At 39.8% G+C, this 125,645-nt stretch overlaps 2 protein-coding genes and 1 long non-coding RNA gene across 4 annotated transcripts; 2 read left to right on the top strand and 1 right to left on the bottom strand.

Moving 5' to 3' along the window:
* Positions 1 to 14,696: 14,696 nt before the first annotated feature.
* R3HDML (R3H domain containing like) lies at positions 14,697 to 29,861 on the top strand. Its single transcript, XM_007420840.3, has 5 exons — positions 14,697 to 15,043; positions 18,908 to 19,026; positions 20,496 to 20,628; positions 26,363 to 26,478; positions 28,418 to 29,861. The coding sequence occupies exons 1-5, from the start codon at positions 14,783 to 14,785 to the stop codon at positions 28,542 to 28,544; spliced, it is 756 nt and encodes a 251-aa protein (XP_007420902.1). The 5' UTR covers positions 14,697 to 14,782; the 3' UTR covers positions 28,545 to 29,861.
* A 4,129-nt stretch (positions 29,862 to 33,990) lies between these two features.
* Positions 33,991 to 107,601, top strand: HNF4A (hepatocyte nuclear factor 4 alpha). Of its 2 annotated transcripts, none has more exons than XM_025167776.2 (10): positions 33,991 to 34,106; positions 85,041 to 85,215; positions 86,054 to 86,148; positions 89,610 to 89,716; positions 92,373 to 92,528; positions 96,303 to 96,390; positions 97,599 to 97,754; positions 99,980 to 100,216; positions 101,256 to 101,381; positions 103,983 to 107,601. In XM_025167776.2, exons 1-10 carry the CDS (start codon positions 34,055 to 34,057, stop codon positions 104,123 to 104,125), a joined length of 1,335 nt encoding a protein of 444 aa, XP_025023544.1. In that variant the 5' UTR covers positions 33,991 to 34,054; the 3' UTR covers positions 104,126 to 107,601. The 2 variants fall into 2 exon arrangements, with proteins under 2 accessions (XP_025023544.1, XP_007420894.2); XM_007420832.4 differs by lacking the exon at positions 33,991 to 34,106 and adding an exon at positions 77,141 to 77,441.
* Positions 35,738 to 68,698, bottom strand: LOC107326171 (uncharacterized). Its single transcript, XR_001559912.3, has 3 exons — positions 68,527 to 68,698; positions 61,242 to 61,297; positions 35,738 to 35,847 (listed from the first exon to the last, which is right to left on the bottom strand). It is a non-coding gene; the product is annotated as an uncharacterized LOC107326171 (long non-coding RNA).
* Positions 107,602 to 125,645: the final 18,044 nt, after the last annotated feature.

Genomic DNA, 125,645 nt, shown 5'->3' with positions numbered 1-125,645 from the left:
AAGTCTCCTTTCAGTGGTCCTTCATGCTCCCTGCTAGACAAATGATGGTACCGTTTCCCATAATTTTGAGGTGGGAAATACATAAGAACTGTAGCATGAGCCCTAAAATAGGTGTTGCATTTAAAAAATAAAGAATTCCAAAACTTGATTCTGCTCACATGTGATGTGGTATGCCAACTTTGTGGCCCTGAACTTCCTTCCAGGTGTTAGTACCAAAAGGTTGCCTGTTCCTACTTAGATAAACTTTCAAGCTGAATCGGAGGAGAGGTATTAGATCTCCTAGAAGAGATTTTAATGTTTGAAGCATTTATCCTAATGAAATATTTAAGAAAATAAATTTTAACTCTATTAAAATGTTCAGTGTAATTTTCAAATAAGGCTGACCCTGAGAGATATATTGTTCCTATAAAAACATATATTCATCTCCATTCCTCATCTCTGGTGTGTGAGGGCCTTGAAGGAGATGCAGATCCTTGGCTGAACTGGGTCAGAAGTTGGAGCCTTTCGGAGAGGCACTGGGCTCATTGAAGTCTCTATTCCTGGTCCTCCCAGTTGAGTACATGTAGGAGCATATACAAAATACTACTTTTTTAAATTGCTAAAGCAGCTACATCTTTTTCGGGGCTTGGGTAATTTGGCTTCTTTGCAAGCTGAAGATAATCTCCTATGCATTCTGAAATATCTCTTTTGAAGGATTTAAACTGCCCTGACTCTCAGTCTCTGTGTCAAAAATCAATTTTGATTTTGGAGGCAAAATCAAAATGTGAAGGAAGTTGCTTTCTCTCCATTTATTAAATTTTAGTGCATTAGTACATGGATTTCTGTGAAGTTTCACTTTCCATGATAACATAGGTAAATGGAATTCAGCAAGGTTTGGAAAGGTCAGACAATTCTGGCAAATACTATATAGGGTCTATAGTGGTTACATCAGTGTTTTTCAACCTCAGCAGCTTTAAGATGTGTGGACTTCAACTCCCAGAATGCTGGCTGGAGGAATTCTGGGAGTTGAAGTCCATACATCTTAAAGTTGCTGAGGTTGAGAAACACTGGGTTACACGATTAGTGACACAACTGTCCACTGACCCTTCTTAAATACTTTCCACAAATTTCATTTACTGATTGCATCTTGCAGTTTATTTCTCTGTTTAACAAATACTTCTACTTATGATGTCCTATATTAATTTTATAACCCAGAATATGCCGACCCTGCCAGATTGAAACAGCTGGGTGCACACAAAGGGAAACTGGTGGTCCCTTAAGTTGCCAGGCCCTATGCCATGGTATAGGTAACAAGCAGCATCTTGAATTGTACCCAGAAGCAAATTGGCAATCAGTGCAGCTCGTAGAGCAGAGGTGTTACATGGGCATAGCAAAAATGCCCATCTTCTCTAGAATGACATTGTAAGGCAGTGACATTAGAGATCATTCAAAAGCTTTCCTACAGCAATTAAAGCATTACATGCCTGATTGACTTCTGCTTAGAGGGGAACTATAGCAGATCCAACTAAGAATCCTTGGGATGGATGGATGGATGGATAGATGGACAGACCAACAAACAGATTGATTTGATTTGCAGACAGACCAACTCCTAAAAGCCTTGGTGGCTTTATAATATACACAAATTTTAAAAAAAATCCCAAACAATAAAAATTCATGAAAAAACAGCTTCTTGCTTCAGCAGGGGAGGAATGGGTCATTTAGAAAGCCACTAAGTCACCTTCATATCTTGGTCAGTAGGTCAAAACTCAACATGATACTCCACTAAACCAGAGTCCTGAAACTATGGCAAGGTAGACTATTCAACATCTACTTTATTCTTTTTAAGGAACAGACTATTCACTCCATCGGGCCTCACAGTGGCCACTTCACAAGGATTGCAATGTGCACAATGGTGGAAAGAAATGTGACATAGTAACGGACCACAAAAAGTAAAAGAAGTACAGTTCCTGCCACCCAATGCTGAGATTATGATTTTTAGATTTATATTCCTACTATTCTCTAGAAGCTCAGGGCAGTACATGTTGTACTCTCTTCTCCAATGTTTTTCACCACAATAATCTTTTTGTGTGGTAAGCTGAACTAAGAAGATTTCCATATACACCAAGGAAGAGGCCCAAGTATTGGTGATAAGGAAGGCAGTTGTTCTCTCTTTTAGATGGCTGGGTCATGAGACTGTGTTTACTTGACTGTGAAATTATAATAAAGGCCATATTTTTATCATTAAATTACACAATGAGGCTGTATCTAGAGTTATAAAACAATTAGACTGTCTTATAGTTTATTTACATTAAATGGCATTCATTAAGAGCACAGATTAAGAAAAGCAGGAATTCTTTGAAAAATACAGTTGTGCACAGTGCATAAACAGTGAGGAGAGTCCTGGACCAAAACTTACTTACTTACTTTATTTGATTCATATAGCTGCCCATCTCACACATATGACTCTGGGTGGATTACAATAAAATAAAATACATAAAATACAAAATACAAAAAAGAAAACACACAGCAGCTGGGCATCATCCAACCAATTATTAACACAGCCAGGAGACAAACTCAGGGCCCCAGGTTGAGGCACAAAACCAAGTCTTTAACAGAAGCCAGCAGGAATGGGGCGACTCTAATCTTACGGGGGATGATGGTCCGAAGGGCAGGCACCATAGCCAAAAAGGCTCTCTTTCTGGATCCCACCAGCCAACACTCCTTAGCTGATGGTACCCGAACTGTGACCCTCCTTCTGGATTAGGTAGGACAGGGAGACGCACCTGGGGAGAGACAGTCCCAGAAGTAACCTAGTCCCAAGCCATGAAGGACTGTAAAGATGACAACCAGCACCTTGAATTACACCTGGAAGCACACTGGAAGCCAATACAGCTCAGGGAGCAGTGGTGTCACGTGCACCGAGTAAATGGCACCATTAACTGCCCTCACCAACACATTCTGCATCAGTTGAAGCTTCCAATACTCTTTAAGGGCAGCCCCATGTACAGTGCATTGCAATAGTCCAGCCTGGAAGTCACAAGGGCATGAGTGACTGTGAGCAGGGTCCCTGGTCCAGGAATGGGCACAACTGACGTGCAACCCCAAGTTGCACAAAGGCCCTCCAAGTCGTGGCTGCCACCTGCTCCCTGAGCAGGAGCTGCGAGTTCAGGAGGACTCCCAGATTGTGCACTGGGTTCTGTCTGGGGCAGTGCCACCCCATCCAGAACCAGAGATGGAAGGTCCCTGGAACCAGGAGATCCAAAAACCCAGAGCTACTCGGTCTTGCTTGGGATGAGCTGAAGCTTGTTGCACCCCATCCAGGCCCTCTCAGTCTCCAGGCACTGAGACAGAATCTTGTTAAACCAATAGTATATAGTATCCCTCTATTCAGGGAGGAATAGGAGTGAGCAAGTGAAGTATGTATTTAACTTGCTGGATTAGAATTGTGGAAATTAGATTCAAAACTCCATTCAGTCCTGATGCTTACTTAATGATATTGGGCCAGCCTTGCCTGCAACATAGTATTTTTGTGAGGATAAAAGGGTGAGAGCAGACATACCATCTTGAGTTCTTCTTGTGGGATATAAATAAAAAAAGAATGGAGTTTATTAAACTGAAGTCAGTGTACCTGTGAATGAGACTGATTAGGATCCTCATTTTTGTATCTTTCCTTTTCTTTAAGTTTAGGATTCTGAGTTCTGATTTAAGGCTTAATCCCAAAGGAAAGGATAAGATAGATAGTATAACTAAAATGTAGAATGCAACTTTCGTATGTTAAAAACAGGCAGAAGGTACCAGGTTAGGAAAGACTACACCCTTAGGTTGCCCTTATTGCTGCAGAAAAATGTACTGTATTTCTAGTAGATGTCTGATTACTGTTCAGAGTTCAAAGTCTTAATGTTTTTGCAGTATGGAAAGTAATAAACATAGGCATAAAAGAAGTCCAAAGAATTTTGCAAGGAATCTGTCTCACTTTCAGAAATTGGTTTTCAGAGATGTGTCTTCAGTCAGGTGTCAAGCAGGAACTGTAAAATATAAATAGCTGGCACAGGGCAGAATTCATTTGCATGAAGAGCAGGTATAAACATATTTTAGATTCCATCAATGCTGCTACAGAAATGCACAAACTCTTCCCTGTAGAGTAACCTTCAAGACAATGGCCCTTGTGGTGGCACAGCCAGTATCTAAAAAATAATCAGTAATGACACTTCTCTGATATTTTATCTAGTTACAATAGCCAGACATATTCCAATGTTTACATTATCTGATATTCAGTGAGTTAAAGAATAAATAAATGTGCTCCAAGAGCCACAATTTTTCTTTTTTTAGCCCCATATTGATGCCAATGTAGGTTGACCTGTCTTATATTGTTTTTGTTATACAACAGGGGTCCTCAAACTTTTTAAACAGGGGGCCAGTTCACGGTCCCTCAGAATGTTGGGGGGCCGGACTATAGTTTGAAAAAAACATGAGGGTCCCTCCTGTTGAGTATGAGGAGAGGAGGAGAGCCGCCGGACCCGGCATACCTGTCATGTAGAATAGTCTGGCTCTGCAATCTCCCTCCTCGTGCATTGCCTGCAGCTCCTGACACAGCCCCGACACTTCCCCTTCTGACAGACAGCAGCGGCGGCCAATCAGGTGGGCGGGCCGGATAAATGACCCTGGCGGGCCGTATCCAGCCCGCGGGCCGTAGTTTGAGAACCCCTGTTATACAACACTATTCTAGGAATAAAGAGGTTCTTAATTCATTTGCTTTTAGAAGTTTCAAACTCCAGTTAGAACTATATGCTATATCCAACATGTGCTTGCTGCCAAAAGCAGCATTCCTATGTTGAATTCAGCCCCATAACACATAGTATCACTTACTCTATCTTATGGCATTAAATTGTGCTCTTTTGCTTTGTCCCTGGCAGCAGTAGCCAATTATATAGATCAGGGTTAGGAAGACATAATGAGATGCTATAATGGCACAAAGTAAGCTAGCCTGCCCATTCTAGAGAAGAGGGGAGGGGGGAATTCAACACCAAAATGCCATTTGAGAACAGTGGTTCTCAAATAGTGAATGTTATGAAGATTCATATTCAGTAAAAGGAGGAAGGGGGAATAACATGTAAGTGGTTTGAGGGGGAGCAGCAACAGTCCCTAATTCTTCTTCAAAAGTTATTTCACTTTAAAACTGCTGAGTTAGAATCTATGAAATCTTCCAGCATGATTTCTTCTAGATTTAAACAGACTGAGCAACTCACAGCATGCACAGACACAAAATCTTATGTCATTGAGGCCTATAAAGGCCCACAAGAGTCTTATTAATCTTTAAAAGTAGCACCTCAAATCTTCCCCAGAGAGAATGGTGTTTTATTAGCAAGTTTATCATAGTACTGCTCCATTTTTCTTATGGGCAGTCCCTTCAGGACAGATCTGCATACTTGTAAAAGTTTATAGCTTTTTTGAGGTCCTTTGAGGTACAGGTAGTCCTCATTAATGATTGCCTCATTTAGTGACCATTCACAATTACAGCAGTGATGAAAAAGTAACTTTATGATCAATCCTCGCATTTACAACCTTCGCAGGTCTGCAAAGCAAAGGAATCAGGGTTTCCTTCTCACCTTGACTTTGTACTGCTTTGCTGAGATGTGGCATGGAGATCATAAACAAGACATCAATCTTAAGGATGTATCTTAATTAAAAAAAATACTGATGTCCAGCCAAAATCTATTTCTTTGTAATTTAACTGCACCATTTTTGGTCCTGTCTTCTGGAACAACCCTGAACAATTCAGCCCCTTTTTCTACATGACAGATCTTCAAACAGAGCTATCGTGTCTCCTGGAGTCTTCTCCAGATTAAAACTCCAAACATTCCTCACAGGCTTTTCTTTCCAAGCGTCTTATAATCTTGATTGTTCTCCTGTAGCTATACTCCAGTTTGCCAATCACGTTCCTAAAATGAGATACCTAAAATTGGATATTTCAGGTGTGGCCTGACCACCATAAAGGACTGGAACAATGACTGATTTTGATCTTGACACTATACTTTGTTGAGGACTACATTTCCTTTTTTTTTTTTTTAAGTTGTACTATTTTAAATATTTTCAAACAATAATCATAAAATTAAATATTTTTAAAGAAGCAAATTTGATTCTCCTTGGAAATGACATTAAATATTGAAAGATACATTGCAAATTACATTTAATAAGTGTAATAATAAAATTGCCATTGCCAATACTTACAACAATCCTGCAAACTCAATCACTATTATTATTGTCCACATTGCAAATGGGTTGGGGTGACAATGAGAAGAGGCTAAGAAGCATCACCCCAAAAGTTTAAACAGCATTAGCCAAAACCATATGTGTGAGAACATACCCTTGTGCATATTTTTTCCTAGATAAGTACAAATGTCAAAAGAAGGAGAGAACATTCCAACTGCAATGGTTGGCACAGAGCAGTGATGATGACATGTCTGCAAGCAACAGACAGCAGAAGCATGATGGAATTTGCCAGGAAAGGAAGCCAGGTCAAAGTTCTTGGAAATAAGCTTTGTTAGAAGTAAGTCCCACTAAATAAAGTTGGGATTATTTGGTCCAAATAAGCATAAAATCAAGATGTAAGATGTTTCAAGGGATACAGGGCAAACCTAAGTCATGGAAACAAAATATTCCCCAACTCTGTAGGTCTTATGGAATATATAGAACTTTAAGGGCATGTCAAGGACACTGTCACAAAATGGCTGCTATTGTGGGCATAGCCAGTCATAAAACACCAGAAGGTAACCTGATGAAAGTGCTCCTCATTACCCTGTAGACAAATCATTCTCTACTTCTTAGCATTCAGTTATTTAATTCTTTGTTCAGGATGTGGGCACACTTCCACAGAAAGTATTAGATTGAATCTATTCACTGTTTTTATTTTCTAAGACTGTCTCAGTATCTACTTACATTTTTGGAAAGGGAAGATAATTCTGGAAGCTGATACTTTGCTTTGCAGGCTTAACAGTTGTTGATAAGAAAGACAAAAAAGTCTGGATTGTGGACACTGCAATACTTGGAGACAGCAGATTAGAAGAGAAAGAACTGGAGAAAATCACAAAATATAAAGACCTGCAAATAGAAGTAGAATGACTATGGCAAAAGAAAGCAAAGATAGTACCAATAGTAATAGGCACCTTAGGTGCAATCCCAAAACATCTGGAGCACCACTTGAAGACCATTGGCATTGACAAAATCACCATCAGTCAATTGCAAAGGAACAGCTTACATCCTGTGACGATACCTTTAACACCATCAAACCATCAAACAACAACAACTGCTTATCCCAGGCCCTTGGGAAGGACTCAATACGTGGATCAAAATGCCAAATCCAGTCTAAACATCTGGCTGACTGTGCGACCAACAATATGTAGACCAACAATAATAATGGTCAGGTGAGGCATGGATGTGGCTAGGGACAAACTGGTTCCCTAGCCATAGGCATCCACAGCTAGCAAGGAAATGGGAAAATGACGACATATACACAGTGACATTTCAGTATAACCCCCACCTTGTGTCCCAATGTCTGAGGCAGACCATAAGTCATGGGGTTTGTGTTGTAATGTCACGATGCACATTTTGTCACTTCCCCCTTTGTCCCTCCTCCCACTGCTGCCTATGCCCCTAGCTTAAAAGATTGATGGTGGAAAACACTAGCTTAAAATTAGAACAGCTAAAAATGACTAAAGCCTGTCTTACTCATGGTTTATAACATGAAGGTAATACTATGGAGAAGGCAGATTGATGTAATGGTTAGAGGCACCAGGCTGGAAATCAAGGGACCCTGAGTTCTAGTCCTGCCTTAGGCCCATAGCTAGCTGGGTGACTTTGGGCCAGTCTCTCTCTCTCAGCCCTACGAAGGAGGCAATGGCAAACCACGTCCAAAAATGTTGCCAAGAAAACGGCATGGATTTGTCCATGTAGTTGCCAGGAGTCAACACTGACTCAAAGGTGCGCACATACACAGACACAAATCCAAGGAGACAAAGCAAAATAAAGAGGTTGTGGGTCATGTTTGTACCATATGATAGTGGTATTCTTACAAGCATTATGGCACACTAGATAAGAACAACCTTCCTATGACTTTGATATGGGTTTGCCTCTAGTTTTTTCAACCAGAAGCAGGAAGAGTATTTCCCTTCAAGCCACAGATATGCCTAAAGACTTATTATTCTTCTACAAATATGCCACTAACTGTCAGTGCTGGATATGAGCAGTAATTCTGCAGGTTGGCATCTCCAAGTTTTGCTGACTCAAAATTAGTTTAATCTTAGTCACAAAGACATGTTTATGCTCAGCCCTGTTCCTCCCTAGAGTGGTGGTGTCATGAAACCCCAGTGTGAGGGCATGACATAATAATAACAACAGCTCCATTTCCCTAACCTGAGAGCTCATATAAAGAAAGGTGTATACTACCTATAGGTCTTTAGAGAAAGAATACCAATCTGGGGGCAGCCACAAACAATTTATCTTCAATGCTCTTCTTTTACATACACGAAACACAGTTAAATGAATGAAAAAGAGATCTAAGAAAATGTAATAGTACAAAGCATTAAACCATTACAAATAAGCCCATAAAACTGGCCAGTTGTGGTTGATAAAAAAAATAATTGAAGTTGATAAAAATAAAGACTCCCTTGAGACAAGATCAACTGCTGGGAATTTCATGGACATGTCCAGGTAGTTTTCTTGGCAGCAGTATAGAAATGGTTTGTCATTGTTTCTTCCAGAATTTGGTCCAACTCTGCTTAGCTTTTGGGGACAGCCAAGTTTGGCTTAGAGATACCACCTGCTATAGACATTGAGACTGATATTTAGCCGCATGCATAAAAAGACTGGTTGATCTATTAATCTAGGATTTTGAAAATTTCACTATCTGTAACTAGTATCTGATGAAAGATGTGAGGAAAGGCACGCTGAGTAATAACCCATTGTTATACAATATGGCTGTTTGATTAGCTTACAGATTTTCAAGCTTTTTATTCTCAGTCACAAAGATATTTGAAAAAATGATCACTAGAATCATCCATGATCTGATGATTGCTTATTTTACATACCTACCAGATACTTCTCTTATTGACAAATGCACTGTGACCATCGTCATTTTAAACTGATACATCTAGAAAATAAACAGCAAATCATAAAATAGCACATCTGGATGGGCAACCTTTGGCTGCCCACGTGTGGCTAAACATCAACTCAGATCAGATCAAAGGCTTATCTAGCCCAATTTTCATTCCTGACAATGGCCAACCAGATGGCTTTGCAAAGTTCACAAGTAGTATGTGAGTGCAATAGAAACATCTTCCTTATTTTTGCCAGCATCTGACATTCATAGATAATATATCCCCATCATAAATACAAGTATTGATGCTAAACTCTCTGGCTATGCCCACACAACACATTTAAACTATAAAGCTTGGTTAACAAACATGCACCACCATTTTGCTCCCTCTCCCTTTGCACATGGCTTTTAAACCAGGTTTTGTAGCTCACCATATAATTTGAACCCCAAGTGACTATCATGTGGAGTTTCCAAAAAAATGGATTTGAAACCAACCTGTCAGGGCTGCCTCTAGGCAGTGTTCTATGACTTCAGATCTGAAACATATTGGAAAGCAAACATGTCTTACCCCAGGTACTGCTTACCCAAGCTTCAGCAGTAATAGGAAGCCTTTTACTATATGGTCTTTCCTGCTTAGCCAGCCTTGGGTAGGTGAAATCAGTTCAGTATGAAAGGATTTTGGTTGAGAAGCTACCATCTGCCATTCAGTGGTATGCCAGGCAGGTCACCTGCATCCTGTTACTGACCCTGAACTGAGAGGCTGTGATAGTGCGTTTGACTCCACAGGACAGTGACCAGAAGATGCTGACAGCATTTTGCTAACTGAAGGTAATAACTCTTACACTATGGGATTATTGTATTGGATAGAAGATAAAATACATAAACAATCTGAAGATCATAATGTGTATTGTAATTATTATTTATGATGGTGGTGATGATGATAAACTTTTTTTAACAATAATATCCTTTATCTATGAGTATTATCATTACACTAGCCTTTCATAAAAAATACAAAATATCCTGGCATCAGCTTTTTTACCCCGTGGTATTATCTCTTTGATTACTCCAGGTACTAACTAAAATTTCATCATATTTTAGGTACAAAATATATGGAAACATATCACACGCTATCAGAGGGATTAACCATTTGTTTATTTTTGTTACAATTTCGTGATTAATTAATTGACTTTCTTGTAACCATCTGTTCATCGCCAAGATTAGATTCTGAATAGTTACTTGACTGGCCTGCTCCTAAGAAGATGATTCTGATCTAATTCACCAAGTCCTCTCAACTCCACTGTGGCTTAACCCAGTTTCTCACATGCTGCACTGTTTCTTACAACTCCAGCAATTAATTTTTCCCCATTTTTTCAGGGGTTTGAGTGCACACAGGCTATACTTCATCACAGGATGTCAGTTAGCTTTAATAGAAGAAACACTGGCCAGGAGACAGAATTTTCCTGTCTTGATTAGAGTCAGAAAAGAAAATAAATGAAATCAATAAAGATTACAGAGATCTTCTACTCCTACCCCCTGCCCAGGGCAGGAATCCTCATACTGTAGCATCCCTGCAAGTTCCTGCAAATATTCTCAGGAAATTTGAGTTTATTTACCCTGCAAAGTGCCTTTATGCAAACACCGATTCTGACTGTACTAGAAAATCCACAGAAATCAAATCATGTTGTGAAATGCAGAGAAATGATGCCACCAAAAAGCTGTAGGCATGAAAGAACACACACACAAAATTACCCTGGTTACCTATCAGAATACAGAAGTTTAATCTTATATTATTCTCATGCTTTGCAAAAGAAATGTATTTATTCTAGAAGATATATTTTTCCTACAGGGATATGAAAAGAGAAATTTGCTTTCATGCCCTGGTGCACGTAGGCTTTCTAGAAGCATCTGTCAGGCTGTCCCAAAAGCAGATTGTTGGACTAGATGGATCTTTTGCTTTGATTCAGCAGGAATGGCTGGTCTGATCTTGCCAGCTCTTGTATATTAGAAGCCAAATTGCTTTTCCTTTCAAGTGTTGTTGGAAGGATTAATATTTGTATGAAAGGTCCTAGTTAGCCCAAACATTTATCTCCCCTTTCTCTTTCTCTGTCTATCTAGTCATTAGAGACAATTTGTTGGGATTTCTACTTTGCTGACAGCAGTTTAATTGTGTGTACTTTTTGGCACGCTGGAAGGTCCTCTCTGCAGATACCGTGTGCTTTGGCAAAATGGGCAGTCTGGGCTGCAGCATATGACACCTGTCAGGGACGCAAAGCCTACCAATTCCTGGAATCCAGATTTGGCGGGGGGGGGGCGGGTTGCTCATTAGAGCGCTTTCAATCTGTGCCTGAGACACAGCTTCATTACAGGATGCTTTTCAAGTCAGCTTGCTTTGCAGCAGTGACGGCCAGAGCTGGGCCCCTCGCAGGCCAGGCCATTTCAGTCAAATGGAAACTAAAGTACATTTAGAATTTTAAATGGATGTTGCAGGATAGGATTAAAAGCCTTGGTCGCATGCACCCTCCTGCCTGAACTTCTATTGGGCCATCTTCCAATAGAGGACATAAATCATAATATATAATACTGTCCCTCATGGGGGAGGCTTGGGAGTTATTTAAAATACCTAAAAGACACACAAAATGTATAAAATACAAGATAAAGGGGTAGAAATGGGTAGAGTTAAGTTACAGAGTTCAAAGGATTCTGACAACTTTTAAAAACTGCCCAGTGTTAAAAGAGAAAGAGTGAGCACACATATTCAGGCAAACCAGAATGTCAGACAACGAGGACAGCATATTGCTGAAGACAGAAAAAGTAATGATAGGGAGTTCACAGGAAACACATATTAATAATGAACATATGTCTTCTCTGGCTAATAATGGAAAGCGATATATACATCAGGATTTTCCAGCATTGCAGCTAAAAAAATAAACAATATTGAGAATTAATTATTTAAAAATAAATCTAATTATACCTGATGGAACATAGAAAGGATTATTTAAACTATAATTATTCTACATAAAAATAAGGCTTGTCAATGGGAATATTAGCACTGATTCTGCAAGAAACTCTTTTAACATTTTGACAAAGATATAATCTCAAAGAGATTATCAGTGCCAGGTGGGTCTGTAATAAGGCTGACCTCATCTGTGATTTGCTCACTGGTGAGATTGCTGATCTGGCGTACATTACTGAAACTGGCTTGGCTCAAGGGGATAGGGTCCCCTCTCAGAGATTTGCCTGGCTGGGTTTTGAGTGTGACATCAGGTTAGGGGTGGAGGTGTGGTGACTGTCATCCAAGGTACTTGAGTGTGAGACCCTGTTTGTTAAGCTGGGCTCTAGGGTTCAGTTTGGACTTTTGCTACTGTACCAGCCTCCTGCTGTGTAGCATCCTCCCTGCCTGAGTTCCTTGATTCTATTGCTTGGTTAGTTCCCCAAATCTATGGGGAACCTGCCTTTTCTGGGTATGGGATCTGCAGTAGCTCATGGCCACTATGACAGCTATGTGCCTGTCCCAGGTCATCCAGGGCATAACACATAATAGTGGTTATATACCTGAGCTGGTTTTCATGTCAGAGCAAGGATAGTGTGATCTGGTACTGAGGGAGATTTCTGTTTCTCCCCTGTCATTGTCAGATCACTTTCTGGCGGCCCTGCAGTTCTCTGTTGCTGCCCACCACTGCAGGGAAGCTGGACTTATTAGATTGGTCCACACCAGGTGACTGATGGATCCAGTTGAGTCCTAGAGTGAACTTGGGTTGTTCCTGAGGGCCTGCTGCAGGGTCCAAAGTCCTGGTGGCTGCCTGGAATTAGAGGGTGGCTGGGGTTCTGGATCAGATTGCACTGAAGTGGCCTCTCCTCATGCAGGGACCCCAGAACTCCCCTTGGTTTACAAAGGAGTTGAGGGGGATGAAGCAGGTGAAGAGATGCCAGGGGAGGTGCTGGAGGAAGACAAGTGGTGAATCTTACCAAACGTGGGTTAGAGATGCTATTAGGGCCTAACTCATGGCAGCAAGGGCAGCCAAACGTCAATATTTCTCTGCTCTTACTACATCCACAGATAGCCATCCAGAGGCCTTGTTTCAGGTGGGAGGGTGTGGCTTTGAGGTTTACCTACAAGGTCACTGTAAAAAATTTACAAGGCATCAGATGGATAAAGAACCCTAAGATTCACTCTAAGTTGGACTCTAGCCTTAAGATTCTGTGGAGGTTAACAGTTAACTATGGTTTGTTGATTATGCCAGAGTTGGTTATTTCACATAATGTGCAGAGTTAATCAGCTTTAATTAATCATAGGTTGGAGCTACAGCATCCTTCTCCTTAAGAATTATTGGCAGTGTTCAAAAACATGTTAAGCTATAAGCATAGTTTATAAACTGCACTGGCTTGGTTCACAGAGCATACTAAGACACAAACAAATGTATTGTGTAAACCCAGTACATTGGGGATATCAATATGGATAATTTTTACAAAGAGATGAAGTAAACAATGCAATCACTCCAAAACCAGTAGTGAGGCTCTTTCATCTCAATATTATCAATCTGGAGTCAAGGGTGAATAGTAGTGGTGCCATGAACTAAGAATTTGGAATATAGATTCCTTCAGTTTGAAATGCCTTACCTGAGTTCATGCCAGATTTCAACTCTTTCTAAATCTAGATGAAAATGAGTTTTGTCCCAGTTTTCCTGACCAATTTCTACCTTCCCTAAAGTTAGGATTTCCCTCCAAGTAGACAAGTATAGGATTGTACTGTTAGTGTATTAATTGGATAGCCTTTGCAGCTTTCCCAATCCCATAACTCTTAAGAAGTGGAGATACGTGGTAGAAACAAAGCCATGTGTACACAGGGAAAGAGTCATAAATTGCCCAGTTGAGCACTTCTCAGTCTTTAGAACTTTCCCCAAGGGAAGAGTTCAGATGCAGATTTTGCGTCAGATTGCCATCAGAGACTTCTTGGAATTGGCTGTGTTAAATCTGTCTGCCACATGTGTCTGAGTGCAGGTTGTTTGTAAAGGTCACTTTTTGAGTTAACTGCTGCTGAAGCAACTAACATTTCTCAGCTGTTCTTGGCACAGCCTTCAAGGTACGTAGTCTGGGGAATGTCCTCTTATTAGCTTCTTTGGGGAATATCAGGAAATATAAGGTTTTTCTAGGGCTAAAAAAGAATGAAAAGCTGATTTTATCTCCCTATATATAATAATGTTTAGCTTCTGCATTTTCTTAACATACTTTTTTTAAAACTTTGCTTGTTTTGCATTTTGTCTTACTATGATTTCAGTTTATGTAGTAGGTTTGCTCAATGAATTGTGTACCTGTGAATTCAGAGGGAAAACTGATTTGGCAGCATGCTATTAATTAGTATTGCTTTAGCAGGCACATGTGAGCATTTTGCATCATTTTGGGATAGATAGAGTGGTGGGGGCATACTCCTTTTATAGCAGCACTGATAAATAAAATACCTCTAGAGATTTCACAGCTAATCTTAGGGCTTTGATAAATTCAAATTAGCCAAACAGTTGTATTCTATTCTTTTTAAGTATCTCTAGTGTATTTCAAATTTCATTCTTTTATCTTGTTTTCAGTAAAATGAAAAATTAAACAGTGTCTGTGCTTATTTTAGATACATAAAGTGGAGGAAGAAAGAAGGTATCTTCATACTGATTGCATTAAACAAATCAAACATTGGTTCTAGAGAAAAAGTGTGCAAATCTTAAAATGACACTTTTGTACATGCAGTTATATTTTAGTGGCTTAATCTTCTGGATGATACAGAAATCAAGCTTCTTCATGCTGCCCAATACTACTGACCTTCTATACCCCTCTGGCAGCCCAGACACCAGACACATTTCTACCCTTGGAGTACCAAAGATTCGCAGGAAACGCTATATTTCTTCCAGGGAGATGAGCGCCCTTTTGGGCTACCACAATCAAGTGCGGGCACAAGTTTCTCCTCCAGCTGCCAACATGGAGTATATGGTGAGTTTCCTTTGTACTTGCTACTTGTGGGTAGAAACAGCACATTGGTAACTGAGAAAACATAGCTGAATAAATGTGATTGTTTGGTGGACAGCTCCTTTGAGGTGCAGTGCAAAAGTTCTGCCAATTTCCCAAAGCTTTATTTTTAAAGTTGGTCAAACTATTTCAGTAACCTAAACAAGATGTACCAGTCTATACAAAGTTATTATAAGAACAGTTAGCAAGTTCACACACCTGGTTTTCTGCATTAATTACCAGTCCTGGTATTCCACTGTAGCTTGGATAATTACCCCTTTTTTTTCCTTGCAAGATTCCTTTGCTAAAGATCACTGGCTGCAGAATTTTGTCAGAACTCTTCACTGTATCTCGGTGCAGTAGAAAAACATCATTTTTCAACTTTTCCTAGTCAATCTATAATAAAAATTATAACAGCCCTAGGAAGCTTCCTTCCCACAGTGGATAGATTAACTGTCCCAGTGAAAGCAGTTTCTCATGTTGCTATGTCCCTAAATATCTCATGGTCATTTCTGGTTCTGACAACTTGGTCTTTGGAGAAAGAAAAAAGTGGTATAATTGGTTCATGCAACATACAAAACATTTGCTTGGCTTACAGAATTGCATGAAACTCATATTAGTCAAATATGAGAACTCAGTCAGTGTATTTATTTATTTATTTATTTATTTTTTAAAGTAGTGTTTTGTAGTGGGGGTGGCTAGGTAAGGAAAAAAGCCAATGACTTTTGCATCTTCTCTAGTTCAGTAGCAAGGGGAATTTCTGAAGATGGATAAGCTGTATCTCATCTTTTTCAGTAATCACCTAGGACTTATGCCTTTGAAAAGTTCTTACCTTAGATAGAGGAACCTTATCATAGGGATTTATGAAACTTTTGTATTAAGTAATATGGTAAAACATTGCATATTCAGTTTAAGGTCTTAAAATCATATCTGGAATTGTATGTTCTACTTTTTGTTTGAATATGCTGTTGATATCTGGCACTGGATTCACAGATTGTATATTTATGAGGTTTGAAGCAGTGATGTAGAATAGCTGTGGAATGAGCTAGAGATAGAATAACAGGTGTTCTTGCAAAAGGTCCATATGATTTAAAAGCATATGCCTGTGATAAATCAATTGGTGCCCAGGTAATTATTGGGACAATAATTGCATATTGCGCTCACCTCTAATATGGTGGGATGGTCTTGTGCTGTGGAGGAAAAAGGAAATCTCTGCATTTGTTTACAGTGTAATAAAATGGACTGGGGAAATGAACTGTGTTGCTGTTTGATAATAATGACTCAAGCAATTGTCAATTATGGATCAAGGCAATTCCATTAACACTCAGCAATCTCTGTAACAGGATCTGTGGTATAAAATAAAACTGAGGCTGATATTTCTACCTGCTTCATATAACAACACAGGGGCCAAGTATTCAAACTGACCTCCTTGATCAGCTTGCAATTATGATTCTATTCTTTTTGTGTATGAACATTTTCTGCCTGCTCAAATGTTTACATTCTTCCTTCCCTCTCTCAAACTCACATAAAATGGCTTGAAGGCATTTTCTTGCAAAGGAACATGGCTTTCATTTTTCATAGATGGGGGTGGTGGTTCTTGGATAGATGGCGTTAGGATTATCTTGTTCAGTGCATAACTTCCAGTCAATTGTGATCACTTTTATCAATGTTTCTTATCAAGGAAGCATTGCCCTCATACTATTCTGACTTCATTTCTTTCTATAAGGCCATGACACAGCCAAACTTGATTGCCTGTACATCACTGTGATGTCATTCCTTCCCTATGTGATCTCCTATTCCTACCTAGGAAGAAGAAATATGTGGAAAGAATTCACTAATTTAGTTAAGAAAACATCAGCAAAGAGTTTAAAAATCAATGTTCTGAGTTTTTTTTTTCTTTTTAAATGAAGTACAGGTAGTTTTGTTATTTGCTGGGGTTCCATTTCAGCATAAAACTGCAGATAATGGAATTGCAAATTATGAGAACATAAGTCTGTGGGAATTGGAGCCTAAGTCATTCTCTTCTTCCCTGTTTCTCCCATGATGATAACCTGTATGATGTACCTGCATTTGCTTCTCCTTGTCCTTATTTACTCACTCACAATTGGATCAGCCCAATTGTGAGAACCCATATGGCTTCCTCACAGTAGCTGGTCTTGCTTTTTAGAGCAAGTCACTTGATTGATGATAGAGGGAGTTGTCCTGCTTATGCAAGTGGTTCATGCTGGTTTCTCAGCTCCATGTGGGTCTTTCATGATGTTAGTGGAAAGGCTGCTTGCTATGTCACTGGATACTGAAGCAGCCTACAGACCACTTACAGCTTGCTGTAGTCTCTGCATGATCTACCATGATTGTGAAAGAGCTCCTCTGAGCAGATGAGCAATGTGAGCCATATGGCATGAGTAGGGCAACTCCCTCTATCCCCAGTCAAACAAGTCATTCCAAAGAAGAAGGTCAGTTGCTGTAAGGAAACCACATGGAGCTTTGTTACCAGGCTGACCTATCAAGATCCACTCTGACCAAATAATGACAAGGAAGAACACAGATACATTGTACATATGACCTAACCCGTAAAAACATACTTTATGCATGCACAAAAGCCCATTTACCATTTGGCACATGCGCAAGTAACAAAAAGCAAGGACAAAACAGGAAATCATATGTATACCAAGATTTGATATCTAATTTACAATCAGAGTTACATGAAACTGTAGATGAAACTGATGGTCACTTGGACCTCTTCTGTATCAATTACATAAAGCTTATGTGTACCAAGGATGGAACTTTCACATACTCCTGTTATAATACTTTCCAACAGAATCAATTCACATATAGTGCTGCAGCACCTGAATGGCTTACATACCCAACTCACAGGGTTGTTGTTGTTGGGAAAAAAGGAGGAGGGAGTATTATGTATGTACATCTGCTTGAGGTATTTATAAAAAATAATAGGCAGGATAAAAATCTAATAAATAACCAAGTGAAATCCTCACTTGTCAGGAGTATTCAGGACATGTATAATAGGAGATTGATCATGTCCTTACATAGCCTAACAGCTACCTGTTTGGTAGTAAAGAAAACCTATTGTCCACAGTATGTGTATACATAGTTCTGTGGTACATATTCACAGCCTTTCCACATTTGCTGAACAGCCAGAATGAATTTAAATGAGCTATACGACCATTAATGAAGAATTCAAGAGCTGACTAAATGGTATCCAAATAGTTTTGTGCTACTGTGAATTGCAGGTGGATCCACTTTTCTGTCAAATATAAAGTATGCTTGCATTAAGAAAGTGAATGTGCTAAAAGTCCAGGCATACTAGATTTCTAGATGCTAGATTATTTTAAATTAGTAATACATTAGGGATGTACTGTAATTCCTTCAGCCTAAAATGAAGCAATTCAAGTTGGGTTATATTACTTGCTATAACTGATGCTCCTCTAGCCCAGAGATAGGCAACCTGCTACCTGCAACTCTCAGCTTAATATTCAAAAGGTCTCTGTAAGCAAGCAATCCAGACCCAAATCTCTTATGTCAGCCTGGTGGGAGGGAGGGAAGGAAGGAGTGAGTGAGTTTTAGGTCAGCCAACTGTAAATATTTGTCCCTTGCTAAGTTGCACCCAAAGGAATGTAGATTCCAAAAGAGAAAAAAATCTTATACTTCAGCTAACATTGTCTTCCAGAACATACTTATTTTATGTTTCCTATATTTCCTTTGTCCAGTAGCATGCATTAGGTTAAAACTAAGGCATGGGGATGAATCGTCTACATTTTATCTTGAGCAAAATCCGACTGCCTGTTATATGTTGCTTTCTTTGTTCTTATTTTTCTCACTGCTCATGAGAAGGTATGGGATGAGAGGCTAGCCAAATCTGCAGCAGCATGGGCAAAACAGTGTATATGGGAACATGGACCTCCACAACTGATGACATTTATTGGGCAAAACCTTGCCATTCACTCTGGCAGGTAAGGAGTATCTTCCGGCAATGCTTGGATGTTTTGTGATATCAAATGGAGCCATATCCCTTGCAGAATTCCAGAGAAGTTGCTTTATTAAAAAACAAATCAGATCAACAATGTGGTCTACCTCTATACAACCCTATATGACCTAAATAAATCAACTAGGATGTTCTGATTATGTATTTCTTTGTGATCTCTGTATACACGAGTGATGTGGGTGCACAGAGCCCACACTGTAGTCTTCCAGAGCAGGGTAAGCCTTTTTTGTGGGAAGCATGGGTCTAGCATGCATAGTCCTGTGTACGCTTCTGCCCGTTTCCTGTTCCTTTTCCTTTCCACAGCCTCATAAATGGCAGTTTGTAAATTCTTCTTTAGTGATCTGTGCGTGTGTGTGTGCGAGAGTGAGCGAGCAGGGGTGATGAGGAGATGGGGGGAATCAAGTGTTTATGTTAGGCAAAGGACTTTTTGTTTTTTCATTTTCCCCATTAGTCTTTTCTTCTTTGTCGTAAAATAGGTAGATATGGCATGTTACCTTTCCTACTTCTGGGGGGTGGGGGGAAGAGACACTTATTTTTAAAAAGAAAAGCTTACAAATAAATGAAAAAGGAATTGTAAATTATAAATGCCTACAACTATTGTAGAAGTGAATCTTAATAATAAAACTATTTTCTTTTTAAGCTATTTTCTATAAACTCTTTTTTAGTTTCTGCTTTGTACTTCTGTCAAGCTCTTTACTTTTTTTTTCATCATTTCTCCTTGTCCCTGGCTGGGCTTCTGGTCTCTTCTGATCTTCCAAAAGTTTGCTGCATCTGAGGGAAACAGCTCAAAGAACTTTTATCTCACGCCATTCTGAGGGAAGGAAATAAACGCCTCTCTCTCCCCAGTTTTCTCAGCTGCAGCCTCTTTTCCTGTTGCCTCTTCTCATCAGGGCTGTCTATCTTTTAGTTTACCTCTTTACTTTGACTCCTGGGCTTTGGCTCTGTTTATTCAGCCTCTTCTTCTCAAGGCCTGTTGCTCTAGACGTCCCTGGAAGCCATCTTGTCTTCCCTTCTCCTCCTCCCCCTCCTCCCCACGTCCTGTCCAACGCTGCTGTTTGATTGGTAGCTGCTATTTGACTGGCAGCTCAGTCATCCCGATGAAGGGGGCGGGCCAAGAAGGGAGTCGGGGGGAAGGCACCCAGGGGCTTTTAATTCTCCCACATACCTGATCCTTTCCAGTTTCTTTGTCTGATTGTGTTGGAACTGCAGTTGTTAGTACTGGAGGGGGAGGTTCTAGAGATACCTACATCTGATCTGAGGGAGAAATGCTGCAGGTGTGACACCATATTATGCTCTGTGCATCCAGAAAGAGGTGGGAAGATTTGGGGATTTGGAGGGAACTGCCATTTTCCTGTGCCAAATGATTTGGACGTTGGACTCCTGTTTCTCTTATAAAAAGAAATGAATAATTCATACACTGTGTGTGATCCTCTGTAGGCACCGTTCAGTGGTGGACCTAGTAAAATCTTGGTATTATGAGAAGCAGCACTACTCCTTTCCTTATCCCTATGAATGCAAGCCCAGATGTCCTTCCAAATGTAATGGTTCTGTCTGCAGCCATTATACCCAGGTAAATATTTATTTTTATTTGTGTTTAAATTGTCTATGTCACCTTTCAAAACTAAGTTTTCTCAGAGCAGCTTATAACACTTTAAAATCAGATTGAAATCACAACAGACCTTTAACTGGGCATTACAGTGCAGTATTATGTTTAAGGATTAAAACCCGACATTTAGATCAGTTTATACAGATCTCTTCACCGTATATGTGTGTGCATATATCGTACACATGTTGTAACCATGGAGGTAAGGTTGAATGGATGGACAATTTTCTCATGTGATATTAAGAAAATCCATTTGGTCAAGGTTGGTCAAATGCCTGTGGTACTCCACATTACAGAGACATGGTTTGTGATGTCAATAAACTGCTTTCACACAGCAGGGTGTGGATGTAAAAGGGTCTTAATTTTATTTCCAAAGATGGGTTGATCATCCATTCCTCCCTCCACTGATTCATTGATTCACAAGCTGCCCTCTTTTTAAAAGAAATGGAGCAGATCCACGGATACAACATTTTTCCATTTTTTTTCCTATTGAAATGTATCATTCCCTGTTGAAATGATTCAATCCAAAAGTGTTCCATTTATTAATTAAAGACAGCACAAGAATCTGGACATAGGGGATACATTTTAATCATATGATTATCCACCTTCAACTTTGAGAGAGAAATGTCTGAAGAACAGGTTGACAACAAAGTGGATGGATAGTTAATTATCGCAGTCCAGCCAGAAAGAGTCATCCAGATTTTCATAAACACAGCTTTTGCTGATACTTATGTACTTCAGGCATTTATATTTACAGCTACACTGAAATGGTCATTTAGACATCCTTAAGAAAGCTGGACGCCATTTTGGATGGATCCTTATCCAGGACCCTTAATCAGTTGTGTATCAAGGTCTTATCTATAACCAAAATTAAATTGAAGGCATTATCACTATTCATTATATGGTCCTGTTCAGACAACATGGCCAATCTGGTGAATTTATTCTACAGACAATTCATTTATCCTTACGTACTGGAAGCACACAATCTCAGATTATTCACTCAGTCATCTGACAGTCATATCTTTAGACTTCCCAGCTGCTACAAAGAGGCTAGGAGGCTGTCATTTAGTGCTTCATTTCCTGCTTTATTATTATTTTCATTATGGTTGGTTGCACAGTCAGCCAGATGTTTAGACTGGATTTGGCGTTTTTATCCACCTATCAAGTCCTTCCCAAGGACCTGGGATAGGCAGATGTTGTTGTTTGATGGTATTAAAGGTATCATTGCAGGATATATGCTGTTCCAAGTAAAGCTGCCTTTTGCAATTGATTGATGGTGATTTTATCAATGCCAATGGTCTTCAAGTGGTGCTCCAGTTGTTTTGGGATTGCACCTAAGGTGCCTATAACTATTGGTACTATCTTTGCTTTCTTTTGCCATAGTCGTTCTATAGGTCTTTATATTTTGTGATTTTCTCCAGTTCTTTCTCTTCTGCTGTCTCCAGCTATTGCAGTGTCCACTATCCAGACTTTTTTGTCTTTCTTATCAACAGTTGTTAAGTCTGGGGTGTTGTGTGGTAGGTGCTTGTCTGTTTGAATTCTAAAGTCCCAGATTTTGTAGTAGTAGTAGTAGTGGTAGTGGTAGTAGTAGTATATAAAAATCTGTGATGGTATGTTCAGGATTAGCACTACTGTGAACAAGTCCAAATGGGCTGAACTTGTTTCTGCCTGTCATGGCCCAGTTAGTAACTGTAAGATTCCAGCCTAACTCTGGGATTATGAAGAGGAAACAGGAATGCAATGATTGTAAACAAGCAGTCATCATCAACAAATAGTGGTAAGATTGGTGATAAGAGGAAATCCAAAACTGTTCTGAGAGAGCAGCACTATAAGAGACCATGAAAGGTATGAGATCTGACAGCATATATATTCTGAATTATCATTCCTGCTTGCTCAATAACTGTCTGGTTGGACTGAAGCAGTATAAACAATAAATAAATAGACAGACAGACAGAGCGGGCTATCATTTGATGGAAAACAATTAAGCTTTCATTTCTAGACATGATTTTTCTTTTCTCTGTGAACACCTGAGACTGTCTGTATTTAAACCTCCCCCCCCCCCCCACTCCTATGTACCTGCAAGAAGGGGAAAACCAAAGTGCCTAAATTCTGCAGAATAGTCTGAAATCATGTATACAAGCTTCCACTTAAGAATATCTGTGATTCTGAGATAGCTTTCATAATATTCAGTGTCCTCAGACTCAAAATATTTTGTTGCCCAAAATGGATCAGCAAATATTTTCCATCCATCTTAAATTAAAGCAGAAGTAAAATACCTCAACATTAATTAATATATTAGACCTGCTTTTTCATTATTGTTAGGGTCCATTCAGGAAAAGCTTTTATTGTGTAATCTCTCTGCATTGTTTGTAAAATATTATGCAACAGACATTTCATCTTCCACTTGTAGTTTTCTACCATTGCTTTCAGCTTTTCTTTGTTTTAAAAAAAGGGAACATGGAAGATGCCAAATGCCACTTGCTTGATAGCACATGGAGCCCTCCACTAGAAATATCCTTAAAATTTTCCCCCTCTAGCAGCCATCCCTCCAGCCAGCCCATTTTTGTACACATTTTGTTTTTTCATTAATGGGATTGTTTATAAAGGGTTGTGGCTAAGATTACTACTCCACTATGTCCATTCCAGATAAAGTACAGGTAAAGTTCTTCAAGACACAGATGGATGTTATTATTCATCAACACATGCTAATCAAGCTACTGTTAACAATGCAGGGACAGTGACAAATAAAATTGTTGGCAATCCTGGAGTACTATCTCCTGTCTGGGGAATCAGATTTCATCCAGCTTTAAATGAAAGATTTGCCAACTGGCTTGCAATGTTTTGCTTTGTTGGGAAAAGAAAAAGAAGCTTCCCTTCTTTTTTTCTTCTTTCATTTTTCTTTTGTTTATTAAAATTTTATATTACCTTTCAGGATATAAAATTTTCTGAGACGTCTTGTAAGTAAAATAAGAAGCACATTGTAATTAAACAGTATTAATCCTAGCAAGTAATCTGGATCCTTTCCAAGTATGTGTGTTTGTATGTGTAGAAATGGGAGCATCCAAAGCAGGAGCATCTGTGAGGGTAGAATCAAAATCTGCAAGGTGGTGGGCATAGCATCATGATTGAAGCCCCACCCCTTTTGTAAGGGGGTGAGTTGCTTTGATTGTAACACTTGCCTGCCATCTTACAGATTTTGTTTGCCCCCTGCAGACACACAATGAACTGCCAGCTGCTATCAATCTCCTGTTTCTTCTCATAGGACTGTTGGTATTAAATCAATAACCTCCTATAAAGAAGTAAAATAATTTCCCATCTTATTCCTTATGAATCATCTTAGTGATGTACTAAAATATCTGGTACGTCACTGAATCCATCCTCTTTCTTTTCTTCTCCCCTTGTGATACAGTCAGTCCAAAGGGGAAAGAAAGATTTTTTATCTCATGACATGCTGGGCTAGGCAAATCAATGCCAATCCATAATTAACAACACGCTAAACAAGTCCAGAATGAAGCCATTTCTGCCCTGCCAGTTTGGCTTCTGGATATACCCTCCTCATATTGGCACGGTTGTCTGTGTTTATAAATACCCTTTTTCCTCTCTCAGCTTTCCTTTAGATTCACTGGAGGCATAAACTGTCTCATTTCCAATGTTGTGTCTGGAAAAATTGCAAGAAAGAGACAGGAAACAAGCTAGAATTTATATATATTAATAAATAAGAAACCAAGCAAGGTCATCAGTCTTGCATTTGAAAGAGGTACAACCTCTTTTTAAGAAAGAAAACAGTATGAAGAATAGAGCTTGGAAGAATAACTGTATCCTCCATGAGGTTGTGGCTTCTGAGTTTTCCATGTTTTTACCAAAGGCACTTCCAGGCAGCACCTTTTCTATTCCCCAAACTTGCCAAATTAGTTTAAAGTGGACCTTCCAATCTTCTTTACCCCTGCCAAGCTCAGAACCCTGAAACCACAATGAGCCCTACTGACTCCCGGGGTGTTCAGTTCATGTTCTGTACAGTTATTTGATCATTTGTAAAAATTGTGAACATTTATAACGGGCTGAAACTGCTTGGCTACCAAGCTGCCCTTTCTCCCATTTGAAAAATCCCATTAATGGAAGTAAATGTGGCATGCTACTGTGTCATTAGTGCTGGCAGAAACTTTTCCCAGCACTAACCATGGTTATTGGCTGCAGCAGAGGCTAAAGTGGGAACAGAAGAGAGTGTGCTAAATTGTTTTTAAAAATGTATGCTTTCTAGGCCACAGGAAGAAATTCTTTGTATGGATATATTCACCTGCCACTGTTTCTACTTCACTGGAATATTCAAACAAAATACCGTGAAAAGAAAAGAAATTAAAAATTCAAGAAACCTGATGCTTTACATGCCCCTTAATCTCCTACCAAAGAGAAGGGAAAAACTGTACTCCTGTTAATTTTATTATGATAAAGCAGCATTCCCCTTAAAAGACCAACTGCAGGGGACTCAAGAGCTGGGAAGACAGCAAGGCAGGCATTCCCTCCAATGGATAAGCAGGCTGGCCACAAGTCCTGCAGAGTTTCATCACAACAAAATGAAAAGTTGCTTTTTTGCCCTTTGATAAACACTGCAGCTAAGCTGGTAATAAATTAGCTTGGCTACCAAACTCAGCCCGTAGGATCTCAGAGGTCCAGAGATTCTTTTGAGGTGACACAGAGTTCGTGTATGGAAGTTTTCTAGGGTTTAGTCCCTTGAACAAGTGCACAAATATAGAATTTTTCCTAGTAAGGAGAAATACTGTGAGGGGAAAGGAAGATCTGTTAAATGTTTTTGTATTATGGAATTAGCAGAGGTGCATGAGCCTATTAGGAAAAAAAGTTGACAGTTTCTACTAGATTCTGACACTATAGTCCTGACCTATGGAGATACAATTCCACCTGGAGTCAGGAGCCTGTATGTTACTATTTTGCAGTACTGCCAAGTACCAGCAACACTTGGCTCGTACATGTTTTGAACAGTTCCTTTCTTTTTATCTCTGCTTGCCCAAGAATAGAATGATGTGTTTGAGATGCTGCTAAAAATCCACCAGATGGTAATCTCACATTTTCATAATTTTAAGCATGGGAAACAAGTATACTTTTTCCCCTGGTTATCAGTGCTTTCTTTACTGAAGCTTTTAATTATTAGGTCCATCAAAGCTTGTTTAAAGAGATGTCCTATGTCAGTCTTTTTTTACTCCCATCATCCACAATCAGCATGGCCATTGGCTGTAAATTATGGAAATTGCTGTGCAACACATCTGGAGAACATCCACCAGGGGAAGGCTGACCTAGACTATGACCTTTAGCAGATATCATAAAAGGAACATAAGAAAAGTCCAGCTGAGACAGATCAAAGTTCTGTAATATAGAATCTGTATAGTCCTGATTCCTATGCCCTTAGCAGACAGCCAAATGCTTCTTGAAAATCACTAAGTGAGGCATGGATATATAGGAAATATATTTCCTTACTGCTTCCCCCTCCCAAAGTAACTGATGGAGATGTATGGTATCATCCATAGAATGTAAAAGTTCCATTTATGGTTAATAACCATTGATAAGTATGTTTATTATCATTATGTAAAAGACAAACATCCCATTGTTTTTGGTGAACTCCAAAATATGTGTCTTCTGTTTTCAGATCTGCCTCTCTCTTATAATAGCTACACTAATGTCTTTCTAATAGATGGTGTGGGCTTCTAGCAACAGAATTGGCTGTGCTGTCCACACTTGTACCAACATAAATGTGTGGGGCAACACATGGAGGCAAGCAGTCTACTTAGTATGCAATTATGCCATCAAGTAAGTAACCTATTTGAGTGCCATATAAATGTGTTGGATGATGACTTTCCATAATTATGGGGAATTACAGGTATCATAATTCAACATTTCAGTTTCAAGTTGAGGAAAGCTGACCTTAAAAAGGACTCATCCCTGACAGACAGCCACATTAGGGTTAGCATTAGGATATAGGGGAGAGAAGAATGTGAAACACAGGGCACCAAGGAACTGTTTCTAATGAATTCCATAGTGCCTTCTGATGGCTAATAGATACTTTTGGAAAAAACAGTAGGTTAAGGGAAGGGAGACATGCATAAACAGAAAGACTACAACACTTATACAGAGATCTCTGGATCTGGATCTCTCTGTAATATGTGAGGGTATGGGGGAAGAAACCAATTTGTAAGGAACTATTTAGGGTTGAAAATGGCCAGAGGAGAAAGGTTAAGCTCTTGTTCCTCCCTGCAATATCATATCTTTTCAAATTCCTTATTATTTAAAGATAGGTTGTAGGAATTCTTATAATTTAAGGAGGTATCAGTATATTCTTCCTTTATTTAGCAGAGAGCAGAATATGGCCTCAGAATACTGCTTACAAAACTCTGCACATTAGTGTACTACAGAAAATAAACTCAGCAAATGTTACTCAAAGTATCCCCTATTTGTCTCTTGCTTCTGGTTCATTGCATCTCTGATTGATGTACTATTCTGGATCTGCCTCTGTTAGTCTTGCCTGAATGTCAGTCAAGTCTGCCATGTTGGCTCTGAGTAAGAACATTCAGCCCCTGTTCCCACTTGTGTCCAGTCTCTCTTGCAGCCCAAGCCAAAATGGCCATGAAGAGCAAGTCCCAGGAGGAGTTCCCAGAATCAGTTACTGGAGGGGAGGGAGCATAGCCCTGGCAGCCTAAAGTGGCCCATCAAAGCTGGGCAAATCCCAACCGCTGGCCATGTTGGCAATCACATCATTGGTGAGGCATGCCAGATTGCATCAATGGCAAAAACTGGTATTGAGAGAAAAGGAAAACATTTAAAACTGGAACACTTCAGGATGACTTAAACTGCTTCAACTATGTGATGGGGATGAAACAAAGGTAATATGAGGGCATGGCAGAATACAGTATGTTCATGCTGCAGTGAAGGGGAAGTTAAGAAAATCCCCTTCACAGGAGTGTGGAAAGGCGTTCAGGTATTCCTAATGCAGAGAGGCAGCAGCATCTCTAATCTCTGGAGAGAATTTCTGTTGCTTCTTGCTTGAGTTGCTACCTTGCCAGTCCAGATCATGGTGTACAATTGATCCTGTTCAACAATGAGGTGTAAGTGTCATGGAGAAGGGTTTCTTTGTCAATAAATAATTCTCAAACAAATGGCAGGGGATGAAATAAAGCTTTATAAGGGTTTAAGGTTAATAATAAGAGCCAGTTAGATGTTGTGGTTAAGGCATCAGGCTAGAAACCAGAAGACTGAGTTCTAGTCCTACCTTAGGCGTGAAGCCAGTTGGGTGACCCTGGGCCAGTTGCTCTTTCTCAGCCCTAGAAAGGAGGCAATGGCAAACCCCTTCTGAAATCTTGCCAAGAAAACTGCAGGGCAGTGTTGAGCATCAGGGTTTAGTGACTGTGGTCTAGACAACAGATTTCCTGACATTTTGCCAGCAACTGTGGCTGGCATCTTCAGAGGCAAGGTGGTCTGCTTGCCTCTGAAGATGCTAGCCACAGTTGCCAGGGAAATGTCAGGAAATTTGTTGTCTAGACGATTGTCTCTAAACCCTGAAGCTCAACACTGCCCAAGAGATAACAGCCATGAAAGCCTACATTGGTATAAAACTGCAGGGATTTGTGCAGGCAGTCGCTAGGAATCAACGCTGACTTGAAAGCACAAAAAAGAAAGAGGTTAATAACGTGCACCAATGAAGTATCCAGGAACAGAACATGGCTCATGCACTTTGCCTTTTTTTTGTTCGCAGGGGAAATTGGATAGGAGAAGCACCTTACAAAATGGGGAGACCTTGTTCAGCCTGCCCACCTAGTTATGGAGGCACCTGCAGCAACAACATGTGTTATTTGGGACTCAAATCCAACAGAGTTGGTTGATTCTGAATGTAGTATGTGTACTGAGCTCTCCACTATGTTGAGATTATGGAAGGAAGAATTACTGATGGAGATGGTAAAAGACTGGGCCAATATATAGCCAACTGTAAAACAGATGTATAATTTTTACTTATGAAATCCTAAATTTCTTTCTCTAGCCATCCACACCCGCCCCCCGCCCCACTATCTCCTATACCTGGATACAGCTCCAAATATATTTTGACATTCACACACATGCTCAAGAGTCAGCATTTCCCATAATTTTACGTAGGGAATAAATTCTTAGATTTTGTTTACTCTGCATCATTAATCTGGTTTCTTTATTTGTTGTGGGGCTATGCCATTGTAAATACTAGAGGGAAACCAGCTTGACAGGCATCAAGTACAATTTAAACTAAATCCAAGTAACTGTATCTCTAGCTATTCCTGGGAGGCATTTAAAGAATCAACAGCAAAAGAGTTTCTGATTCATTTTTGAGAGCCAGCATAGAGCAGATCCTGTTGGACTGAGGAGATAAAAGTTCAAGTCCACACTCAACCATGGAATACATTATTTTTCATTCCAACCTACCTTACAGGGATAATGCTGTTATATTAAAATGAGCGGAGCAACCTTTCTTTACCACTTTGAGCTCCCAGAGGAAAGGTATGATATAAATGTAACAATAAATTACATCACATTTTAGCCACTAGAGGTAATTTTGATGCAAGGTTTGACCATTTTTAAAGTAAATGAAATCATGTACTACTTCTTCCCCATCAATGTACTTTTCCTTTTGTCTGAATCATGCAGTCAAGTTACAAAGTTTGATTAACTTTCATTCTTATTATAGTCAAAGCTTCTTTGGCTTTTAATTGACAATTGAATAAACGAATTGCTTTTATTGCTGTATAAACATAATTATCCTAATCAGTTTGATTTTTGAATTTTTAAAAGAAACCTATTTCAATTGCCATCTTATTCTCTTGCAATAATTTTTCACTTAGGTCTACTGACAAAAATCCACCTTTGATTTGCACATAGCAAATGTTCATGTGCTTCACCAAAATCTGTCTCCTAGATCAAGTAAGAACACCATCCTGATTATTTTATATACATACTGGATATATAGAAAGGACATAGTTCTCAGTAGAATTATTAATCTTTGGGGAAGTTTGCTTAATGGATTGCATTAAAAACAGTGCATTCACCATACATTTTGTTTGCCTCATTCCTGTAACATTTCTTTTGTATGATTTGATTAAGCATTGTATTTCTTGACTGGACTAAAGCCTGAGTGATGGGACAAGATGATTTTTTTTTTTAAGACTGAATGATTCTTGGAATCAGAGGCCTCTACTTTTATGCCAGCCTTTTTAGAAAATTACTGTAATTTCCAGTTTAGTTTGCATCCAGCACACTCCCAGTCAATCCCTACATCCAGACTAGATCAAGCACATATGCCACTAAGTTCATCTAGCAATGATAAAACTTGGTATTTATTTATTAAACACCAGCAAACATAAAAAAAATATTACTGGCAAAATTGGATAAAAGGCAGGCAAAAGCAGAAGAAAGAGAAGCATGAACAATAGGGAAGAATTTACATTATATGTAAGGATACTAATTTTCAGAGCCACCGGAAACAGTACTGTGAGTAATTAGCATGGACAGTCCCAATGCTGGCTTTTGGTTATTCCAGCCTTAATCTGTTTATATAATGGCAGCAGAGTAGAAATGGAAAGTGAGACACCAGGTGATCCCTCCTCTATTCTGCACCCTGAAAGCAACACTATGGCGGATGAGGTGCTGATCCAACATACTTATATCCATTTCTTAATGATGATATAGTAAATTAAAGAACCTGAATCAGGAACAGTACCAGCTCCTCATGGACAGCTGCCAACAGTGAGTGACCCAGCTGCACATACACCTGTCCTGGATTTCCAACTGTAGGTCTGTCTGGTAGCACCAGAGGCTAGCAACCTTTTTAATTTCTGATAATGTTCCCAATGTAGCACCCACACTTTGGGATTTTAAAAATAGCTATATGCCACTACATTGATGGGAAGCATTGATATACTGTATATAAATGCTCTCAGCAATAAAGATTTAGTTCTGAAGAACTTGTTCTGAAGAATATGGGATTTCTGAGATCTACGTATGATTGGGTGAAACAGGGAAGTATGCCCAAAGGTCTGAATTCCTCATTCATCCTTCAGTAACCAGATTTTTGTTCCCAATGTTGTTAATAATAACCTGATTCTAAATGTGTTAGTATATTTTTTTTCTTATTTTTTAAAAAATGTAAACCCTGTTTATCGTGCATGTTATAAAGTAGATATTTTCATTTGTGGTACATAAAAGAATACATCAAGTTGACTTGTACTGAATCAGTCCCTCTATAGTGCACAGCTGACTGATCTAATGGTAGTAATTTCCAAAGGTCTCCAGCAAAAGCCTTCCACAGTTCTGCTTTCTGAGAAATGTTTTAAACCAGAGATGGTCCAGCATGAACCTAACACATTCAGAAAGTAAATCAACTTCAATATAAAGCTAAACTACTAAGTAACCATGTCCTAAAAGACAATAGTAAGAATACGGGGATTTTTAATGCAGAAATAGCCAGGCATAAAACAACAAAATATAACTTGGACCAGCAGCCAAACCAAAATATTGTTAATGGCCATAGGAGGAAAATACATGGAGCATTCCTGGAGAAATGACAGCTGTTTTAGGTTGTGTAAGTTTAAAAACTCCAACCAGCATCATGCCCTTGGAGGTCTACAGTATCCAATGTAAATAATGTAAAAAAAGACTCTAAATTCTTAATATTCTACTCTATCTTACTATAGCATATGCTTTTATGAACTACAGCCAGTTCTTCATATGCATGAAATATGTATATGTATTATCTATCTATCTATCTATCTATCTATCTATCTATCTATCTATCTATCTATCTATCTATCGATGTGTATCTATAGATATATACTATATCTATGTATCTCTACATTAGAGCTGATTTGAAGAAGGAGAAACTATTTTTTCTTGGATCATGTGCATCTGCATGATTTTAGGAATCCACTCCATCAAAATAAAAAACAAACAAGAAAGACTTTATCTTGATTCTTATTTTGCAAGAATTTTTTTTTAAAATGCAGCCAGCCCACGCAAATTCCAAAGGACACGTAGTTAACAAAAAAAGCCCACCTTATAGCAACAGTTCCTTACTTTTGTTGATCTAATTTTTGTTCTTCAATCTCTTTCAGCCACAGGCTAAGAATAACGTATACATACTTTACTCCAGAGACGTAGTACAGTACTTTATTGCAGAACAACCTGCCTATGGGCCATTCAGATTGGGGACAGCCATTGCATCCAATCACATGTTCATCAATTAGAAAGATGCTTTTACAGGACTTCTATTTGTGCTTCCCTACAGAATCTGTGTCCTGGTTCACTTAGGAATCATAGAACCATAGAATTGTAGGCCTGGAAGGCCCACAAGGATCAGAGTTAGATTTCCCTGTGTCTCTGTGCTGCCATCTAATGGTTGTCTGGAATTTTGCAGTCCTGGTTTGGAAGCCTTGTGATAAATCTCTGAGTTAGTTGATTGGATCGATAAACTCTTGTTTTGGAGTTTCCACCACATTGTATCCTTCCACTTGACCCAGTTTAGCATGCTGTGGGAACAGGACAAAAGCCAATCCTTTCCATCATCCTGTTTCTCCAAATGCTTTGGGGAAGTCCAAAAGCAGGAGTGCAGTAACCCCTTCTTACTGGCAATTCAGCAGTAAATCACTTCTGCACTCTTCGTTGTGATATTCTAGGTAGGGATAAATTTGTTCTGCTCCATTTGCCTTTGGGTTGGGAAGATTACGACTGTCCCATGTCCCATAGGCTAGCCTTCTCCAGCTTGGCATTCTCAAAATATTTTGGTACTGCAATTTCAAGAATAATAAATCTTGGATTGCGATTAGGTATAAGTGCTTGCCAAATAAAATAATTAATTGCTGAATTCTTAGCCAGCTGGGCCCCAGGGAGCTCTAGATGGAAATTTTGGGAGCTGCAATCCTAAGATATGTAGAGAATACTCACTGGGGAGGGTTGACCTGGTCCTTTGAACAAGTATGGAAGACTGACAGCTTCTTTTCAAAAAGGGCACTCTATTGCTACCGTTCTTCTGACCAAGATCTTTTCTACACTGGCAATTTATAACATCTTCTGTAATCATCCAACCTTCATTGTGCCAAAATAACACTATTGTACAGAGCATCACTCTGGTGATGGCTGGGTGATTTATGAAGATGCTATAAGTCATTAGCGTGGAAATGACCACAGAGAACAAGTTATCCTCTGCCTTGCTCTTATTTTTTTCAAACATCCCAGAAAGAATTGTAAGAAGTACTGCTGAATCTTCCAGTAGGAAGAGTTTAGCAACCACTGCTGAAAAGTCAAATAGGTAACTAATAGTGGTATATGTGCATTCGGCAGAAGTCCAACACCACACCAAAACAAAAAAGAATAAAATGGATCCGCTAAGATCAGAACTAATACAGAGTGGGGCAGCTCTGCTTGCAGCTGCTTCAACTGTTTGGAATCATTTGGGGGTTGATTTTTAAAAAGTGTTTTATTTGATATAAAATTTTCATTTTTTCAGGTATTTGAAGTTTAAACTGGCTTTGTTGCATGTGTGTGTGTGTATGCATAAAATTTATTGTCGAGGACTCTATCACTGCAGTATTTTACACTGTGTGTGTGTGGTGTACATCTGCATGGAAGCAGAGTTGAAACATACATTTTAGAAAAACTCACTGAAAATGGGCCTGAGCGCACTAATGCAAAGGGAGCACCAGCCCTCAGTTTATGCCCCAGCACAATCAGGCACACATACACACCCTGATTTATTTACACACTACATAGAGCCTGGCGCTAGTTCATGCACCACTGTCTGTTCTTTACCTATAAACAAATGCAGGCCTGGCCACAGAAGTGGGCAGCCTATCCCCAGCGACAGTGTGGGGATCTACATTTGTCTGCACACAAAGCCATTGTTCTTCATGTTTGTTTGGTGAGGGCAATAAAATGTCCCATGTCGCAGCAGCTGTAAAACTGACCTAATTCACACCTCCCCATGGGAGTTCCTTCTGCTTCTCTGTCCTGGGCCACTTCTCTGTTGCCTCTTTGTCAGAGAAAATCTGGAGAAAAGCAATTTCTGGGCAACGGATCACCCTGGGGCCTGAAACCAGGTGTCAGTGGAAATCCCAAAAGTGTGCCATAAAGTCATGTTTGAGTTTCAAGCTTAGGAGCAGTCACTATAGCTACCGTGGCAGACGGCACCTTGCAAGTTGGTTTCCATACTAGCTTGGTTACTATTTAACATCTCCACCCACATTAGGCCTGATTAAGCGAATCAATAAGATAACAGGCGAGGCAGGTTTCCTCACCCTCCCTCCCTCCCTCCCTCGCCCAGCTTCTTTTCTTGTTATTTTACACTTTCCCATTTTCTTCAGAATTATACTGATGAGAAATGGTCAATGTAAGCACACAGCTAAGTGCTAAGATGGAGGCCCCTCCGTATGGTGAGTACACAGGCTCCTGTCTGCCTATCTTTTCTTGTTTCTGAGGAGAGACGCTCAGAGGTTGAGCAAAGCTGTGTACACTGAGGGCCGACAAATCCTGCTGTTTGTTGTTGATCTATGGAGACCTTATGCGCTAGGCCAATGTGCATTTCCTGGCTGTCCGAGGTCTCGGTTTCCCTGTGGCTGGCTTCCTCTTAGGAGAAGCAGGCACTGCTTCCCTTGACTTGAAAGCAAGCATTCCTTGAAACGGAGTCTTTTTTGATTTCGAAGTGAGGACGAGTTTGCAAAACAAAATGTAATGTAGAGCCAGCAGGAAAGGAGGTTGTGTACGCTTAGCCTGATCTGGGACTGCAACAAAAGCAGGCTTTTCAAATGCAGTGTTGAAATTTGTACTACGCTCTTGTGTGTGTCTTGTGCGTAAGTGAGAGAGAGAGAGAGAGAGAGAAAGAGCGATCATGCCAAACCTCTCACAAAACTTTGCAAAGAGGCTAAACGTGGAATGCAGATATTCTCAATGAGATTGATTTCTGAGCTGGTATGTATGGAAGGGCTGCACTGTGCTCATTCAAATGGCATACGGTCACACTTACATTTCTAGTTATGATTTGTGAGATGGGCTGGAGGGTTAACCCCATATTTATATGCATAATGCAATTGTTGTCTGTGAAAGTGAACAATAATGACTTTTCTGTCTGAACTATGCACCCATGCACTAATAGGGCACTTTCTGGTCCTGTTTTGCTCATGGATTTCTTGTGAATTGAACAAGCACAGAAAGGATTCTCCCAATGCACGCTGTGTTGCCTATTGCCCTTTGTTTACAACAATGGCAAGTTATAAGCACCTCTTTTATCAACAGAACTAAAAAAAACAAAGTTGCAACCTTTTGGAATTTTTTTGTTATGTTATTCATAATGCTAAATTATGGTTTATTGAATAATCACAGTGGCTGGATTCAGACAACCATTGACTACAAATCACAACAAGTTAAGCCTCAATTAAACAATTCATATTATGTGTTAGCATGTTGTATGAACCTATATTGTGTAAGTGACTGGGGAAACAGGTGTTTGGAACTGAATCTCAGAAGCTAGTGAGTTATCTTCTGGCCACTAGGATTCAGTCCTTGGTCTGGTTCACATAACACTAAAGCTACACTTCTCTACAGATAGTGGTCATCTGGATTTTTGTAATCCTACATAGCACATACCAATTTCTTTTTATGCAAGGCACTACTCCAATCATCCCCAAGCACACACCATATGATGGTTTGTTTCGTTTTGATTTAGCATGTTGTATGAATCCAGTCATAATTTATACCTTAGCTGTTACGCTGACCCAGCCAACTCTAATTAGTTCAAACCATGATTAAACAATGGCTTAATACAATGTGTGAACTCCACCTTCCTGTAAGCCTGGCAGGCTGGTCTCCAAGCTTCAAGGGCTGCAACATTAGATCTGCATAAGCATCCAGTAATCTGACCTAAAGGCCCAGCCTTCTTCTGAGCAATATAGTTCATGTAGGAGGACTCTGCCCAAAACCTGTTGTTGTTGTTATTATTTCATACCATATTTATTTATTTATTTATTTATTTATTTATTTATTTATTTATTTATTTATTTATTGTTGCTTTGGATCTTTTGTCACATAGGCTTGTTTCTGGTCTTCCAGTTCTGTTCCTTTATTGCTTCCTTAGATGTTGACATCAGCCTGACTTTTTCTCACTTCTGTGTCTGTCTCCTGTGTATTTGGAAACACATATTTGCTTCTGAACCATTATTTTTGCAATAATTTTATTAAAAATTATAATTAAAAAGATAAAAACTAATACAAACTAAAAAGATAAAAGAAGAAGAAAAAATAGAAACTGCAGAAAAGAAAAAATAGAAAGAAAAATAGAAAAGAATGAAAAAATAAGAATATAGTAAAGAAAAAGAAAAGAAATATATAAAGAAATTATTTCCCCCTTCATCACAAGTGTAAACAATTTTAGTAACTTATCATCTTGTCTTAAAATACATCAACTGACCTCTTCTTCCCATATCCCATCTCTTATCTATAAACAAATCCTTAAAGCCTCGTCATTTCAGTCCTGATCAGCAAAAGTCCATTACCAGAGATAACAACATATCTATTTTAACCTTGATCAAATAAACCAATTTTGTATTCCTTCCTTTTACGTTTAACAATCTTGATCTTTAGTCCCTTCAAATAATGTCCTAGAGCTTGATTTATTTTCATTTTTTCTTTGTCCCATCTCACAAAATTCTTCAAAGCTTTAACAAGTCTCTTTTGTAAATCCAACATAAGAAAGTTATCCAGGGCTCTTCTGATTTGTTATTTGTATATTGCTTTTAATTATTCAGACATCAGCCGGTTTCTTTTGTATGTCCAGTGTAGCATCTTTTTCCATATCATTCTTTTAGCCTGTCATTTTTAAATCCACTTTCAGATCAGTCTCAGTCTTGTCCGGTAAAATTTGTTCCTCTTCCATAACATCTTTTAAACACGGTCTATCTATACTCTATACAGATATTCTTAAAATTAACTTCTGGGTCCATTGTTCAAAAATATCCTTCAATATGTCAAATGTTAAAATATTTTGTTCCATTCTGTATTAGTAAGTCAAATTTAAATTTTCTTCTCCTTTAATTGTAATCTTTAGTTCTTTCTGGTTCCCTCTAGTGTACAACCTTCAAAGTCTCATCCTATCATGTTTTTTTTAAAACAGAATTCAAAACAAAAGCATTTTCCCAAGGGAAAGATTCTTATAATTAATTCCAAAATCTTATTTCAAATCCATCTGGACCCTTATTCCATTTGTAACTTTCTAAAATCAAAGTTCTAATCACCCTTTTGGTGTTTATTTCAAAATAATTTTGTTTAAGTCCTTAAACTTGTATTTAAAACTTCTTTTGCTAAGGATTGAAGGAAACTCACCTGGTCCTGTAAAACTTGTCGACCCAAAGGTTCCTAATAGCTGAAAAGCAGTTAACAAGCCATTTCCTAAAGTGATTAGAAAAGGAAGTATGCAAACATAGTGTCCTTTCAAAGGCAATGACCACAGTTTAAGCAAGATGGCTATTCCCTTGTCTCCCAGAGCTCTAAACCTGCCAAAGACCACTGTCTTGTGGGCTCCTCATGAGGAGCAATTGTATGGAACACTTATGGGTGATCTCAAGTCCTCTCCTTGTCTGGAGAGGAATTACAAAGAACCAGTCTACTTGCCGGTTCTTCATTCCACTGCAGTCATGAGCTTTGCTTTTAGTGGAGCCATCTTCAGTTCATAATTTCTTCCCTGGAAGTCCTGCTTCTGAACCATTTAGATGATTTGGGGGATTCTGCAACAGGGAATGTAACTTTGTAGGATTTCAGGTTTACAGATAGTGCTATAAACAATAACATATATAGTGATATGAAGATGGCTCTGATGGTAAAACAGAACTTTGAGCTCTATTGGCCAAAGGAAGAGCTGCTCTGCTGTAGGAAGAAGGTATTGTTATAATTGTTTTTCTAAAAGTCAGATCATCAACTAATATGTTACACCTTTGGATTGTTCTTGTTGAAGGGAAAATGTGGAACATGCTCAACTGTAATGTTGCATTTCTGCACACAGATGAGGAACACTCTAGCACGTGTTCATTTCTTGTGGTTTCCTTGCATTACATCATTGACTGTAGTGTGTTTTCCTTTAATTTTCCTTTCCATTTCTGAATTAAGCACATTGCTCTTGGAGTAGCATGCCAGAAAATACCCTATAAAATGGGCGGGTGAGGCCAGGATAAAAATGAAAGTTGATTTAAATATAATTGAAATCAAATATATGCTCAATATGATTTCTTTCAAGTCACCTATTGAATAATTTTCTCCTACTGTCACCTTTAAAGTGACACTTTGCAAACCACAATGAGGTTTCCTTGGCAGTTGCAACAAAGGGTTTTGGGGTATACACAGGGCTAAGCTACCAGATGGGATCCCCTTTCTGTTTCTGTCAGGCTTGAGGTTTGATGCCATTTTGAGGCCAACATCATGTAGAAACTTTATTTTGTTTGGTTTCTAAGGCTTTGGAGGTCTGCCTGCCAGCCTGCCTTGGAGGAATCACAATTTTAGGTGATGGGGGCAGGTAAACAAGCCTGACACATCCAGAATCACTGGAAAAGGGCAACTTCTAGAACTCTATTTCTTCCCTTACAAAATAAAACATACATTTATTTAGTTAGTTAGTAAAACATTTTGTCTGGCTTCAGTAAAAAGGAAAATGGTCCAGCCTAGAGGTTTGTGATCTAAAAAGCACAACCCCAAAGGAAAAGTAGATGAGGGGGGAAAATGAGGAAAATGTCACCATTTCTTGAAGGTACACATAAGCAACTAGAAAGTTTATGTGGTCATTATTCCATCAATTTGTCCATGCTTGATTTTCCTGCACATTCTTTTCTCACATGGATCCTGTGATGGGGAACCTCAGTTCCTTAGTGAGTGTTATGATTAAGTGGATATTTGAATTTGGGCCTTCCGCATCATAGCCAGCTCTTTAAATGCCTGACTGTACTGGCCCTACAGTCATTAAAGCTCATTCATATGGATTAGTACACTGTGCTGTTACAATGGTGATTGCTGTATTGAACACAAAGAGATAAAACAAACCTGCAAGGGGGTCATACATAACTTTTGATTTGTGATGGTAGAAGAGAAAGACTGGATTTGTCCTATGAAATAGAGTCCTGTACAAATGTGAAAATGCACTACCTTTCCTTGTTTCAATAAGACATTTTCCCTGGACCATTCTGCTCTGACAGTGTTTGCCTGTGGCAACTGTATTTAGCCAGCGCTCAGTTTCATGCTGTATCAAAACTTTAGTTGGCCTTGTCCACAGGGAGGGTGGAAAAGGTAAAAATGGTGGCCATGAGCATATAATCAAAGTCCTGGCCTTTGTTTATGTACATTGTGTATGGCAGATGTAAATGGGAGAGGGGGCTTTGATTATGTGATCATGGCTGCCGTTTTGGCCTTTTTGATTCCCACCATGGGCACCCCTGTTGCCATATGTTGAAAGGACAGTTTTGACAGGACCAGACTATAACCACGGTGAGTAGCTGCAATTCACTTTCCAAATTTGGCATGCATTCAATGGATGATATCAATGTGCCAGAAGCCATTTAATCTGGGGTACGTAGGTGGAAGTTAGTATAGACTGATGAAAAAACACTTCTGTTGTAGGTTACAAGGGTCAGCTTTGTCTGATGCAGAGCTCAATGGGTTTGTGACCAAGTTTCAGAAGTTGAAGGGAAATTAAGATTCTAGTGCAGTTGCATAGAAAAAAAAATGTCCAATTTTCTGTCAAAGCACATAGAACATTCAGTAGATGTAATATACATGACTCTTGAAAATGCAGTGGTGTGTCTTGTGCTTTATTATTTTTTTCTGAATAACTGCTTCTTAAATCAATCCGTTAACCTGGTGCTTTCAAGAGATATAGGCCTTCAGCTGCTGTAGAAACAAATTTTTCAGCAAGGTCATTCGGGAAATATGGGAGAAAATTTCTCCCCCATTCCTATGACTCTGTTGAAGTATGCACTGTTTTTGTGTATATGTTCAGTGTATAATATGAAAGGCCCAATGCACAATCCAGTATTAGACTGGGTTGCTCAGCTGAAAAGTTTGGCACCTCAACAGTGTGTTCACATAACACTCATAACCAGGCAGATATACTTACATAAAATGCCAAGATTGGTTAATATTAATCTTGCTAAGATTTTTTTTGGCTTAGCATGTTGTGAGAATCTAGCCTGTCTGGTTAGGTTATTGTTCAATGGATTTTATGAACCCAGAAAATCAAGTTAAGCATGTAGTATGAAGAGACAGCAATAAAAGCAAGGGGCCTGGGCAAGGCAGTTCGTTTATTTCTTTCCTTCGGAACAACAAAAGCGAGAAAAGAAAAAGAAAAGAAAGAAAGGAATTTTCCCAGATAACACAGAGAAGTGGGGGATTAACCCATCCTCCCCCACTGTCCTGTCAGATCATTTATGCATTTATTTCTAGTGTTTTTTTCATTCTTCAGTCAAAATGGCTCACAGATGGCTTACATATAAATCAGTGGGGGGTTGGGGGGTAGGAATGATTCCAGCATACCACCAGCAATTTAAAAGGCATGACACAGGAGAAAGAAAAAGCAAACTCAGACGCCAGCGCTTCAAGTTAAGAACTAGATTTTAAATCATGACCACCTGGATATAGTTTGGATAAGGAGAAGTTGGTCTTTCAGTGGGGTGGATCGCTCGGCCTGTTTCCCCTTTTGGGACAGCTGAGGAAACAGCTAAATGGGGTTGGTGTTTGGAATTGGCTCCACAGGCCTGACATCCCTTAGCATGGTCTATATTGTTGAATCCTATGGCTGGGGGTTTATTACCTGCCTTTCTGCAGGAGTTCACAAGACAACTTTGTGAGGGAGGTTGGGCTGAAAGAGTGACAGGCTGAAAGCCACCCAATATGGTTCTGCAGTTGAGGGTGAATTTCAACCTAGCTCAGGGTCTTCTTAAACCGAGTTCAACATCTTAACCGCTACACCGCACTGGCTCTTCTTTTCCTTGTACTATTTTCCTATGGCTGAAGGGGGACACATCAGAGGAGCAACATGCCAGCTGCAAATTTCTGTACTCCATAGAGATAAAGTACTTTGATTCAGAGGAGATTAAACTCTTCTGTGCAACGTACCACACAAGATTGGGGAGTGCCTCCATTATCCTCCCTTTTAACCATATTGTCATGGCAGAGGAAGGCTGTCTTACTCCAAAGGGATCCTTGCAGGCCATTGCATTGTAATCACAGCAGTAAAGAATAATGGAAGTATAGTACAATATTGTTATGGACCCTAACCCTATACTGAAATGTAAGGCATGGTTTATGGCTTCATGTGTTGTGTTAATTGTACAAATTGTGACTTTTTCAATAAATCATGGTTAAATGAACCACAGCTTAGCATAACATGCAAACATGGTCATAAGTAGGCTTTACACATTGTATAAAGGTATAATGTGGCTTGCTTGGTTAGAGCTTAATACTTGTATGAATCTACCCATTGGAGTTTTAACCCAAGGGTATGACTTAGCATTATACGTGAACCATGGCAACCATGGTTTAGTATGCGTGTGGATGACACCTGTGCATGAAATGGTTCCTTGAATGAAACAACACTTTTACACTGATCATTAAGCTTGGTTTTAGTTCCATATGGCAGATGCTGCTTCAAACATCTAACTGATCCATGAAGATACATGGTATAGGTGCCATGTCATTTATAGATTGCTGTTACTTCAAACATCTAATTGATCCATGAAGATACATGGTAAAGGTACCATGCCAACTATAGATTGGCTGCCCATCTGTTTTCAAGAAGGAAGTTGGAAAACACTGAGCAACATAGCAGAGAAGCAACTCAGCTTGGGCCTGAGTTTCTATTACTAAATGGAAGGGGGAAAAAATCCCATAGCCAATTTTTCACTAGTTTTCATTCATTTGTTTTTCATTCACAACACTGCAGTGCAGATCTACTCCTCCTCTTTCTCAAAATATATGTTGTATGTTGAGTGACCTCAAATGGAAACACATTCTGCTAGGAGATGGACCATCTGTTTTAATTTGGGATTAAACCAAGGAAATACTTCACCCTAGAGAAAATTCTTGCTATAAAGTTGGTTATAGGAACTAGACTGCCAAGCCTAGCTGTCTACTGAGAGAAGGGGGTGGGGGAAAGGAGGGGGTGGGGAGGACATGCATCAGGGCCAAAGACAGATTATTATTTTTTTTTTGTAATACAGGAATATTGATAAAGTTACATGAATGTTGGATGATGGAAAATACATCATGAATTCAGGAAGTCCATATAGTTGAATTCATCAAGATATATCTGGGGAAAGATTAAGGAATTCTTCGATTCAACATGAGCTAATCTTCAGTAGAGTATCTAAGGAAGTTCTTTTTAAGGGGGTCACTTGCCCTGGGCTCCACACATGGAGGAGAGCCCATCTGATGTATAAATTAATATTTAAAATTGTCATATGGATGAATATTTTTGCAAAACTAATAAGTTAAAATATAATGGAAAGCTATTTCAGATTTTCAAACATACTTCTGATTACTGAGTTATTGACTTCATTGGACAAAGCTAGAGAGGAGAAAGAAATTGATATAGGATGCAGCAAAAAGAAAGTGAGAGGAGGGAATCTTAAAAAGTCGATAAATGTAGGGCTAGATAGATTTGAAAAGTTCCAAGATGGGTATAAATAGTTACCTTGGAAAATAAAGAAACAGCAGGAAAGGGCCACATGAAAGTACAGTGTTTACCACTCATTATTTTAACAAGCAAATCACAAAAGAAATGGGTTAATATTTCACTGGCAAAGCATGAGTATCAAATTCAATTCTCATCATTTCCAAATGAATGATAACTTGGATTGTCACTTCCACTAAGTGAAGACAGTAGTATGATATTTGAACATAAATATAATTCTAGAACATACTTTTAATGTAGAAACACCATGCTTCATTCATGAAGTTTTACAAAGGTTCCACATGATATTATATTATCTATCCACAATCCACTAGCATTTAAGTTCTGCTTTTTTTTTTTTTTTTTTGCTATAGGAAATCGACGATGGATGGAAAGAACAGAATAGCAACATAATCTTTTTTATAAGGGAATAGAAAAAGAAAAATGTATGACTGAATCCCAGTGAGAGAAGCTCCCTGGAAAAGGCAGATGATGTGTTAGCATCTCCTCTTTTTTCAGTGGTAGTTACCTACCATGTATTTATGGCTCCAGAGCCATCTAAGAAATAAAGAAAATAAAGCTGGCACATTTTCTAAGCAAAAGTTGTAAAATGCCCATCACAGTGGGATACTTCCAAAAACTCCTAAGACAAAAGGAAGGCCCACAACTGCCCCGTTGAAGTTGAATTTTTGATTTGCTAGTGATTTTTCTTTCTATTTTGGGCAAACAGATTGTTTGGCTTTTTTGCTGAATAGATTCTGAAATAAGCTCAGTTTAATAATTTTTGAACCATTCTTCCCTGTGGATTCTCAAGGCTGTCATTGGGTTTGAAAGCTATTTCCGGTGTTTTAATGACTGGGAGCTTAGGTGCGGGGAGTGAGGACAAGCTGTCCCCAGTGTTTCCAGCCCAAAGTAGTCTTTTGGCCCAAGTCTGCCTACTTCAGGAAATCAGATTGAATAAAAAAAGGTCCTTCTCCCAGCAACACAAAAATATGGGGATTAGACGTGTCCTTCTCACTTGTCCACCCTGAGCACTAGGTAAATGTTACTAATCCTTCAGCCATTGTCAATAAGGTATTTATAGAGTATCTGTTCCTGGGTAATCCACAGATACATATACAAATGGCACAGGAAGGATGGTGGTTTACAGCTCTCAGTCGTTTAGAGAACTTCAAAACAAATGGTGACCCCATAGAGTCGGGTGCGCTGGAAACTAATAGTACAACTCCATTATTTCTTAATTTAGTCATCTTCTTTAGTACAGTAGTATACAGAAACACTGGGAAAGAACTGGGCAAATGAAAGTACTCCTCCGGCAGCGAAGACCACTTACCATCTTCTTCCTTGCCTCTGCATTTTTACAGCACTGGAAATATTGCTCCTGCTCTTTTGGAACATCTCCAGATTTTCAGAGCATATTTTCAGGAAGTATTATAGGTTTGCAGTCAGAAAGCCGTTCAGCAAAAGATCTTATAGTCCCCTTTTTCTGGCATTAAATCTGGATCCAACTGACTATTACCGTTATATATATGCAAGATGAGATACAAGGGAGAGCTCTAACCATCATACCCTCTCTGTGGTCTTATAAAAGCAGCCTACTGCCACTAAGACTTCAAGGACTTTCCACTTAATCCAGAGCCAAAACTTTGACCTAGTGGATACATTTGTAATTTTGGGAGAGCTTCTTGTAAGCACTGTCATAAAATGCATGCAACTGGAATTCTTATCCATTCACAAAATGGTTGCCATTATGGTGGGCATTTACTAGAACTTTAACTGGAAGCTCGAGGAAGCTGGATGGTTGCATCCACACTGTGTACTCCCACCCTCAAACCCTGCTTCAGCTTTCCTTAATCTGGTGCTGTTAAACTATAACTACCATAATCCCCATCCAATATGACCAGAGATATACAACTTAGTGTCCTCCACATTTTTTGAGCTGCAACTTCCACAGATTCTTGCTGTTTGACATAACTTCTGGATTAATGGGATTTGTAATTCCAAAACTCTGGAGGATACCAGGTTATCTATTCCTGAAAATGACCTTTGGCTATACTGGTTGAGAATGAGAAGCAGGGTTTCTATACAGAGTATGAGTGCCAGGCTATGCACAATAATTAGGAAAAAATGCTTCCGATCCTGCCAAGCCCAGCAAATCTCTTTTATTAATTAAAGCAGCCTGTTACTGTATTTTTAATCTTCCATACAAGTATGGAAAAAAGTTGTAGCTGCTTTAAGAGTTGAATTACACTGGCCCGTCAAATTTATTGATTATAGAAAGGGCTTAAATCGTGTCAATTGTGTCAAGCTGTGGAATGTGCTCGGAAAAATAGGAATCCCAGAACATCTCATTGTCTTCAGGAGAAACATATATAGGCCTGGAAGCCATAGTATGGACAGAATATGGTGAAACAGACTGGTGGCTGGTTGACAAAGGAGTGAGACAAAGCTGTATATTCTCCCCTTATTTATTCAACCTGCAGCATATGGTGAATATATATTAAGGGAAGTTGGATTGGAAGAAGATGAGCATGGTTTTAACATTGGAGGAAGAAACATCAATAACCTGCACTATGCTGATGATACTACCCTGATAGCCAAAAATGCAAAGCATCTACAAGACCTAGTAATAATAAAAGTCAAGGAGCACAGTGAAAAATAGACCTAAAATTAAAGAAGACCAAACTAATGACAGCAGGTACAACAACCAGCCTTAACATTCACAGTGAAGATGTCAAAGTGGCAAATGTAGATTGCTTCTTCCTTTTAGGATCAACCATCAACAGTAGACACAAGCAGTCAAGAAATACACCACAGACTAGCACTTGGTAGAACATCCATGAAAGCCTTAGAAAAGATATTCAGATGCCATGTTGTGTTTATACCTACAAAGTTAGAGTTGTGCAAGCCATGGTATTCCCTGTGACACTGTGGAAGTGAAAGTTGGACTTTGAAGAAGCAGGATAGAAAGAATATTAATGCCTTTGAACTTTGGTGTTGGAGAAGACTCCTGAGAATACCATGGACAGCCAAGAAAACAAAAAGTGGATCATTGAACAAATTGACCCAGAGTTCTTACTTGAGGCACAAATGACCAGGCTTAAATTATCCTACTTCGGATACGTTATGCAAAGTCCAAGCTCTCTGGAGAAGGCTTTAATGCTGGGAAAGGTGGAAGGAAAGAGAAGAAGAGGATGGTCAGCAGCAGCAAGCTGGATGGACTCAGTTACACTGGCAATGAGTGCACCACTGGAAAACCTGAAAGACCAGGTTAGGGACAGATTGTCACAGAGAAAATCTATCTAAGTGGTTGCTAAGAGTGGACATCAACTTGATGTCACCATCTTGATGGCACATAATCCATCATCTGAAACCAGGCTTAATTTTTTTCAGGATTGAGCAAAAGCCAGAAAAATAACTGTTTAATAAATAGGAAAAAGATGCTGAGGTCATGCAAGATCCAAAGCACTCTTTCTGAATCATTTTTGAAATGTGCACAATTTTAACAAGTATATTGCAACAGGTAATATGATACAGCCTAAATAGGATTACCATATCTGGACTGCAAAAATCTAGACAACCAACAGATGGAAGCAAAGAGTTAAGACTGTTCCGGCCACCATCTACTGGTCATTTGGATTTTTCTGCCATCTGTTCATCTGGATATACCTTTATCAAATATTTACATCATGGGAATGAGGAAATACTTTTATTATGGATATTCCTATAATTCATGTGGCATTTCTGTTTGGATTGTTGCTGAATGTTTACATGTAAAAGGAGCTTTCCAGGATAATATAACTTTTGTCAGTGGTCATAATTTTTGCCACTGTTTAGTCTTTTCGTTTACCAAACAATGCAGTGTTCTCCCTGATTAACACGTTTTAATCGTATGTGATAATTTTTTATAGCCAATCAAAACAAACTTTAAAATCACTGTAAATCACATTCAGAGTAAGGGCAAAACTGTGTGCCCTTTCTCTATACTGTATGGACTTTTTCTTTTTTTTTTTTGGCAGAGACATTTCATCGAAAAAGAAGTCCCCCAAATAGAGACATGTTATTTACAGGTTTTGTGAAAATACTTTTCTGCTTTCATTTCAATTCTCTCCCAAGAACTTTGTACAACAAATCCTGGCCCTGATTAGCTTTCACTGAAAAAATGCATATGAAGAGATGAGCAATTATGTTATCCTCTGAAGAAATGGATAACTTTATCCCATGTGGAAAACCTAAGGATGGGGCTAGGTAGGTCACTTCCATACTGTTATGGGGATGGGGGAGCACAGACAAGGTATCAGGTTAGCAGCCATTCTGCTTTCTAAAGTAGTGTTGCCACATACCTCTTCACTTAGCCAATGTCAACACCTTGATACTTCTCAGAACAAGACTCATAAAACCTGCGCAAACCAGAATAAGTGGTGCGACACCCTTTTTCCTTGTCCAAATCAATAACCAGGTCTCGCTAAATGTGTTTGCTGACATGTAAGTGGCTCATATCATAGACTGAGCTTTTAATGGAGAGGACTGTCTGAGGTTTGGCTTCCTTCTTCCCAAGTCTTGTTTTATATGAGTTCACTAATTGATCCCAGATCTGCTTGACTACAGATTTGTAAAGATGTGCAATGCATGAATGACTTTCATATCATCTGGATGTACCTATAATTTCTATCTATAGTAAATACCATATCTCTGTTCTAGGTTGTCAGTCAGAATAGAAGAGCCTGGTTACCAGAGAGGAAGGAATACCATAATGCACATCCTTTGTTAAATTTCTAAAGTGCTTTCATAAATTTTTGAGGGGATGGGAGACATAATGTGGAAAGTTTCATAATTTTAAAAGATCCATAATCTAAAATAACTGCACAAGAAAATCTAACCTCTAAAATCTAAAATCCAGACAATGTGTCCAGCTCATTTTCATATATTCTTGGTTTTGCTTAATTCGTTTAGTTTTGGCTTGAGGTACGTGTGTTTATGTGTGAGTTAAAAAAAAAAAAATGCTATGGAAAGCACTGAAGCCAGAATGTTTGATCAGTGTTATTCTTACTCAGTTGAAGGCAAAAGGAGAAGAGGACGGCAGAGGATGAGATGGTTAGATAGCATCACTGAAGCAATGAGCATGAAACTGAGCAAACTCAGGGAGGCAGTGAAGGACAGGAAGGCCTGGTGCAATATGGTTCATGGGGTCACGAAGAGTCGGACACGACTTAACGACTAAACAACAACAACAATTCTTACTCAGACTCTTTAATGAATAGATTGGTCAATTTTAATTAATTTTTGAATTGAACTGTTCCCTGAATAATAGGATCAGAATCTTGTCTACCTTCCCCCAAAACACTCTATGTTGCTTTAAAATAGACAATGTCTTACCAAGTATAACATATTTAATAAGTGGTTTAATTCAGCCTGTTTTTTTTAATTTGAAGCATATGTCTTGAACATACATGCCAGGATTCATTTACTTATCTCAAAATGATTAAAGGAATATTAAATTAGAGGGCAAAAAATCAGAAAATTCAAAGTAGAAACATTGAATGGAGCCTTTTTGCATTTAACCCAGTACCTTTGTCTACTGTGAATAAAGTGGAGGATTACTCCCAGGTAAGATGATATAGCAGTGCATGTAGTTTTTATTAGTAGTTAGAAGAAGAAATTAAAAAAAGTAAGTCACAAATATAGCTGGTGTTTGTAATAAAAAACATCAAAACAATGCCAAAAAATAAGGGCATTTATCTCAAGGGTGCCCATGAGCTATGATTTCAGTGTTAACCTCAGTAAGCAGCAGTACTTCTTGTTATTGACAATGACAGTGTCAACATTTAGGGAAGTCAGAGCTCTACAGTTCAATTATTATACTTGGCCTCATTTGGGAAAACTCTCTGTTGACATTGGTGCGGTTTCCTTAACTCTCTCTTGCCTTTTCAACACACATCATGGCCAACCTGAATTAAAAAGTTTTACCAAATTCAGTTCTGATCAAACCTGAGCTTTTCCCAATAGAATGGATGATTGCTTATGTTTTTGAAAGGCATAATGAATAAATGGTACATGAAATGAGATTTAATCAGGAAAAATGGTCATGCAAGAAAATAAGGCATCCTTTTTCTTCTATGTGTTCCAAGAGCAGCAGCTGAATCTAGTTACCCTTTCTATACTCTGATAGGCAATGCGCTCAACTTAAGGAAGTTGATCTAATCCACTTCAAAAATTCTTATATCTCCAGTTAACAGGACTGAAAGCAGCTGCAGATCAGGTATAAGACAGTTTTGTCTAAGAAGAAAGATAAAATGATACTTGTCCCTATTGCAGGCTCAGAAGGAAGCAGGACTGGCAGTAAGATTTATTGAACATGAATGATGGGACTAGAAGCTTCTTGAGGGCAGGAGCAGGATGTATGGCAAATATAAGTCAAATTGGTGGGAACTGCCACTGCTGTCTTCCCCACATCTGCCATTTGAAACAATTGTCTGACCTACCTATTGGCATGGCCAGCTGTGGTCTGGGATCTTGGTGTGCCCCTGTCAAAGTAGACAATAGGCTCAAAAAACCAATCTGACAATATATCTCAGCTTCCTAACTTGATTTACGTAAAAAGTGTATTTTATATTGTTCTGTACAATAGTCAAATGAACGTGTGAATTTTAGCCCAAATTGCCCCTTTGATTTCACTAGTACCTGGAAGGTCCACTGCCATCATCATGGCTCATGATGGTTTCTTTCCATAACCTTAACATTTGTTTCCTTCACTGTGATTGGATGATAAACATTATGATAGCTTAGGGTGCTTTTGAATGTACCATACAGCCAGTGTCAAAAGCTTCGCCATCACAACTGTACCACTAATGTAATTAAAGGGGCTCATTCCCAGGTCACTGGACACAATATTATAGCTGTCCTGTGCATTTCTTCTCAGAAGTAATTTCAATGAGTTTCTTTTTGGTAATAGTATAAGATTGTAACCTCAGACTTTTATGATGCCACAAAACTCTTCATCTGAGTCTAAGTCTCAGTGAACATAATATTATTTTCTTCCAAGTAAACATTCCCAAGATTGCAGGGTTAGGCTGCAATCCTATATTGCAGTACTACTTAATCTGGAGAGGTGCAGCAACATTAAACTAAAATCTCATCATTTCCTGCAGGCAAGTTCATTGACCTGTGGATTAGAGATGAAAGGAGTTGTGACCCAGCACATCTAGCGATCCCCAGAGTGAAAAAGGCTTATATAAACTGATGTGTAAATCCCATGAATTCAGTGGGATGTACTTGAATGTAGACATGCACTGAACAATGCTCTTGTATCTTAGGTTTGATATAGCATAGATTTCACTCAGTTGCTGCCTTCTGAACCAAAAGTCCCTTGCTATTTAGGAAAAATTATTTACATAAATCTTCACTATGTAATGTAGGGCAAATATCTGTGATATTTCAAAAAGGAGCAGAGCTAAACCACAGTGGCTTGATAACAGATTCTGGATTTAATTATAAAACTGAACACACACACAAATTATGAGTCCAGATGCTATCCACCCAAGGTTTCATAAAGTATTATTATTTCTTAAAACATTAAAATGCAAAATTATCTTCTAATAACAATATGCAATGTATCCCTAAGATTGCTCTCTGTTCTATTATAACATCAATTTTAATAAGGAATGCAGGAAAAATGCAAAATTATGATATGAATAATAAAATGTATATCCTGGTTAAATTATTTGTAATGTATTATTAAACTCAAAATTATAAAATATACAGAAGGACAAATCTTGTTGAAGAACTGTCAACATGTTTTCTCCAAAAGTAAGTTGTTTCTCACTAATTTTTAAGGGTTCTTAAGAATTCAAGAAGCATATATACCAATGGTCTGAACTGGTGGTTGCTGACCAAAAAGGGAATTCTGTGGCTTTAATAGGCACTTAACATTTGGATGCTGCGAAAGAGACCAGTGTCAGGCTGAGGTTCATTAAGAAAGAAATCGAAAGTAAAATTGCCAATATCCAATGCTATTATGCAAAACTGGTACAGGTATATCATACTAGGAATACTGCATACAATCCTGGATAGCACACTTCAAAAGGGATATACTGTAGATTTAGTTATTTATTTATGCAATTTCTATAGCCGCCCATCTCAATCCAAGTGACTCTGGGTAGCAAACGATTTCAATCATTAAAACCATTAAAACAATTACAAATTATACATATGGGCAGCAGAGAATTATCAGAATAATTACATAAACATTAACAGTGCAACCAGGTAACGGGGCCCCTAACACTTTCGGGACCCCAGGCTCGGGCAAACTCGATGATGATGAGGTAGGCAAAAGCTCAATTCATAGGAAATTTACCTCAACCACAGGCCTGGAAAAACTGCATAAATGGCAATCAGAATAATTAAGAGGCTATAGTAACTTCCAAGTAGCAAAGTTACAACCTTTTCTTCTTCCTCCTCCTTCCTTCCTTTCTTTAGAAAAAAAGATGAGTTGTAACAGAGGTACAGAAATACTCTTATGAGGAAAACTGGAGACAGAAACTTTTTTCCTCTTTTATAGTACTCAAACTGAATCACTCCATGAGACATAATGTGGGAAAGTTCAAGACAAACAGAAGAAAGGACTTTTTTATACAGCCCATTCTTTAACTGTGGGATTCCCTTCCTCAAGTTACTGTAAAGGCCATCAAGTCAGACAGCTTGTAACACAGTTTAGGGAAATTGCTGGATAATAAGCAGTTTAATGATGAAGATTCTATGTATTTTAGCTTCAATCTCATGCCCATGTATCTCTTGGCAACAGTCGTTTGGGTACATGAACAGGAACATGCTGTTGACAAAGGCCTTCCTTGGAGACTTTTCAATGGCATGTGCTTGGCCACTTTGAGAACAGGACACTGGACCAGCCAAGCCTTTGATCTTTTAAAGTTCTTTTTAAGTTTCCTAAATTATCAGGTCACTAACATGATGTCATTCTTTCATTCTGTGTCATATGAAGAGCACGTTGTGGTCATTTGAAGAAAATGGCTGTTACAGGAGGCTTGCCCAGTCACAAAATGGGCAATGCCCAGTACCAATTTACTAGAACGTAAAATGGTGAGATACTCCCTGCCACCCTCTCTAATGCCCCAGCATATTGATATACACTATTAACACTCAGCCTTTTTTTTCAGGAGTGGGTGAATACATTTACAAATCAAGCATCAGTGGAGCCTAACTAAAGCCAGGGGACCTTCTTGGAAATAAGAAGAATTCTGCAGGCTGGTGCTTTGTTTTGCAGAATGCCAGTTTTCTTTCTTTCTTTCTTTCTTTCTTTCTTTCTTTCTTTCTTTCTTTCTTTCTATCTATCTATCTATCTATCTATCTATCTATCTATCTATCTATCTATCTGTTTTTAAAAGATTGGTGGGAAAGAAGCCTGGCAAGTACAAAGGGAGGTCCCTGTAGGCATTCCAATTCTGTGTAATGATTCACAACTGCAAAAAACGATGTGGTGCTTGTGGGTATCACATCTATAGGATACCTGCAACAAAATGTTTAGTTTTAGATGGCACCCCTCCAGGTCACTCAATTAAAATATTTCTATCACTAAGGGAACTGTCTTATCTCCTGTCAGCATTGCTGTATATCATCCAAAAAAGGAAGTGCGTTCATTGAGTTACACTTCCTTTTGCCAAACTACATTTCAGGTTGTGAAGCAGAACAATAATATACAGCACAGTTGCAGTGGGTCGAGGGAAACTGAAGAGGTGGGTGGAGAACTGCCCTCAGTTAAAAGTGATATCTACTTGGCTGGCTTATATCAGTCCAGCCCCTAAACCAGGTATGCCCGACTAAGAGTCACTCACTTAAAAAAAAAAAAAGGATAAAACTAAATTGATTTAATGTAAGATTACATTCAATACATTAATATCATTGCTCTCAATGTACAGGATGCTCCCATTCTGTCAGAAGAAACATTAGAATTTGGTGGCAATTTTTACAAGGGCTCTGGAAACTGTCCCCAGGCTTTAGAGAGAGAGGTGTCCTAGAAGCACAGGCTGTTTATTCCTCAAGCAAAAGGTGTCAGCCATTGTTGTATACAACTAAATATTTTAATAAGTGATGCTTATGTATATTTGCGAGTCATATTTAAAATCCGTATTAGCCTTGGATACAGCCGTCTGAAGGACTACCTTCTTCCATATAAGGCCCTTCACACACTGAGATTAGCAGCTAAGGACTACTGCAGCCATTCCCATCTTTAACGTTTATTTGGGTGTCTCAACTGTGAGATGCCCTCAAACACAGGGTAATTCCACAAGAAGAGTCCAGACAGGTTAGCCTATTTATTGCTAGCTCAGCTAAGTATATTTGAAACTGCAGTAAAACAATTCTTTTGTTTTCTCGCCCAAAAACCTTGGCTCAGTGGAACTTGTAAGATCTATTTTTCTCATTTGCAGGGGTTCCTGTTTCATCACACCTCCTGGATTTTTCATCTTTCAAGGGGAAAGGTTTTTTGTTTTTTTTAAATTATTTAAAATGAAGTAAACAAACAGAAAAGAATAATACACCAAAGACAGTAAAGTGTAAGAATCAAATCTAATTTTATATTTAAATTATACATACATTCGATTTCTGGATGGGATTGTTTCCCTAGGTGTATCTAGTGCAGGCATGAATAAATTTTATTATTATTATTATTGCATGCAGCGTAATATATTTTTTTAACTTCTGTGTGTTTGGTCTATTACCATGTATTTTAATAATAAAATAATACATAACAGTGATTAAAATAATCTAAAACTTAAGAAGTCAGAAGGAAAAAAAGAAAGAAGGAAAAAAAGGATCAATCTAATATTAATAGAAAATTAATTTAATATTTAAAAACATTATTAAATGTAGGCCATATAGAAACTTATGGCCCTATCTTTTCATTTTTAGAACATAAAAAAGAATTTAAAGATTTCAAAAATTCAGAACACATATCCTGAATCCATTCAGGAAGGTAAATTTCTTCTCCATCTATGTAAAATAATTCTCTTGCTGATCCCAGATTTGATAGAACCAGAGTTCTTCATAAATACTAAAGCCCATATTTTGGGGGTAAAAGTCAATATCACATGTATGTCTTTAACTACTATATATTTTTTCTGAGGCTATGTTAACATATGCAGTAATTTTAAGACCAAAAAGAACCATGAGAGGACATGATCAAATCATATGAGCCAAAGAGCCCTCAAATTTCTTAAAATGCCAGCACAAGATATCTGATATCCAACATTTTTATATACAGTATATGACAGCCAGTTTGGTGTAGTGGTTAAGGCATCAGGCTAGAAATCAGGAGACCATGAGTTATAGTCCCATCTTAGGCACAAAGCCAGCTGGGTAACCTTGGGCCAGTCTCTCTCCCTCAGCCCTAGGAAGCAGACAATGGCAAACCACTTCTGAAATCTTGCCAAGAAAACTGTAGGGACTTGTCCAGGCAGTTACCAGGAGTCCACTGACTCAGAGGAATGCACACACAAAAATGTTTTTTAAACATTCTTTGAGGAATCTATTAAATGTGAAAGAAATGTTTCTAATGAATTAACTTCACTATTAAGTTCTAGGAGGTGCATTGTACAGCTCTTAAAATTTGTTTTCACTTCAAATACAGCGTCTCTTAGAGATTCTAGAATTCCAGGTATCTCTGAAACTGCTAAAGCAACTAGATCATATTGTTTTGTCCACCCATGTTTTAGGTGCTAAGCAGATGATTCTGGCATGTTGGGGTCACAGCATAGCCTCTCAGAATGGTTAAAATAACCATTATGAATCATTGATTTAAGGTATTTATCCATTTCTTGACCCAGGACTTCCAATAAAGCATTTTCTCTTTCAAGGGGAAAGGTGGCTTGTTGGCTTTGGAGTTCCCCTCACAGAAATCACTTGGATCCTTTTTTTTTTTTTTTTTTTGCATATGACAAACAAATCCACACAACATACATGGCATGGCAAGGCAAGGCATCATCAGTGTTTCCTTCTGTGCAAAATGGAGCTGAAGGAATGCTATCCAGGCCTACAGCAATTGAGTCAGGAAGTGACTGCTTGATCCTTGACCTCAGCATTTTGAGGTCAGTAGAAATTAAGACTGTAATGGGTTAATCTTCAATCTCCTTTTCAGAGGTTAGGGAACAGTGTTTAAGAGATCACCTTTCTCAGATAAATTCTGTCTGCCTGTTGTGGATGGCCAGAGATCACCTGCAAAGGGTCCCACCTATCAGGAGGTGTAATGGGAGAGGGCTAGATGGCAGGCATTCTCTTAGGAGCTGCTGTGCTGTGGAACAACCTGCCTTCAAGGCATGGATGGTCCCCATTCTTAGGGCCTTCTGGAAAAATGGTCAACATTTTTGGTCAACAGCTCTTCCCTTGGGGATCAATTGCAGAGCCATTGACAACAGAATTAGTTTCACTGTATTTATTTATATATATATAAATACAGTGAAACTAATTCTGTTGTCAATAGCTCTGCAATTGATCCCCAAGGGAAGAGCTGTTGACCAAAAATGTTGACCAATGTTGCAAGAGAATATATATCTTCTCTTCTCTTCTCTTCTCTTCTCTTCTCTTCTCTTCTCTTCTCTTCTCTTCTCTTCTCTTCTCTTCTCTTCTCTTCTCTTCTTTTATTATATAAATTTGTAAACTGCCCGTAATCTAACTGGATTAAGGCTGTGTATAAATTTCATTTTAAATGCCCATGTTCATCTGAAAGCTAGTTATGAAGAGAACCTATTAGCAGAGGAGGGTTTTTATGTAAAACCGTGTCTTATGGCACCTTAAAAGCAACTTTTTTTGAGGCAATTAAAGACTTTATATTAAGAGAAGCCACATTTTGGAACTGGCATAAACTCATATATAGATTTATAATCCCAAAATGGAAATTATTGTAACTCTTAACTCTTATGATTTTCATTGTGCTATTGCTATTACTGTTGATATTTTACTAGGATTTTAAGAATGATTTCTAGTTTTTTAAATGACATAGTATATTCAGTCAACTAATCACTGAAATATTGGAAATTTTAACCTAATTTTATGATGCTTGTAAATTCTCTGTTTATCCACTTTGTGCTCTCTTTTCCTTTTTTGCCTTTTTTTGGGGGGGGGCATTTGTTTATTATTTTTCTTTTATTAAAAATGCTGAATAAAAATAACGTTTAAAAAACTAATAGATTTTAGAAGAATATTTTTTTTCTACAAAAGACTGGCATGGTTTCCCTTCTGGAAACTTTTCATTCTTCTTCTACCTAATTAGGAAAGGGCTAGGAGCTGTATTCTCTCTAGCAGGTTTTGAACTGCTTAAGCCTACTCATTTCTGTTTTAACATCAAAACATGTTTGCAGAAGGCAAAAGAGGCATCTGTAATGTGAATGAACATTTTAAAAGATGTGACTTTTGCAAGTCTATTTCCAATCCGTTTGAAGTCAGAGATCTACTTAAAGTCTCTTGTAAGAACTACCCTCTCCTTCCATCCCAGCAATCAAGGGGAGTTGCTTTTTATATGAATTGTCCTTTATTGACCGGCCCTCTTTTTAAACTCAAGGAAACCAAATTCCATTTCTTGGAAGACCCCTGTCTTCGATTAAATCCTTCTCAAAGCATCACATTTTCCAAGAAGGTGTTGGCACAATTCAACTAGTCCTTATCCCAGATGGAAATCAAGTCTAGGTATATATAATTAAACACTTTCTTTTCTTGCTAGCCTTCACTCTATAGTTTTTCCTTCCCTCCATTGCCTGTCTCGCCTCAATGTTTAGACTATAACTTACTTGTACAGATTTAGACTTCCATATAGCATTGTGCCCATGATTGTACTAGGTCTAGTTACTAGTATCAGAAATAAAAATAAAACATCTCCCTTTCATAACAAAATCAGGTGGCATGTTTTGACAGAAATGGAGCCAAAGGGGAAGGGGGAGGCAGTAAAGTACAAAAGAGATATCATTGTGATCAAAGAACTTGCAAAGTTCATAAAAGAACAAAAGCAAGTATTTAGAACAAAAACTTTAATCTGTGGCATTAAACGAAACCTACAGTGATGAAAATCCCAGAATGCTGTGGGCCAACTGGAAAAGAAAACAAAATGAAAAATGGAGGGATGGGTAAGTGTTCTACTTCGTTTTGGAACCCTGACTTGTATGAAGGAGACCAAAATGGCAGCAATTTTGTTGCAGCTGCACTTAATGAGTGAATTAAAGCCTCTGATATATTGAATGATAGCATTTACCAGTTTAAGACTAAATCTTCACATTCTTACCTCTACTGTATCCCTTGTTTTATTTTGCTTCTCCTTTTTGCTTCTGCTTTTAGGGAAATGTCTTTCAAGATGTGTTCCCTGGTTAAAAAAATGGCCTTTCTGGCATGCAACATTCTAGATCGGGAAATTACCTTTGAGTCAGATGTAGACCTAGGAACAAGCTTTATCTTGTCCATGTTCAAAGAAAAGAGATCTGTCATATTTAAAACCTGAAAATTCTTTATCAACAAAACTGGATTTTAATGCTCTTGACCATCAGAATTCCTTTCATGTCCAGATCAGCTAACCCTAGATTAGAAAGATCACAACATGCCTATAATTTTGTGTTTTCATTTCAGATGCTAGCACAGTCATGTAATGTTATAGATAAATGTTCTCTGAATTTATGAAGAGCAGGATTAACTTTATCAGAAGTTATTGCTTCTATTGGAAGTTATTTTAGCTGAACTATGCATTACAAGCCTATATAATCTTCATTGCACTGAACCTTTGGCAGAAAAAAAGTAATTCTGGGCTGCCTGTCTGTTTTCTGTTGGCTAGCAGACATCTTTGTACGGTGCAAAGGATGTGTTAAAGAGGAACATTATATAACTTTCAAGTCTTCTTGAGGAAATAATATGATGAGAGAAAAGCCTGAGTTATTTCACTCAATCTACAGCAGTGTCCCTCCTCTATTATGGAGAGAGAATGTCGGATAAGTGCCTGAATGGCACAAGTTGGAGCCAGAAAAGAAAAGGGAATTGAACTGAGAAAGGAAATATGATGAAATCCCCGAGAATATCTTTCTATCTCACGGGAGACATGTTATATAGAAACATGCAAAGGAAGTCCTTTAGACCAGTGGCTGGCTGGGGAATTCTGGGAGTTGAAGTCCACACATCTGAAAGTTGCTGAGGTTGAGTAACACCGCTTTAGGTAAAGAAAACAGATAAAATTGCAGAGTCCTTCTGCTAGCTATTGTAACTGTATATCTTCTGCCCCTAGCGGTCAGTACTTTTACAGGTTCAGAAAGCCAGTGCACAGGAAGTTAAATTCCAACACTTTCTTGCCCACTCTAGTTTGTCCCTTTGGATAAAATGGAGGTGGCAAATTACTTTCTTCACCTGCACAAGCAAAGGGGTGCAACAGCAAAACCTTCTTCCTTCTCCCACTGATTCAGGCTAGCAAAGAGGAGGTGCCAGATTGGAACTCAAAGATATTTTAGCCCCAGAAAAGAATAGAAAGAGCAGAAGAGATATGGATCCTCAGTTGCTCAAGATAGGATTGATAGTGTCCTCTGAAGTTTCAGGTTGTGCTTTGTTGTTCACTATCCTGGATAGCCACCTAGTGGCTAAGCTAACTTTTAATAGCTTCCTGCTGAGTCCAACTCAAAAGCTAACTCAAAAAGGAGGACAAAATAGCATCTCATCAATTAAGTGCTCAGAGTGCATGGAGCAGCCATCCAGTGTTTGCTTTTGAACTTACAAAATCCATAGTTCTCTTCTTCCTGCCTTAATGCCCTTGTCTTCATCTGTGATATGCTCTTGCAGAGCTATTGGAAAAGAAGGTAGTGGGCAATAAAATCCAAAGGATTCTATTTTGATTGATGCTGCTATTAGCTTTGCCTCTCCTCCAACTCACTCCCATGTATGAAGCCTCTGTAAAAATTGACACACAAAGGTTTGGGCAAGGGTCTGACAGGTCATGCAATCTGGGCATTCAGATGCAGCTTGAGGACTGCTTTATGAAACCTGATCAGGTTTTTATGAAATCCAATTCAGCAGAACTTGTTACAGCCTGCAACTTTACTGAATGAACTCCTCCTTCCAATCAAATCGCATTGTGACTGGCATTAAGGGATTAGTTTATCCCCCCAGCCACACTTCAGCTGACTTCTTGTTGCTTAGTCAGACCAAATATGGCTCCCTGCTCAGAATCCTTGAGGTGCTGGCTGTGCAGAACCCTTTCTCTAGCCACGAGGCCCCTTTAGTTTTGTTTTCTTCTTCAGGGGAATCAGCAGGTCCATCTGGAACATGAATGGCTATGATCTGCTTCAGGAAACACCAGGTACTGGGTAAAGGACTTAACTTTGATCATTCAGCTTGTTTTGGGATGGAAAAATATTGTTTTCAAACTTTCTTGAAGTTTACCCAAGTGAATCAAGCAAGTGGCTACCTTATGACCTCACTGAAGCCGAGTGGGGGACTAATAAAAGCTTCCTAGGTCTGAACTGTGAAAGTAAAATCCTTTGTTGGTTAACATCTACATTTCACTTTTCAATTAGTCCTACTATGTAACACTTAGATGTACTGTATAACTTTCGGGGGGGGGGGTATGTGGACAGTTTCATCCCAGTGGTTAAGGGTTTTCCCCAAAGCCCCCTCCTCTCATGAAAGGACAGTGGGTTTGAAATACATTCATAACTTTAATTTCTTTGAAGAGGAGTCAAACATAGCACAGTTTTTGTGAGGATAAGCATTATGGGTTTTTCAACTTGATTAGCAGGAAGTTTTGCAGTGCTAGTTTATTGTCTGCTAATTTCTGAGCAAACATTCTCTGAGAAGCCAATATATCACAATAATCGCTTGCTTGACCTTCAGATTCTTCCAGACACTGAAGGTTCCTGGAAATGTGGAGAAGCAACTCTTCATTTTAACTCTGTCCTGCAGAATCTCTCTACCCCATTCATTCCCAAAATAGCTTAGTGTCTTAAAGGTCATAATCTAAGATACAGATTTAATGAAAGGTGCTAAATGCTCAAAAAGGAACATTCTGCAAGGGTTTAAAAAAAAAAAAAAAGCTGTTGAGAAGAACCAAACCCTTATGGGATTAGAATCATATATGTCCTATTAGAGTGCATTCCTATGGCAGCTGTTTTGGACCTGTACATCAACATCTGTAGGGCAAATATGTATCAGTATGCACCCAGGCATCTCTAATTTTGAAACATGGTATTAAGGCCTATTACTCCCTCCCCCTCCCCCTCCCCCCATTGATATGATTCCATATCACTTACTGATTCTTGCTATTGAGATGTTTTGCTATATTGCACAATCTCAAATGCAGGAAAAAATCCTAAAGCAGTGTTGTCCAAACTTGGCCACTTGAAGATGAGTGGATTTCAACTCCCAGAATTCCCCAGCCAGCCATGCTGGCTGGGGAATTCTGGGAGTTGAAGTCCACTCATCTTCAAGTGGCCAAGTTTGGACAACACCGCAATAGAGAATATCTCTGTCTTGAGACCCTTTATGAAGGAAATGACACTGCACAATAATACATCCAGGAATCAACTTCTGTTGCTATGGAATGTGAAGATTGGATTCATTGTTAGCATATCCTTCCAATAAGTCAATTTCTGACATTTTGAATAATCACAGGATATAGTCCTATATGGACTATATGCTAAATAACATATGAGAGCTTGCTTAGTTTGAAGTATTCTGGAATGTTTTTTCCTGGGGTGTTAAACTATGTGGAAGAAACATTTTCTTAATGATCTGTAATACAAAAGGGCATCTAAATACATCAGAGAAAAATGCTGAAAACTAAACTTCTACGTGGTATGCTAATATCTGACGTAGAAGAAGACTTATTTCCCACATGGGAGTAGAACATATATAAAACTCTATCAGCTAGTTCAAGTGATTACAACCCCAATTTAGCTATATTGCATGATTATCCTACATATAAATTATTTTTGAGACTGGGAAATCCCTGGATTAGTATTCCCCGATTAATGCCCTTCTGTTGTATTGGACTGTAGCTTCCATTACTCACAACCAGTGTGATATGAGGGGTTATGGAAACTATCGTCTGATGCATCCAGAAGTACCAGATTGTCAACTATAGTTTGTTCTCAGCCTTTTTCTCATAACATTTTGGGATTTCATGGCACAGTCCCATACAAATGACGTTCTCCATTGCAGTTACCTTCATTCAGTTGTAGTTTGGATCTCACCCATGTGACTGCTTGTAATGTAACAAGCATGTAAAACAAAATTTTAACAGTGTAGCAGGCACTAGGGGACATACAGCATCCATCAGATCTATCATACAGAAGTTCCACTGGGCATTTATAATGTTTGCACAAATAGCTGCTTGAAAAAGACAGCTTCTTTATGCATCCACCCTCACGTGCAGAATTCAACTGATAGCAGACCATGGAAAACACTGTTTTCTGAGCATTTGTGAATATGGACAAAAGCAAAATCCTGCATGGCACAATATCACAGCACATGAAGCATTTTCAGGTGTGATTTACATAATTGTTACAATCCCAATGATTATGTGAAGAGCTCCTTGCTCTGATCTAATATCTAGAGTTGCTGACCCTAATCTAAAGTTCCCTTAATGGCAATACCAAAGGCAAAGCTTTAGAAGGTGCAGTTTAGTGAAATTTTCCCAGATGAAAATGTGTAGCATCTGTAGTCACTTCTTTCTGTGCAGACAGGAAAAAGATCTTCAGATCTACCACTGAAGATCTGAATGCATTTTTGGATCATTTTTCCACTTCCTTTTTTTCAAAATACTTCTTGCCTTAACTAACAGTCCTCTTTAAATACAATCTAGGTTCATGCCTCACCAGCTATTCCCCCACCTTAATTAACTTACCCAATATCATCCACCCTCAGCATATTTCCATGATGCCAGCTTTGGGGACACCAGTTCTGAAAGTTAATCATTGTATTGTTTATCAGTTGATGATTGATTTATAAAAGTTCGTGGCTTCAGCATGCCACCACCCATGATATAGTTCGCTGAAATGCTCAGTTAACTTAAATGATGCATTTTATGGTTATAGCATAATTTAATTATTTTATGACAGAACGCTTAAGATGCTTGCTAGGAGAATCAAACAGCAGGGAAAAGCAATATTATTTTGTTTAGATGGTGTTTCATTAAAGCAGGCCTAGCAATTTTTAATGACCTGGGTTTATTGCAAGTTGTTTCAATAGCTGTTCTTTATCTGAGTGAAAGTGAAAAGATCTTAATCTAAACATTTTCTTCTAAACCTTAAACTATGTATTTAAAATAAATAAAATTAAAACATTAATAAAATATGGTTGTATTATTAGAGGAGGGGGCATTCTCAGTGCAATATATAAATATATCCTATCTCTTCTTATTCATTTATATAATGGTTTAAACACACACACCCCTGCTTACTTTGGAACAGGACCAGCAATTTCAGTGAATTCTAAACTGTGCTGTCCTTTTACAATTAACATAGCAGTTAGTAATGTGTCCATCTCAGTTCCTGTCAGATTTGAATGGGAAATAAGCTATTCTCCAGAATTAGAACAGACACAGAAATATGGGGACTTGTGGTCATCCCAATATTGTTGATTTAACTTGTTACAGTCCTAGCTACCATGATCAGTGGTGAAGGATTCTGGGAACATCAGGAAAAATATAGGTTCTCCATTTCTGACATTGTATATAGCTTTGTTGTTACAGAACTATCTGCGTGATATTTTTCTTCTGAAAGTCCTTGAAAGCCTGTCAGAACCTTTTCATTTTCTGGCATAGCCTAACCATATCTGTTCATTTTGGAAAGCCCCTAATTCCTTTTCTCTCCACCCCCCAGTTTCCCAAATTCTTTTTTCTTGTTCATTTACCCCCACTTTATTTAGGCATCCTCTTTGGCATGGATAAAAAATAAAATCGTAATTTAGGCACTCAGTCCTTCTTATCTAGTCTTAGTGATCAATCAGCCTTTATATGTTTCAAAATTGAGGAGGGAAAAAGTTACTTTTAGCTTGAATGCTTGTTAAATTGATTATTAAATATTTTTAAAAGATCAGGAGTTAAAAAAATACAGGTTTCTCTTCTGGACAGTATTTTTTTAAACCCAAAGTTGCAAACTGTAGTGAAAGCCCTGACAGTTAAAGAGGCTTAAATTTGGGTTCAGTTTGAAATGCTTTTGTAACTACTTCAAGAGAAAGTGCCAAAGTAAACTGTAATATCAGTGGCTTTCTTGGTCCCTCTATGACCTTAGTTCTTGATGTGGTTGTACTTGCCCAAATAGAACTGGTATATAATGTGAGGGCCCTCCTAGACTTGCTGAATGAGCAATTGGCAGTTGTGGCCAAGAGAGCTTTTCCATAGATACATCTCATGCACCATTTATGCCCTTTCCTGAATCAGAACTTCATTCTCACAGTCATGCACGCCTTAGACACATCTTGTCTGGACTACAACACAGTCTACATGGGGTTGCTCTTGAAGACCACTTAGAAGGTTCAGATGGTCCAGAATGCAGTGGTCCCAGTAGTTATGAGCACATCTCAGTTTGCCCATGTGACACCTCTACTTCACAAGCTGCAGTGATTACTGGTTGGCTTCCAGGAGTAATTCAAGAGTTTGGTTATCATCTATAAACCCCTTTATGTTCAGGGCTTGGATAGCTACAGGACCCCCCTTCACCAACTGATTCTCTCTGTCCTATAAGATCTGGTAGGGCTGGCTTGCTACAAGTCCCAGTAACAAAATAATGCCATCCTATGGGACTTGGGAGGCATGTCTCTTCTGTTGCTATCTCACCCATTGGAACAGCATTCATCCTCTACCCCCATCCCTGGATATCCCTGACCCAACCCATGCTCTCTTTTAGGAAAGCTTTAAAGCCTGGCTTTTCCAGCAGGGCTTGGGGCAGGATAATTTGCAAAGCTGTGTCAGAGATAGGACATTTTAATTCTTTTTTGTATTTCCCTAAGGTGGTACCTTGGGGTTTTTTGAGGGTATTATTACTGGTTTCTCTTTTGGTTGTTTTTATGATGTGTTTTTAATGTTTGTATTTATGTACCTATAACCAGCACTTTCACCCCAAAAGCTGTCCAGGTGGCTTACTTAATAATAAAAACCAAACATTCCATGCCTTCAGGGGCAGATGGCAGAAGGGAAAGACACAACACAGAAGGAAAAGAGCCTCTGGCAGCAGTTTCATCATTCCCATTATAATCATGTGAGAAAGGGGGGTTATTCAGAGAATCGCAGATGGCACTTCCTTCCCTAGCATTAGTGGCTCTGTTTTTCTTCCTTACAGAGCAGTTGGCCACGATAATTTCTGCAGGGAAGGAGAAGAGTCCTTGGTCCATTTGGTCCTGGCAACATCACATCTTATGGGATAAACAGGAACCTTCTAGAAATAACTGGTCTAGACACCCAAGGCTAGATCAATAGATAGTACTCAGGAGATCAGCACTGGAACAAACAACTGTGTGAGACCGCAGTGACCAGTCATATGATACAAAGGGGGGTGGGGGAGAGAATGGCTAAACATATGAAATCTATGCTCCCTTTTCTAAATTCCTATCTTCACTAAAAACTATTTTGCTGGACCTTTTATTCGTGTACCTGAATGAGGATAGGGATTTTTTAAAAAGTAACTTGGCTGAAGACTTTCCCATTTTGTTTTAATGTACAGACCTCTAAATGTTACACAATAAGGCTGTGCGTGCTTTGAAAACTATCTGAAAAATTTTTTTTGGACCTCACATAAGTGGAAGAAGAGCATTTGTATACTTCTCATTAAGGTAGCCTGAAAAAAAGTTGCTCCTGCTTTAAGGCATCCATTCATTAAAGTGAATTCTATTCTTTTCTTAATAAATAGCAAAAAGATGTTATCCTTGTGTGAGGTTGGAAGCATTTCTTACAAATCATTTTCAAAAAGTGCACAGTCCTATTAGACCAGGAGTTCCTACATTTTTTGCCGTCACAGATCCCTTTACTGTAATCTTAATGTACATACTTCCCCTAAAAATCCAAACACCAAAATGAACACAAATGAACAATGAAAACAATACAATGAAACTTTGGGAAAGGTGGAGTCATTGTAACAATGTACAACTAAAAGGTTCTTCACTCCACCCCTGCACTCTGTCTGCACCTCCCCAAGGGAGGTACACCTCACATTTTAGGAAACCCTGTATTAGACAATATATTATCTGGTTGTTGCAATTTGGTGGTTAAAAGGGGCTTCGAGACAAGGCTTTTTTTGACAATCACCCTGCCTCACTCAAGGACTTTTATAGTAGTGCTCTATGCAGTTCAAAAATATGTTGGAAGAAGAGCTTCTGACCTCACACAAACACAGAACCTCCCTGTTATTCATTAAGGCAGCCACATCTTTTTTCCACCTTCCAGGCGAGCCTTCAAAAAGATGCTACTGTTTTAAGAATTGCATGGAAGCCAAAAACAAGACATAGCTCCTTTAATTAGTGCCAGGAAGGTGCTACACATGTGAAATTTTCAAAGCATGCACAGATGTGTTCTATAGCAATCCAGGTATTGTTCATCCATGTTTTGTACAATCTTCCATTATATTTCTTTCGAAGGAAAATCCATCACAAAGGATAAGACCAAATCACTGTATACTTTTGGATTGGTAGTACAAGGAATTTTTCATCTGAAAGCACCCTGAAAGACTGATTTAAGAATTAAGAAGTCCTTGGTTCAAATTGATTGATTTGATTTGATTTGATTTGATTTGATTTGTACGGCCACCCAACTTGCAAAAGCAATTCTTGGTGGCTTATAATTTGATGGAAATGTAAAAAAAGAAAAGCATGAAAAACAAAACACAACAAGCACCTAGAACCCAAAAGACACTAATAGAATAACAAAATAAAGAGAATAACAGAAAAACAAAATAAAAGGATAACAGAATAATTAAAGACCACCATTGTATAGAACATTCAGAAATTATTCATTCTGGACAGGTTCATTTTTCTATCATACATTTGCCAGGTCAGAGGTACACATCTTTTGCTGCATCAAAGGCTGCATTTGGCTTTTGAGTGGCACGCCAATAACTGCACTCCCCAAAATTGTGGGCAAGCCCAAGACAAAAAGAAAAGTTCATTTTATTTCATTTACACCAATTAAAGCCTTAAAAATAGATAATATGATTACTCTTCAGTCATGTATTGAAAAGTTTTCCTGTGTGGTACATGAAAAATTAGTTGGCAATATTTTGAGGTTTCTGGAGATCTTAGACACATGTATTCAAGATGGCCTTCAATCCTTAGCAACTTGTTACCTTTCAGATACAATAGACTGCATCTCCCTTAATCAACAGCATCATGGAGAAAACCAAGCAATTTCATATTATTAATCTTTTCCCTCTTTCCAGAGAAGTGAGAAATTCAGAGTTAGTGCTAAAACATTTATTTTCTTTTGAATGAAAAGGAATGTTGGAGAGTAGGTATATATTTTTGATATGCAAGGATTTTTTTTAAACTCTGAAAGCTGAACTTTCTGAGAACAAAATGGTAAATAGCAAATAGCATAAAGGATTAATTTTGAATCAGAGAGCAATAGCTACTCATTTGTCAAGATATTTCATCCTAGTTAATTCCTGATGAAAATGCTATGCTTGTCTTCCTCTCTGTCCAAAATCAGATTCACTCTAGCTGTTTCTAAATGCGTCCAGATAAAGCTTTGACTGCCAGCAGTTGTCCTTCCTCACTCACACAATTTTATAATTGACTTCCACTTGTTCTGCAAAAAATCTTCAATTTTTGCTTTCTATAGAAACAAGTAAATAAAACTAGTTAATATCTATACAATATATTTTTATTATCATTGCTATGACCCTATTACCTGGAAATATATCCATCTTAAACTCTGAAGGATATTGCATTTCCAAGGTTGGAGTGAAATTTCAGGACAATAAGAATCATCAAATCATAATTTTCACTGAAATGCTTTAGCCATTGTATTTTAGTGCCTCCGGATAGTAATAAGCTAAGGTGAAGCAGTTTAGGCATTTTTTCAAGTCTGTATGGATTTTCCTTGATAAATAAAAGCAAGATATGATGGGAAAAACATAAGAGAGTTACAAATGGAGGATGCTGTAGTCTGGATATCTCTGTAAAGAAAGCAGGGTAAATAAAAAAACTCTGGGAACAACCAGTGGCTTTCCAAAAGGACAGGATTCCTTATATATTAATCATTATGCCATCCCAGAGTAATCACCAATTGCGCCATCAGTAATTCACAGTATATGATGATCAAATTTGGGATGGCAGGGGATGGTTGATGACAGAAAAAATTAACAAGTTTTATTTTTGTATTATTCTTTTATACATTACATCGTTCTATCCATTGCAAGTGGCTGTGTGAATTTCTGTTAAAACTCTTGATGTCCTGCTAATTTATATCCATGTCAAGTTGGTAATATTGGCTGACTGAGAATTTCCCACAAGCTTCAGCCACCTACTAATTTTTGACCCTTAGCACAAAAATCTTGTTGTGGTTAAGATTAAGGAAACCCTAAGACACTTCCCTCCAACCTGGGTACTCTCCAGATGTATGGATGTGGAGCTATCAGAATTCTCTGTCAGCCATACTCCTCCAGATAACCAATAATGAGAGATGGTCCAGACATCTGGAGGACACCCAGATTAGGGAAAGGTGCCATAAGGAGATGCTGGTTGGCAAGTTGTACTATTATCAGAAAGGAATGTGAAGATCGCTGTGCAGTCTTGATAGCTTTGCAGCTTTGTCTTAAACAGCTGCAGAGCACAAATGACATTTATGGGGCCGAGTGAAGCGGTTTTGATTTGTTGGGAGTTTTTTGAACATGAAGAGGAAGGGAAAGGGAAGGTTTTACTTATTGGCTTCCTATTTACCTTGCAGTTTTATTAAAACCATGGGAATGCCATGAGCTTTTTTCCCCTATGGGCATCTTCCCTGAATCTTTTGAAAGGTCTAACACTATGTGTCTATTAGGGAAATTAAAGTTAAAAAAAATCTGACTTCAGATGTTGCTTTGTAAGAAACTCCTAGCTTTGGGGTTTAGTATTTTTTTAAAATGTTAATCCCAAATGCACGAAACATCCTGTGGAAATGTGGGTCTAGTGACCCTTTCCAAGATTTACCCCACTGTTGCTCTATCACCACTGTCACTTGGAAGCCAATTACAAATATTAAACAGCCTGGCTAGCCTCACAGCAACTCCTAGTTGTCATTCAAAGGGCCAGAAAGTAATGAGTTTGCAAGCTCTGTGTGACTGGAGGGCCAGATTCATACACCATTTGCATGCCTGACCCCTTTATGAGCAGCAGTGTGGATGTTCCCTCTGACATCTATTCCTGCTCCTTCCCTCCCCCCACCAAGTTGGCTAGTAACCCATAAATGTTCTGCATCCTTCTGATTCAGCAGAATTCCACAAGGGTGCTTATTAACACATGGGGGAAGGGGAGAATGGCTCTGTAATTGTTAAGACATGAATTTAGGCAAAAGGCAAATGGGATTTGATGGTGTGGAAAGACAATCCCTATTTACTAAGTCTGACAAAATACAAGCTGGGGAGGGAGGGGGTATCATCTCCATTTGGAAATAGCCAAAAAGCAAATATATCCTCGGGTCATGGAAAAGGGGCAGGAACAAAATATTGACTTTAGAGGGGGAGGGGAAAATCATTCTTTAAAAAACACAGACACACTTTAAACTTAGGTGTCTAGGTTCAGTGCAGGATCTTAAAGAGCAAACTGGTTGAAAATTTTGCTTGACAGCTTTTGGTGTCATTTCTTGCTGTGGTGAGCAAGTCATGCAGTAAACTATTCTCTGTTAATTTTTTCATCTGAGATAACCTAGCCAAGAAATGATTAGCACAAAAGTAAGTTTGCCCTAATCTAGAGAGAATCGGAAAGGATGAAGAGTGAGAAAGCTGTACTGGAGTTATCTGTTAACTACATCAAGTGCCTCCAATTGGAAGAGTTCGTTCTTACTATCTCTTTGGCTTTCAGTACCCTGCCCCCTTCACATTGTCTTTCTTTTTTTAATCTTAAGGTATGGCCCAAAATGACTACTTCAAGCACAATAGATGTTTTCATCTTTCTCCTTTGAAATAGAGCTCTGAAGTTACTGCAGGCGTCGGGGATCTTCCTACCTGCTTTGTTACTGGCAATCAGAAGGAATCCTCTTCCCAATGGTCACACAAATAGCCAGAATCCATTCTCTCAAGGTGCAAGAGCAGTTCAGGCCGAGGCGAGCTGATCTACAATCTCCCCAGTAGTTCCAAACATTGAATGTCAGAGCCTGGGAAAAAGCATAACTAAGTTGTCACTTGGAATGGAGTTTGGTCAGTGGTCGGAGATCTATATTCTCAGATAGGTAGGACTTTGTCCACAAACTGGAATTTGAAATTTCAAAGGGGGGGGAAAAGCAGAAGGGATGGTTTGAGAGATGATTGTGCTGGCGTGGATTCCCCTAGGACTTTAGTTCTTAATCTTGTAACTCAGGGCTGTGCCCGAACGGGCTTACCTATCTCATGGCCTGGTGAATGGAACAGTCATAGGCTGCTCCTCCACGCGTACAGTGTTTTGTACACTGAGAATTGCGACAGGACGTGCGCTCATCTCTATGAAAAGAAGAGGAAACCCAAATGATTTTAAAGCAAGGGAGGCCTCACGGTAAGCCATGCCCTTAGGCATAGTGAGGTGGCTGCCAGCAGCAAAGGAGGTGTTGGAAGACAGAGTTGGATGTTCCATAATGCCTGCACCTCTAAATTCATTTGCCACCCTCAGATGCAGTGGGGGATTCTCTGGACTCGCCTTAAAATTACATCAGGATGAGTCAGCTGCTTCAGTTAGCAAACCCGGATGGATGGCAACTACTTCATTTTGCCTAAAGCACACAGCTTTCAAGACCAGCTTTTACTTGTGTAACACAAAGGTTCCTCAGCGTGATGCATGATGAGATTGCTAGACCATCCACCAACTACCTCTCTCTGTGTTGATTTGAGGTTCCCCAGCAGGGAGTTAGTGGGGAACAGGCGAGATCATGGCAGGCTGCTTTGTTGCCATGGGCCAGGAGGTGGAATGAGACAGGAGTTCCTGCCTAAAGAAAACTGTCTGCTCTGCAGTTCTAGAGTAAACACTGAAAATCTGTCTTTGCAGCTTTTCTTCTGAAACAGGAGGTGAGCCAATGGTTAATCATCTCAGCTTCCCAGAACCCATGCAAGTCCCATAAGAGTTGTGGAGAAAGGGACATGTATTATTCTTCCCTCAGTACAGCCCTCGCTTGTACAAGGGGTGCTAATATCTTTTCCTCTCTGAGCACTCTGAGATGTGGAGTTTAGACCTTTAAAGATATTTTTATATTGTATTCTATATCAGAGGATGCAATTGGAATATTCTTTTTTTTTTAAAAAAAGTACAACAAATGTAAAGCCAGGCAAGCTTATCACTTCACACTCTTACCCTTCCCTATAGAAACAGCTCTCCAATTTCATAACCATTTTGTCTTTTAGACATTTTTATCTAGTGCTTTGAAGACTGTGCACTCCTAGTTTTCCAATTTTTCAGGCATATCTTTCCTTCATTTAGAACAAAAGTACAATCAGTTGCAATAACTGGGGAAAGATGTTCTCTTCCATAATGCTGAAGTAGGAAATTGGCTATTGCTACCACGCCATGCATATCTGCACAGAGCTGCCAAAGGGTTACCTGAAAACAAGTATTCTCTAGGACTTTAATGTCAGCCACCAGCAGTACATCTGAGTCATCTTCAGTAGAGGTGAAAGGGTTTATGATTCATTCTCAGTTTCCAAGCATTTAATCCTTCGGTTCCCCTTAAGAAACTCCCTGCCTTACTAGCCTTGTACATGCACCTTTTCATTTCTATTTCTAGTAACTTTAATCCTTTCAGACTTTGTATGAGAGGAAACTATCTTTTTTTTTTTTGGCCTTACCTAGTTAGGAGCTTGTTTGAGTTAAGGCTTGTTTTGCTAAACTGAGCAAAACAAGCTGGGTTTATGATATTATACTAGACACTATAGCAAATCCTGTGCGTGTTTAACTTGATGTCTGTACACATTTATCTAATCATAGGGATCAACCTATCCAAGTTTGGATTGGCATGAAAGATCCCTCAATGGGGTTGTTGTTGAGGCTCTTTCTCTACCTTTCTGACCCTCTTCTATTCCATTGCTTCTTTCTATCAAGCAAATGAATTATTGCCTCAGCAGGCTCCTAGCTGAAGAGGAAATACCAGGATATGTTCTTTCAAGGGGTAACCATGATATGTTGAACAGTCACATTTCAGAAGCCTGCTCCATTTCCTCAGAGAAGCTCAAGTTTGAGATGTGCAAGCTCGTGGTCTTCCTCTCAAGTCAATAGTGGACTATCTAGAACAATTAGATTGACAGCCATTAACATGTCACCCAATATGAGTTCCTGGAGAGCAACAGCAGGGAAAATCTATTGCCTGTTTATGGGCTTCTAGAGGAATGTAGCTCCTGTGAGAAAAAGGGATATTGTAGATTGGGGAATCTCATGGGTTCATACAAAAGATCTACACCAGGAGTAGAGAACTTCTGCCTATCGTTGCTGAATTATAACTTCCAGTATCTCAGCATTGGCCATGCTGGTTTTGCGGCTTGGTGAGAGCTAAAGTTCAGCAACTAGAAGTTTTTCACCACAGATCTAATCTGGGTTATAGTATGCAATGGATGATGATGATGATGATGATGATGATGATGATGATGATGGTTGATCACACAGTCAGCCAGATATTTAGATTGGATTTGGCATTTCCATTCACCTATCAAGTCCTTCCCAAGGACTTGGGATAGGCAGATGTTGTTTGATAGTGTTAAAGGTATCGTCACAGGATGTAAGCTGTTCCAGTAAAGCTGCCTTTTGCAATTGACTGATGGTGATTTCATCAATGCCAATGGTCTTCAAGTGGCACTCCAGATGTTTTCGGATTGCGCCTAAGGCGCCTATTACTATTGGTACTATCCTTGCTTTCTTTTGCTACAGTCGTTCTATTTCTATTTTGCAGGTCTTTGTATTTTGTGATTTTCTCCAGTTCTTTCTCTTCTATCCTGCTGTCTCCAGGTATTGCAATCTCCACTATCCAGACTTTTTTGTCTTTCTTATCAACAATTGTTAAATCTGGAGTATTATGTGGCAGGTGCTTGTCTGTCTGGATTCTAAAGTTCCAGAGCACTTCAGCTTCTTCATTTTCTATTACTTTGTCTGTTTTGTGGTCCCACCAGTTCTTGCTTGCAGGCAAATGGTACTTCTTGGAGATATTCCAATGCATCATTGTTGCTACTTTGTCATGCCATTGTTTGTAGTCAGTCTGTATGATCTTCTTATATCAGCTAACTAGGTGGTCCACTGTTTCTTCAGCTTTTTTACGAAGGTGGCATTTGCTTTCTGTTGCTAAACAGAATTGTTGCTCAATTCTGGTTTTATATGCATTTGTTCTTAACACTTGGTCTTGTGCAGGCAGAATTAGCCCCTCTGTCTCTTTCTTCAACTTTTCTGCTCTTAGCCATTGCCAGGTCTTGTTATCTGCTTTGCCTGCTAGTTTTGTCTGTTTGTTTGTTTGTACTGGCCATGTAATACTTTGCCTTGCCATGTTTCTTTTCTATTCTTCATTTGGTCTTTCTTATAGGCCAGTTTGGTTTCTTTGATATTCAGTAAGCCTTCGTGGTGTACTAGCTTCAGTGCATCTTCTTCACTCTCCTTCAGATATTCTTCCAGTGTCCATTTTTCTTCTTCAACTGTCCGGTGTACTTTTAACATTCCATGCCCACCTATACTACTACTACTACTACTACTACTACTACTACTACTATTATTTTATTTCTATCATGCTATTCCAGCAGGTGAACAAAGTGGCTTCCATGGGGATCTCTCTATCCTTTATCCCCACAAGAACAACCCCATGAATTAGGTTGGGCTGAGAGAGATGACTGGCCCAAAGTTACATAGTGAGTTTCCATGGCTGAGAGTAGACTTGAACCTGGCCCTCTTGGGTTCTCATCTAACATCTTAACTACCATGCCATAAAACCTCTATGTTTGTATGTTGGGGGTGTGGAAAGAGTACTATCACTTCTGAGGCCACAAGCTGGGATCAGAAGATAGGTGCTTGTTGCTTATACAAGTAGAGGAAATCAAGCCTGGTGGATTGTTATACAGGGATTGTGAAATAGACTAACCACTGACTAAAAGTATTAAGATCAGGTTTGTTGATAAGTTTATTTATGTTCTTTCCATTGGAAGTTCTGTTGCAGAGGATTCTCAGCTAGAGCTTGCTTGCAAAGCAGCTGGGAGACAGAATGAAGTAAGAGCAGAGCCAACAGAAAAGCAAACCACCCATATGTCCCAGTGCTGCAGAGAAAATTAAAAAGTCCATCTTTGCTTTATCTCAAATACCTCAAAGAGATAGAGAAATACTGGCCCAGCAGCATCTGTGAAGGGGCAATAGGGTCAGTCTAAGGAAAGTAGTGCCACAACACAACCCCCAACCCTTTTCTAAGTAGGTTGTGACATCACAGACACGCCCCAAAGGGGCAGAGTTTGTGCCGCAACAGTGCTTTCATCCTTCTGATAGAAGTGGGGAAACAGTAGGATCCTGTGGATGCTTCTACACTGGACCAGCTCTGAAAATGTGGTACCATCATGGGGACAGTCAGCTCCGGAGCATGTCCAGGAGTGGTGCAAAGTGGGCGTGCATAGCAATCCTCTACTTGCTCTGGTGACCAGGAGGTGACTTTCAGCCCCATCTGTAAGTGCTGGGTATTAAAAGTAGGAGTGCCTTTCTCAGCACTGTACCTGTATGTATTTGTTAGATTTATATCCCATATTTTGTTCAGGAGTTCAAAGTGACATACATAGTGCTCACTTCTCCCATTTTTCCCCACAACAACTGCATTAGAAAAGCATTAGTAACACAGGTGTGAATTAAATGGTGCAGTGTGAGATACCTTCTGTCTCCAGTGCCAGTTCTTAGCACTTAGAAAGATAAGTCGGTATCTCTTTGCCCTCTTCTCCATTTGCAAAAGCAGCTGACTCTTGGTTTCATGGCCACTTCTCACACTTCTAGTATTACACTGTTTCTTCCTTTAACATGTCTTCTTACCTCTATTTTACTCTTCTCTAGTGTTATATAGAGTGGGCTGCTGCTGTCTTTCATGTACTCCTTCTTGCTTCTGAATTGCCAATTGAAGGGCCAGAGAGTATCCACTGAGATTTATATTAGACATTAAATCATTGGCTGTTCCTGAAGAACAGTTCAAACTTCCTGCAGAAATTTTAATTTATTATCTGCAGTTTAAATCATAGGGGTTGCAAAAGATAAGATGTTTTCATTATGAAAGGAACAGGCCATAATCATTAATTATTATTGGCTCTTTGGTGCAATTTAGCTGATATTCAAAATGATAACATTGATTTACTGTTATTAATCTGGTTTTACACAACATAATTTATAGTGTATCATAAAACCCCTCCTCAGTCACAGTAACCAATTCATTGCATAAATGTGGGTCTAAGATCTGTAGAGAAAAGTAGCTGTAGGATAACCCAGAGTTCTACCATTGCAGAGGATGAGTTCATACAACAGAGCCATGTGACTCTTTTTAAGTGTTTAAGGCACCAGGCTAGAGACCGTGAGTTCTAGTCTCACTTTAGGCACGAAGCCATCTGGGTGACTTTGGGCCAGTCCTCCTCTCTCAGCCCTAGGAAGGAGACAATGGCAAACCACTTCTGAAAATCTTGCCATGAACATTGCTGGGACTCATCCGGGTAGTTGCTAGGAGTCAAGACTGACTCAAATGCAACAACAAAAACTGATTAGCAGCAAACTCATCACATCTGTGTCCCACTCTTCATTTAAGGAGCTAAGTTTCCATGCATGGGCTTATCGTATTTTGTTTTTGCAGCAGACATAAGATAAGGTGGGCTTGAGAGAACATGCTTGCCTAATACTATGAGTGTTGGGGTTGGCAGGAATGTATGCTCAGTTCTCCCTGATCTGGCATTTTAACTACTACAACACATGGCCTTTTAAATTCATTTTTAACATCCTACCATGCCCTTCCTCAATATTATTAAATGTGCATTTCCTTACATCCCACAAAACATGTACTCATATGTTCATTACCGCATATTTCATTCTCCAGTTACTGAAATACTGGGATTTACTACATTTCAGAAAAGTTGTATGTAAGTAGAATATATTTTGCCAGCCAAATAATTACATAAATCAAGTACAGATCCTCATTAGCTGTATTATACTGAAAAGCTGGCAGTAATTACAATGGTTAGTTCTTTGTAAATTAGTATTGTACTTATTAAACATACTGTATGTAGATAAAAAGTATGCTCTTGATGTTCTATCTGGTTCAGATGAATTCTTGGAACTAAAAAAAAAAAAGAATTCAAGTGTGATTTCATAACCAATATGGGCACTGCATAGCGCAGAGAAAATGTCTAATTAGTGGCCAATAGGTGAAATTTGGCAAGCAAGTTTAAGAGAATAAAATAGGTTGTAGAGAACAAAGCAAAGCCTTTAAGACCCAGAAGGTTCCAGTTAAATTAATTGGAAGAAGCTTAGCTGGATTGTCCAAAATAGAGATACATTTCTTTAGACAATAAACTTCCTGAACCATAAATTAGTAGATATATATGATTAAGGATAAATTGAGTGATTGGGCATTCTCCCCCTTTCAGGCTTCTATTACCTGCTGTGAGTTTTCTATTTAAGACCGTGGTCCTATAATTCCATTATTTGTTTCAGCTTTATGCTAAACTGGTAAGAGACATGGAGTTAAAACATTTACAATACTGCCAGCTGGACAAGCTGGCACTAATCTGTAGATCTGGCACATCACTGCTATGTCCAGCTCTTTAGGGAGAAAACAGTAGAAGGGCAGCAGATGACATTTACCAAAGACCTGTGGAAAGAGGATGTGTCTGTGTCAGGCCAAAATGACAATAAGTGCCACTTTGATGCCATCCATTTATTAGCTATCTAACTTCACCCCCAATATAATAAATGGGGAACTGTAGTTATGGTTGTTGTTGGCTGTTGCTGGCTTAAGCAGGAAAACACATCAGTAGAACTAAGGTCAGCCTAAGACTGCTTCTCTTTCATGGGCTCAGGAGGAAATGAAAGCAATATCATAAGAACATTGCAGAGAAAAGATGAAGCCAGGGCATATTGTACCAAATGCCAGTAGCTAAATACCTTGTGTGAGCAGCAGAAACATAATCAATATTCTTTTGTAGGCTTGGGTGTAGATGTTTTTGCCAACAAATGCAAGTGGCAAAAATTGATTAGAACCTCAAAAAGCACTAGTACCTGGTAGTAACATCCAACTTTTATCAGTCTAGATTGTCACATTGTGCTTGGCAAACTGAAAAACTATAGGAAAATCCATGTTAGGCTCTTTTGCTGTCATTTTTTCAGCTTAAAAATGGTAGTAGGCTCAGGAAAGTAGCGCTGGAAGTGTGGCGTTTTAGTTTCTCACTTACACCTTACCTGTGATTCAAACTGTCCCCGAAGAAGCTGCTACCAGCCTAGGGGTGGGAAACTTTTTCTCAACAGAAGTTTTTAATTTTTTTCAGGGAATAAGTCAGTGATGCAAGTGGGCAAATCCATATCATAAATAGTGGGACTGGGATTTATTTTTTTTTACTTTTTTTTTTTTTTAAGATGTGTGCCTTTTAACTGTAGGAAGTCTATTTTAGGACTTACACTACCTCTTTGTGTTTGCCATCTGAAAATGGTGGGAAGATTGACAATGGGGTTGCAAAATGATGAGGGTGTCTGGTGAAGACTTGGGACTGCAGGATGCCAACCCCTATATAAGTTCTAACTAGGAAAAAAAGGGGATGGGGGAGAGACCAGACAGCTACCTGTGTTATACTGCCCAGATTCATAGCAGTTTGCAAAAGATTCAGATTAGCTTGGAGCAGTGGTATCCATTGTTCAGGAAAATGATTAAGGAGAAACAATGGATACCACTGCTCCAAGCTAATCTGAATCTTTTGCAGCTGTTCTTACATCCTAAACAAGAAACTTAAGCTAATTCGGTCATTCTGCATCAGATGTCACCTGGTCCAAATACTGTACTCTTTATGCTGAGAGGATCACCAAAAAGGTGGGGTTTGGGGATCCATGCGCATAGCCAGTGCAGCATTTTGCATTTACGTGCCTGGCACTGAAAGATCTATTGTAGGTAAATGCTGTGGAGGGGAGTTGTTGATAATGAAGTCAGAGCCTGTAAAACATGATTTTATAGGGAAGTAAAATGAAAGTCCCACATTGTTCCTGTGTATGACAGTGTGTAAATTACTATTCTGATGACCTTCATCCAACAGAGAAATGACAGGGCGTGGGAGAAGAGAAGAGAGGAAGGGAAAGGATAGATGGAGGGACAGCAGCTCCAGAAGGAAGATGGAAATGGCATTCCTTCTACATTTCAGAACTGATCCTTGCAGCTTGTGCTGTCAATAAAGCAACCCTAACAATTACACCTTAGGTACCACACTGCACCGGAGAAAGCTGCGTGTAGATTGAACACTCTTCCATATGCTTTTTCACCTGTCCTGGAGCAGAAATCAGCCACAAGCTGGTGACGAAGCCAGTCATAAACAATCGTCAACAGGGAATAGAGAGAGAGAAAAGCAAAGCAGAAAGAAGCAAGAAGCTGAGCGAAGCAGTGTTCACTAGTGGGTGAGATGATTAACGATTAACCCCCCTTGCCTCTTGCCTCCACCCATTTGGGTAGTATAGGCCTTGAAGGGCAGCAGATTCTTTCAGAGAAATATCTGAAATAAAGGCCAACAGATAGGGGACGCCGGCAAAATCAGTTGGAGAGGTTGAGGGGGCCAATAACCTCTGGCTGTGGAATCACTGCAATCTGGCCCGTGTTTGCAGATGATAATGCGCCTTTCCAAAGCCCTGATAGACATGGAGATGGCAGATTACAGTGCAGCTTTAGATCCTGCATACACGACACTGGAGTTTGAGAACATGCAAGTCTTGGCAATGGGCAGTGGTAAGTCCATTTCAGAGGGTTGTTCTTCTCTGTCAAAGTTGGGGTTGGGGACAGGAAGGATTCAGAAGTCCATTTTTTCTGACAGCAGCAACCACCAGATAGTGTGGAGCAGACGTGATTACAGTATGCTTATTTCTTTCTTCCCCCTATAAGGAAAAGCCTGGTGGTCATGGAGGTTCTGCTCCCGCAGGCGCAAATGTTTTCCGCATAAGATTTTGTTTGTCTGGGACTCTGCTTGGCTTTGACCAGCTGACATTTCACAGGATGATTGTGGTATAGGAATTGAAACCATCTTATAATTTGCTGTCACACTTCACACAAATCTGGCTGTGGAAAACATAGGAAGAAGCCCCAGAAGGAGGCATGGTTGGGGAGTATACAAGGAAAATAAATGAAATTGGGTGATTGTTCCTGTATGAGTAGGTTTTAAAAGGAGCAATGCAACCCTTTACTTTTTCTTGTTCAAGAAATGATTGAGGTCCAAGGGCCCATTAGGAAATGAAATGATTCTTTTGATAACATCATACCAATGAAAATGTTTCATATTGTCTGTGCCATAATATACCGCAGTGAGAATGAAGCAGAATCAGAAGCCTGCCACTGTGACCCTATGCATTCATATTTGAGAATACGATTCCGTAACATAATAGAATTTAATTCTGAGTGCGCACACAATCCCACACAGGATTGGGAAATATATGATGAAATACGATGATCATGATTATTACTATTATTACTATTATTATTTCCCATAGTAATGCTTATATCTAGTGCAACACCCCCTATAATATATATTATTATATTATTGCAATGTTTATGATTATCTTGGAGTCATGTAAGTTCATATTATCAATGGGAACAAAGGCTTGCAAAATTCAACCTAGTGATTTTGTGTCTGGGGACACATGTAGGCCAGATGCTTCCTGCCTTGCAGATCAAATGTTTAGATACATTCACCATGCTCCACTTCCCAGTTTTCTTTGCCAAGGTTGTAAGTAGCCCGGTGAGATGGCTGCAGATAGTTTTGAGAAGTTTTGTAGGAAGGAGTCGATGAGCACAATAGGCTGCACTTTGGCTTCCTTGACTTTCATTTTCCTACAGGAGCTGTTATTTTATTCCATTGCTGAAACTTCTAAAAATTTGTTTTTATTTAAACAAAAAACAACCCTCTTTGGCACATTTACCTCCAGTCTCCAAAATAAAAGACTAACCAATATTGCTAATGTAGTTCTGGAATTCAGAAAATATTTTCTAGAGTCTTAATATGGACACTTTCATGCTTCGTGTCGGATTTTATAAGAAGTTGTCATTACTACTTCCATCATGATTAGGTATAACCTCAGTCTGTTTTCTTCTATTATGCATTTCCTGCATAAAGGCTGTGGTCTTTCCTTTGATCCTTTTCTTTATTTTAGTTGGCATAATACTGCGTATCTTATTGCCTCAATGAGTCTGATAGCTTCAGTGGCATGCATTAAAATTCAGAACTTTCTAACATTTGGAAAATAGCATGCTGTGAAATAAAAAATGGGCTCATTTATGACAATTTTTATTCTTCTTAGAGAGATGCATTCTATATTTTCTGGAAATGGTACCTTATTTCCTTACTGTCATGCAACAAGGCTTTAGGACATTTAAAATGGAAAGACAATTGTAGGCCTGTACATAAACATGAAACTGTGGAATTTGTTCTAGGGAGAAGCAAGGGAATCCCCAGCTCTCTCTCAAAACTGCAATTCCCAGCATTCTTTGGAGAATATCTATCGAAGGTTTAGTGATAATACCTGGGCAATGAAAATAGAACCAACCTGGTCAAAATTAGGATAAATGGTAACTTGATCCCGTTCAACCAGTAGTAAAGAAGTATTTTAAATAAATAAAATATATAGACACTGCTGAAAATTAACTCATCCTTCCACTCAATGTTTTATTTGGAATATTGCTCCCAATTCTTCATTCTTATATTTTTGAAGTATTGCTTCTAAGTTAATATTGAAAAGGTAATAATAAAGAGAGGTGACTAAAGTGAAAGTGATGTTTCTGAAAGGTAGTGTGTAGAAAGTAACTTTCCAAACTAGTAAAGATAGTAATGAACGAGCTTGTATTAAGTTATGTTCTTTTTTTTTTTTCCTGCCTTCACCTATGGTCAGACTTTTATAGGTTTTTGTATAAAAGCTTGGATGTAGTATCTAGGGCCACCACAAAGTGTGTATTGATATTTGGGTGTGGCTGCTGCTGACACCTGCTGGAAATTGACTGAAGTGAGGAACAGTCCTCTCTCTACATAAATATAGCTTGTGTACACAGGGAGGCACATACTCCATGTTCTTCATTTTGTAAAACTTTACTAAATTATTAAAGGCTATATACTGCAGAATCCTATCACAACCTGAATGCATGTGGCTGCTAAAAAGATAAATGCAATTATAGATGCATATAATTATAAATTATATATCCACTGAAATATAGTTTTCAAGTCAAAGGAAGTAATAGTTCTGCTATTGTCTACATTGGTTACACTCCACTCTGTTCATTTGTGGTTACTGTGTTTTAAGGAGGATTCATGAAACTGCAAAAGGCGAAGTGAAGGGCAGATAGAGATGATCAAATAAAACTAATTCTTTGAGGACAGGCTAAGGAAATCGGGTATCTTTAATCTTGGAAATACAAAGGGGAAGGTGTTGGGATATAATAATCCTTTCCAAGTTCTTGAAGAAATACCAACAGTCATGACTCTTGTCATCCAGGAATCTGGGACACAGAATAGCAGTCTTAAATTACAGAAACGTACATTCCAGTTAAATGTTAAGAGAAACTTCATCAGAGTAAAAGAGTTCAACAGCACAGCCAATTACCAAGGCAAATCACTCAGAAGAATTTGCCAGTTGGCTAATGCATACAGATAAATGCAGAAATAAGGCAACAACTTTCACAAGAACTAATCACAAAGCACTGATCTCACCAGGGAGAGTCTGCAAAATAGCAATCTATTTGATTTATGATACAATGAACTCTTTATCTTGATCTCTTTCCCTTTACCAGTATCATTTAATTACTTGGTACAATTTGTTGTATAGCTGCTTGGTTACACAGGTGACCAAAGAGATGCCAAGTTGGCTATTATCAAATCCTTATCACAACTCTTTGTTCATTGCCTTCTTCATTTTGCAGCTTCACATTTTTCTATCAGAGCTTCCTTTTTCTGTTGGAAATGTTTGCTGGACAAGTAGGGTCAATTGGTACAGGGAAGGAGTAGCTACTTAACCCTTTTAACTTTTTATAGTGAAATGTTGTGAAAAAGTGTTCAGTAATCAAATGTGCATACTCATCGTTGCTAGCAACAGCACCCATTAGACTACACTACTTGCTATTCCAGAAGAGCAGAAGATAACTTTTATTGTTAGGTTCCAATGTGGAATCGAGAAGAAAATATGTTTGCAGTGGAAAAGGAAGTTCTGGATGACAAACCCAACATATATAGAGAAACAGTCTTCAATGTGCCTTTTTGAATAAAATACAAATAAGTCACTAAGAAGACAATTCCTCACTTTGTTATGTTTGTTCACTAATGTCAATGCCCTTTACTCTTAGAATGTTGGGTTAGTAAGTATCTTGGCCAGCAGCAACCCAAACACAGTTGAGAAAATCATGGATTAATTAATAACATTGATATTGCCGATTATATATGGCATCGTTAGTGTACATGAGGAAGCAGATTATTTGGATCCCTAGCACTCAGGGATGGGATACAGCAGACAAACTGCATCAGTCACACTTGTGGATTACCTTTGGAGAGACTGGGATTGGGGAAGTGCAATCCTCCTGGTTCTCCTTGATCTCTTGGAGGCTTTCAATATAATTGACCCTAATATCTTTCTTTGAGGGATTGGAGTAGAGAGCACTGTTTTGTTTTGCTTCTCCTTCCTGAAGGGTTGGTTCCAGAACATTTGGAAGAGTATAATTAGTACTGATTGTGGTGGCCCAGGCAGTGCTAGGTATATCCCCATATACTCAGTTGGCCCTCCTGCTTTGGAAATCAACCTAGATTCTACCATTGCATTTCATGGGAATAAGCTAAACTGTGGAACAGGAAGTCCCTGTTTAGAGCTTATCTATGTTATTAATTTCTTTCTCACCCCCTCTCCTCCACCCATACTATTAAAATACAGTACTGACTCACTTTGCAAGGTTGTTGGAACAGTGTAAGTGAAATGTTTTCATACTCAAAAAGCACTGAATGAATGTGTTATATACATGTGTGACTTTAAGCCTAAAATAAGATCCTTAAGGAAGCTTTCAATATAACAATAAAACATTCTGTTATAGTCTAAATGTCAACTGTAATAACTTCAAAACTAATTAGCATATATATAATTTAAATTAATTTAAATATAGGTTGGATCTTGGAACTGGAACAGCGTCAGTCACCTTGTTAGATGATTCATGCTGGAAACTGGGCAGAAGGTGCATGTCTCTTAGCTTTGCTAACCACTTAGTTGCTTTCAGCACTGTTGGCCATGCTGTCCTATAGTACTTGGTCAATATGGAATGGGACTTTCCGATGGGTTTAACTTATAAAGTTGTGGTAGGAGACTATTGCTCAAACCCTTGGTATATGCAGTTCCTCAATATTGTGCTTTTTAGTTTTGATATGGAACTACTGAGTGGATCATTTGAAGTTTCAGAGCTGATTCTATGTTAATATCACCCAATTCTGTCTCTCTTTTTCAAATGATGGCAAGGAGATGGTGGAAATGCTAAACAATTATCTGATCACAGTAAAGAACAGCATGGGGGTGAACAAACTGAGGTTCAATCCAAACAAGATAAAGGGCCTATTAGTCAACAAGCAAACCATCCCAGGATTTGGGACCACGCCTCTTCTGGGTAGCAGCCTTTGCATTAACAGACCAAAGTTTAGAACTTGGCACTATCTTTGCTTTTGGAATATAAAGTGGTGGTAGCAATAATCAGGAGTACTTCTGTTGCTAAAGCAACTACATTCCTTTTTGCTCTACTTTAATTCAGACCTTAATTATTACCTGTTACATTCAGAACTTAATTATTACTTGTTTAAATTTCTGTTTGGAAATTACAGCTATTGTAAAATGTGCAGAAGTATTGTCAGTCCTGTATTTTACATACCGTTTAACACTAGTACTGAAATAATTGCATTGGCTTCCACTTTATTTCTAAATTGAATTCAAGTGTTGATTCTTTCCTAAAAATCCCAGATGTCTTGGGAGAAGAGCACATATGAATGACCTCTTTCTCCCATATGAAACTGTATAATTTGCAGTTGAGTTGTATATCCCACTACTTAGAGAGGTGTGGATTTGTACAAAACTACAAGGTAAAATGCTAAGGCACTAAAGAGGAAAAATGCAAACACAAACTTCATTATTCAATACAGATGAATTATGTATAAGCCATGAAGAGCAAACAAATATTTCCTGACACAATATTTGCTGATATAAATAAATATTTGTTAAAATGGGATTCACTATAAAAATATAAATATCCCTGTGGATTTAATCAAAATCCCTACACAAGATAAATAAGAACATCTCATAAAAGTGTAGGAATTTCTGTGTAAAGATATGAGTTTAGTGAATACTCAAAGCAGAAACCACCTGTAGCAGTAACCATTGTAGGGAGGTTAAGTCAATTCCATCTTCTTTTAGTGACAATGGCATTTTTATTAGTTTATGTTACTCTACTTTAGTGTATTAAAGTTCTCTTTCCTTTTTGTTTCTGTTTTTAACTGATATATTGATTTTTATCTTGTTAGATATTCATTTTAATTGTGCACTGCTTTCTGAGCATTGAGCAAAAGGGTTATGCATAAATATCTGAAGAGATTAGTTAATGTATTATTTACAATCATATTCAAGACCTAGTTTGAATCTCAGCTCTGCCACTCACTTGTTCCCCTATCTACAGCAACAGGGATAATGTACCAACTTACCATACAGGGTTGTTTTAAGGAATAAAGCTAAATGAATGTATAGTGAGCATTTCAAATGATCTGAAGTACTAGATAAATAGTGAGCCATACCACAGAATGATTTTATCAACTCCCTTCTAATGTGCACATTCCTGTTCATTAAACAGTGTCTACAGCAAATCACTGGTAACCTGTTGCAAGGAGTGAAAACTCCATGTCCTGGTAACCCTTGAAGATATGTCTGTTTGTCTGTCCACCCATCCATGCACCCTTATTTCAAGACTGAATGTTCCAGAATGTTTCATCTATACTTGGGGACTGGTTTTTTCCCCCCATTGGAAACTGCCTCTCATGCCTCTGCTTCCATTTCATACACACAGCAGCCTGGAGAGGAACCCCAAAATGGAGTTTTGGTTGCTTGCAAGTTTGCCTGTATAGCATTGGATTTGCTTATCTGGTGCCATGTTGAAAGGAAGGGCTTTGAAGCTTCTTTGTTTTGATAATAGTTAACAAACTTCACAGGCTGACTGGTGCCATGGTGAAAGGAAGGCTCCTCTGTTGGTTAATAGTATTAAATTGAACCTGCCCCTACAAATGATCCCATAGTCTGTCTGTCTGTCAGGAAAAATGCTTCTGCAAACAACCAAATGCACATTAATACAGATGGACAAACTCTTACACCAGTGATGGTGAACCTTTTGGGTTCGGTGTGTCAAAAATTCTGAAAATGCCTAACTTGACTCTGCTGGCGTGTCACCCCTCCCCCCTGAACAAAAGAGAAACAATTCTTTACATATTCATTTATTTAAAAAAATACAGTCCAATCATGTGTGGTGCTATGTATTATACAAAGAAACGCCAAATAATTACAAAATGAAATACGAGTGAAACAAATTCAGTTTCTTTGGTAACTCAAACAGGAAGAATAGTTGTTGTTGGGTGTTGGTGAACACTGGTGTGTTCATCAGTTTTACATGCATGTCGTAGGTTCGCCATCACTGTCCTACACTATGTTTTTGGGGCAAGAATTGCTAGAAACACTTTCTTCCCCTCCCTGCTCCTCCTCCTTGTTTCCTGAGAAGAAAGGGATGGTTATTACTTCATGGGGTTTGGAAGCTGAAGTAGTTCTTATATTTGAAGTGGAGTGAGTGAGAGCTGATTGGTTTGTGTTCTCTGTGTTTAGCTATTGGCTAGCTGGGGTTGAACAATGATTGGTTGAAGATGCTGTTTGTGAGCTCCAGATTTACAAGCTGTGCTGACTCAAGAGTATATGGTGACCCTTGGCCACATTGACTGATGGGGCAACCTCTCATCAATGTGAAGGTTTGCATCTTGGAATGATTCAAAAGGAGGGTTGGTGCCCAAAGCCAGTGTCTACTCAGCCTTAGTCTAAAGCATGTTTGCAAGCATATAGATAATACTGGTTTGAATTAATATTTGATTTGCAGATGATGAATACAAAATGAGGAAAATGCAGATTTGATTTAATATATATTGGGACAATGTGTTGACAAATTGAATGGATAAGAGAGCTTCTTAAAGCTTTACTACTACTGTTGGTTGTGCGTGGACATGCATACCCCTAGTGATTTCTTCCTCCAGTTTGTGTCCTAGTTAGTTCATGATTGCTTCCTATGTTTCTTGTTGAACAGACACTTCCCCATCTGAAGCTACAAACCTCAATACTTCCAACAACATTGGAGCCAGTGTGTTGTGTGCCATTTGTGGAGATCGTGCTACAGGGAAGCATTACGGAGCATCCAGTTGTGATGGCTGCAAAGGGTTCTTCAGAAGAAGTGTCAGGAAGAACCATATGTATTCCTGCAGGTAAGGAAGGCAGAGTGACCAGAAAGATTTCTAAAGTGATGAGATAAATGGTTAGCATTTAAAGGGTAACAAGGCTCAACTTTGTGAGATGTTCTTTCTTGAATCAAGAACTATATCGAAGAAAAATGAGAGAAAGAAGAACATTTAGCTTGGAAAATAGAAGAAAAAGGAGTTGGGAGCATGATGTCATCCTCCAAAAACATTAAGTGTGGTCTTATAAAAGAAGGCCAAAAGAATGTTTTCTGCTGTTCTAGAGGGTTAATCTACCTACCTTCAGGCGGGTAGATTTTGGTTAGAAGTAAGGAAAAAGTTCATAAATAATAAGAGTAGTTTTGATAACAAAACCAATTAGCAACTAAGAAGTGACTTTCTTCCTTGCTGGACTTCTTATAGAAAAGGCTGAAGAGCCATCTATCATGGAGAGATTTCCTGCATCAAGCATGGGATTGAGCTACAAGGCCCCCCACCAACTCTAATTCTGGACATTATGAAATGAAAAGAACATCCCTGGGTCCCATTCTCTGTTTTTTTTTTTTTAACATCCTTTCGTTTTCTCTGTGGTCTACCTTTTCACTCAGTCCAGAAGGCCTACAGGAGCATCTTAGGTAGATTTTTAATCTGGCTAAGAAAGATCCCTGTCTGTAAAAAAGCAAGATATAGAAGAGATGTAAGAAAAAAGGAGGATCTTTTCTGACATTTGGTATACAATGTACAATATCAAAAGGCTGCAATTTGTACCTCATTTCATACTGTATTATTGCAGCAAACATAATTCATTCTGTGTTAAAATTGTACATTGATTTCTTTTCAACCCATGTCTCTCTCCTTCTCTTTGCAGGTTTAGTAGGCAGTGTGTGGTAGACAAGGACAAAAGGAACCAGTGTCGATATTGTAGGCTAAAGAAATGTTTTCGAGCAGGAATGAAGAAAGAAGGTGAGATCCTTTCATGAATCACCAAATGAACTTGCTTTTTCATTGTGTGACTATGCTTTTAAGCCTGCTGTATTGATTATCAGATTCTATAGAAGGTAGCTATTTCCCCCCCGCCCCCAAACATCTGAAAGGAACTTTGATGTATCTGAGAATGAGTATGATATAATAGCTAAGGTATTGGACTGGAGCTGGAAGGATCTAGGTTCAAGTCACCACTTGTTCACAAGTTCACTAGATGACTTTGGACCAGTTTCTCAAGCCAGTCTTTTTGCCAGGTTATTGAAAAGGTAAAATGAGGGAAGTCCCCTATAAATACCGCCATGTGGTCCAAAAGGAAAACCAAACTAGACAGCATGGGAGCAGTACCTAAGTGTGTCTTAAATGATGTATCACAGGTAACAATAGACAGGTAATCTGTTTAATGAGGTAGATGGATTTATAACCATCACTAGCTGCATTATAATCCCAGCTCTCAAAGCAATTAAGACAATATTGTCATATCATTGGATAAATATGGTTGTTCTGCACTTCAGCTGGAAATTCAAATTTCCCTTTTTCTCTGCCTCTGAGGATGTAGATCAGAGAAGAGAGACTTTTTTCCAGTTTTGCTATCAGACACCATTGTGTCACTGGGAGGGACTACCTGGATTCAACACAATTAACAGCTGTTGTTTGCCATCTGAATTATCTGGGAAAAAATAGGAATGTAATATTTGGAGGAAAGATATCATTTGGATTTCCAAAAAGAAATTGATCATTATTATTGCAATTGCAAGTCTAACAAAGTGTTTTGAACTCTTGGAATATAGTATCCAAAGCAAAGGAGGACAATCTTTTTGCACTAAAGATCACATGTAGTATCAAATCACAAATTGGAAGTTCTCATACACATGTATGTGCACCTAGAAGCACAAAGGTTGTCATTGTTGGGACCGTTGTGATGGTTCTTGAGAAGACATTGCTGGAAAAACTCTCCCAGTAATCCTAAACTTGATTCTTTTCCTCTTGATTTGCAATTTAGTTGCATTAAGATTGCTGGGGAGCAAAATTTCACACCTCTTTCCCTCTTCCACCCAAGAGTGCTGGTAGTAGCAATGACAGCTAGTGGGGCAGGGAAAGGGGTGGGGTGGGGAGTTCTGGGCACATGTAATAAGCCACCACCAACAGCAACAACAAAACTATAAAACTTCAGAGGCTGCAAATAGTCTTCCATTGTTTACCCTTGGTATAAATGCTAAATATGGATGATGATTTAGAACAGAAACAAGGAAGCATTTCATACATAGTTACCTTATAGAATTTGCCACCAGACCATGTATTTATGGTTACCATTTTAGATTGCTTTAAAGGCAGGCTCAGGAAGAATGCCCACTGTGTGTTCCCTCCAAGATTAAAGGCAGCCTCCCTCTGAATTGGCAGTTATTAGGATGAAAAAGGGTGAAAGCTGGGCTCCCATTTTCTGACTTTGAGCATCCCTTAGATCTTTGGTTAGCTGTTGTGAAACAGGATGTGGGTCTTAATATTCCTTCCTTTATATGGTTAGACTCTATGTAGCCCAGCCACATTGGATGAAGTGGGTTCTTGTCCACAAAGCTTGTGTGCTAGTGAATGTGAGATCCTTCAAGATGTCACAAAATAGATTATTGTAGTACATGTTTTCTGGGATAAGAATTGAGTTTAGTGGGCAACTGTGCCTTTCCAAATGTGTCTCACTGCTCTTTAGGGCTGGTGGAAACCACCCATAACTAGGGAGCTGTCCACCTTATGCTACAATAAAACTTTCCACTTTTAAGTGGCCGTAAGACTTTGGGTGGGCTTTGCTGCATCCGATTAGTATGGCTAATGCTTAGAAGCTGGAGATGCATGACATTAGTACCAGAAGAACCCATGGGCACAAGTGTTCCTAAGAATGTGGCTCCAGTTTTCCTGAAGCATAGTGAAATCCTCATCTCTGTTCAGAGTGCCTGCTCAACTTGTATTTTCCTGTTAATATTCAATAGAAGTTACATTAGGTCCATGACCAGCTAAATACTGAGTAAACATTTAGAATACATCATGCTGTGACTTAGCTCCGGGGTTCCTGATAACGCACAGGCATAACCTTGAGTCCTCCTATTAATAGCTGCTGACTGCAGGGTTTTCATTTCAGTATAGCCTCATTATAACTCTATTATTGAGCTGATTGGAAAATAAATCTGAGAGGCACTGCTTGTAACAGTAACAATCAGATATCGTTTAAGAGAGATATTCTTGTGATTAGTCCCCGAGAGGAGTGAAAGGTATCTGATTACTAGGGCTGATAACTTAGGTACTTCTTGGACTTGTTCAGGTGATCTCTTCCTGGGCATTAGCAAGTAGCTACAGCCAATCACAAGCCTGATCAGGAAATACTAGAATACATTTTCCCTGGGTGCAAAAAGGAACACCCAAAATGATCAAACTCTTGAAGCACCTATAGTGAAGCACCACTATAATTGAAGACTGAAACGTTTAAATATTTTTTAATGTTAATAAACCCCCAAACGAAAAGAAGATTCAGAGGAGAAATAGTAGAGTTTTTATAATATTTTGTGTAGCATAAAGTAAACATTGTTCATTTTTAATTAAAGTACTGCCCTGTTGTACAACAACAAAAACACTCTCCCTAGCTTCTCAGTGCAATAACAGCTTGAGAAACAGGTGGAAGAATTTAGCTTCCTGCACTGCTAAAGTCTCAGCCTCAATGTCATGACATTGGCACCAATCAAGGAAAACTACATTAGTGAAGCAAGAGGGAATCTTCTCCCCTTTGGGTGATAGGTCAAGAGGTTAAAATGTAAAAAAGTCATCCCTGGTTATTACAATTGAACTTACTTTCTTGAAAGAGCACAATAGCATAGAGCAGTGTTTCTCAACCTTGGCAACTTTAAGATATGTGGACTTCAACTCCCAGGATTCCCCAGCCAGCATGCTGGCTGGGGAATCCTGGGAGTTGAAGTCCACACATCTTAAAGTTGCTAAGGTTGAGAAACACTGGCATAGAGAACATTCCATACATATATTTAATTAGATATTACCATGTTTCATTTAATTGCCCAGCTAAAATCTTACTGATAGTTCAGGTCAGCAGCAGCAGCAATGTATGTTCATTGCTTTTTTATTGGGTGAAATCCAACTTTGAATAACATTTCCATTAAGCCAACTTTTGTTATTTCCCTTCCATCCCTCAATTCCCCATGTTTGCTCTGATAGGACTTCCAACCTTCAGGTGGAAATATCGGGGTGCACAAAGGAAAAGAAAATTGTCTCTTTCCCCATACTTATACATTTAATTTTTTCCCATGGGAGAGACACTGCTTGGATTCAAACTTGTGTCTCTCAAATGTAGAATATATTATGAAAAGCAAGAGCAAAATGTTGTTCACATTTCTACTGATAATGTAAATGGGTTAGATATCTTTAATGTTGGGTTTTTATTTCAGCTGTACAAAATGAGCGTGATCGAATCAGTACTCGGCGATCTAGCTATGAAGACAGTAGCCTACCTTCCATTAATGTTTTACTACAAGCAGAAGTCCTTTCGCAACAGGTATTTGTTTCTATTTTGGAAAGAATCAGTATAAAAGTGATTAGAACACCCTCATATTCCATTGTTTTTTCAATGTACATTTTAACCTGGCATGTCTATAATAGTGCTTTTTCAAGTACACACACACAGGGAAATTTATTTCTGAATAAATATACATAAGTTTCTACCAGGAAGCTCCCCTTTTGATTAAAGTCTCATCCACTTGTCCTGCTAACATGTGCCACTAACCATTTTTAATGGACGTGTTCCCATGAAGTTGCCTTCATTTCATTCTCAGCCCACTGCAGAGGAAGCTTAATTTCTTCTTTCACTCTCCCAGTTTCAAAGTAATGCTTTCCCTCTTCTCCCACACATGATTCATTGGGGACACAATCTATTGTTGATGTTGATGTTCTGTTGATGATGCTGTGATGACAAGGTCAGGGCTAGGATCTGCCAAGCTCCTATTGGCTGCTTTAGGCTCTGGAGGTATGTCCCCTCCCCTCCAATCACTGGGCATTTCCCTCCATGGCCATTTTGTCTTGAGCTGCAGGAGAGACCAGACACCTGGTTCTATGGAGGTAGCTGACTGCATAGTGCCTGATGAGTGCTTTGGAAAGAACACTTTGGAAGAGCACAAGATCTGCTTGTAAAAAGCAGGAATAGAGCTCTGCCTTGGGAGAATATTTGTTCTGTGCTGTATAGGAAGTTGATTTAAACAGGAAAGAGAGTCAGGTCTGCCACCTGGTTTCTGTCATCAATGAATGTAGTGCAAGCTTTCGAATAAGGGATTTCATGGGCCCATAATTTTTACTTACACAGTATTATTTTTGAGAAGAGTGTTAGAGGAGAGGAGAAAGATCAGGAACTTTCCAGACACACACATACTGCTTTTCTCTAACTTACAGTGATGTTCATTGTTGCAGTGCTTTTAGATAGATAATTTCTGATTATTTCTAATATATATAGTGTTTTTTGTTTAACAAACTATACATATACAGTTTTAAACAGATACATCCAAACAGAGGTTCTTTACAATACCATTTTTTCTATTTCTACACCATTTTGGCTATTCAAAGGGTTACTTCCAGGTACTGCTGGCCATGGCCACTTGCTACCACTTTACCCCATACTCCTCCTCCTACCTGTTAACCCAACTGTTAGCTCACAGGAACAGAAATGGGTCTCAGGGAGAAGCAACAGAGATATCTCCTAACAGTTCTGCTTCTGCCATCCCCTCCTCCATGCCACCAACTTGTCAGCTAGGGTAATTTTGGACCCGGGTTTAGAAATCTTCTGAAAGAGCACTAGATCTGTGTTCAAACCTAGCCTAAGTAACAGGCTGGAGATGTGGAGTGACTTTGCACCTGCAACTTGTCACTCAGGGAACATGAAAGGAGGCCAAACTCTCCATTTTAGGCTTCTGTTCAAATGCCTAACCCCTATAGACTGAATGATTATATGCCATCAAGTTGGTGTCAACTCTTAGCAACCACAGAGATAGATTTTATCCATGAAAACCTGTCCCAAATCTGGTCCTTCAGATCCTCCAAAGATGTGCCCATCACCACTGTAACTGAATCCATCTACCCTGCTGCTGGCTGTTCTCTTCTCTTTCCTTGCACCTTTCCCAGCATTAGAGTCTTCTCCAGAGAACCAGGTCTTCACATAATGTGTCCAAAGTAGGATAATTTGAGCCTGGTCATTTTCTCCAACATCAAATTTCAAAAGTGTCAATATTCTTTCTATCTGGTTCTTCAAAGTCCAACTTTTATTTCCATAGAGTGTCACAGGGAATACCATTGCCTGAACAATTCTGATCTTTGTAATATTGACAGATCACAGGATCTGATCAAGGTGTTCATGGCTGTTCTACTAAGTGCTAGTCTGTGGCATATTTCTTGATTGCTTGTTCCTTTATTGTTGATGGTCGATCCTTAAAAGGCAGAAGCTATCTACCACTTCAATATCTTCATTGTCAATTCTAAGGCTAGTTGTTGTATGTTCTAACCCCATACCACAACACTTTAAGGAGAACAATTAAGGTTGCCTTTCCTGCCAGAACATGACATCAGGTGGGAGAAGGAATTCAGCTGACAGAATCCAATAATAGCTGTCCTTAATTTGTTCCAGATGGCTTTGTTACTCAGGACACTGCAGCTAGGGCAGAGTAATTTATGCCAGCATACTCTTCTGCAGAATCTAGAATTGGAGGAATGCTCATTAACATGGCCATAAGGAAAAGCCCTAGATCTGTTGTTAATTATGTCATAATGCCATTGCAACCACATTTTACACCACAATGATAAATGTACTATCAGTTATTCTTTGGGTACAAAATACTGTTCCTTTGCAAACTGAAAAAAATGCACTAGGACTGTAAACTTAAGGGAAGATGCTTAGATTGTGCATAGTTGTAACCAAATGATCTAGAGCTATGAATTTACTGCATTAAATGTTAAAAGAAGTCTTGGTAGTAAGAGTACATACTGTTAAAAACTGCTTTCTCGCCAATCCAAGCCACTCACCCAGGATTGCTATTTATGCTTGTTTAATTGTTTAGGGGGGAATAGATTTGTGCTGCCTTCAAAAAGATTTTGAGGGTTCACACTAAGCATGGCTTCCTTTCATTTTTCTATGAATAATGTTAGATGGAACTTCTCTTCTTGTTTTGCAGATATCATCACCAATTTCAGGGATTAGCGGAGATATCAGAGGGAAAAAAATTGCAAATATTGCAGATGTGTGTGAGTCCATGAAGCAGCAGTTATTAGTGCTTGTGGAATGGGCCAAATACATCCCAGCCTTCTGTGAGCTTCCCCTGGATGATCAGGTGAGCCACTTTTTTGGACTCTTACTTCTAGTTAAACTTTTGCTTCCATAATCCATTTTGAAAATTATTGCATTGTAATCCTTTTGAGCTACCCATCTGGCCAGCAGGCATTGTCTTCCCACTGTGGTTTGCTGATACACACTAATGCTGAATTGGTTAGCAATAATAACAACAGCAGCAGCAACAACAACAACAACAATATATTCCCCCAACATATAAATGCTTTGAATTTAGTGACATTTAGTTGAACAGTTACATTCTTATGGTGGTTGTCCTCTGCACTCTTAATTGAGTAGGCTTCCTTGATCCCAGTGACACCTTTGGTCAGAGGTATATCAGACTAGGCTAGGGGTTTATGGACTTTCAGAATGGACCTATTTTTAGATATGATTCTGGGTTTCATAAAAGGGCATGGGCATCCTTAGGCACTGGTGCTACGAATGGACATATGTTCATTGAGGCTAACTGAGCAAAGCTATGTGTGCTTTCCTTCCTTTATCCTAGGGGTAGACAATTTATGGCTCGCAGGCTATTTGTTACCGCTAGTCCATATTTTGCAGCCCTGAGAGCATCTTGGATCATGGGCAATTTTTGGTAGTGCAGTATTTTGACCTCTCCTTCCAAAACCTATTTTAAAAATTCAGTTCTGCCTACTTGGTGACATCACGATATAAGCTTTGGATGCCAGAATAATTCTTTTCTTTTTTACAAATGCAAACCCTGCATTTCTCCCCCCGCCCCTCAAAAAGTTTGCCCTTTGGCCAAAAGGGTTAACAGTATCTTCCAGGTACTCTTCTTGTACATTCCAAGGGGGTGGAAACAAAGGTTGTTTGAATTCTCCTGTACATTTTCCTCTTTTAAAATCATTAAAATCCCAAAATTGTTCATCTTAAAAATGCTGTCCCTCCAAAATAAAAAAATAATAATAGGACAAGCATTTTAGTAGTGTTTCCTGGTTGAGGGGATACTGAGGTTCATCTTCTGACTGTTCTGGAGATTCTTGGTGCAGTACATTCTTTCCTGGCTCCACTCTCCATGGCTCTGTCTTTATGGTTGGGCGATTGTCACATATCTGAATTCCATAGCAGCAATTATATTGTAAAAACTCCCACATAGATCCCTACATATTTGACCAATTCATGTATAATGGAACGTTTGCACTTTTCCTTGCTACTATTTTTGTTACAGAGTCGCTTACTCAGTCCCTTATTTTTCTAAGATTCATTTAGTATTAGGATACTAGAATCAGACAAATCCACCATACTCTACTTTGTCTCAAATCTAAAACTGAAGCCTCTGGAAAATAGCACTCTCTTCAGCGATTTCGTTACATGATATTTCTCCATGTTTGTTCAGTGCTTACACATTGGCCCATCCCCATAAAGACAATCTTTCTCAAATCCTCCAGTTAATGTTTAGAGACTGTTTGCTGAAAAGCTGAAGTCCCAGTCGGACATTAAAAAGCATCCATGTCATACTGCATCTTGGTGTTAACCTTTGTTTCTAAAGACTTTTTTTTAAAATAGATGTGAGGCAGGAGATTCAGAACATTCTTGAGGATCATTGAAGGGTATAAAGTGACACAATGCAATCATTAACAACAGACCAAGCAGGATTTTTTTAAAAAAAAACCTGCCTGTCCCTCACTATAGAAAAAATTTCAAAGTCACCAGAAAAATTAATTGTATCAGGGCAGAAATGTTAAAAATTTCCTAATAGGTCTGTATGTGAGTAAGTACTCACTGCTGCACTGGTCAGACCACACCTGAAATACTGGGTCTCCAGTTTTGGTCACCACAGTAGAAGAAGGATGCTGAGGAACTAGAAAGAGTGCAAAGAGCAACGAAGATGATGAGGAGCTTGGAGGCTAAATCCTATGAAGATTAAAAGAAAACCAGAAAAAGGGAAACATGATAGCAGTCTTCCAATACAGGATTGTCATAAGGAAGTGGTGTAGATTGTTCATAGTGCTTAAAGGTAGGGCAAGAACCAACGGGTGGAAGCTTTACAGAGAGAGACCAAAAATCTAAATAAGGAGGACAGTGAGATCTATTAAGCAATGTACCAGCCTGCTTCCTGAAGTTATAGATGCTCCCTCACTGGAGCTTTTCAAGCGAAGTTTGAACAGCCATTTGTCTGGGACAGTCTGAGGATTCTTGCCCTGTGTAAGGGATTACACTAAAAGAGCTAAAAGGTCCTCCCTATGATCCTATGATTGGTTACAAGCAGCCAAATATGGGGACCAGTGTACTTTTACTTGCTTATTAACTAGGCACAATGCATCCTTAACTAGGAACAGTGCATCCACCTAATACCTTGGCCAACAGTGCTTGGAGAATTCACTGTTCAGGGAAAATATGGCACTCAGCAGCACTGGATCTGACATTGTCACTGAAGGCCAAGTAGCTGGATGATGATGATGATGATGTGCCTTCAAGTCAATGTTGACCCCTGGAGATGGCCTGGACAAGTCCCTGCAGTTTTCTTGGCAAGATTTTCAGAAGGCGTTTGCCATTGCCTCCTTCCTAGGGCTGAGAGAGAGTGACTGGCCCAAGGTCACCCAGTTGGCTTTGTGCTTAAGGTGGGACTAGAACTCCCTGTCTCCTGGTTTCTAGCCTGATGCCTTACCCACTACACCAAACTGGTTCTCACAGCTGGTAAATACAGCTTTGCAATAGTTATTTACTCTTTGATAATTTCCCATACAGACTACTGCAATATATTATAAGTGGGACTGTCTTTAAAATGATGCAGAGGCTTCAAGTAGAAGGCAGTCTTACTTATTGTCCCTTACTGGGACTGCTGAGATATCAGGAATTAATTCCTGTTGGTAAGAGCTGTTCAACAATGGAACCAATTGCACCAAGAGTTAGTGGACTCTTCACCTCTGGAGGTGTTTAAACAAAGGCTGGGATGTAAACAATGGACCGGTAGTTGGACTAGATGATTTCCAAGGTTCTACATTCTAGGATTTCTATCTATGTTGCGTGATTACTTTGCCATCTGCCCTGGCTATCAGTCTACTTCCACTCCAGTTCAAAGTGCTGGTATTAATTCATAAACTGTAACAGCTTTAGTACCTGAAGGAGCATATCCACTTATTTTCATTGACCAGGACTCTATCATTCCCACCAGGGACCTCTATCCTATGAGGCAAAGCCAGTGGCTATTAGAGAAAGGGCCTTTCTGGTTGTGGTGCCCCATCTCTGAAATGCCCTCCCCAGAGAGTTTTGCTTGGCACTTATATGATGATAGTTTGGGCTCCAGACATTTAAAGAGCCATTTTGGAATTTTAGAACATTAGTGCTTTGTTGCTATTTTATTGTTACTTGTATTCCTATTTCTGATTTTTATCATGTAAGTTGTGACTTAAATATATTTTGCTGCCTTATGTAATTTTCATATAGTTTTACTTTTCAAAATATGTTATTAACTGGTCATTTAGCTCTCAAGAAACTATTTTTAGATTTTTTTTTTTAAATGTGGTCACTCTTTTCCCTCACTCCAGCCAGCTGAACCTTGGAAGCATGCATGCTCTGAATAAATAAGAAAGATCTTCATATTCCTCCCCAAAATGTGCCACCTGGCAGAAACACAATTGCTTTGGGGGGTCATGATTACAAGGGCTCAGCTCATACTGTGCTCTCCAATAACATGGTCCTCAAAGGGGAGATGCTTTTCTCTGCTCCTCCTTGGTGGGCACCCCTTAGCTCTTTGCTGTGCCCGCTATGTCTTCCTCTATCAGCTAATAACAATAGAACTTTGTTCCTGCAGGTGGCTTTGCTACGGGCACATGCAGGGGAACATCTCTTACTGGGGGCAGCCAAACGATCGATGGTGTTCAAAGACATCCTTCTACTAGGTAAAGAGCTTCATTTACCAGGATGCTTCTCCCGTTAAATGTTCAGCAGATTTTTCAATGTGGTGGGTTTTAAAAAACAAAACGGGCTGGCATTTGTCAGACTTCTTGGAGTGCAATCCTGTATGTTTACTTGGAAATGTCCCACTTGCTAAAAGGGAATTATATCTAGTAAGTGTCTATAGCAGTGTTTCCCAACCTCAGCAACTTCAGGATTTGTGGACTTCAACTCCCAGAATTCCCCAGCCAGCTGGAGTTGAAGTCCAATCTCTTGGAGTTGCTGAGGTTGGGAAACACTGGTCTACAGGGTTGTACCTTTCATCATCTGTTTGATTTCAGTTATCTGTTTTAATGAGGTTAGAGGCAGGCAATGATTTTAAGAGAATAAAATGTGCATTGAGAGAGATATTACTTCCTGTTCCCTTGTCCTGCTGTCATCTCTGACTTTACAGTTTCTGAAGCAAGAGATCTGCTTGTTTACAGAAGTGAAAGAAGGCTATCTCTGTGTGATGTTGATTCCTCTTCTCTGTCCTCTGCTCTTTAAAAACAACAGCCTATGCTCTCTTTCCAGCTTGACATCTATTTGTATGCAACTGGTCTTCCTCATTGTGATAGGAGATCCAGACAATGTTGTCTTTAGCTTTTAATCCTTTTGGTTTTTCCTGGTATTTCTTCTAATGAGAAGGCGGATTAATTGAACAATTTCTTTAGATTGCTAATATGCAACTAGGAGCTGTCTTATCTCAGAGCTTCAGCATTTAAAAATGGTTTCGTGGTAGAATTAAGAACTTGAAAAACCATTTTCTTCAGGAGAGCCATTTATTGACCAGAAAAGTTTGATGTGTAACAAATAACATAACACAAATATCCTTAAGCTCTAGTTTACGATACTGACATTTCAACAGAAGAGTTCTACCACAAGGACCTTATTAGTAATATAAAAAATGTAATTTGCTACACTTATCTAATTACAGTGGTTTTGTTAGAGAGGAATTGATCGCTTGTTTGTGTGGTTGGTTTTTTGATTTTAAATAGCTAGCATAAGAATAAGAAAATATTTCCATTATCTTAAAACATCGAACTGGCACTGATTTTTAGGTGGAAAGAAAAAAGATCAGTTGTTATATTGATGGACAGCAAATTATATAATGAATGTTCTGTAAGCCAAAGAATGAAGAAATTTGATTGAATTAACCCCCATTTTCCTGCAGGAAATGACCACATAATCCCCCGAAACTGCCCAGAATTGCTGGAAATCAGCCGCGTAGCTGTGCGAATTCTAGATGAGCTGGTGTTAACGTTTCAAGAACTGCAGATTGATGATAATGAATATGCTTGTCTGAAAGCCATTATCTTCTTTGATCCAGGTAGATGATTATTTTTGAGTAATTAGAAAAGGAATCTAAGGATACTTCCTTTAAAACTGTAGTCGCGTAGCACTACTGAGGAATTAATAGCTTCAAATCATTAATGCTATTGTGCTATTTTATTCAGCAATACTCTTCTCCATGGTCAAAGTTCTTCTAGTTCAGTGGTTCTCAAAGTGTGGTCCCCGAGACCACTTCATGGGGTCCGTGAAGTCAAATAAATAAATATTTTTAAAATTCTCAGTTTTACTTTCTAATACAGTAAATATCAGTGAGAATAACCCACATAAACCAAAGCTCTGTGGGGTCCTTATTCATTTTTAAGAATGTACAGAGATCCTGAGACCAAAATGTTTGAGAACTGCTGTTCTAGATCAATCTGACCAATCTGGGGCCCTCCAGGTTTGTTGGATTTCAGTTCCTATAACCTTTACACATTGGTTTGGTCATACTGGGCATGAGAGCGAGGGAACTGAAGTTCCTGCCCAAGGATGAAGGCCCTCAGGTTGGGCAAGATTGTGTTATAATGAACATTCATAAGTAAGGATAATTCAGGAAGTATTTTCCCAACAGCAACCTGGGAGTTCAGCAACAAAAAGCTTATTATGTGGTCTTTGAATAAAGCATTTTAATTGTCTTAGCATCAGTTTCTGGCTTCACCAGTGAGGGCTTTCCTTTCAGTTGTTTCCTTTCATTATAGCCAAGTAGCACTCCTGCAGTATAATAAATAACAGTAACTGTGAGAAGAAAACAGTATAGTATAGGTAGTCCTCACTTGCCGACTGCATTTGGGACCAACAACTGCGTTGCTAAGCGACGTGGTCATAAAGGGAAATGTCACATGACCACGCCCGACTTACAATGTTAATTTGTCAGTTCTGGCTGTGATTGTTAAGCAGATCACCGCGGGTCATTTAGTGTGATGTCACATGACCATGACTTGCCACTTCCTGTTGGCTTCCCCATTGGCTTTGTTGGAAACCAGCTATGAAGGTTGCAAAGGGTGATCACGTGACCATGGGGATGCTGTGATGGCCGCAACTTCAACAACCGGTTGCAAGTCTCCTTTTTCAGCACCATCGTAACTTTGAATGGTCGCTGAACAAGTGGTCAGTAAGCGAAGACTACCTGTAATTAAAGTCTCTCACCTTCCACAGGAATAGAAACTCAGATAGAGACAATCAAGAAGTCTATTGAAAGGACAGTTAATAGGCATTTCATTGCTGACTTCCCTGTCTATGATCAGTAACAAGTAATAAGCCTCAGTAGCACCTTGTATTAATCACACTGCACACTTGCATACTATTTCTTTTTAATTGCCACAGATCAGGTCTGGAAAAATGTGGGAGGAAATATAGAGAACACTGAACTGGCATACTGATGCCAGGATGCTCTGTGAGAGAGAGAAAAAAAGATTGCAATTCCAAATAAAATCTCTACTGAGGCAGTAATCCTGTTTTACAGCTTCATCCAAACTTAATCAACCTGCATAGGTTCCATTCTGCCAGCCCCCAATAAATTAAAAAGAAATGACAGGTGCAAAGGAAAACATATTTCATAGTTGATGCAGATTTTATCCCGTCCCCAGCACAGTCATATGATCAGGGTGTTATAGAAGATCCAAGAATCATGTCTTCAGTGTTGTGTTTGGTGGTGCTGTTTCATAATCCAGAGTTGTTCATGAAAGTTGTTTCATAAACTATAGTGACCCTGTATTAATTTATATCTGCCTTTATACCTGGGAAGGCGAACTCATTGGGGTCCAGCTCCCTCACTTCTCACAATTGTCTGTGCCCAGTTGGAGCTGATGGCCATTGGAGACAAAGGCCATGTGAGGTGCCACAGTTCCCCACCCCCACCTTATGTAATCTGGGCTCATGCAAACATGCACAAAGGCAAAATAATGGGAATAATGCAGACACAGCCTTTTCAGTATCTAGCTCAGTGGCAAAATGCATGTAGAAGTCCCAGACTCAATCCCTTTCAGCACCAAGTGTGCTAGGGAAACTCCTGCCAGAAACTTTGGATTGCTGGTTCCAATCAGGGTCAGCAATACTGGGCTAGATGGATCAGTGACATAGCTCACTAGCTAGTAACTTTCCTTTTAAAGAACAACATTCTACAAGAAGCTACCCCAAATCACCTGCAACAGTACCACTCACTCTTTTCAATACATCTGTCCTTGAAAATTGGCATAATATATAATATCTCACCTTTTATTCCAGATGCTAAAGGCCTAAGTGACCCAATCAAGATCAAACGGATGCGATATCAAGTCCAGGTCAGCCTGGAGGACTACATCAATGACCGACAGTATGACTCACGAGGACGCTTTGGAGAGCTGTTGCTTCTCTTGCCCACCCTCCAGAGCATCACATGGCAGATGATTGAGCAAATCCAATTTGTTAAGCTGTTTGGCATGGCCAAAATTGACAACTTGTTGCAAGAGATGTTGCTTGGAGGTGAATATTGTCGCAGAAACTTTCCTGCCATTGGGCATCAGGACTCTTGCCCCTAGAATGAAAAACAAGTGCAGAACGTACTATGAGCCTCACTTCAGTTGGAGGAAAAAGAAACATAAAATTTCTTGAGACTCTGATCTTCCTCCCAAAGCAAGATTTCAGTTAGTCCTTTGTTTTTATTTAGTGGCCATACTTTGCAATTGGTGTACAGTAAAAAGATTATTATTTTATGAGAAGGAATACTTTTTTCATACTGTTCCCACAGTTTCAGTTGCCTGCTTGAAAAGATGACACATTGAGAGATACTTACTCAACAGACTTCAGACTCTCTGTCAGACAATGAACATTTTGGCTTGCCCAGCTTCATTAATAACAGGGAACCTGTGCCTGTAGCTCAGCCAAGGACATACTAGAGTCCAGACCAAACTTTGCTCAACTGGCACCTTCCAGATGTATTGGAATTACACACTGTGAGGTAGTGTCAGGTTCTTTACAGCAAAGAATTTGGTAAAATGAGTGTCTTCAGCCTCTACAAAGCAGCTGAAGAACAGCTAAGGGAGGATATTACTTGAAGCAGAGAAATTGTGGGTCACAGCTAATTGTAGGGGAGAACTGCATATCTCTTATTCTTTTCCAGATATACACAGAAGCTGTAGCCCAGTTTTCCATCAAATTCTAAGTTGCCCAGGATACATACTTAGATTGCATGCTGTAAACATAAACTATTGTATATCTTTTTTCCACCAAGATATAATTGATTGAGTAAAATGGAATACAGGCACTAGTATTTGATTAGCCAGGATTAATGAATTTGGATCCTTCCAAAATGCATTTGTGATTTGGGCTTCACACGCCCATGCTTCCACTATTAATCAACAGAATAATTTAAGTCTAGCCTGGGAAGTCAGGATGTAAAACCTGATATATTCCCTGTCCTCAAAATGGTTATTGACACTGAGATCATTTCAAAGATTAGAATGGAATATAATTTTCTGCACTGAATATTGTACAATACTTAGATTCCTATTAATCATTTTAGGGTCATCAAGCGACACGCCTCATGCTCATCATCATCCTCTGCATCCCCACCTTATTCAAGAGAATTTGGGAACAAATGTCATTGTGGCCAACACAATGCCTCCTCAGATCCACAATGGACAATTGTGTGAGTATTCATGCTTAAAAGATTCATCTGTCTAGGAATGCTGTGTTTGTTCTCAACTACAGTAAACCGCCTTTCAGCAAAATGATATCTCCCAGTTATGTTCAATTTCTATAGACCATGTTGTTGTTGTTCAGTTGTTAAGTCGTGTCCGACTCTTCGTGACCCCATGAACCATATCGCGCCAGGCCTTCCTGTCCCTCACTGCCTCCCTGAGTTTGCTCAGTTTCATGCTCGTTGCTTCAGTGATGCTATCTAACCATCTCATCCTCTGCCGTCCCCTTCTCCTTTTGCCTTCCATCTTTCCCAACATCAGGGTCTTTTCCAAAGAGTCCTCTCTTTGCATTAGGTGACCAAAGTATCTGAGCTTGAGCTTCATTATCAATCCTTCCAATGAGCAATCAGGGTTGATTTCCTTTAAGATTGACTGGTTTGACCTCCTAGCAGTCCAGGGGACTCTTGAGTCTTCTCCAGCACCACAGTTCAAAGGATCAATTCTTCGGTGCTCAGCCTTCTTTAAGGTCCAGCTCTCACAGCCATACATTACTACTGGAAAAACCATAGCTTTGACTATGTGGATCTTTGTCGGCAAGGTGATGTCTCTGCTTTTTAATATGCTGTCTAGGTTTGCCATAGCTTTCCTCCCAAGGAGCAAGCATCTTTTAATTTCATGGCTGCAGTCTCCATCTGCGGTGATCTTGGAACTCAAATAAATGGTCTGTTTCTGCTTCCATTTCTACCCCTTCTATTTGCCAGGAATTGATCGGTTCAGATGCCATGATCTTAGTTTTTTTAATGTTGAGTTTCAAGCCAGCTTTCGCACTCTCCTCTTTCTATAGACCATAGTGAATGATAATTGTGGGAAATGAAGTACAACATTTCTGGAAGACACCATCTTGAAGAAAGCTACACTATCTAGTAGCAGCTCTTCATAGATACTAAAGAGAGTCAGATGTATTATTTTATTATTTGAGGGAAATATTTTACTGCAGTGTCCATAAGAAAAGTACCCCCAGATCTTATTCCACTTCCTTATCATGTGGGGAGGCTATACGTGGTAGCCTTGCCCTGGTGACCAATATCCCCACCATTTATGCCTCTGTAGAGTTAAGGGGGGTGCAAGAACCATTAAGAGGGCTGAAGCATTCTATAAATCCTGGAAAACAAGATAATATTTGGAAGTGGCTCAGAGAAATGCCTCCCTGATTCACTGGGTATAAGAAGCAGGAGAGGTACAGCACAATCAGTGTAGTTCTAGTCTGCCTGTGGAGTTGATTTTCCGGTCTGGTTTACCTAGTGGGGCTGAAAGCCTATTGGCTGCATATTTGGCTGTAGTGAGAATTAGACCTCCAAGTAAAAAGTTTTTCTTGGTAAAGAATATTCCTGGTTGAGTGAAGAAGAGTATCTGTAAGCTTGGGTAATGAACATCTGGGGAATCTGAATCCCTCATAATGCAGATTTTGTGGGGGATCTTTTTTAAAGTTTCTGTTTGAGGTTATTTAGAACTATTCTCAGCCTGTCTAACTTTGAGTTGGCATTGTAGGCATCTCCCTACTTTGGCTGTTTCCCTGCTTCTTTTATTTTCCCTTCTCTACTTTGCCCGACCCTTTGAAGTGCTGGACTATGACTGAAGTCTACTTTAGCCATTTAATTTCAGTGGGTAACTCTAAGCTAGCACTCTCTCTCTCAGCTCAACCTACTTCACAAATAAGAAGGAGGGAATACTATGTATGTTGCTTGAGCTCCTGGAGGACAGGTGGGGTATAAATCTAACAGATAAATAAATATAAAAGTAGCTGGCAATGAGGGCATTTTGTATTCAGTAGACATTATCTGGCCACATTGGTTGTGGCTGATGGTAGTCAGAGTCCAAACAAGATGAATGGCCACAGACTCTTGGCCCCTGCTTGCAATGTAGTTTTTAGCACTCACTATGAAGACTACATTTTGCAGTAATAAATTCATGAGCTTTAGTGGTCTTATTCTATATTCATTCTGTCTAGTAGACATTGTACTTTGGCATAGCAAACATATCTGAAAGCTAAAACCTATGCAGCTCGCAGCATATCTTGTAGGAAATTACCCTAGTGCACCAAATAAAATTATTTTCCAGCTTTGCTGATCAAAAGACTCTGAGGGTACTTTAATTCTGCCCTCGGCTAAACCAGAGGCCGGTATAGTTCATCCTTACCAGAGACAAAATTAGGAACACCCAAACTAAGATGATCAGGCATTAATCTTTGTCAAAAGTGTTAGGTGGGCTTCACCAATGCTACCTCTCCTAACGTATTTAATCTGCAGTTTCCATCTACTGTAGACCTCATGGCTGAAATACCAGCTTAGTTTCTGGGCTTTTCTGCTTCTTGCAATATCTTGTTTGATGAATAATCCTGAAGAACCTGAAAGCTTGCACACATGTTCATCTCATTTTCATTGTAATAAAGTTATTGTCATATTATGTACAGCATGTTAGATTTTTCCCACATGGTACATTGTAGAATGTACTTCTGAATTAACGTACATAGGATTATATATGAAAAATATTTGTGCCTTGACCAAGTCTGTCCAATGGTTTATTTTGTAACAAAGTCTTTCTTCCCATAGCCACTCCGGAAACTCCCCAGCCTTCTCCCCCAGCTGGCTCTGGAGCTGAACAATACAAACTTCTTCCGGGGGCCATCGCAACTGTAGCCAAACAGCCCAGTTCAGTCCCTCAGCCCACCATCACAAAGCAAGAGGTCATTTAGCATCCAGCTGAATGAGGAATCGATGACTCATAGACCATGATATGGAGAAAAAAAACTCTCTCATTCTCATCTCAATCACTCTGGAGGTGGAACATTCATGGGGATTTCCCAGGGCAAAAATGTGTTATTTTCTTATTTGGAAATTACATGGGGGGAAATAAGAAGTGATCTTCACAAGCGGCTGTACCTGAGTGCTGTGGAACTTACAGACTAGCCTCAATGGAAGCCTCATTCTTCCCAAAGAGAGCCAGATGTCAAACTTTAGATCTGTTGGTGACTATTTCAAAAATTGCACTGACTTGCCTGTTTTGTCACTGCCACTACTTTTTTCCCCCTCTTTCTCTACAAATCTGCTTTTTTTTAAAGGAGGCAGCCGACTGAATGGTAGAGAGAATCAAGCCACATTCACTGGAGCATCTCTAAACAGTTCTTTCTGTGACATTATGGAGTTACACATTTCCAGACAGGCTTGATCCTTACAGGAAAACGACGAAGATGCAGAGACTCTGAACTTGTTGTAGCTGAAGCACAGCATTGTTACTGCCTGCTCCAATGCCTTCGGGAAATACTACAAGTAAAGTCTAGGCTCATAGGCTTCCACTGTCTCTAGCGGTCTATAACACTAAATGATGAAAGTCTGCTCTCTTCAAGCACAGTTGTTGTATACTAATATTTTGTCCATCTGGTAGATTAGTGGTTTCTGTGAGGAGGCACCCTCATGCTGAACAAAGTATTGCCTTGTTGCATCTAGTTAAGCATTCTTTTCCTCTAACACTGTACTGTATCTTCTTTGCTAACTTCAGGATCTATCACTCAAGCCCACTGCCTCTGCATATGAAGATTTTGTGACTAATAGACATTGACAGATCATTCCTTCAGCCTTGTCTGATGGTTTTTGAGAGCACAAGATTTGCCCTTTGCTAGGAGGGGAAAGAGGGAGGACATGCCTCTGTGTCAAAGTGCTCTGTTGAACCTGGGGCTCCCTGTTCTCTGTCCAAGAGAGAATTCCATTCAGTTCTATTCAAGAAAAAAATGGATCCAAACAGAATTTAGTGATGATGGAAATGCATGTTTTGGTGAATGTCCTATCAAATGAGCAAATGGCTTTCTCCCCCTTCCTATTCACAATGATGTTGCAAACAACCGAGGGGACAATAATGAGATGCCAATGAACCTGCACCTGATCTCAGCACTGCCAAACAGGTTGGTCTCTATATGGACCAACCGCACTTCTTCACCAGAACTTGCAGTTTACAGAAAGGGCTCTGTATATGATCCTAAGGCTATACTTGGATTGCTATGACATTTACCTGAAGTTTTCTTATAGCTGACAGCTGCCACAGGAGGCAGACAGAAACAGACCCTGCAATGATTTCTTCTTCAGTAATCAACATTTAACAAGCCAGAATTTGACATTTAGGAGTTAAATCAAAGAAGTTGAAAAAGAACTAAAAGTCACTCAGACGATTAAGGCCCCATGGTTTGCTTCAGTTTATCTTAGGATAGTAGTAGTCAAATTATTCTCTCTGATGAACAGCCATTTCAGTTTCTTAGAAAAATGTAGGCTTAACTCACAGGACAATTTTAAAGATGCCATAAGGTGATCCACCACCCTCCTCAGTGTTTACCTGGTAACATTGGACTGGGGATTGATTCAGACTTGCAGAATATGATTGTATTTTTAACTATTGTACTACCCTGAGATCCACCAGTTGAAGCCTGATTCCAAACATATACCCTTAGAATTAAAGAATTCTGAGCCCCCAAGCTGTTTTGAGTACCAATATCAACCTGTGCTCAGTTTTTTTTATACAAGGTTACTCCAATCCATTTTACCAACTTGATTTCCTCCAAATATATTGGGACTGCAACTCCCAGAATTCCTAGTCAGCCTTCTAGGAGTTACCATCCCAACATATCTGAAGGGCATCAAGTTGGGGAAGGCACTCCAAAGCTTTCTTCATTTTAGCAATATAATGGGAGGGGGTTGTTTGGAATGTGTTTTGTTTCTTGTGCTCAAGACCGTTTTGACTCCTGGCGACTGCCTGGACAAGTCCCTGCAGTTTTCCTGGCAAGATTTTTTGGAAGTGGTTTTCCCTTGCCTCCTTCCTAGGGCTGAGAAAAAGTGACTAGTCCAAGGTCACTAAGGTGGGACTAGAAACACAGTCTCCTAGTTTCTAGCCTAATGCCTTAACCACTATGCCAAACTGGCTTTGGAAGTTACTATTGTTAAACATTTGAGAGCCTGAAATACTGCAGATTCCTTATTCTGAACAGCATACTGGGATTAAGCAGATTCTGACCATACCTCATTGAACCTCTCATCCCATGTGAGTTGAGAATTCATTCCATGCTCTCCTGATGTGCAATACTGGGTTGCTTTGTAAGGCATCAGAAAAATGGTATATTGAATCAGCTTTCCCTTCTTACTAGTGTCAGCTATCTTGAGTTTGAGGAAGTATTTCCCAGTTCTGCTACCCTTAAAACATCTAGACCCAGATCCTTCTGCGTGTAAAGTACATGCTTAGGTACTAAGGTATTGCCAAAGGTAAACATCTTCTTAGAGCTGAGTGTGATTCCTGGTGACTTCATGAACATATCCATCTACAGTAGTTTCCTTTTTTTTTTAACTCCCCAAATCTAGTCTACAGCCCTAGTATTGCCTGGTGTGCTCCATTCAAACACTGATCAAGCCCACTCTGCTTAGCTTTTCAAGATCAGCCGAGATTGGCTAGGGGATGCTAAAGGTAGACCTCCTCCTTTATTTCAACTGTATGGAAATTTGCTTACAATTCTAATATGTTTCTTGAAGAATCATATAACTCCTCAGAATTGTTGGAAAGACATTGGTGGCTTTAGAGAACAGGGTAGTAACCTGTGGCATTCTAGTTCTTGCTTTTAAAAAGTAGAAGGATAGTTTGTAGAAATACTTGTTTATGATGAACACAAATTTTGTGGAGTCATCTCTTTGTCAGCATATAAAGGACAGCTGAAGTAATCCCTGCCAAAAAGGGCTCAAGGCAGATTCTTACTGGAAACAAGCCAATTTACTGCTAATTGACCATCATTTATAGGCTGCTACTTAGGATCTAGTCCTTTTATGACAGATGCCAAAATAAGCACCCTGCCAGCACACAGTCAGTGTCTCTAAGTATTGTAATTTTGCCAAACACGACCCTATTATGCTATGTAATTTATTATAATGATGGGCTGAATAATTTTTCTTTAAATTATTGTGTAAATAATATTGATTCCATGAAATCACAATATTTTATATGAACAATGTAAATTACAGGACTGCTTCTCCAACTGCACCAATGTTTTATGTATCAAGGTTGGAGGAAGTTATTTTGGATGTAGATTTACTACATGCCATCTTCTAGTACAGTATATTAATTTTTGTCGCCTTCCAATGGAAACAGACCTGTATTTCTTTATTCATGTTTTAAAAAAATAAATACAAAAATCTTTTCTAACCATTCACAGACAGAAGTTATTTCTAAGATGAAAGCAGATCAATTCATGTTAAATCCAGGGATTTTAGTTCCTGTATATTTCTTCACTGTCAACCAGCGTGGCATGGTGGAAACGCTTATGGATTCAGAGTGAGGAAAATGATGCAGAAATGGGCTGGATTCACACACATTAAGACTAGTTTCTTTTAACCATGGTGTTCCAAATAAACCACAATTGGCTGTGTTCATCCATAATGTTAAATCAAAAAGCATGGGATAAAAAAGTGGCTTGCTCAGCATGTATAAAGTATGAAGCATGAACCTGTAAAGATCTTGTGTGTAATGTACATGTATACAGTACATACTCATGTACATCAAGAACAAAGTTGTAATCAAAAGTTATTCAAGGCTGTACCACTCAAAATACATAACCTGTGCATTCAAATGTCTCAAGAGGAATTCTAGTTGATTCCTTGTTGATAAGCAAAATGTCACCAATGCTCCAAATAATCAGGTAACAAATTTTGCAAGTTCTTAAAGCTGTTTTTAATACTAATGCTGAAGATTTGTCACACATTTGCAGTGCTGAAGAACTAGATCCAAGCAGATACTTGTTGTAACATAGATCTGTCTCATCTAAAAAGATTTCTCCCTTCAATACAATTAATTTTCCTCATGGGCTGATTTATGCAGTCTCAATCAATTAAAACTTGTTTGTGGAAGTCTGAGATGTGCCTAAGGTTTCTAAAAGCCTACAAAAATAAAATGTATAGGGCTTATTGCTTCAAACTGAGCTAGAGCCACTAAATTATTAGCACTTACATTCTGTTCAAATTTAGTTGAACAAGTTAGTTCTAATTTAAAAGCCTAGCCCTAAAACCCATGTAAGTCTGGCTCCATACAACCATCTAATACAGAGGTCTCCAGAAGTTTGGATGTATAGCTCCCGGTTTCTTGCTATTGTCCATACTGGCTGGGACTCTTAGGAACTGAAACACAAAACATCATGTTCCTATCCCTGAGGATAGCATAATTCTTAAAACAATATTGTATTACAAATGGCAGATTGAGAGTAGTTGTAACTTTATCTAAGATTACTTTCTGAAGTAAAAGTCTGAATTATTGACTTCCTGAGTTTTGGTTCAGTTACTAAGTCACTATACTACTCGAGTGACAATTGCACTTCATATATTGAATTATTTTTACTAAGTATTCCCCCCCCCCTTAAAGTAGTGATGCTAGAAAACACTGGAAATCATTCTCTAGCCTCAGGGAATGGTCTATGTTAATTGATAGGGCTCCACAGATTTGGGTTTGACTGATTTTATCCAGAAATCTCCTGTAGGTCGCCTTCAACTCCCAGAAATAAAAATGGGATGCAATAATTTTCATTTTCAAAAGCTTTTACCTTCATATAGCACAGCTCAGAACCTAACCTTTGAAAATGCTGACAAAAACCAAATAGGTTTTCTGTCCATCCTAATTCTCTGTAAGTTAAATGAGTGACGCCAAAGGCAGGACAGAGCCACTAAAGCACAAAAGAAAGATAAAGTGAAAGTTAATTTGTTACTGGTTGTAAAAGTGAAGAAATCGCCTGAAGATTAGGAAAGACTGTAAACAACTCCTCCCACTCCACCATCACTGCCTCTGATCATGAGACCTTTATATGTTGGCCAGGCATCTACAGCAGTCAGGAAAGAGGGACACAGGGATAGAAGGTAGAGAGTGAAGGGCCTTTCAACATAATGCTTTAGTATCACTACTACAGTGATGCTACACCTGTAGGTTCCCATGCTAATGTCCTTGCTGAGCAGCTGAACTGATGTTCTGGCTAATGGCTGAAAATTGCAGCTTCCTTCACATGAAGCCTCAGAGTTTCTGGGCAGCCAATGACAGTTCTCTGCTTTGACTTGCTGTGTGAAAACAGTGTTGCAGTGCCAAGATGGGGATAGTGATCTGGGCAGGAGGCTAATTTCAGCTTTCCTTGATTGGCCACCTGAAGGGAGTGTTGGTCAACTCTGATGAATGCTTACAAGAGCTGCATTGAGGACAACCATGGGCCATTGCAAGACAAGGTCTGAGGGACTGGGTAGTGGAAATGCTGATGATGTAGCAGTGCCTGGATGTGCTGTGGCAAATTTTCAGGCATAGTTGTATAACTTGGTTGGCTAGTAATAATTAGCCCTGAAAGACCGAGCAGTAAAGTTACTGTAGTTTCTCTGGAGGGGTTGGAAAAAAAAAATTCTAGAGGTGAAAGTGTTTCCCAACATCAGGATGTAGACAGTGTCTGCTACAAAGAAATCAGCACAACCCATTCTTTGTTCTCAGCATGGGGACAAAATGTACCACAGGGATGGACAAATCAACTGTCAGTCTAACTACAAAAGGCTGGTGTGTGGCTGCAGCCTGTTGGGTGGGAAAGGTCAGGGGCAGAGAGGCAGATGACAGGAAGGAAGAGTGCAAGGGGCTGGCAAGAAGTAAAAAAGATTTCCTCCCAGGCTGTGGCTCCAACCATTACTAGCCTGGCTGTGCCCTTTTAAATTGTCCCCAAGAAAATGTGGCCTTTGTCAGAAAAACATGAGCATCCCTAGTAGAAAGGAATAAGATAATTACAATATATGAACAGTGGGTCAAGGGTGAAAAGTAAAAAGGGAAGGAAATGGGTTAGCTTTGGTTTCAAACATGAAATAGGATGGTGAAACCAGATTGTGGTCCTTTTAGTTAAGTCCCAGTCTCCACAACTTAAAAACAATCTGTATGGTTTTAACGACAGAACCTAACCATATCATCCAGCCCAACTTGGGATCTCCTGATACAGCACGTGGTGGTACAAGATCTGCTGAGGGAGGAGCAAGGAGTGCCATCATGACCTGTTAAAGTCAAGTGGGTGTATTGTATGAAAGAGACAGTGTTGGCATTCAGGTGAAGGGCCCACTAAAAAGTGAGGTGTGGCTGGCTATAAAGAAGAGCTGTGGACTATCTGAGGGAATCCTAAGGGAGGGAGATAGACAGTTGATGTTTTTTACACATGGCAGAAGTTCTGTGATGTAAGAGATGAAAGAGAGGGAAGCCTACTTCTCACTCTCTCTTTTTCCCATAGAGCAGTGTTTCCCAAACTTGGCAGCTTGAAGACATGTGGACTTCAACTCCCAGAATTGCCCAGCCAGCCATGCTGGCTGGGGAATTCTGGGAGTTGAAATCCACACGTCTTCAAGTTGCCAAGATTGAGAAACACTGCCATAGAGAGTTGGACACCTAACTGGTCTATGCTGGGATTTGCAGCAAAACTATCTTTTGCTTTGTTTATAAGTGCATCTCCAAGACTTTTCCCCAAAGCATAAAAAATGATCTTTAACTATTCTTCCTCTTATACCCTGCCTGCTATTGACTCCTTAATGGTTTTTTCCCTTGTGGATGGATGACCATTCATGAAAAAATGTTCTCTAATTTTTAAAGTCTGTTGTCCCCCTCTTTACCTTCCCCATAGAAAAGGTTCCCCAAACAATTCATGCAGTTGTTGAACTTGGAAACAAACACACCTTCTCAGATTCTAACATCAGCTCATCCCACTGCAGTTTGACAACTACAGGGGATAAAGAGGAGAGTTATACTTCCTATTTTAAGCATATCATCCTGACTTGTGGCTACTGGTCCACCCCGAAGGTCACTACTTTTGTAAATTTCCTTTTCGAAAATAACTCAAAGCATTGTGTGTGATATTTAATGTGCCATTTCAACTCCTTACATAACAATAAATCCAGTGGTCTGGTTCCCTCTCTTAAGACAGGTGGTTATTAGATGAAAATGCCATTCCAGTTTACATGAGCCCCCTTATAATCAAATGACATGATTAGGTGCTTGCAATTGTGCAAAATCTCAACATATCCTTCCTTTGAAGGAATGTCCTTCTAACTACAGTCATAGGACTTTTGTCTGCAGCTTGCTAACTACAAAAATAAAACAAACAGCCAGACCTTAGTCTACTGCTAATTACCACTGCTCAATTTCACTGCTGCTAATTTTGCCTGGGCTACCTTAAGCAAAAGTAGAATGGCAAGGAAGGGATGACAGAGAATAGATCAGCTATCAGAAAATCAGTCTCTGGTGCAAATTGCAAGTAAAATCATACATTTTCAAGTCCATCTGGCATCTCCAGTCTTTGCGAAGTGAACTGAAGGAGCCCTAATGGGGTTTATTCCTCACTGGACATTGCCCATGGAGTATAGGCCATTGTACAACGCAGACTTTCCCACCAATCCCACTTATAGTGGCCTCCATATGTACTGAATTACAATACTTATCCCTGGTCACAGATGTTCTGACTGGGAATTATGGTGAGTGTAGTCTGATATATATGGAAGGTCCAGGTTGGGGAAGTCTTTTCATGTTATTTTTCCTTATGTATACCTCAATTAGTCAAATAGCTTTGAAATTCTACCCCACCCCCATTTCATATCATCTTAGTGGAAAATGGTCCTGGTGAGCAAGTTTTATAGCCCCATATATTATGCTGGAAAAAAGTAGCTATTACTGCTATAAAAACCCACAGCATTTCCAAGGCCTTACAGTCATAAAATTGAGAGGATTCAGGGACAGGCTGGAGACGTGGCAATACTGAGACAGCATTTTCTTGTGCCAGGCAGTGTTCAGTTCCTTCAAGGTTGAGCGCAGTTCATTTCGTGCTATCAGATGGAAGCACGTTCTGCTTGTAAGATTTCAAGCTCCCATCTAAATTCAATTTTAGGCATGATGCTCTCAAAAGTAAATACTGCTATTAGAAAAGGAATCATACTCCAGACCAATAAAATCTCAATGCAAGATTCTCATTTTTGTTTTGGGTGTGCACATGATAAACTATGCCCAACACTTGTCACTTCTGTTGACTCACACATCTATTTACAGATTTTGAATGGTTTAATTGTCATTCCCTTCCTCTTACACTTATATCTTGGGAACTGAAGTTGAGTGCCAAAGCAAAAGGACTAAAAATCTCTCAAACTGCCTCATCAGACGTCAATTTCCAGAATTCTCTGGAAGATGCTATAACAGAATTGAACAGTATCCTGAGTGGTTTGCATAGTAGCCATGGGCTGAGGGTAAATTTTCAGGGGAGAACATTTCACTTAAAATGTTGAGATGCTATGAAATGCTGAATATTGTGTGTGTATTGTAAAACCAGAGAAGTGGAATGGACATACTTGGCCGGACACCTGAAAACACAAGTACTCCTAACTGCAACACTATGTTGCAAGTCCTATTTGAAAGAGCAAAAAGCCAGCCTTCTCACCTTGAACTTAGATATTTTTTTTCTTCTGGCACAGCTCCACCATCTGGTTAAATAACCACTTTTCCTGACTCACTAATATCACAATGTTCCTTACTGGATTTCCACACCAAAAATTTTAGCACAATCTTTTCCAGTAAGAATCTGAAGTAGTTTTAAAAAAAAAAAATTCTCTCATTTGTGCAGAAATGTTTAAAGCACTTTGGGAGAATTTGTGAGAAAGGTAATTTATTTGTGACATGGTGTTTTGCAGATTACGTATCATTCCAACCAATTCTTAATTCAACTTGCCTTTTATTGTTGTAAACTGTTTTGAGTACTTATTTAAACAAAAAGGCAGTATATTTAATATTAAATTCAAAATATATTTTATCCTAAAATACTTTTATTTTATTCATACTCTGATTCTTCAAAATTCAATTTCCTCTATTGTTGCCGTTGTTATTCTGTCTTAAGTCTTGTTAGAACTCAGCTGTCATTTGATAAGATTAAGCTAGGTTTTATTCTGAATTCCATTCTTTATTTTACTAGGATGTGCATGTATCTGTAATACATGGTTTCTTAATATGCTGTGTGAATGTTATTTTTACAACTACTTTTATAAGCATTCCTCTTGTAATAACATGCATTTTAATACATTATTTATCAACATAAAACTAATTCACAGTTTTTGCAAACCCCATGGAGAAGTTGTAATGAGATATATCTAATACATCAACTGGGTAGGCCCAGGTGACTTCTTCCTCTTCTTTATAAAATTAGTAATGATAGGAAAACATGTTCTATATTCTGAAAGTGGTATTGTAGAAGCAATTCTAGTTGCTGTTTATATAAAAATTGTCCATCAAATAAGTCTGAACTGGTTCTTGTCCAGAATTTTGAACTGTTGTTGTTTTGAGAGTATTATGTGACATTCATAGCTTAAGCACAAAACTGTATCTCCCAAGGCTTTTAGGATAAGCCATTGCAGTTAAAAATGCTTTTCAGATCCATGGAATTTTTGTACAGACATAACCTTAGACAGCATAAATCAGAATGTGGACTAAGATTTTTCATCAGCAGATTATAGCAGTTATTCTGCTTTCTAAGACTGCAGGAAGATAACACTTTGGAATACAGCCCACTAGATCAAGTAACCAAGGTCGGGCAATGTTGCTTGTTTCTCTGAAGAAACATTCGGTGGTCAGCCAGGGTCCAACTGGCAAGATAGAAGGGAGGAAAGAATACCATTTATTCTTGGGTTTCTTTTCCCCAGCCATTGTTTTAAAATAGGAATTCACACAGATTTAAAATAGTGGGAGGGAACAACTCTACACTATCTTGAGGTAACATCATACCATTTGGGTCATATGTAAGGAATCAGGAGGACTTTGAATCTGGCAGATGATGGCCCCTTCTAAGGTGTTCCTGGTCAGGTCCTGACTTCCTTTTTTTTCTTTCTTTCTTTCTCCTTCATTGAAAATCTCTGTATTAAGACCTTCCCCGCCTTGTTCTCTTGTTGGGTAAGAAACAGAGTAAAATCAAGAAGGTTAGAGGAATTCTAGGCAATAGTCTTCCACCCCACAATCTTCTGATTCAACTTTTAAAAAGCACCTGAAACTGACTTATATGGATGGCATGGAATATTAACACAGTAGTGGGTCTAGGAGCTTTCTGAAAACCACCAGCTGATTAATATTTGCTCTTCCTGGCCCCAAGCAGGCCCAAACTGTCACCCACTCTGTGACTGATTGCTGCCACAAAAATAAAAAACAATAATTTTTCTACTTGTTTCTATGTTTCTCAGCTATTGATACTGTGAGAAGGCAGGGAGAAGTGAGGGCCTCAAACGAACCATGTTTGCTAGGGGAGAGCGCTGTGCACCATGGGGCAGCCTTGGGGGGGCGGCAGGAGGGAGGATGGGCAGAAGGCACACTCGCACCAGAGTGGAGAGGGGCGGCAGGAGGGAGGAAAGACTGCAGGCAAGAGGCACGTTCGCTCCAGAGTGAAGAGAAACGGCAGGGGGCGGCTGTCGGGTCAAGTGGGGATTGGAATGTGTATTGCGCTGATTGGATTCGGAAGTGGAATGTCTGCGGTTTTGCGGTTAATTAGCGGCGCTCCGGGGCGGTAAAAAGGTGAGATTGTGAGCCAAGCCCTCGTAGGAGGGGGAGGACAGATAGGGGGTATAAAAACCTGTCAGACCTTGCTTCGGGGTTCCTCCATTGCTGCGGGAGGGACCCACCTTTGCAAACGTGCCCAATAAAAACTTCTGTCTACTGGACAACCGAACCCGTGTCTGTCGTTTTCTGACAAAATTGGCGAGCCAGCCAGGAGTCCTCGACGTGGACCGGACTGTGGGGAACCGGTGAGTAATCGGCCGTAACACCCCGTTGAGGTGTCTCCCGTTTTCCCCGGAGTCGGGTCCAGGACGGGACTCCAATCGCCAGTCAGACAGAAGTAAAGAGGAAGTCGGCCGACGAGGAGACCTCCGGGAGGTCTGGTGAGTACAGCCTACCCATAATCTCGGGGAGATTAGCGTGGTTACGAGGCGTTGGACGCCGCAAGGGGACAGAAGAGTCCGGGACCTTCTGTAAGGTGGGAAACGTAGTCAGGAAGGATGGGTAAGGCGCAGAGTAAGAGTGTAAGGCCAGGGGCCAATGGGAAAAACGCAGTAGGGGGAATCCCCACGGATTCTCCATTAGGACAATTGTTGCAACAGTGGGAGACACCCTGGTTGTGTCCATTCACCAGGGGTCTGGAAAAACCGACCATGATAACTTTGTGCACTAAAGAATGGCGAAAATATCCACTAGTGGACCCCGAATTCCCCTACCATTGGAATCCCCAGTAATTACTGGGTGACCCAACTAAAAAACTACATTGTGGAGCATAAAATGTTAACACAGGAACCCTATGTGGAAGTCTGGTTCCATGTTCATTGGGAGGGGCCTCGACCCAAGTTAGCCAAAATTTTTGTCCAAAAAGAACAGGAGGATGAGGAGGACCTCTGGCTGACTAGACCTCAATGGGGGCCGCTACCTCCTCCTCCTCCTCCTCTTCCTATCGCACCCCCAACGGCGCCCCCACCCTATCCCGGGCTGCGGAAAGAGCTGGACCAGCTGAACCAAGACATTCAGAACTTGCCCTTTATTCTAAGGTCGGCCAGTGCCTTCCCCGTCCGGGAAGTCCCGAACGGAACGAACGCACAGGGGGTGGCCGTCACCAGTTACGTAACGATTCCCATCAAACCCAGTGAGTTGAGGGAATTAAAAAGGACCCTCCCTCGTATGCAAGAGAACGCCCATACCGCCGCCGAACAATTGGAACTTTTTCTCGGCCCGGTGGAATACTCCTGGGGGAACTGAATTACATTTTAGCCCACCTCTATACGCCAGAAGAGAGGGGCCAGATTTGGCGAGCTGCGCTCGGGGCTTGGGAGCAAAGGAATGCAAATGTCCCAAATGCCCTGGCCGCAGATACTAAATTCCCTCTGGCAGACCCAAATTGGGATCCCAATAATGCTGAACATCGGGAGAACATGAGAGGAGTTTCCCCCTGTACGACTAGGGGGTCATGGTTCCCCAACCGGGACCCACGGGGAACCCTTGGTAAACATCACGGTGGGTCCCACTGGCGAGGAACGGCAGTTCCTCGTGGACACCAGAGCCTCTCGAACATCCCAGGGATTGCGAAATCCCGGGGCGCATCGGTATCGGTGATGGGGGTGGGAGGCTCTCTGGTCAAGGCAGACGTACTGGAGGAAGTGAGACTGGAGTGGAATGGGAAGGAGGTAACTGCAGATGTGTTACTGATCCCACAGGCGAGAGTGAACTTGCTGGGAAGGGATCTCATGGGTAGTCTAGGAGTGGAGTTGTGGAATGTGGAACAGGCAGAAAGGATGTGTTTGTTGCGGGAGGCGGACGTGGAGGTTGTGAACCCTGAGGTATGGGCAGGAGAAGGGGGCGGGGCGGTTTCGCATAGCCCCAATTAGCATCCCCTTGAAACCAGGGGTGACGGGTTTGCGGCAAGCCCAATACCCGCTGTCCCGGGATGGGAGGCGCGGGCTGAAGCAACAACTGAGATGGACGGTGCTGCCCCAGAGGTACACCGAGAGCCCCCTCTTGTTTGGACAGGCATTGGAAGAGAAACTCCAGGGGTTCCGGGCCCCTGGGGGTTCTCGGGTGCTGCAGTATGTGGATGATTTGTTGGTGTCTGGAGAGAAGGAAGTAAAGGTGAGAGAAGACTCAGTGGCTTTATTGAACTGGTTGGCTGAAGAAGGATTGAAGGTGTCAAAAGGGAAGGTCCAATTTGTGGAAAGGGAGGTCAAGTATTTAGGACATGTACTCCGGAAGGGCGAGAAGTTGATTGATCCTTCTCCCATACAGGGGATAATGCAGTTGAAGCCCTCATACTAAAACAGAGGTGCGGCGGTTTCTGGGTCTAGTAGGATATTGCAGGCTATGGATAGATGAGTACATGAGCAAGGCTCAGTTTCTGTATGAGAAGTTGAAAGGATCATCTGACAGGGTAGAATGGACAGACAGGGACACAGAGAAGTGGGGGGGAATTACGAAGGAGCCTGGTGACGGCCCCGGCTCTACCGAACTTGCCCCCCTTTCACCTATACGTTACAGCCCATGGGGGAACTGCCATTGGAGTGCTGACTCAGAGACGGGCTGGGAAATATCAACCAGTGGCCTTCCTGAGCAAAGCCCTAGAACCGGTGGTGAGGGGATGGCCGACTTGTGTGCAGGCAGTGGCTGCCGTTGCTGTACTAGTGACAGAAGGGAAAAACCTCACTTTTGGGAGCCCCGTGATTGTCCATTCACCCCATCAGATCTTAAGTGTGCTTAGTCAGCAGGCGGCTGCTTGGATGACAGAAGGGAGGATGTTGAAATATGAGACAGTTCTCCGGATAAGTCCTGATGTGGTGGTAGGAACAGACAGGAATTTGAACCCAGCGGAGTTTCTTGCGGGGGAGTGGAAAGAATGGGAGCCGGCAGAGCACGAGTGCTCCACCCTGTTGCAGCTGCAAACAAAGACCCGGGAGGACCTGCAGGAGGTCCCGCTGGAGGAGGGTGAGGTCTGGTTTGTGGATGGGTCTAGTCGAGTAGAGCAGGGACAAAGGAAGTCAGGATATGCGATAGTGGCGGCGGAGGGAGAGACAATAGAGAAGGGGGCACTACCAGGGGATTGGTCGGCTCAGCTGTGTGAAGTGCACGCTTTGAAACGGGCACTAGAGTTGGGAAAGGGAGTGTCCCTCACCGTCTACACAGACTCGCGATATGCCTGGGGAGTAGTGCACATTTTCGGGAAAATTTGGCTGGAACGGGGTTTACTCACAGCTGCTGGAAAGGGAAGGTTGCAGGGAGGAAGCAGGTCATTGGGTTACAATTGAGGGGACCCCAGTAGTGAGCCGTGCTGACATGAGGGGGATGGTGGAGAAACTGCACGAAGGGTCTCACGGGGGTGCAGGCTTTGGTAGACACTGTAAAGCTGTGGGAAGGGCCAACGGGGTGTTGAAGCAACATCTCACCAAACTGGGATTGGAAACAGGGCTACCTTGGACAAAGACACTTCCGGTTGCCCTGCTTCGAATGCGGACAGCCCCTCGCAAGGATGTGGGGGTCTCCCCATTCAAGCTGATGATGGGAAGACCTTTCCTGGCTCCAATGGGAGAGCCTATCCCCGAGCTAAAGGATGCCTTCCTGAGAAAGTATCTCTTGGTACTGTCACAATCTCTCTTGTCTCTAAGAAAACAGGGACTCCTCGCTCAACGGCCCCCTTGCTGAAAGACCAACACCCCCACAAGCCAGAGGATTGGGTCCTGATAAAGACGTGGAAGGATGAGAAGCTGAAATCATCTTGGGAGGGACCATACCAAGTTCTCCTGACAACTGAATCAGCGGTTCGGACCTGACAGGGGGTTGGACCCACTACCATCGGGTTAAGCAAGCTCCCGACCCCCGACCATGGACTGCCCAACCGGGAGACAGACTCAAAGTAAAACTTAAAAGGAACTGAACTAAGGCAGGGGAGGAGATGACCAACATAAAGGCGTAGAATTGGCACAGACAGCTTTGATCACTGGGGATGATCCCCGTGGGAGGGGGGGGATGTTCTATCATTTTGGGTCTTCTCCCATACCAAGACCCTGGACTAATCAAAGGCAAATGGCTCTAAATCTCTTGGGGATAACCAATGCAACTCAATGTGTATATTTCAACAATACCCAGAACCGTACCCCCCATTGCCCTCAAAAGGTCCTGCTTTCACTTGTGGAGGGGTCTATAATATCCCTTACGCCTCAACCCCTCTATACCTACCTAAAGGTTTCTTTTTGTTATGTGGACATGAAGCTTACACCTATGTTCCAGCCTATAGTTCAGGGGGCCCTTGTGCCATAGGGCGCCTGACCTCTCTATATGCTCTGCCTCCAATACAAGCGCACCCATCAAAAGAAAAAAGAAAAAGGGAGCTGCCATCTGATTGTGAGAGTGATGTGACACTCTTGTCCAAAACAGAAGCCATGGCTCTGGCCCTCTCCTTAGTAGGGGTTCCTGCACTAAGCGGAAGAGCTTACCTGGACCTAAGGAAGGTGGCCTGCCTCCTGGCTAAAAGTGTCAACCTTACATCCTCTCTCATTGCAGCCCTCACTGAAGAAGTCACTGAGATCAGGAGGGCGGTCATTCAGAATCGGATAGCTATAGACTATCTCCTATTAAGGGCAGGACAAGGCTGTGAATCTTTTCAAGGTCTTTGTTGCTTTAACCTAACCAACAATAAGAATTATGTTGAAGCAAAACTAGCCAAGTTGAAGACCTTAGCCTCTCGCATATCCGAGGATCCAGAGGGATGGAATTGGTCGTGGCTCACTAGTTGGTTACCTAACTTTGCTTGGTTAAAACAACTTTTTGTACTAGCCATTGGTTTCATTGCCTTACTGGTCCTAGTATGTTGCTTAATGCAATGTCTCCCTGCTTGTGGGAATTACCTGTCCCAGTGTGTGAAGCCCCGGGTCCGGGACAAGGGAGCAATCTTGTTAGTCAGGTTTGAGGCCCAACAGAGGCGTGAAAAGAAAAAGGGGGGATTGTGAGAAGGCAGGGAGAAGTGAGGGCCTCAAACGAACCATGTTTGCTAGGGGAGAGCGCTGTGCACCATGGGGCAGCCTTGGGGGGGCGGCAGGAGGGAGGATGGGCAGAAGGCACACTCGCACCAGAGTGGAGAGGGGCGGCAGGAGGGAGGAAAGACTGCAGGCAAGAGGCACGTTCGCACCAGAGTGAAGAGAAACGGCAGGGGGCGGCTGTCGGGTCAAGTGGGGATTGGAATGTGTATTGCGCTGATTGGATTCGGAAGTGGAATGTCTGCGGTTTTGCGGTTAATTAGCGGCGCTCCGGGGCGGTAAAAAAGGTGAGATTGTGAGCCAAGCCCTCGTAGGAGGGGGAGGACAGATAGGGGGTATAAAAACCTGTCAGACCTTGCTTCGGGGTTCCTCCATTGCTGCGGGAGGGACCCACCTTTGCAAACGTGCCCAATAAAAACTTCTGTCTACTGGACAACCGAACCCGTGTCTGTCGTTTTCTGACAATACTGGATGACAGTTTGCATCTGGACTCTGTTAATTAAGCCAGCTTATGGTCATGATAGGAACAGGAGAACGGAAGGTGGAGAGAGCAATTCCCCAACACTCAGAGCACAGACTATTAGCTGACACTAATAACAGCAATATGCTGCTATTTTGGAGGTGGCATGCACTCCCTTGAAACTGTTTTCCCTCGCCATGGAAACAATTATTGCAGTAGAAATCCCCAAGCTATGGCAGCTTCTGATAAGTGGAGGATGTATTTCACACTTGAACTACACTTTCATCTGGAAGATCACTTAATCTGGTATTTTTAAAGAAACATAACAAAGAAATCTTGTCGCTTTTCCATAAGATTACAGTACAGTGGAATCTTATGTATACGCCTTTTAGAAGCAGGGTTATGATAGCCTTAGATATGGTACCAGTGAGGATCTTAGAATAGCCTTTCCCAACCAGCTGTCCTCTTCTGGGAAGTGGGGGATTACAACTCCCAGAACTCCAGCTTTTGGAGAACAAAATAAACCCTGGCTTGACTATTTCCTACTAACTGGATCATATCTACGGCATTTCTAGTCTTGTTTTGCCTCTCTGAAAATTAAAATCTTTGTTAGGCTTCTGCATTCACTGCAAAGTTTGTCAGTTATCTTTATTGCTAGACTATTATATTTGTTCAGCAGTGACTAAATATCTTCTCCAAGCTTTTTCTGCTCCCACAACTCTTTGAAGTAGTGCCTCATGCGCAGTACTGTTCTGCAAACCAACCACCCCATTTGGGCTGTAAAGGTTTTAGTACTAATAATGTTAGAGAAAACATTTTTTAAAAAGAAGAAAAGAAAAACCCACCATGGTTTTGCCCAGTGAATTCAGTAGAACCCATTCAATATTAGCCATCCCCAACTGCCCACAAGTTGGAAGGGACTATTTAGGCCACTGAGTGCAAGAATCTAGATTAAAACTTCCTTGAGGGATGATTGTATAGCCTCTACTTTTCTGGGCAAATGGTTCCATGGAATGCTGCTCTTACTGTTACAAAGTTTACTCCAGCATGCAGTTAAAATCTGTTTTCCTATAACTTACATCCATTATCCTGTTGCCTGTACTCTGGAGCAAGTAAGAACAAGTCTTTATTTTCTTCTACGGAACATCCCTTCTGATATTTGAAGAGTGGTATCACATCCTCCCTCTGTAAGGATGGCTGCATGGGGGATCAAAAAATCAAGAGGGTGAACATGATCATGCTAGCAGTGCTGCCCTCTTTTGATCCCCCCACTAGGGGTGCCCCTGTCTCAGTCATCTTTTCTCAGATATAAGCATACTAAGCTCATTCAACCTCTCTTCATAGGACTTAGTTCCTGTGAAACTTAGTTCCTTCTTAAATTGTGTTGCCTGAGACTGGACATAATACTTGAGATGGAGTCTGAGCAATTCAGATTACTGTGCAGTGTAATTACTTTCTGTGATTTGGAAATTATACTGTTGTTGATGCAGCCACATCTCACAGCTGACTCATTTGTAGTCAACTCCTATTCCAAGATCATTTTCATAACATGGGTGTGTGTTCTAGATAATAGGTTTATGTGTGTGTCTGTGTGCACACGCACGCACATGCATGCCTTCAAGTCAATGTTGACTCCTGGCGACTGCCTGGACTAGTTCCTGCAGTTTTCTTGGCCAGGTTTTTCAGAAGTAGTTTGCCATTGTCTGCTTCCTAGGGCCGAGAGAGAGAGACTGGTCCAAGGTCACCCAGCTGGCTTCATACCTAAGGCAGGACTAGAACTCACGGTCTCCCGATTTCTAGCCTGATGCCTTAATTGCTACACCATTCTGGCTCTCAGGATAATAATTATCCCACCCCAATTCTCTGTCAGCTGCAAACTTGATAAGCATTTCTCTTATCTCTTCCTCCAAATTATTAAAAAAGTGTTGAAAAGTACCAAGGTCAGAACTGATCCTTGTAGTATCCCCACTATCACACTCCAGTTTGATGAGGAACCATTGATGATACTTACTGAGGATGATTCTTGATGCAGCTATGTATTTACTAAATTGTCAAGCCATCCAACTCACACGTTTACTAATCAGAATGCCTTTTTTCCCCTTGCCCTTGCCCCATTAACTATGAGTGATGATTTTGAATCCACATGGAAACAGGCAGTGGCAACTAAAATCTCAGCCTTGGGCTTCTCTCCAGGTCTTCTACTCAGTATGGGATATGATCAGGCCAAAGCACTCATTAAACAGTGTGTAGCAGACACAGAGTGCCAACTGGATCTAGCCAGGATCCCAACCTTTATTGCCAGTGAATCCAACAGGTACTCTGCCTGCCCTATGGCATAACTAACTAAACTTGAAGTACCTAAATACCAGAAGGCTTTTACTCTGCCACAATGTCAAGCCCTCCCCTCAGCTTGAAGGCCAATACAGAAGATTCCTTGTCCGGAGAGACAATGCCCCTGTGACTTTGGACAGACAGAAACAACAGAGTATGGGCTTCTCCAGTGTCTGTATTACAGAGACATTCATACTAGCTTCATCGCACCATTACTGCATAAATACCCAAGGCACACAGGACAATTCCTCCCTGCTACTTTCAGATACCAACCCTGCTACAATATATGATGTTGCCAGGTTCTGCATAGCAATGCTTAAAATTTGTTGGATGATGACCTGTGCCACAAACTAGACTTAATGAGCATCTAGTTCGCCATACTAGAGAGCTCTGTAATTTGATATATTCTTCCACATACTAACCGTTATGCTCCCCTACACCCATCTAATGCTCCTACCCCTTTTTAGATTGTTTTTATACTTTGTTTTAATACATACATTTTTATATCTTCTTTTATATCTTTTTATATCTTCTTTTAATAATTTTTAAAACTATGATGTATTTTCTATGCTTTTTAATTACCCCCCCCCCCCATGCTTGTCTATGACTGTAATAAAGATTTGATTTTGATTTTTTTGCCTTGGGTGCTTTTCTTGACAAATCCCAGCTTAGAGAAGACTGACTTAGATCTCCTTATCTGTAAGAAAATTTGATGGAGGTAATTTGAGTTTAATGTTTTCAAACTGTGGCCATTTTCACATGATTTCACATAAAGTCATGGGCAGCAAACATTATTGTTTTTACATATTATTTTACGTATTAAAATTCACGAAAATCTCATGAGATTCCTTGTAAGAGGGCAGAGATCTGGAAAAAATTGCTATATTAAGAGATTTCAGTTATTACAAATTCCGTTCATGTTTGAGGTCAGTGGGTGCCCCTGGTGGTATCACAGATGCAACAGTATCTTTAGGTATGGCTTTGCCAAGCAAGGAGGTAACCGTGATCTGATCAATCAGGCAAGGAGATATACATGATTTGGGGTGCACTTCTACTTGTGATCCAAAGCACCAATATAAACAATAGAAGATGTTATAGATGTTTCTATAGTCAGTTTTTACTCATGAGATAAAGTTATGACTTGCCTGAACCAGATATGAGCATCTTAATGTATTCACAAAGGAAAAATATGGGTCACTGTTTTTTAAAAAGCTAAGGCTGGCACTAAGTTTACCCTATAAGAAAGTTCAAAGCATTCATCCAAGTCTGAAAACAATTCTAAGACAATTCAGCGTAACTCCATTAAAGCTCCTATTTATATAAAAGGAGGTGGCATGCCTTCTATCAAATCAGGGTTCAGTTCTATCCTGGAGCGTATTATTACTTTTTATGGCCAGTAAAGGAATCTGAAATCATTGAGCGTTAGCAATGACACGTTTTGGAAAAATCAGAATCTTGTTTGATTATCACAGCAGCATCACAGAGCCGTAAGAACCCCGGATCCCTGCACTATGGAAACAGGACAACAGCTGACTCAGAAGGTCTGCTTGTATACCCTCCCTTCTATTGCATTTTTAGGAGCACAAGGGGGTGTAGTCTTAAGGCAAAGGGAGGCTCTTCTTCACATTATGTAGATTCAGCTTAGAAGATGTATTTCTGAAATGATTTTTTTAAAAAAAGAATTAGATATATTCATTGGCACAATTATCAAGTCGTACCCTGGACAGTTGAAAAACCCTCCCTGCTGAATAAAGTTAAATCCCAAACTTTGTGGACCACATGCAGCCTAAAAGCCACTTATGTGCCTTGGCCTCACGGCAAACAGAAGAGATAACCTTGGAGCGGGCTGCCAAATACTTGGGCCAGTGGCTGACACTCACAAAATGGGTCTTGCATTGAGTACAGCTAGTTACTGAATACCCATTTACAGAAGGAAAATTAGTAACACTCAGAGAAACGTTCATGTAGGTGAATAAAATTCGAAGCAATGACATGGTTGCAGTCCCTCGCCCAATTTATTGTCTAAAAAACTAAGTCCAGGAGGCACAGGCATCATGTTGGAAGATCCCAATTCTATAGAAGGAAAAGAAGGCTGCAGGAGACGGCCACCAAAACAAACAGCAATGAAAGGGGGAATGCAAGCAACCACAGCCATCTCCCCAGGGAGCATGAGAAGAGGACAAAGTGGTAAATAGAGAAAAACAGAGCCTTTGCGTGCTGCTGACTCCAAAGAATTCTCCAAAGTTCTACTGCAAAAATTCTATGCACCTTCTGCTTTTGGAAGAACTTACAGCATCTTAGACTTAACACTGAATTTCAACCCTTTCTACAGGAAAAAGCAGGCAAAAGGATCCCATTGCAAGAACGCTCTGAGATCTTTTGAAATAGGATTCACTTTGCAAAGTATATCCAGCTCCCTCTGTTGATTGGATATTTGAAGCACAACTGTGCTTCAACGGAATGCATTGGGGGGAATTGTAGTAGTAGTAGTAGTAGTAGTAGTAGTATAAAAAAGTCAGCATTCCTCTTTCAGAGGTTTCTATTTTTAAAAAATGAAGACCCATATTTCTTCGTGCGTACAGAGAGATGCGCTGCATGATTATATATTAAATCCTTCGTTACTACATCAAGCCAAACCATTCACAATGACGTTCTTACTGAGAGTTGTACAGGTCAATGAGACCCCACAGCCAATCTCTCAATTATCTGACACCATTATTAAAACAATACACTATTAAGCTGTAATTACATGATGCGTTTATTCGTGGTTAAGGGAACGAACACATTGAACCGTAAGCAAAACACAAGCGACGTCTTAGGAAAAAACAGGGCTAGCCAGTGTGCGGTTCATTATGCTGTGCGAACACGGACAGAAATGAATAAATACG

This window comes from Python bivittatus, unplaced genomic scaffold (genome assembly GCF_059951505.1).
Source record: "Python bivittatus isolate LINGU-HERP-01145 unplaced genomic scaffold, Pbiv_v1 ctg000700_np1212, whole genome shotgun sequence".
Classification (NCBI taxonomy): domain Eukaryota; kingdom Metazoa; phylum Chordata; class Lepidosauria; order Squamata; family Pythonidae; genus Python; species Python bivittatus.
Note: the sequence above shows the minus strand (reverse complement) of the source record. Positions and strands in the feature narration are given on the sequence as shown.

What these genes read in the sequence shown, in the direction of transcription:
- R3HDML (XM_007420840.3), top strand. Translation starts at nt 14,783, where the DNA reads ATGACACTTTTGTACATGCAGTTATATTTTAGTGGCTTAATCTTCTGG. An exon ending in CTGCCAACATGGAGTATATG is followed by an intron (nt 15,044 to 18,907) that starts GTGAGTTTCCTT and finishes GCTCATGAGAAG; the next exon opens with GTATGGGATGAGAGGCTAGC. An exon ending in GTATGCAATTATGCCATCAA is followed by an intron (nt 26,479 to 28,417) that starts GTAAGTAACCTA and finishes TTTTGTTCGCAG; the next exon opens with GGGAAATTGGATAGGAGAAG.
- HNF4A (XM_007420832.4), top strand. Translation starts at nt 77,321, where the DNA reads ATGATAATGCGCCTTTCCAAAGCCCTGATAGACATGGAGATGGCAGAT. An exon ending in AACCATATGTATTCCTGCAG is followed by an intron (nt 85,216 to 86,053) that starts GTAAGGAAGGCA and finishes TTCTCTTTGCAG; the next exon opens with GTTTAGTAGGCAGTGTGTGG. An exon ending in CATTATCTTCTTTGATCCAG is followed by an intron (nt 97,755 to 99,979) that starts GTAGATGATTAT and finishes CTTTTATTCCAG; the next exon opens with ATGCTAAAGGCCTAAGTGAC.